Source organism: Bufo gargarizans, chromosome 1 (assembly GCF_014858855.1).
Source record: "Bufo gargarizans isolate SCDJY-AF-19 chromosome 1, ASM1485885v1, whole genome shotgun sequence".
Lineage (NCBI taxonomy): Eukaryota > Metazoa > Chordata > Amphibia > Anura > Bufonidae > Bufo > Bufo gargarizans.
The window spans coordinates 714,719,171-714,862,923 of NC_058080.1; the positions used below are offsets into that span (position 1 = coordinate 714,719,171).

Here is a 143,753-nt window from a genome sequence, read left to right on the forward strand (position 1 = left end):
CATTAAGAAACTCGAGATGCCCCCCCCCATAATACTCCACCAAGGCTTGAAGAACGTGTGGGGATACCCTTCCCTGCTTCAAAAGCTTTATCTAAAATGTACAAGCTCCTTCTCTCAGCCACTCCGCCAACCATGTCGCATCTCGCTGCATGGGAAATTGAGCTTTCGACAAAATTTTCGGCTCCTGAAAAAGCAGCCATTCTAACTAACTCACATGGCTTCTCACGCTGTGTAATAGTGCAAGAAAACTCCTTCAAACTCACGACCAGATGGTATAAAACACCTGTATTTCTTCACAAATTAAACCCTTCCATACCTGATGTGTGTTGGAGGTGCGGCACTGAACCGGGATCACTGTCCCACATTTGGTGGAGCTGTCATAACATACGCCCCTTCTGACTCCAAGTTGAAAATACTATTAACCAGGTATGCTCTCCACAACGTCCATTGGTATTGGATCCTAAATTAGTACTACTCTGGTGCCCAAATCAAACCTTTACCCCGTCAAAATCTAATTTACCCACGATGCTACTCACGGCAGCGAGACTACTTGTTCCGCTCAAATGGAAATCAGATAGACCCCCGTCACAAGTGCAATGGTTGGATAAAGTGGACCAGGTATACCGCCTAGAAGAGTTAGCGGCCTGGGAAATGGGAAACCGCCAGAAATTCTTAAAGGTCTGGCAACCCTGGAAGCTTTTTCGTGGCTTTGCTTGATCATCTGAGCTTTCCAACTCTTTCACAGCGACCCCCCCCCCTTCCCCCCTTGCATGTGCCTATATGTTAGTCTACATGTTGTCTGCTGTCTGCCCTTGTCTACATGTCATTGTGATTCCTAGGATCACCTTTTTGGCCATATCAGAAGCCTGTCAAATGTTTGGTTCCTAACATCCTTTTTGTCACATGATTTTATATAAGTCTTTATTTCACACAAATGTTGATATTCATGTGCTTACTGTTTGATGATGTGATTATCCAAATATTACCTGTACTTGTGATGAAGCAATTTGTTTCTTCTTGTACTATTTTGCTGATGTTTAATAAAAAGAAAATTGGCAAAGAATATAACTACTATAATACTGCTCCTATGTACAAGAATATAACTACTATAATACTGCTCCTATGTACAAGAATATAACTACTATAATACTGCTCCTATGTACAAGAATATAACTACTATAATACTGCTCCTATGTACAAGAATATAACTACTATAATACTGCTTCTATGTACAAAAATATAACTACTATAATACTGCTCCTATGTACAAGAATATAACTACTATAATACTGCCTCCTATGTACAGGAATATAACTACTATAATACTGTCTCCTATGTACAAGAATATAACTACTATAATACTGCTCCTATATACAAGAATATAACTACTATAATACTGCTCCTATGTACAAGAATATAACTGCTATAATGCTGCTCCTATGTACAAGAATATAACTACTATAATACTGCCTCCTATGTACAGGAATATAACTACTATAATACTGTCTCCTATGTACAAGAATATAACTACTATAATACTGCCCCTATGTACAAGAATATAACTACTATAATACTGCCTCCTATGTACAGGAATATAACTACTATAATACTGCTCCTATGTACAAGAATATAGCTACTATAATACTGCTCCTATGTACAAGAATATAACTACTATAATACTGCCTCCTATGTACAAGGATATAACTACTATAATACTGCCTCCTATGTACAAGAATATAACTACTATAATTATCTTTTTATTTAAAGTCAGGAAAAAAAATATTACAATACATTTACAATAAAATCATAGAAAAGAATAAATAATATAAAGTTACATCAAAAGTCAGGTACAGTACAGACCAAAAGTTTGGACACACCTTCTCATTCAAGGAGTTTTCTTTATTTTCATGACCATGAAAATTGTAGATTCACACTGAAGGCATCAAAACTATGAATTAACACATGTGGAATTATATACATAACAAAAAAGTGTGAAACAACTGAAAATATGTCATATTCTAGGTTCTTCAAAGTAGCCACCGTTTGCTTTGATTACTGCTTTGCACACTCTTGGCATTTTCTTGATGAGCTTCAAGAGGTAGTCACCTGAAATGGTTTTCACTTCACAGGTGTGCCCTGTCAGGTTTAATAAGTGGGATTTCTTGCCTTATAAATGGGGTTGGGACCATCAGATGCGTTGTGGAGAAGACAGGTGGATACACAGCTGATAGTCCTACTGAATAGACTGTTAGAATTTGTATTATGGCAAGAAAAAAGCAGCTAAGTAAAGAAAAACGAGTGGCCATCATTACTTTAAGAAATGAAGGTCAGTCAGTCTGAAAAATTGGGAAAACTTTGAAAGTGTCCCCAAGTGCAGTCACAAAAACCATCAAGCGCTACAAAGAAACTGGCTCACATGCGGACCGCCCCAGGAAAGGAAGACCAAGAGTCACTTCTGCTGCGGAGGGGAGGATAAGTTCATCCGAGTCACCAGCCTCAGAAATCGCAGGTTAACAGCAGCTCAGATTAGAGACCAGGTCAATGCCACACAGAGTTCTAGCAGCAGACACATCTCTAGAACAACTGTTAAGAGGAGACTGTGTGAATCAGGCCTTCATGGTAGAATATCTGCTAGGAAACCACTGCTAAGGACAGGCAACAAGCAGAAAAGACTTGTTTGGGCTAAAGAAGACAAGGAATGGACATTAGACCAGTGGAAATCTGTGCTTTGGTCTGATGAGTCCAAATTTGAGATTTTTGGTTCCAACTACCGTGTCTTTGTGCGACGTAGAAAAGGTGAACGGATGGACTCTACATGCCTGGTTCCCACCGTGAAGCATGGAGGAGGAGGTGTGATGGTGCTTTGCTGGTGACACTGTTGGGGATTTATCCAAAATTGAAGCGCCCTCTTATGCTAACCTGTTCCTCGGACTGTGGGAAAGAGAGATAGTCCAGAACCTCCCTGATTACGGCTCTGTGGTCTCGTGGTCGCGGTATATCGATGATGTTCTTTTCATCTGGCAGGGCACGGAGAGCCGGCTCTTGTCCATCCTCCAGCAACTTAATAACAACATGCTTAATATTAGGCTCACATGGCATTATAGCCAAGATGGGATGGAATTTTTGGACATTCTCATTTGCAGGGAGAGGGACGGCCGGGTCTCCACGGACCTATACCTGCAGACAGTGAGGGCCGTTCCGGTCGGGCAATTTTTGCGCCTCTGACGAGTTTGTTCCAGTGATCAAAAATTTGAGGCACAATCTGGGGAGCTGTCTAGGAGGTTTCGTAATAGGGCCTATAATCAGGCAGACATCAAGAAAGGCTATACACGGGCCGGTTTGCGTTTAGTTGGACCATCATTTATTTTTCAACAGGACAATGACCCCAAACACACCTCCAGGCTGTGTAAGGGCTATTTGACCATGAAGGAGAGTGATGGGGTGCTGCGCCAGATGACCTGGCCTCCACAGTCACCGGACCTGAACCCAATCGAGATGGTTTGGGGTGAGCTGGACCGCAGAGTGAAGGCAAAAGGGCCAACAAGTGCTAAGCATCTCTGGGAACTCCTTCAAGACTGTTGGAAGACCATTTCAGGTGACTACCTCTTGAAGCTCATCAAGAGAATGCCAAGAGTGTGCAAAGCAGTAATCAAAGCAAAAGGTGGCTACTTTGAAGAACCTAGAATATGACTTATTTTCAGTTGTTTCACACTTTTTTGTTATGTATATAATTCCACATGTGTTAATTCATAGTTTTGATGCCTTCAGTGTGAATCTACAATTTTCATAGTCATGAAAATAAAGAAAACTCTTTGAATGAGAAGGTGTGTCCAAACTTTTGGTCTGTACTGTATGTGCAAGCCAACAATCTATCCATAAGACAGATCCAGTCAGCATACCTTACAATGGCACTATGGCAGCCTTTGCGCACAATGAGACATTCAAAACCAGCTCTCATCTGACAGAGCCAAAAAGCCTCAGCTGAAAAACCATTTGAATGGAAAATTTGCCATAAAAATTCACAATTACAATATTTGCGATCTACACTACTCATAAACAGCGCCATCTATTTGATTCACAGTCTTGTCATAAGACTATGAAACCAATGCCATATAAAGCATCATCAGTCCTTACATAAAGATGCACTACCATGAGACTACACGAAAATAAATCCACATAAACTCTGAAATGAGACACTGTACACTTCCAGGAATACCTATAATAAAAATAAAACTTTAAACCAGTCCACATCACCTGTATAGAAGGGGGGAGGGTTAGGGGGAAAGGGAAATATTTAGGGAAAGGATTATTGCACTGTTTATATGTGGGTTTTATCTTTATTTTCACTGCACATATCTGTAAAAAAGGAATATGACCTGTAATTTGATCCAATATGTAAATGTGCAAATTATATCAAAACCTAATAAAATGTATTTTAAAAAAAAGACTATGAAACCAATAGATGGAGCTGTTCATGAGTAGTGTAGATCGCGAATATTCTAATCGCAAATTTTTATTGTGAATTTTCATTGAAAATGGTGTTTCAGCTGAAAAACAAGCAGATTCAGCTAATTTGCATATGCCCACAATTATGCAAATGAGTTTACATGACAAAACTGCATAGAAAGGTTACTTAATATTATGTTAGGACAATCAGAAAACTTTTTGTCACCTTAATGATAATGATCTAGGTGTGCAGGTCCACCCAAGCCATCCAACAGTTATGAAGCAACTTTGAGGCTTAGGGTACTTTCACACTAGCGGGTTTCTTTTCCGGCACTGAGTTCCATCACAGGGGCTCAATACCAGAAAAGAACTGATCAGTTTTATCCCCATACATTCTGAATAGAGAGAAATCCGTTCAGGATGTCTTCAGTTCAGTCACTGAACAGCGTTTTGGACAGAAGAAATACCGCGGCATGCTGCAGTATTATCTCCCTCCAAAATTCTGGATCAGTTGCCGGAATGCCGGATCCGGTCATTAATTTACATTGAAATGTATTAGTGCCGGATCCGGCATTAAAAATGCTGCAATGCCGGATACGTCCTTCCGGTCTGCGCATGCACAGACCTTTAAAAATGTTTTAAAAAAATTTAGACGGACAAACGGATCTGTTTCTAAATGGAGAGACGCATCCGCATCCAGATCCATCTACAAATGCTGTCCGTTGGCACGCAAACTGATTGTTGGATCACTCTGCCGCAAGTGTTAAAGTAGCCTTACTGTCTCTCAGTCAGATGGAAGTTGGTTTTGAATGTCTCATAGTGCACAAGGCTGCCATTGTAAGGTATGCTGACTGTCTCTGTCTCATGGATAGGTTGTTTGATTGCACATACCCAGGTTTTGGCATATAGCCTTTGTGTGATTGTCTATTGTATGTCATAGGTAATGGGAGTCCAATATGCATCCATATATCCTTCCCATGCGATTTTAAACTGTTTTGGTGGTGTTTCCATCAATTTCTAACCTTTTTCTGTGAACCACCCTCTCTTCTTTAGGCTGGGTTCACACTTGAGCGTTTTACAGCGCGCTCAAACGCGCTGTAAAACGCTCAACACATGAAAACCAATGCTTCCCTATGGCCCTGGTTCTCACTTGAGCGTTTTACAGCGCGTTTGAACTGCGCTGAAAAACGCCCTATGCTCAAAAAAGTTCTTGAGCTTCTTTGGGGCGTTTTGTCGCGCGTTTGCGGCCATAGAATTGCATAGGAACACGCAAATATGTTCTTTTGCGCGTTTGTGACCAGAAAAACGTGCGTCCGAACGCGCGTTTGGCACATAGCAACAGGCAATAAAAGGCCACACCCTAGTGATCGGCAAATGTCTAGCCTGACCAAGATGGAGGAAGCAGGCTGTGATAGTGAGACACTGATCAGGCTTGTGCAGGCAAAACGCTGCCTGTATGACATCCAAGATGCCAAGTACAAGAACAGGAGAAGCAGGCAGCAGGCATGGGAGGACATTGGAGCAAAGCATCTGGCCACAGTGGAAGAGATTATCCAAAACAGGGAAAGAAGGCAAAGGTATTGTCATGTGTGTTCTGAGTGTAAAAAGGAACTCCTTGTGTGCACTGGTGTAAAATCTCTATGTAATAGTCCAGCCCACCTCTACCTGCGGCCCTCCAGCTGTTGTCCAACTACAACTCCCAATATGCTGTGCTGTATTTTACTTGCTGTAGCCTGTCCAGGCATGCATGGAGTTGGAGTTTTGCTACAGCTGGAGGGCCGCAGCTTCACCATCCTGTTCTAGTATATGGCCAGTCAATGGTTCCCCGTCACCCACATTCTGGCACAATGTAGTGGGCCAGTATGCTCAATTTGCACTTTTTCCACTGTGTTTCGCCTGACGGCGCTGTTCTAATCTGGAAATGTATTTTATATTCAAATGTTGGCCTACATTTGTGGTGCGGATTTGTGTTATAAAGTTGATATGGATATTGTTTACGTTGAAACATTATTGTGCTTGTGGGCTATTGCAGCACTGGCACATTATAGGTGATTGTATGTCTATATAGTACCAGTATTGGGCACATAAATGGGACCCCTAATTCCGCCCACATTGTTTTCCCTTGTTAATGGACGAGTATTGGGCACATAAATGGGACCCCTAATTCCGCCCACATTGTTTTCCCTTGTTAATGGACGAGTATTGGTGGGCACTATTGGGGCTTCTACAAGGGGCACGATATAGGTGAAAAAACGGCATTGCACAAATTCACTCTTCAAATCTTTTAATTCAGCCATTACAATAAACAAAGAAAATGGAATATTAAAAGATAAAGAAACAATCTTTGCAGCTGAAAAAGACTAAATAATATAAATTTATATGGCTTGCATTTGCCAAGGTAACTCCCCCTGTGGTGACATAAAATAAGCAGTGAAGTGGTCCCGAATGGCGGCACCATGTGTGGTCCCACGCACACCGCTGCGAATCTGACTCTCCATGGAATGGCTCAAAGAATCCTCAAAATTGAAGCCATCCCTTTCTCGGACAAAATTGTGAAGAGCACATGCTGCCTTCACAGCCGAGATGGCGGTCTCCAATTTGAGATTTATGGGCGAGTGCAGAACTCGCCATTTGTTAGATAATATGCCGAATGCGCACTCCACCACCCTGCGTGCTCTTGTCAGGCGATAATTAAAAACACGTCGCGCAATGGAGAGACTACGGCTGGAGTATGGCCTCATAAGGTGCTCACCTAGAGCAAATGCCTCGTCACCAACAAAAACAAATGGCATAGACGGATAAGTGGTGCCAGGCAGTGTGGTGTTCCCGGGAAGGTCAAGGGCATTAGTACTGAGCATTTGACCAAAGTCAGAATGCCCAAAAACAGCAGAGTCAGAGCTGCTGCCATAGGACCCCACATCGATATAACGAAAAGAATAGTTAGCTTCACATACCGCAAAAAGAACAACAGAAAAGTATTTTTTATAATTATAGAACTGACTGCCACTCCTCATTGGCTTCAGAACGCGGATGTATTTTCCGTCAATTGCTCCGACACAGTTCGGGAAATTGCAGGTTTGCTGAAAAGTATCCGCAATTTTCAGCCACTCCTCCTTGTTTGGTTGGCCCATCACAACAGCATGAAGGACCTGCCAAATGGAGCTGCAGGTTTCCTTCACGATCACACTGGCTGTGGATTTCCCGATCTGGAAGGTGTAGCTAAATAGCTGAAAAAAATTTGAGAAAATAAAGATAAAAATTTATGGATGTTTTGTTATTTTTATTATAGTAAACTTACTAAAAAGCAAGTGAAAGAGCCTCAAAGATGCCATTATTCGTCATCGGCGCAAAGAGAAGGAACAGAGGAGTGGAGCTTCGCCAAGTGCACGGTCCAGCTATGTCCATGCGGAGGAAATGGCCTTTCTAATACCATGCACTGAAATGCGTAGGTGAGTCCAGGGCATACACATGCAGGAGAGGGTGTGGTATGACATGCATTCACTTTCATATCTTGCACATACTTATGTATATTTTCATGTTCACAGCACCGATAGTAGCTGGTCGCAAAGTCAACAGCAGGAGGAGGAAGAGGAGGAGGTCACCAGGGACAGTGAGGCCTGTGCGTCTACGGGGCCACTAAGTCCTCCTCCACCCGATCCCACCCCTCCATTCCAAACCCCCACGCAGCCTGCCCCACCTGTCGTGGAAACCGAAAACATTCGGACTCACCGTCCAAAAAGGAGAAGAACAGATCGCCAAGAGGACCTGCTAATTGCATGCCTGAATGCACTTGCCCATCCAGCACCCAAACTCTCTAGTGATGCCCTTTTCTTACTTAGTTTGGAGGAAAAAATGCAGCAAGTGCCCAGAAGTCGCATAACTGAAGCGAGGGATACCTTAACAAGGGCCCTAGACAGCTTCATTCCACATTATGACATCACACAGCCCAACAATGCACCACCACATCCACCACCACATCCACCACCACATCCACCTACCACTCACACATACACATCACAAACATACCCACAAACTAACATACCACACCCTCACTACACATGGCACACACAACCACAATCATCATACAGCTATCCCTCCACCAGCATGGGCAACAACACCTCCACCACCACTCAAATGCAACCTGCCCATCAATCAGGCGGAATGAGAGAGGCCATGCGGGATCCAGAGCCACATTTTGCCTTTCCACAATACCAAAACCTTTGAGAAATACCATACATAATTTGGTGCATCAGGGGTGTTCGACCTTCATTGTTAATATAGGAAAATTACCTAATAATTTTAAGTTAAAAAGTACGATAGTTATGTTGATTTTTTTAAACACAGTTTGCGCATTTTTTGAGGAACTGTAAGATGTTATTACTTTTCCCAAAAATAAAAACATTTGCAAACTTTTTGGGACTCTTATTTCGAAGTGAGTGGTTCCGTATGGAAAAATGGTAAGGGTAAACTATGTATGTATGGTATCTATATGCCAAATTTAAAAAGCACATCCAATACCCCCTCCTCAAAAACACTCAAACGTCACAACCACCACTAGAAAAAAACAAAGGCCACACTAATATCCAGTCACCACACAATGCAAATGCTTTATAAGGCCACAATTAGAGTCTACTTACCGCAAAGTAATAATCAGTCTTTCCGCTGGTGGTATACTGTCCCGCATGAAGGTGTCCTGACGTTCTAAACGGGTGCCCAACAACCCCAGGAGCTCATCAAAGCTGTTGAAAACGAAAATGGTGAGGGTTAACAATACCAAAAAATTAAAACTGGTACCTTCACAATTGGAACCCCACTACTATAACTATTGTATATGTACAAACCTGGTGATGGACATCCGCGTGTAGGAAAAAAAATTGTCTTCATGGACCCGGAGGGTCTCGTACAGTGCCCAGAACTGTCCCCTTTCCTGTCGATTGGCAATGACAGGATGGACCCAGAAGCGTCGCCTGCTCTCTCTCCTTCGCCGCAAACGTCTGAGATGGATTGCTGCCACAATTGCCGCAATTGGTCGCCTTCTGGAGAATTCCATGACTGCAAACAATCCACTCCCCTCACACACATGAAATTTCCCACCTGCATTTCTCTCTCATTAGACACCTTTCATATAGACAGGGCTGTATTTTCATTGGACAACACTGCTGTCAATCACACAAACGCGCGTAATCCGCGCGTTGACTATGGACAAAAACGTGCATACAACGCGCGACAAAAACACGCGTTAAACACGCATATCAAATGCGCTCAGGTCTGAACCCAGCCTTAGAGCAAGGGGTGCATGCTTGGGCCTCCCATTGATTTTCATTGTGTTTGTGCTTGAGCATACACAGTATTCGGCCGAACACTGCGATGTGCCAAGCATAACGATGCTCGAGGTGAACTGCTGTTTGGCCGAGCATGCTTGCTCAACACTAGTATAAGAGGCATTACTGGGGAAGGGGGGGGGGTTAACTATTTGTAAGAAGGCATTACTAGCAGGGTACTGTATGCAAAGAGGCTCTACTGGGGGACAATATATGTAAAGAGGAACACGAGGGGGCACTATATGCAAAGAGGCATTACTGGGGGGGGCACTATATGTAAAGAGGCAGTACTGGGGGGCACTATATGTAAAGAGGCAGTACTGGGGAGGTAACTATTTGTAAAGAGAAATTACTGGGGGCACTATATGTAAAGAGGTATACTTCGGTTGCAATTTTATTTATTGCAGGTTATATGCGACATACACGTGTATGTCGCATATAACCTGCAATAAATAAAATTGCAGCCGAAGTATACCTCTCACTGCTGTGATTTTTATTATACTAAATTCTGGGGTGGGAACCCTAGGCAGAGCTGAGAAAACCCGGTGTGAACTAATTTGTTCTACACTATATGTAAAGAGGCATTACTGGGGGGCACTATATGTAAAGAGGCATTACTGAGGGGACACTATTTGTAAAGAGGAACTACTGGGGGGCAAAATATGTAAAGCGTCATTACTGGGGGGGCACTTTATGTAAAGAAGAACTACTGGGGGGCACTATATGTAAAGAGGAACTACTGGGGGGCACTATATGTAAAGAGGAACTACTGGGGGGCACTATATGTAAAGAGGAACTACTGGGGGCACTATATGTAAGGAGGAACTACTGGGGGGCACTATATGTAAAAATGAACTACTGGCGGGGCACTATATGTGAAGAGGAACTACTGATGGGGCACTATATGTAAAGAGGAACTACTGGGGGGGGGCACTATATGTAAAGAGGAACTACTGGGGGGCACTATATGTAAAGAGGCTCTACTGGGGGCACTATATGTAAAGAGGCACTGCTGAGAGGCACTATATGTAAAGAGGACCTACTGGGCAGACACTATGTAAAGAGGCATTACTGGGGGCACTATATGCAAAGTGGAACTACTGGGGGGCACTATATGTAAAGAGGCACTAATGGGGGGCACAATATGTAAAGCGTCATTACTGGGGGCACTATATGTAAAGAGGAACTACTGGGGGGCACTATATGTAAAGAGGAACTACTGGGGGCACTATATGTAAAGAGGCACTACTGGGGGCACTATATGTAAAGAGGCACTACTGGGGGGGGGGGGCACTATATGTAAAAAGGCATTACTGGGGGGCACTATATGTAAAAAGGAACTACTGGGGGGCACTATATGTAAAGAGGACCTCCTGGGCGGGCACTATGTAAAGAGTCATTACTGGGGGCACTATATACAAAGTGGAACTACTGGAGGGGGCACTATATGTAAAGAGGCACTACTGGGGGGGCCACTATACTTAGAGGCATTACTGGGGGGCACTATATGTAAAGAGGAACTACTGGGGGGCACTATATGTAAAAAAGAACTACTGGGGGGCACTATATATAAAAAGAGGACCTCCTGGGCGGATTTAGTTGAGCGTGTATTCCCCTTTAAGTGACACTTACCTTGTCTGGTGTTGGAAGGGTTAACTCCTTTCCTAGTATGTGGGTGTGGCCGCTTGGGCTATTTATCTCCTGCTGGATGCCTGTAGCTGAGGGGTACTCCAGCCATGCTCTATGCTGGAGTCATCCTCCTGGTCTTATATGCCATCTATCCAGTGAGGGCCACCCTTGTGGTCATAAAATATATGTATGATGTTAAGATGTTTTTATGCTCTCTGTGTTGTTTGCAGCTATGGGTGTCCTGGATACCTGTGTGAGTTGTGTGTGTGCTATGTCCTTAATGTTTGTGTGGACATCAGTACTTGTGCACGGGTTCCAGTCAGCGTGTCTGTGGCAGGTAGGTGTGGTATTGGTTTAACTCACCTTCCAAATCCATATGCTGTATATATTTCCCCTCTCCTTGCTCCTTGGCCAGTGAGACTCCTGTTCATCCGTGTCTAGGAGGAACAGGTCGTCTTACCCTGCTCCTAGTCCAGGGATTTCCTGAGGGCTAGTAGGGACCCTAGGTTCCGGAGTATGAGCCCTCCTACCATCTGTGTTGGCTTATACGGTTAGGAGACAGGGTCAGAATTAGGGACACGCTAGGAGGTGACCTGCTCCCTGATCCTGTCGTCCTGGCCTAGCAGCTACCCTTCGATCCTATTGACATCGCGCGGTTGAGTGTTTACCCCATTCTCATCCATGACAGCACTATATGTAAAGAGGAATTACTGGGGGGGGGGGGCACTATATGTAAAAAGGAACTTCCGAAGGGGGGGGGGGGGGGGGTTTAGCGCCCTGACTGCCATGGTAACCGATCGGAGCCCCAGCGATTAAAACTGGGACTCCGATCGGAAATGCCGCTCCGCTGCCACCAATGATGGGGAGGTCATTAGCCTGTGGCCACTGCCACCAATGCTTTTAATACTGGGTAGCACCGCTGCCTTCTCAAACAGCTGATCGGCGGGGGTCCCGGGTGTCGGACCACCGCCGATCAGATGCTGATGATCTATCCAGAGGATAGATCATAAGTTTAAACAAAGTGCAGAACCCCATTAAGGGTGAGCTGGGGCCTATTTTTGCTTTCAGCTACTCACCATTATACCTACCTGTAAACTTACCTCTGGAGGCACTCCTTCACAGCCATGGATGTCCACAGGACCGACCACACGCCCCAATAATCACAAGGAGCCATCTTTAAATAATTCACTCTATTTAATTCGGTCTTAAAATAGTTGTAACTTTTATTCTACAGACTTGTTTCAAAAACAGAAGTTCTCATCTTGCACCAAAAAATATATGTATTTATTATAACACTCTTATTATCTCCCCTCCCTGCCCCCGACGACCAAAACTAAGGAAAGATACAAGTGATGAAATGGCAAAAAAAAAAGGAAAAATAAAACCCCAAACCAGACTGTGGATATTTACCGGGTGACAGTGGGACTGCTCCCCGGCATTTCTTGAAATGGTTAAAGACGCCAGTACACAACCGTTTTGCAAGAAAGGAGGGGGAGGGGCAAGACTGTAAACCAAGGGAAGCGGAACTCCAATAAAATGGAGGGTGAGCGAAATGAGGGCGTTACCCACAACAACTAATCAGAAGTCTGCTTTTCTGCTAACTGTAATCTGATTGGTTGCTGTGGAGGAAGCTGCCGCTTCTGCTTGCGGCAATTATTTTTTTTTTAACCCATGTTGCCCCTTGTCAGATGTATCTGCAGGTTATCACTAGACCAGGGATCAGCAACCACTGGCACTCCAGCTGTTCTGAAACTACAACTCCCAGAATCCTCCTTTTACTTCTATGGGAGTTACTATAGCAGTGAAGTACGTGTGCATGCTGGGAGTAGTAGTTTCACAGCAGCTAGCGTGCCGAAGGTTGCCGATCCCTGCACTAGATAGTGGAGGCAGCCATGGTGTGAACTGGAAACCATCAAGGGGAAGGTGGCAGCACTATCAATGTCGCTTAAAGTTGGAAGAAAGGCAACACACAACACAGACACCATACTGTGCATACATTGCTATAAGGCTGGGTTCACACCTGAGCGTTTTACAGCGCGTTCAAACGCGCTGTAAAACGCTCAACACATGAAAACCAATGCTTCCCTATGGGAATGGTTCTCACCTGGGCGTTTTACAGCGCGTACGATCGCGCTGTAGAAACGCCCGACGCATAATCAAGTACTTGAGCTTCTTTGGGGCGTTTTGACGCGCGTTGGTGGCCATAGGACACTGCAGTCAATCACACAAACGCGCGTCAAACGCGCGTTTACTATTACAAAAAACGCGCATAAAAACGCGCGACAAAAACGCGCGTTTGAGAAACGCTCAGGTGTGAACCCAGCCTAAGTGGGCAAAGTTGGGGTACTTTCACCCCTGGGAGATATGCAGTGACAATAAGGTGTAGCTAGACAGGTCAACTTGAGTGTAGGATTTAAAGGGATTGTACAAGATAAGGAAAGTATCTGATTTTGCTGCCAACAGCGCCACTCTTGACTGTCGGCCATGTATGGTATTGCAGCACGGCAGCATTAATTTGAATAGCAATAAGTTGCAATACCAACTCAAGACAAGGCCGATGGACAACAGTGGCTCTTTTTCTGGAAAAAACAAAACACAGAATATTTCTAATTCCGTTTCGTACAATCCCTTTAAGTGAGCGATGGCCACTTGTGCATTGACCTTATAAATTAAAAAAACAAAGTTCATTTTAAAAAGGATACAATGAAAAAAATAATATATATATATATATTAAAATAGAAGGGTAAAACAAAAACTAAGTCAGACATGTCAATATTTGTGCCCTCCCCCCCCCCCCCCAACAAATATCCAGTGATTGCGTTAACTCGTCTGAAATTGTTAAAATGAATAAAAAGTAAAGTAGTGTCTTAAATAAAACGGAGGAAAAAAAATAAAGAGACGACGAAAACACGTAAAAATCTGAAAGGAAAAAACCCCAGACAGAAACAGGGGCCGGGCCCAGAGGAGCCTCCTTGTACACACTGTCCAACACATCTGTATATACACGCATTCAGTGCGCCCTAACAAGCAATCTGTCCATCCATGGGGGACCGGGCGAGCACTAACACGGTGCCAGGGCTGGGAAACAATATGACCCAATGAGCGGAGCTGGCGTATGAAGCAGACATTTTACCCTTGGACATCAGTGGTTTATTAAATCCACGGTACTTGGGGGCAAAAGAGGCGAGGAGCAGGCACAAAGATGGTGGAACTGGCGTTGTAGACCAGTGAAATGTCTGGACTTACCTGCACCGAGCATAAGAAATAATTAAGGTCGATGGAAGAAATCTACGATGTAAAAAGAAGTTGCCTCAAAAGTTAACACATGGGGGAGGTCCCCCACTCAGGACCCTCAGCCAGAAGAGAAAACTGCTACAAAGGTTCCCTCACTCTGGAGGACCCAACATGTCCATGCATTACAAGGACAGCCCATTGAATTCAACAGGTAGCGCTTCATTTCCCCTCTGGTGGCGCTGCATGACTTACTATACAGATTGCAGAGATTAAAGAGAAGTCATACCTGTCCTGTATAGTTCCTCTCTCTTTATGATCCACTCCTGATTATGACTTCCAAAACTACATGCAGAAACCTGACCGAGTGGCTGTACCCCTATACTGATAACCGATCCTCTGGATAAGTCATAAGTATCTGATTGGTGGGGGTCCAATACCTGGGACCCCTGCTGATCAGCTGTTTGAACAGGCTGCTGAGCTTACTGGAGCTCCACCAATAAGGAGCACTCATTTGAGAATAGAGCTCCACCAATAAGGAGCACTCATTTGGGACTGGAGCTCCACCATTAAGGACCACTCGTTTGAGACTGGAGCTCCACCAATAAGGAGCACTTATTTGGGACTGGAGCTCCACCAATAAGGGGCACTCATTTGGGAAAAATCTTGTAGACCACATTTGGTGTTGTGGACCACCATTTTCTGCTGCAAAAAGAACTGGTGAGGAACTTGAACCTCTTTAAGACCCCCTTGTTTTTCTTTTTTACGAATGCAATGTTTGGAGATATCCTGCTTCCACAGATGGTAACTCAAGGTAAGTTCACACTTGCGTTGAAAAGGTTCCAGCAGAGAACAGTCTGCCTGGGTTTGCCAGATTCCACCTAAGTGTTCACTGCTGAACCTCATTGTCAATAATGTGATTTGCTGGGGATCTGGTGGTCCAGCAGTGAATGGCAGCATCCGGCTAGGCGGGATCCGGCTAACTTAGGCAGGCTGTTCTCTGGAGGAACAGCCTGCCGGATCGGATTAAGCCATGTGTGAACCTACCCATACACATCTGGAGAAGTTATAACCGCCGGCAGTCGTGGCTTGCATGTATGATAACCAACGGTCACAGGATCTCAAGGTTGTACGTTTTTCAGGCTACCACTTCCTCCCATTGGCTATGGCTTGAGGTGATAGTCCGCCAGCTTCCCTCCTGGTGCACTAGGTTGCCATAGTCTGATGACTAGCACAGAGGGAAGATATAAAGGAAACGCAATTGCCCTCAACTACACCAAGATTCATTTAAGGACAAGATGACGACCAGTCAGATGGGCCTCAGGGGTTCATGTCTCGGGTGTATGTATGGTCTAGAGTGGGGTGTGAAGGGATGATCAAAAACCCCTGACATCCAAGGTATCAGAATAAACCCCTCTATCTAATCCTGCAGATGAAATCAGGCCCGATGCTTACAGCCCCAAGAAGCAGAGAACCATGTATTGGACAAAATCACTGATGGAGTGGCGCTGTTTTTGGAAGAAAGCTGCCGTATTTGTGTAATCCTGGACAACCCCTTTAAGAACCCAGTTACCTCCTAATACCTGGGCTCCATTACTGTATCTCTTCTGGTGTAAGATCTGGTGTCAGCTGCAGGGGGAGGGGTGGCTTTGTCACCACATCGCTTGCCAGCGTAACCAATTCTGCCGCGTCTAAATGGGATTCCCTGATTACACACCACAGTATATAGACTGCTGACCGATACTCCAAGAAGCCATGAGGAGTCTGTATTTAAAGGGTATGTCCACCAGAGTAACTTTCACAAATCTACAGTCTTCAGAGCTGAAATCTCCCAGCAGTCCCTGTTCATGTCTGCACAGAGCTTACAATGATGATCTGCATTTTGGGGAGCAGGCACTGTATGGTCATTTGATGTAGGGAAAGTTAAAGGGGCATTCCCCTGGTGAAGTTCAACAGCTTCCAGTGCCTAGTAACAGAACTGTGAATATAGCTCTGAAGTAAAATAGAGCTTATTGTAATGTATGTAGTTTGTACACAGTAGAATAGTGAGTGCAGCTCTGAAGTATAATACAGGATGCAACTTAAGATAAAAAAAAGTAGTGTATGTACAGGTGAAACTCGAAAAATTTGAATATGGTACAAAGTTCATTTATTTCAGTAATGCAACTTAAAAGGTAAAACTAACATATGAGACTCATTACATGCAAAGCGAGATATTTCAGGCCTTTATTTGTTATAATTTGGATGATTGGGGTTTCATAAGCTGTAAGCCATAAAGTCACAATTTTGAGGCACCCTTTGCTCAGGGGGTATGGATTAATTAGCTGACTAGAGTGTGACACTTTGAGCCTAAAATATTGAACCTTTTCACAATATTCTAATTTTATGCTGCATTAATGCAATTCCATTTAATTTGTATTACTGAAATAAATGGACTTTTGCACGATATTCAAACTTTGAGTTTCACCTGTACATAGCAACTTCACCAGCAGAATAGTGAGTGCAGCTCTGGAGTACAATACAGGATGTAACTCAGGATCAGTACAGGATAAGTAATGTATGTACACAGTGACTCCACCAGCCGAATAGCGAGTGCAGCTCTGGTGTATAATATAGGATGTAACTCAGGATCAGTCCAGAGTAAGTAATGTATGTACACAGTTACTACACCAGCAGAATAGTGAGTGCAGCTCTGGGGTATAATACAGAATGTAACTTAGGATCAGTACAGGATAAGTAATATAATGTATGTACACAGTGACTCAACCAGCAGAATAGTGAGTGCAGCTCTGGAATATAATACAGGATGTAACTCAGGATCAGTACAGGATAAGTAATGTAATGTATGTACACAGTGACTCCACCAGCAGAATAGTAAGTGCAGCTCTGGGGTATATTACAGGATGTAACTCTGGATCAGTACAGGATAATGTAATGTATGTACACAGTGACTCCACCAGCAGAGTAGTGAGTGCAGCTCTGGAGTATAATACAGGATGTAACTTAGGATCAGTACAGGATAAGTAATGTATGTACACAGCGACTCCACCAGCAGAATAGTGAGTGCAGCTCTGGAGTATAATACAGGATATAACTCAGGATCAGTACAGGATAAGTAATGTATGTACACAGTGACTACACCAGCAGAATAGTGAGTGCAGCTCTGGAGTATAATACAGCAAGTAGAGGATAAGTGATGTAAATTACCCCATTTTATATGTAAATTATATCTATATATAAACTGTATAATGGTGAGAAGGGGTGGACATACATGTCAGTCTATATACTGAGATACATACTCAGAAAGGCATCCAGGATGTCACACATCAGACTACTGTCTGCAGCCCCCAACATAAGCGCTGCCAGTAAAACAAATTAGGGAACAGCTATTCCAGTAAGACCACATTTACCCTTCATAGACTCCTCCAAAGGGGCTGTATGTAAGAGTATCAGCAGTGGGATCGGCGCCGAGTCCTGGCCATAGTGGTTGAGCCTGCAGGAGGCGACAATGTATGTGCTTGTGACTTACTTCAAGCTACAGGTTCCATACATCATGTGAAGTCACATGACTAGAGCATACAGTATCTGTCATGGCGGCGGCCATTTTAATCGGAGCAATATCCAGCCTATCAATTATCCAGTCTCTAGTGACAGCCAGGGGCATCTCTGAAACATCGCTGAACTGGCAGACAGCGGTGCTGATGGCTACTGACTCCGCCCATACAAGATGGCTGCCTCCGATTCCTGTACATACCCCGTAAATGCTCAGTGTACGTGCCGAGTCCTTATCTAAAGATACATTATAAATATTTCTGCATATATTACATTTTTTTCATTTTTTTTTTTTAACCAAAGCAATTAAATTATCTAAGCACAAAAAAAGGAAAGTGGGGGCAGGGAGGAAAAAAAAAACATGGAAAGTGCTTTATCTCTTTTTTTTTTTTTTTTTTTTTTGAGCATAGGCATCTCAATGGGAAGGATGGAGGGGAGGGGTGGCAGCAGGCAATTTGGCTGGCTGCGTGATGAATGATAAAATAAAATTACCCATAGGTTAATTCAGGATACCTTCCAAGAGACGTGTCCCGGGCCTCTGGGAAGAGAGTGACGGTTGTGCCACGGGGAAGAGGGGAGGACACAAAACAGGGAGGAGTCAATGTTACAGTAAGTATTTGCGCCTCGAATCCTCGTCCAGCGTTAGGTCAACTACTTCTGGGGGTGAAGTCCAGTTCTGCTGGGTGTTGACGCTTGTCCATGATGGAGTTTGGTGTGAGCTGTGATACTGAGAGCCGGCGGCATGCTTCCAGGAAGACACACTCTGTATGACTCCCCCCCGGGGGTGGACAAACCTGCAAGGATGGCAGAAAAATGGCAGCGTTACGAAGGGAGGAGCGGACATAAAGAGCTAATGGGGCTCTCTCTTGCCAGGCATATACATTGAACCCAACAATAAATCCGTATGCAGTTAGCCCCCCCTGGTGGTGGCTAAAGCAGGCAAACATCTTATAACACTATGGAGGACATTTATCAAAAATTTGTGTAAAGGAAAATTCAAGTAGTTGCCCAATCAGGTGGCTTTTGTTTAAAGGGCTGCCCTCCATTAACATCTATCAGCAGGATCTGAAGACTAAACTGTAATGCTTATGGCCATGCTTCACCCTCAGCATCTACAGTACATCATTCAAGGAAGGTGAAGGATCACCCACAGGTTTACTGTATGTAGTAACAAAGGTATCTGGCATGTTCCTGCACCCCCACAATCTCCACTTCTCCCCTGCAGGTTTACTGTATGTAGTAGAGGACGTACCTGGCATGTTCCTGCACCCCCATAATCTCCACTTCTCACCCTCAGGTTTACTGTATGTAGTAGAGGACGTACCTGGCATGTTCCTGCACCCCCATAATCTCCACTTCTCACCCTCAGGTTTACTGCAAGTAGTAGTGGACGTACCTGGCATGTTCCTGCACCCCCACAATCTCCACTTCTCAATCTCAGGTTTACTGCATGTAGTAATGGACGTACCTGGCATGTTCCTGCACACCCCCACAATCTCCACTTCTCACCCTCAGGTTTACTGTATGTAGTAGAGGACGTACCTGGCATGTTCCTGCACACCCCCACAATCTCCACTTCTCACCCTCAGGTTTACTGTATGTAGTAGTGGACGTACCTGGCATGTTCCTGCACACCCCCACTTCTCACCCTCAGGTTTACTGCATGTAGTAGAGGACGTACCTGGCATGTTCCTGCACCCCCACAATCTCCACTTCTCACCCTCAGGTTTACTGTATGTAGTAGAGGACGTACCTGGCATGTTCCTGCACACCCCCACAATCTCCACTTCTCACCCTCAGGTTTACTGTATGTAGTAGAGGACGTACCTGGCATGTTCCTGCACCCCCACAATCTCCACTTCTCACCCTCAGGTTTACTGCATGTAGTAGTGGACGTACCTGGCATGTTCCTGCACACCCCCACAATCTCCACTTCTCACCCTCAGGTTTACTGTATGTAGTAGAGGACGTACCTGGCATGTTCCTGCACCCCCACAATCTCCACTTCTCACCCTCAGGTTTACTGCATGTAGTAGTGGACGTACCTGGCATGTTCCTGCACCCCCATAATCTCCACTTCTCAATCTCAGGTTTACTGCATGTAGTAGTGGACGTACCTGGCATGTTCCTGCACCCCCCACTTCTCACCCTCAGGTTTACTACATGTAGTAGTGGACGTACCTGGCATGTTCCTGCACCCCCATAATCTCCACTTCTCACCCTCAGGTTTACTGTATGTAGTAGTGGACGTACCTGGCATGTTCCTGCACCCCCATAATCTCCACTTCTCACCCTCAGGTTTACTGCATGTAGTAGTGGACGTACCTGGCATGTTCCTGCACCCCCATAATCTCCACTTCTCACCCTCAGGTTTACTGCATGTAGTAGTGGACGTACCTGGCATGTTCCTGCACCCCCATAATCTCCACTTCTCACCCTCAGGTTTACTGTATGTAGTAGTGGACGTACCTGGCATGTTCCTGCACCCCCACAATCTCCACTTCTCACCCTCAGGTTTACTGTATGTAGTAGTGGACGTACCTGGCATGTTCCTGCACCCCCACAATCTCCACTTCTCACCCTCAGGTTTACTGCATGTAGTAGTGGACGTACCTGGCATGTTCCTGCACCCCCACAATCTCCACTTCCCACCCTCAGGTTTACTGCATGTAGTAATGGACGTACCTGGCATGTTCCTGCACCCCCCACTTCTCACCCTCAGGTTTACTACATGTAGTAGTGGACGTACCTGGCATGTTCCTGCACACCCACAATCTCCACTTCTCACCCTCAGGTTTACTGTATGTAGTAGTGGACGTACCTGGCATGTTCCTGCACCCCCACAATCTCCACCTCGCTGCCGGAAGATGCAATGTTAATTTCGTCTTTTTTCTGCGCATTGCTGGGGGGTAATTTATCACAAGATGGCAGCCCTGGATCTAAATGACCTGCAGAGAAAAAGAAAAAAAAAAAAAATGAAGAAAATATGTATCCTGACAGCCAAGGAGCATTCATAGAAGATTTTATCCTAAACATGAAAAACAAGTAAGAAAATGTCCTGCGCCAAGAGCTTCTTTCCACCCGTGAGTCCACCAATATCTGCAGACAATGTAATAGGAAACATCTAGGTCAAGGATCAGCAACCTCCGGCACTCCAGCTGTTTTGAAACTACAATTCCCAGAATGCTCCTTTCACTTCTATGGGAGTTGTGAGAACAGCAGAGCATGTTTGCCTGCTGGAAGTTGTAGATTCATAGCAGCTGGAGTGCTGAAAGTTGCTGCCAGGACTTCACTACTTAAAGGGGTTTTCCAGGCTCCTGATATTGACGACATCCTTGGGCCCCACGATCAGCTCTGGTGTTGGAGCTAGCACTTTGAATGGAGCAGGAAGCACAGCTCTGTTGACAGTGGCGGTGCCCAGTTACTGCAGCTTAGGTTCCATTATAGATTGTAAGCTCTTGCGAGCAGGGTCCTCTACCCCTCTGTACCAGTCTGTTAATATTTTTTTGTTTACTGTGATTTTTTATTTCTGTGACCCCGGCTGGATGTACAGCGCCAAGGAATTAATGGCGCTTTAAAATAAATAATAATAATGAGAAGAAGAAGAATGAATTGAAGTGGGGCTGCAGTAACCCGGGGCACGGCCACTGAATGGCGCTGCGCTTCTTGCTCCATTCAAAGTGCTAGTTCAAGCACCAGGGGCTGGGGGCACAGCTGATCATGGGGGTGCGGGGTGTCTGACCCACACCGATCAAATATTAATGACCTAGTCATTAATATCAGGAGCACACCTTGGTATAGCACACTGCGGGCTCTGTTTTATGAGCCCAGTACATACAAAGACCCACAATCTAACACCCATAATAGAGGTAATATTACTCCTTAGGGGCTGTATTATTACTGGGATAGATTATAGGGAGGGTATTATTGCTACTGGACGAGCACTGGTGGGTTTATTACTACCGAGGGCACTGTGCAGGGCTGTATTACTGGGAGGGACTATAGGGAGTGTATAATGACTTCTAGGAGTGCACTATGGTGGGCATTCTGGAGCCATTACTACAGCTGAGGGCACTTTGGTGGGTTACTACTGGGGGTACTGTGGGGGCTTTATCAGTGTTTCATACTACTAAGGGCACTATAGTAGGCTTTATCACTACTACTACAGGAACCACAAGGTGGCTTTATTACTACTGGGGGACTACAGGAAACATAATTATTACTGGCAGCATTATTATTGGGCACATAATGGAGAACATTACTACTACTGGGGGTACTATTACTAATGAGGGCACTCAGAGGATTACCACTGCTGGTGGGACTTTTGGAAGCACTATTACTAGGGGGGACACTGGCACAATTATTTTGCGGGGACACTGTTTGCAGCACTATTACTGTCAGGGACACTATTTGCCGTGCACATTTATTTTTGAGACCACTTTGAGAGCACTGTGTAGTATTACTGAAGGAGACACTCTGTGCAGTATTTTTAGGTGAACTGTGGTACGGCACCATTATTTCTGGATAGCAGATTAGTAATTGGGGTGCAGAGCAGGCACAGTATTGGGAATAGAAGCAGAAAGACACTGTGGGGACACCAGGATAGTAAGCTTGTGTTGAGAAGGTGGGGAAGATTATGGAAAAGTGAGGAACCTAAGATGTCTGTGTGGAAAACTTGGCAGCAAAAAGATTTGGCTGGAAGAAGTCATCATGGCGGTCCGGGCCAAATAGAGAAAATGAGGAAACATCTACAAATCAGAGAAGACGTCACCTGTGAGTCACTGTATATAATAGGTATTGTGATACAGTGAGAGGTTTGGTCTGGGAAAACAGGTATTTTCCTCCCAGCATGTGCTGCTGGGCTGATTTACAGCCAGGTGAGGTCAAATAGCGGACCGGAATTTAAGTGCCGGACCGGGTTATGGCAGCACTGGGCTTTCCTTAAATAGGCAGCTGGGCTCAGAAGCGAGGTCTCTGTGTTGGGATCTGGGAGCCTGGTGTCTAGATTAAGGCTTGCTACCTGTTTGCCGTGAAAACAGGTTGGTGATTATATGGTCAAGGACTCTGAGGCAGAATTGCCGCATGGTGTGAATTACTACCAACACCGCAAGGTGACTGTTTGAATATGAATACTTTGTAGACAGGATTAGCGGACGCAGTATAGAGGCAACAACAAGTTCTCTGGATAAAACAGTTCAGTGTTTTATTCACACTTTAGGCAAGTGACAAAACAAGCAGTCATATTCAAACGAAAAGTCACCTTGCGGTGTTGGTGGTAATTTACACCATGCAGCAATTCTGCCTCAGAGTCCTTGAGCATAGCAGCACCAACCTGTTTTCACACCAAACAAGTAGCAAGCCTTCATCCAGACACAAGGCTCCCAAATCCCAAAACAGACATGGCTTCGGAGCCCAACTTCCTATTTAAGGACAGCCAGGTGCTGCCAAAACCCGGACCGGCACTTAAAACCCGGTCCGATATTTGACCTCACCTGGCTGTAAATCAGGCCAGCAGCACATACTGGGACAAAAAAAATACCTTTTTTCCCAGACCAAACCTCTCACTGTGTGACATACACCCCCCCACACCTTTTGTTCAACCCTGAGGGGGTGAACACACGTCAGACAGTGTACCCGGGACAGGGCATCCACGTTTACCTGTAACTGGCCTGCCCTGTGTTCCACCGAAAACTTAAAGTTTGACTCAGGCATTTCTGTCCTTGGTCTGGTTCATCCACTTAAGAAGTGGTCAGTCACCAGGCGGAATTTTCTCCCCAATAAATAATAGCAGAGAGATTCTACTGGCAACTTGATGGCCAGGCACTCTCTCTCCACTATACTATACCGGGTCTCGGTCGGGGTGAGCTTACGGCTGAGGAAGACAACAGGATGCTCCTCCCCGTCAACCATCGTTGACTTGTGTCCCTTCAAGAGTCCTGTCAAGGGCGCCACTAGAGTAGCAAAGTAGGGAACAAACCTCATGTAATAGCCCACCATTCCCAGGAATTAGTTTATTTGCCTAGTGGTGACAGGTCGGGGCCAATTTCGTATCGCCTCTATTTTGTTCACTTGGGGTTTGATGACTCAGCACCCAATGACATACCCTAGGAACTTAGTCTCTTCTAACCCTATCGCACATTTTTTTGGGTTAGCGGTTAGGCCAGCTTTCCGAAGGGAGTCCACTACAGCCTGCACTTTGGGTAGGTGACTTTCCTAGTCGGTAATGTGGATGACCGTTTCTTCCAGGTAAGCCGAAGCGTACAGACGATGTGGACGAAGCACAATGTCTATTAGTTGCTGAAAAGTGGTGGGGGCGCCATGCAGACTAAAGGATAAGACCTTATATTGATACAGCCCTTCAGGCATGATGAAGGCAGTTTTCTCTTTGGCAGCCTCCGTAAAGGGCACCTGCCAGTACCCAAAAACAGGTCCAAAACAGAAACATACCGGGCTTGTCCTAACCTCTTGATGAGCTCATCCACCCGGGGCATGGGATACGCATCGAACTTGGAAACCTCGTTAAGTTTTCGAAAGTCGTTACAAAACCGCAACGTCCCGTCCGGCTTGGGTATCAATACTATAGGACTGGCCCACTTTTTGACTCCTAAATGACGTCTAGCTGCAACATTAGCTGTACCTCCTCCGATATGGCTTGTCGCCTCGGGTACCCAGTATGGTTTTAATCAGACTTTTGCCTGAGGCTCAGTGACAATGTCATGCTGGATTATAGAAGTGCGTCCAGGGAGGTCCGAGAACACATCCGTGTTCCAACTAACAAACTCAATGGTCTCCTGAGTCTGTTTAAATGAGAGGCTGTCAGCAATTTTTACTGTGGCAGCCGCCTCTGTTGCATCAGACAGAGGGGCTGGTACCTCTTCTCCTAGAAAACCCGGCTGTCTTCTGTACAGGTTTCCCTAACTTTCCACGGTTTAGGTAAATTCACATGGTAAACCTGCTCCGGCTTTCGCCGCCCTGGCTGGTGTACCTTGTAATTTACATCTCCAATTTTCTCGAATACCTTGTAGGGCCCCTGCCACCTAGCCAGGAACTTACTGTCCATGGTTGGCACTAGAACCAAAACCCGATCACCCGGGTTAAAGATCTGGACCTGAGCCTGCCGATTATAGACCCGACTCTGGGCTCGCTGTGCTGCCTCGATATGCTCCCTAACAAGAGGCAACACTGTCTCTATCCGATCTTGCATCTGGGTAACGTACTCAATGACACTTATGTGGAGTGGGTTGTTGTCCCCATGCCTCTTTGGCCACGTCCAAGAGACTGCGAGGGTGTCTGCCATATAGCAGATCGAAGGGTGAGAACCCTGTAGAGGCCTGGGGTACCTCTCGCACTGCGAACATGAGAAAGGGCAGAAGGAGGTCCCAGTCCTTATCTTTAGACGCTACCTTTTTCAACATATTTTTTAATGTTTGGTTAAACCGTTCTACCAGACCGTCCTTTTGCGGATGGTAAACAGACGTCCGTAGTTTTATATGCAGCAACTTACAGAGTTCCCTCATCACCTTGGACATAAAAGGGGTCCCTCGGTCGGTCAGAACCTCTTTAGGAAGTCCTACTCAGGAAAACATCTCCATTAACTCCTTTGCTACGAGTTTTGCCTTAGTATGTCGCAGTGGCACTGCCTCCGGGTACCGAGTAGCGTAGTATAGAATGACCAAGATGTGTTGATGCCCTCGGGTGGATTTTGGTACTGGGCCTATGAGGTCCATAGCTATTCGGTCAAACGGTACTTCGATAATCGGGAGAGGTACTAGGGGACTACGGAAATGTGGCTGGGGGCTAGTTATCTGGCAGGTCGGACAAGACTTACAAAACTTTTCCACTTCTTTGAATATGCTGGGCCAGTAAAACCGCCGTAGAATACGATCCTAAATTTTCTGAAGCTCCAGGTCACCCCCGAGAACGTGTTGGTGGGCTAGATCTAACACAAGCTTGCGATAAGCCTAGGGGACCACCAACTGTTCAATAGGCTCACCCCCTAGCTGGTTTACCCAATACAACATATCCTGATGAACCACAAAACGGGGAAAACACTGACTCTGCCCCAGGTTGTTGTGGTTCACTATCTACTATTAACACATTTTCTCAGGCGCGGGATTGGGCTGGGTCCCGATGTTGGGCGGTACCAAAATTATCCCTGGAGATATTGAGGTCTGCCAATTCAGGACCCGTCGGCAAGTCCTCCAAGTCTCTCAACATCACACTTAGCGGGTTGTCTCCCCCTCTTCCACCGGCCCTTCAGTCTCAGGCTCCCAGGGTTCTGGTTTCCCCCCTGAGCCGGGCCACTCTGCTAGGGTTACCCCTGTCTCATGGGTATCAGTCACTCTCATAGCAGGCCACAGTGCCGGGAAGTCTCTCCCTATTATGAGTTCATAATGTAGATTTGTGGCAACAGCCACCTCGTGGGTCCATCTACTGGCCACCGTGGTTGGAGACACGGTGGGGTAGTCTTTTAAGTTTTCGTGGATGCACATCACCCCGACTTTCCGGCCAGTATACTCAGTGGACCGCACCATGGTAGCCCTTAGTAGGGTCATCAGACTCCCTGAGTCCAGCAGAGCCTCCACCGGAGTGTCTCCCACTTCCACCTCGCACAAGTGATCTAGAGACTCAGGGGTACGTGTTGCACACAGCCTCCTGGCATATAGCGACTGACGGTAGCCATAGTTAGTATCCATGGGCTCAACCCGATGGGGACAGTCAGCCCTCACATGGCCAGGCTCCTGACATCACCAGAAGACTATCTGAGCCAGGTCCGCCATGGGTACATCCCTAGCGGGTTTTATCGGCTCAAATCTCCGGGCCTGGGGTGGAGATTTCCGGGGTTTGCCAACGCCCCTCCCTCCCGAATCCTCCTTTAGATTCCTGGTAGCTTCATAGCGTTCCACCAGGTCCACCATCTCAAGGGCATTGCCAGGAGACACCTGACCGATCCAGTGCTGGAGAGGGTATGTCAAAGCCCTCCAGAACATATTGGCTAACAGACGATCCAGCATAGCAGTGAGACCCAGCACGTCAGGCTGTAGCCATTTTTGCAAGAGGTTAAGTAAGTATAATACTGGGGTCTTGCAGGCTTAGCCAGGTTGTACCCCACTGATGCACCCGCTGGGCCTGGACCAACACATTCACCCTTAGTCTTGCCAGAATCTCACCCTTGACTTTCTGGCAGTTGGCCGCTTGATCGTCCTGCAAGTCGAAATACACCCTCTGGGAATCGGATGCCAGGAATGGAGCAACGACATTAGCCCACTGGTCATGGGTTAGCTTTTCCCTGATGGCCACTTTCTCATACATCGCCAGGTAGGTTTTGATGTTGTCTGCAGGGGTCATCTTAGGAATCGCGGCACGTACTGTTTTCCGGGCATTGTGGACGCTCGGGGTTGCTCCTGCTGTCTGCAGAGCCATCACGTGTTGTAGCAGCAACTGTTTAGTCTCCTGCTGCGAATTAGCCTCGCGTTATTGCAGGTTTGTCTCTCGCTGCTGCAGATTAGCCTCCATGAGGGCCTTCACAACAGCCTCCATTTTGTCGTGGGGCACTGGTTGTAATACAGCTGGTTTAATGTACGACATACAACCGTGCCGGAAAAATGCAGAAACCAAAAATATTGGCGTTCACGCCAGCCTCACTGATCTTGTCCGCATCCTCCACCAATTGTGGGGACTCACTCTGGTAGACAGGATTAGCGGACGCAGTATAGAGGCAACAACAAGTTTTTGGGATCAAACAGTTCAGTGTTTTATTCACACTTTAGGCAAGTGACAAAACAACCAGTCATAAAAAATTCACCTTGCGGTGTTGGTGGCATTTCACACCATGCGGCAATTCTGCCTCAAAGTGTCCTTGAGCATAGCAGCACCAACCTGTTTTTACACCAAACAGGTAGCAAGCCTTCATCCAGACACAAGGCTCCCAGATCCCAACACAGAGACATGGCTTCTGAGCCCAGCTGCCTATTTAAGGACAGCCAGGTGCTGCCAAAACCCGGACCGGCACTTAAAATCCGGTCCGGTATTTGACCTCACCTGGCTGTAAATCAGCCCAGCAGCACATGCTGGGAGGAAAATACCTGTTTTCCCAGACTGAACATAAGTATTTGAACACCTGAGAAACAGCAAGAATTCTGGCTCTCAAAAACCTGTTACTGTGCCTTTAAAAAGTCAACCTCTACTCCATTCATTAATCTAACTTAGTAGCACCTGTCTGAGGTCTTTAAAGATACCTGTCCATCCCACAGTCAGTCAGACGCCAACTACTACCATGGGCAAGACCAAAGAGCTGTCAAAAGACATTAGAGAGAAAATTGTGGACCTCCACAAGGCTGGAAAGGGCTACGGGGCAATTGCCAAGCAGCTTGGTGAAAATAGATCAACTGTTGGAGCAATTGTTAGAAAATGGAAGAGGCTAAAGACGACTGTCAGTCTCCCTCGGACTGGGGCTCCATGCAAGATCTCACCTCGTGGGGTATCTCTGATGATAAAGAAAGGAGAGGAATCAGACCAGGACTACAAGGGAGGAGCTGGTCAATGACATGAAGAGAGCTGGGACCACAGTTTCAAAGGTCACTGTCGGTAGAACACTACGCTGTCATGGTTTCAAATGATGCATTGCACAGAAGGTTGCCCTGCTCAAGTCATCACATGTCCATGCCCATCTGAAGTTTGCCAATGACCATCTGGATGATCCAGAGGAGGTATGGGAGAAAGCCATGTGGTCAGATGAGACCAAAGTAGAACTTTTTGGTCTAGACTTCACTTGTTGTGTTTGGAGGAAAAAGAAGGATGAGTTGCATCCCAAGAAGACCATCCCTACTGTGAAGCATGGGGGTGGTAACATCATGCTTTGGGGGTGCTTTTCTGCGAAGGGGACAGGACGACTGCACCGTATTAAGGAGAGGATGAATGGGGTCATTTATTGTGAGATTTTGAGCAACAACCTCCTTCCCTCAGTCAGAGCATTGAAGATGGGTCGTGGCTGGGTCTTCTAACATGACAACGCCCCGAAGCACACAGCCAGGATAACCAAGGTGTGGCTCCGTAAGAAGCATATCAAGGCTCTGGAGTGGCCTAGCCAGTCTCCAGACCTAAACCCAATAGAACATCTTTGGAGGGAGCAGAAACTGTGTTGCTCAGCGACAGCCCCGAAACCTGACAGATCTAGGGGAGGATCTGTGTGGAGGAGTGGGCCGAAATCCCTGTTGCAGTGTGTGCAAACCTGGTCAAGAACTACAGGAAACGTTTGACCTCTGTAATTGCAAACAAAGGCTTCTGGACCAAATATTAACACTGATTTTCTCAGGTGTTCAAATGCTTATGTTCAGCAGTGCAAGACAAATACATTCTTTAAAAATCATACAATGTGATTTCCTGAATTTTTTTTTTTTTTATTCTGTCACTCAGGTGGGAATGCACCTACAATGTGAATTTCAGACCCTCCATGATTTCTAGTGGGAGAGTGTGTGTGTGTGTGTGTGTGTGTGTGTGTGTGTGTGTGTGTTTTCTTTATTTTCATGACCATGAAAATTGTAGATTCACACTGAAGGCATCAAAACTATGAATTAACACATGTGGAATTATATACATAACAAAAAAGTGTGAAACAACTGAAAATGTCATATTCTAGGTTCTTCAAAGTAGCCACCTTTTGCTTTGATTACTGCTTTGCACACTCTTTGCATTCTCTTGATGAGCTTCAAGAGCCTGAAATGGTTTTCACTTCACAGGTGTGCCCTGTCAGGTTTAATAAGTGGGATTTCTTGCCTTATAAATGGGGTTGGGACCATCAGTTGGGTTGTGGAGAAGTCAGGTGGATACACAGCTGATAGTCCTACTGAATAGACTGTTAGAATTTGTATTATGGCAAGAAAAAAGCAGCTAAGTAAAAGAAAAACGAGTGGCCATCATTACTTCAAGAAATGAAGGTCAGTTAGTCCGAAAAATTGGGAAAACTTTGAAAGTGTCCCAAAGTGCAGTCACAAAAACCATCAAGCGCTACAAAGAAACTGGCTCACATGCGGACCGCCCCAGAAAAGGAAGACCAAGAGTCACCTCTGCTGCGGAGGATAAGTTCATCCGAGTCACCAGCCTCAGAAATCGCAGGTTAACAGCAGCTCAGATTAGAGACCAGGTCAATGCCACACAGAGTTCTAGCAGCAGACACATCTCTAGAACAACTGTTAAGAGGAGACTGTGTGAATCAGGCCTTCATGGTAGAATATCTGCTAGGAAACCACTGCTAAGGACAGGCAACAAGCAGAAGAGACTTGTTTGGGCTAAAGAACACAAGGAATGGACATTAGACCAGTGGAAATCTGTGCTTTGGTCTGATGAGTCCAAATTTGAGATCTTTGGTTCCAACCACCGTGTCTCTGTGCGACGCAGAAATGGTGAACGGATGGACTCTACATGCCTGGTTCCCATCGTGAAGCATGGAGGAGGAGGTGTGATGGTGTGGGGGTGCTTTGCTGGTGACACTGTTGGGGATTTATTCAAAATTGAAGGCATACTGAACCAGCATGGCTACCACAGCATCTTGCAGCGGCATGCTATTCCATCCGGTTTGCGTTTAGTTGGACCATCATTTATTTTTCAACAGGACAATGACCCCAAACACACCTCCAGGCTGTGTAAGGGCTATTTGACCATGAAGGAGAGTGATGGGGTGCTGCGCCAGATGACCTGGCCTCCACAGTCACCGGACCTGAACCCAATCGAGATGGTTTGGGGTGAGCTGGACCGCAGAGTGAAGGCAAAAGGGCCAACAAGTGCTAAGCATCTCTGGGAACTCCTTCAAGGCTGTTGGAAGACCATTTCAGGTGACTACCTCTTGAAGCTCATCAAGAGAATGCCAAGAGTGTGCAAAGCAGTAATCAAAGCAAAAGGTGGCTACTTTGAAGAACCTAGAATATGACATATTTTCAGTTGTTTCACGCTTGTTTGTTATGTATATAATTCCACATGTGTTAATTCATAGTTTTGATGCCTTCAGTGGAAATCTACAATTTTCATAGTCATGAAAATAAAGAAAACTCTTTGAATGAGAAAGTGTGTCCAAACTTTTGGTCTGTATTGTATATTTTTATTTTTTATTTTTATTTTTTAGTTAATTGATACCCCAACTTTAATTGGACCTTAAATGGGTCCCACCTTCTGGACAGCTCCTGTTTAGAATAAGGTAGCCATGATCACTACTAAACAATGTGGGCCCACCTTCCCTCACCAATTGGTGGCCCTGTCTCTGACAGCCATATGTCCCATTAGGAAAAATGCCTTTCAACAGTTTAAAGGGAACCTGTCATCAACTTTATGCTGACCTCACTGAGGGAAGCATACAATAGTGACAGAAATGCTGATGTCAGCCGTGTGTCACTCATGAGCTAAAAGTAAGTGGTTGCTGAGAACCAGCATCATAATCATTGCAGCCCGGGCCTGGAAAAGAATCTACCTGAGAAGAGTCCTGGTTATTATAATCTCCTGCTCTCCTCGTCCATCTGCTGATGATTGGCAGTTCTCTCTTAGAGAGAGAGGGAGAAAACTAGGTAGAAGACGGTCAGTCATCAGCAGGTGGGCAGGGAGAGCAGGACTTCATGAATAACCAGGACTCTTCTCAGGTGGCCGGGACTCTTCTCCAGGCCCGGTCTGCAATGATTGTGTTGGTTCTCGACAACCACTTACTTTTAACTTATAAATGACAGACCGCTGAAATCAACTCGCCTGTGTCTCTACTTTATTCTGCCGTTAGTATGGGCGGCATGAAGTTGATGACGGGTTCCCTTTAAGCAAAACCAGAAAAAAAAAAAAAAGGCAGGCGGATGTACCAGAATCAGCATTGAGCTCTTCAAGTAGTCCCCTTGTGCGCCATGATGCCAGGGGCTCCTGCTTGGACACAGAACTATTATGTTCCTTGACAACTGTGGCGGCCAGCATGTTGTCAACGTTCAACACTTCTGGGTCCGAGTTTGTGTCGGAGATGTCGTAATGGGTGACGATGGGTGGGCCATCTGCAAAGAGAGAGGAGGGTACGGTAAATCCAACGCATGCAGGGGGCGCGCCACACTATAAACCTCTGCCCTATGAAATGCATATGATTGAAGAAGCCTGACCCTACACATCAGCTATCTGCTTAGAGCAGCCGAGGTCCCCCTCAGGACCAGCATTTTACAGGTTAACTCTATATAAAAAGGTCATCTTTGCTTTAGGCTACATTCACACAACACATATTTTGGGTCGGCGTCCGATCTGCATTTTTTTTTTTCATCTGTGCGGCCGTTCCGCAAACTATAGAACACGTCCTATTCTTGTCAGTCTTTCTATAAGGGTGGGATGGCACATGGACAGCAACCATAATTTGCGGAACTGCGGATTGCTGACCGCAAAACGGACACGGTCGTGTGAATGGAGCCCTACTTTAACGTTGCACCTATCTAAAGTTACATCTCAAATTCAAGAGCAGCATTCAAAACTCACAATGGAATCCCTCGACACTGAGCCGAGAGTCAACACCCCGTCCCCCCCCCCACTCCCAGCAAGATCGTCTAACGCTATATACCCTGGTGCAGTGCATTGTGGGAGACGTAGTCCATACTGGTGCGAATGTCTCATCTCTGACAGTATACTATGGGCATAGCTGCCCTGTACAGACCCAAGGAACCGGCAGGGAGATGTGACATTAGGAGTGACAAGTGTTGTCCAGTCTTCCAGCTTTCTGTAAACTTTAAGACCTCTGCTTGCTGTCAGCGACCGAAAGATCCCATTCTTTCCTGACCTATGAGAATGCTATAGCCATATCTACCAGAGAGGGGTCTTACCAACTTAATGACAGGACATGGTACTGTACTGGGCGTACCCGCTCAAAGCGGGCATCTCACCATTCATTCTCCACCTAGAGGGATAAGGGTAAGAGGCCACTGCCTCGATCCTGAATATATTTAAGAGAAAAGTCCGCAGAACCCTTATATTTCGGCAGGACTGTCCAACTGTCTTATGTGTATGGGTGTGTCCTCATACCCCTGATGATGTATGGGGGGGGGAAATCGGGCATGTTGAATTAATGCCCCGTCCTTTTGTTCTGGCAGGATATAAGCCAGGTGTCTGGCAGCAACTTGCATTCCTCTTCCCACTGACAACACATGAATGCTTGGCTGAACAGAGCATGCATGTGTACGGGGAACCCAGGAGGAGTAGTTGTCCCGATATTGACGGCGGTGGACACCTTAACATTGGAAAACACCTTTCCTCTAGACACAATTGCAGCAAGGTCCTGGCTGTGAGATGTATTAGGCCTCCAGTCTCCCATGATTTTGCAGGCAGCAATGCATTCCCTCTCCAGCGGCCACTGCAGGAGAAATGTAGTATTACATGGTGGCCAGTCAGTCTGCCACACAGGACATAGACAGTAGACGGGTACTGCCTTCATGAGAAGCCGCCCCCCCCTGGATCTTTGTTTAGTTGCTAACAGCAAGCAGAGATCTTGCAAACAGTGAGAAATTGAAACAAAATACATTAGAAAGCTGGAAAACTTTTCATGATTTAACTTCTCGTATATGCCGCAGGTGACAATTCCCTTATCCTACTGACAACACCTCATTAATAAGCAATGCCCGTTACATCATACAGAAAATCGAGGCCTCATTTACCTGGTTACATAGCCAAATACAACCACCCACAATGCTTTGGTACAGAACATAAGAAACACATGGACATGTAAAAGGAAACATGACATGGCCATTAGTGCAATACATAACATGATGTTAATACAATGGTCAATAAATGCCAACTCTGAGGCTGGCGCCACAGCCGCACAATACCGCCGCTGCTCTGGACTTTGGGGCCGAGTCTAAGATTCGGATATTGGAGTTTGCACTGAAGATGGTTAAAGTGGAACAGACTGAAGTTTTGAAACATCATTAGTTCTTTTTCCTAGCCTGCAGCGCCCCCGCAGGAAGAACAAGGTATGACCATAATGAACTGAGCTCTGCCTAAGGGGGACCTCTCCACTCCCCTGACAGGTTTTAGTAAATACTTGTACTCCCCATAAATAGTGATAAGTGAATCGATTTGTACATATCAAATTCGTTCACAAATCAGCCTCCTTAAGCAGCGAGGGGCTGGCCCCGCCACCAAGAGACTTCCCCTTCCCTCTTGAGCGGCACATGAACAGTCAACATCTGGAAGCCGCAGCAAAGCCTCTGTGCTTGCTTCTTGGAGCAATAGTGCAGGTGTGAGACTGACAGGTCCAGGGGTGACTGCTACCCCTGCACCCCCTATAGCTATACCCCTGGTACTGCGGCTTCAGGTGGTGACTGCTACCCCTGCATCCACTATAGCGATACCCCTAGGACTGCGGCTTCAGGTGGTGACTGCTACCCCTGCACCCCCTATAGCTATACCCCTGCACCCCCTTTAACGATACCCCTGGTACTGCAGCTTCAGGTGGTCACTGCTACCCCTGCACCCCTATAGCTAAACCCATGGTACTGCAGCTTCAGGTGGTGACTGCTACCCCTGCACCCCCTATAGCTATACCCCTGGTAGTGCGGCTTCAGGTGGTGACTGCTACCCCTGCACCCCCTTTAGCAATACCCCTGGTACTGCGGCTTTAGGTGGTCACTGCTACCCCTGCACCCTTATAGCTAAACCCATGGTACTGCGGCTTCAGGTGGTGACGGCTACCCCTGCACCCCCTATAGCTATACCCCTGGTACTGCGGCTTCAGGTTGTGACCGCTACCCTGAACCCCCTATAGCTATACACCTGCAACTGCAGCTTCAGTTGGTGACTGCTACCCCTGCACCCATTATAGCTATACCCCTAGTACTGTGGCTTCAGGTGGTGACTACTACCCCTGCACCCCATACAGCTATACCCCAGGTACTGCGGCTTCAGGTGGCGCCTGCTACCCCCTACAGCTATACCCCTGGTAGTGCGGCTTCATGAAGTGACCGCTACCCCTGCACCCCCCATAGCTATACCCTTTGTGCCTAATAAGCTAATACTGAACCCATTTCCATAAAAGAAACCAAATATATTCTGGTCTTCGTTCCATTTTAATCATCAGAACCAGCAACTCGACTTTGGAAACTTTGTTTCACTGCTATCAAGTGATATCACATGGTATACTCCAGTTACCCCCAAAGCTGCATTCCAAAATATGCTAAACGCTTAGCCAACTTCCTGCAGTGCACCCTGGGAGATGTACAGTAATTGGCACTGGAACATTAGGAATGTCCTAATATTGTCTTCTCCATTCAGATCTAATCCTGTAGATTTCGTGCTTGCAGAGCAGTGCATCGTCAGTGATCAACAGGTTAGGTCACAGGTCTGACCTCAGGGGCGGGTCTAAACTGCTGTCGGTTTCCAAGGGCGACAAGCAAAAATGTGAAAGCAGCTCTGGATAGAAACAGAGAAAAGGGCCAGAAATCAGGCAAAATGCATATAAAAGTAGATATTCAAGCAGGGGGCGCTGTGTGCGGCAGGATGGTGGCGGCCGACCTCAGAACTGCGGGTGTAAATTAGGTCCAACATCCATTACAGTGACATTAGCTCAGTGCAGAAGATACAAGGGTCAAGTACAATATTGACAAGCCGATCGTGAACACGGCGCTTGCCGCAGGCTCAGCAGTGTAACCCTATCTGATTACAGTCCGCGGGGTTACACTTTACATGCAGGATTTTGATTCTTCTTAATTTAATGACTAGGATTTGATAGATTCAATGAATTGAGAATACGGAATTACTCTGCATGTAGGATAGAAAAGCAAAAAGATCAAGTCAAAATTGTACCACTCCTACATGTACATTCATGCAAAAAATGTATCCGAAATGTATATACATGCAGAGTGATTGAGATTTTACCACCTACCCAGAGGATAGACTTGGAAGGGGAGGGGGCTACGTCAAATCTTCATCAGTATTAACTGCACTCTGGTATCTTCCACACTCCCAAACAGAAAAGCTCATGACTTATCATAAATCATGTGTACAGAGAAGCAGACACTTCTATACAATACAGGCGCCAAGTGCAAGTTGTTGTGCATTTTCATACGTATACAATATTATCTAATGACATTATAATCAAAATGTATGCTCATCTCATTGCCTTTAAGAATAAAACCAGCCTGAACCAAAGTTCTATTATGTGGCTGAGGGAGCCAAAATGAGTTCATGGCAAGTTCAATTTATAAAAAAATAATTGTGAACATAAACGGACATTGTGTTTAAAAGTTATTGCTAAAGATATGGGACCATCTGTAAGGAGTAAGTCAACTCCCTAAGACATATCTGTCTGGAGGGAACAAGGTTACATAAGTCAGAAAGAAATCAGGTGAAGTCAAGATCCCGCTCACATTGTGTACGTCCAGATGACCACCACCTCATATACAGAACCAACCGACAAAGTACCGGGTCACTGTGTACAGACATTACTTATCCTGTATTATACTCCAGAGCGGCACTCACTATTCTGCTGGTGCAGTCACTGTGTATATACATTACTTATCCTGTACTGATCCTGAGTTATATCCTGTATTATACTCCAGAGCTGCACTCACTATTCTGCTGCTGGAGTCACTGTGTACATACATTGCATATCCTGTACTGATCCTGAGTTACATCCTGTATGATACTCCAGAGCTGTACTCACTATTCTGCTGGTGGAGTCACTGTGTACATACATTACTTATCCTGTACTGATCCTGAGTTACATCCTGTATTGTACTCCAGAGCTGCACTCACTAGTCTTTTGTTTAATTTCTCTTATTGCTCTTGAAAAATAAAAGCTGCACTGTGATGCGTTTTTCTACTGGATAGGATAAATAATGTATGTACAGAGTGACTCCAGCAGCAGAATAGTGAGTGCAGCTCTGGAGTATAATACAGGATATAACTCGGGTTCAGTACAGGATAAGTAATGTATGTACACAGTGACTGCACCAGCAGAATAGTGAGTGCAGCTCTGGAGTATAATACAGGTGTGAGAGACGTGTATCTGGTTTGAAACATTATTCTGTAGTACACATTTATGTCCACAAGATGGCCGAAAGCCAGATGTTTGAGCCATGTGTGCATTCTTTTGTTTAAGGTAAATAAGGTAGGGGATTACATTACAGTTTTCAAATCTACCTATGAACACAGTTGTAGTTGCTGAAACCACTCCCATCAGGTTAAGGAGCCAATAGTCTCTTCTTAAGGAACACCCCTTTTGTGATGTCATGTCTGCTATTTAAGTCAATGTAATGTGAATAAAGGGGCGCGTCTCTTGTACCATGGCTGAGGGAAGAGAGAAGATGCTTTCATGAAACCACCTAGTGTGTCTGGTCTCATTATAAAGCTGTATGGCATACACATACTAATACTTCTCATTGATTTGGCACCACACAAAGAAGAAGGAAAGTGCATGAATTGCGCTGACACAGGATATAACTCAGGATCAGTACAGGATAAGTAAAGTCAGTGACGCAACGCTTTATGTAGATTGCCTTTTTATGGTATAATCTTTATATTCGGCGGTGATCATGGGGAATTAAAAACCATTATACAGCAGCAGGAGACAAATCATAAAGACATTGTTATCAGCATACATAGGATACAAGAGGTCTCTGCCACCATCTGATGAGGCAGTAGACTGCAACTGCTGACATCATGCGATTGCAAAACCACAACCCCCAGCATGCAGTTAGACATGACAGGAGTTGCAGTGTTAACAGCTGCAGTGCCGCGGGTGGCAGAGCACAGCTCTCAGGACATATTACATGTACAGTATGCAGTCTCATTTAATATTACACAGTCAGAAGCATCACAGTGTCACTGAAGATCCATGTGTTATGTAATAGGCGAGGGGACCTTCAGGAATCACCAGGAACCATGGGGATCTAATAAGGAACATGCCACAACCCATGGGGTGACCATGGCATCCATCTTTGCCAACAAGACACCCACTAACCAGGTGCATAGACAAACACATACTTTCCCGACCCTTGGGGGATCAATTCCTAGGTAGACCACAGCATCATAGAACATTTTTCCAGAAACAGAGCCACCCCATGCATCGACTGTGTCTGGTACTGCATCTTCTCCCCATTCAAGAAGCTGGGACTGAGCCGTAATACCAGACACAGCCCACGGACAAGAGTGGTACAGTTCCTGCAAAACCAACCTCATATAAATTTCCCTGCGACGCTGTGTTCTGGCTCCACTTCTGTCTACACTGCATTTTGGTCCCCTGTGTAAACTTCCAGCATGGACGTGGTCATGTGCGCCGTTGCAGCCAATGACTGACTGCAGTGGTGAAGCGTCCCCAGGCGGCACATCACTGCTGAGGCCCGTCGCAGTGAAGAGAGAGGGGAGCCAGAACAGAGCGTTGAGGGGCAGGCAAGCATTCTTCCATTAACAGATTTAATTTGTTGGGGGCATTTAAAAGAAATATATATATGTGTGTAAGAAGGTACAAGGAATCATTGTGGATGATAGGTACGTGTCACAGAGGTTTCTGGCCTTGGTGGAGTAAGAGCCGGTTTTTGTGTGTCAGCAGCAGTTCCTGTTTGACACCTTAATACTTAGTATGGCTGTAAAGCTGATCTGGGACAGCTCTTACTGGGAGTAGTCAAAGTGCTGGGTGGGTGACTATTCCCCATGTTCCAGGCCGGGTTTTTGCTAGGCCTAAAAACCAGCCAGCACTGCCAGGTGAGGAGGATTACCTCAGTCTAGCTCAGGAGGTGTGTGTGCTGGGGGGCTGTAAGGGAAATGGGCCCCCCTAAACGCCTGCTATAGACTGCTGGAGGTAGAACTGCCAACAAGGTGATTTTTGCTATGTGGACTTTCCATTGTGTGTGAACTAACACCAAGACTGCAAAGTGATCTTTGGTTTTTGCTTTGTGTGTGAATAAACACGGAAGTTTGATTTAAGAACTGGTAATTTGCCTTTGTACTGCGACCGCACACCCTGTCTACCAGAGCGAATCCACAGAATTGGTGGAGGATGCGTGCTAGAGCAGTGAGGCTGGCGTGAACGCCGATATTTTTGGTTTCTGCATTTTTCAGGCACGGTTGTATGTCGTACATTGAACCAACTGTATTACAAACAGTGCCCCACAACAAAATGGAGGCTGTTGTGAAGGCCCTCACGGAGGCTAATCGGCAGCAGCGAGAGACAAACCTGCACCAACGCGAGGCTAATAAGCAGCAGCAGGAGACTAACCAGTTGCTGCTACATGTGATGGCTTTGCAGACAGCAGGAGCAACCCCGAACATCAACGATTCCTAAGATTACCACCGCAGACGACGTCGAAACCTACCCAGCGATGTATGAGAAAGTGGCCATCAGGGAGAAGCTACTTCGAGACCAGTGGGCTGAGGTCGGCACTCCATTCCTGGCATCAGATTCCCAGCGAGTGTATTTCGACTTGCCGGACGATCAAGCGGCCGACTACCAAAAAGTAAAGGGTGAGATTTTGGCAAGACTGTGAATGTGTTGGTCTGGGTCCAGCAGGTACCCCAGAAACTCTAAGCACTTGTGCCGGGTGGAAGTGGGAGACACTCCAGCGGAGGCTCTGCTGGACTCAGGGAGTCTGGTGTCCCTAGTATGTGCTCCCCTGGTACGGTCCACGGAGTATACTGGCCGGAAAGTCGGGGTCATGTGCATCCATGGAGACTTAAAAGACTATCCCACCGCCCTGGTGTCTCTAACCACAGGGGCGGCAGGTGGACTCACGAAGCGGCAGTTGCCACAAATTTACACTATGAACTTATAATAGGGAGAGACTTCCCGGCATTGTGGCCTGCTACGAGAGTGACTGATACCTATGAGACAGGGGTAACCGCAGCAGAGTGGCCTGGCTCCAGGGGGAGGCCAGAACCCTGGGACCCCGGAGGGCCAGCGGTAGGTTGCGCCACTTCAGTGGAAGAGGTGGGGGACAACCCCACTGAATGTGATGGTGGGAGATGTAGAGGCCTTGCCGCCAGGGCCTGAGCTGGCCGGCCTTAATGTCTCTGGGGATAATTTTGGTACTTCACAACACCGAGAACCAAACCTATTCCGAGCTTGGGGAAATGTATTAATAGTAGATGGTGAACCACAACAACCAGGGGCAGAGTCAATGTTTCCCCGTTTTGTGGTTCATCAGGATATGTTGTATCAGGTAAAGCAACTGCGGAGTGAACATATTGAACAGTTAGTGGTGCCTCGGGCTTATCACAAACTCGTGTTAGAGTTAGCCCACCTACATGTTCTCGGGGGGCATCTGGGAATGTAGAAAACACAGGACCGGATACAACAACGGTTTTACTGGCCCAGTGTGTTTTGAGAAGTGGAAGAATTCTGTAAGTCTTGCTCGAACTGCCAGGCAACTAGCACCTTTTCATCAGTCCCTTGGTACCTCTCCCAAACATCGAGGTAACTTTTGAGCGAATCGCGATGGACCTCGTGGCCCAGTACCAAAGTCCGCTGGAGGACACCAACACATCCTGGTTGTCCTAGATTACGCCACTCAGTACCCAGAGATGGTGCCACTGCGACATACGTCGGCTAAACTCATAGCTAAGGAGCCAATGGTGATGTTCTCCCGAGTGGTGCTACCTAAAGAGGTACCCCTTTTATGTCTAAGGTCATGAGTAAGCTCTGTAAGTTGCTGCAAATCAAACAGTTACGGACGTCCGTTTACCATCCGCAAACGGATGGTCTGGTTGAAGGATAATAAAACATTAAAAACCATGTTAAAAATTGTGGTGTCTAAAGATGGGAAGGACTGGGACCTTCTTCTGCCCTCTCTCATGTTCACTGTGCGAGAGGTGCCCCAGGCTTCTACTGGGTTCTCGCCCTTCGAACTGCTATATGGCAGACACCCTCACAGTCTCTTGGACGTGGCCAAAGAGGCGTGGGAACAACCCACTCCACATAAAAGTGTCATTGAGTACGACACCCAGATAAAAGATTGGATAGAGACAGTGTTGCCTTTTGTTAGGGAGCATATGGAGGCTGCTCGGCGAGCCCAGAGTCGGATCTATAATAGTCAGGCTCAGGTCCGGAACTTTAACCCAGGTGATCGTGTTTTGGTTCTGGTGCCGACCGTGGCCAGCAAGTTCCTGGCCAGGTGGCAAGGGACCTACGAGGTACTTGAAAAAATTGGAGGGGTAAATTACACAGTATACCAGCCAGGGAGGTGAGCTGGAGCATGTTTACCATGCGAATCTACTCAAACCCTGGAAAGATAGGGAAACCTGTACTGAAGACAGCCCGCGGGCGGGTTTTCTATGGGAAGCATTTTCGGCCCCTCTGTCTGAAGCAAGGGAAGCGGCTGCCACAGTAAGAGTTGCTGACAGCCTCTACTCTAAGCAGGCTCAGGAGGCCAGGAGTTTATTAGCCGGAACACAATTCCACAATTCGGCATGACATTATCACTGAGCCTCAGGCAAAAGTCCGGCTAAAACCATACTGGGTACCCGAGGCTCAGCGACAAGCCATCTTGAGTCGTCTAAAAGTGAGTGGGCTAGTCCTATAGTGCTAATAACCAAGCTGGACGGAACACTCCGGTTCTGTAACGATTTTCGTAAACTAAACAAGATTTCCAAATTCGATGAGTGCCCCAGGTGGATGAGCTTACCAAGAGTTTAGGACAAGCCCGGTATTTTTCGGTTTTGGACCTCACAAAAGGGTACTGGCAGGTGCCCTTAACGGAGGCTACGAAAAAGAAAACTGACTTCATCACACCTTAAGGGCTGCATCAGTACAAGATACTACCCTTTGGTCCGAATGGCACGCCCGCCACTTTTCAACGGCTTATGGACATTGTGCTGTGTCCACATCGTCGGTACGCTTCGACTTACTTGGACGATATTGTCATTCACAGTACCGATTGGGAAAGTCACCTACCCAAAGTGCAGGCTGTAGTGGACTCCCTTCGGAAGGCGGGACTGACAGCTAACCCAAAATAATGTGCGATAGGGTAAGAGGAGACTAAATACCTGGGGTATGTCATAGGGGCGCGGCGTCAGCAAAACCTTAAAGGGATTCTGTCACCTCCCCTAAGCCAAAAAACGATTTTAAAGCAGCCATGAAGCACAGCTTACCTGGATTAGGCTGTGCTCTTTTATCTTGAAATCCGTCCAGCAGTTACTGCAAAAAAACGACTTTGATTGATAAGGAAATGTGTCCTGAAGGTGCCCAGAGGGGCGTTTTTTTCTTCTTAGAGAGCCCAGTACCGCCCCTCTTACAGTGCCCAGCCCGCCTTCCTTGCACTGTCTAACCGTCCCCAGCCTCTCCTCCCTCTCCTCCCCCTCCCTCACGCCGAACGAACTCTCGCACAGGCGCAGTACCCACTGAGGGCTGCGCCTGTGCGATCAGCAGGAGACTGAGGGCAGGAGCTTCATCCTCGTCACTGGGCATGCGCTGGGCCCAGTGACGTCCGATGCTCGCTCTTCCCTCAGTCAGCAGGGAAGAGCGAGCAACGGACGTCACTGGGCTCGGCGCATGCCCAGTGACGAGGATGAAGCTCCTGCCCTCAGTCTCCTGCTGATCGCACAGGCGCAGCCCTCAGTGGGTACTGCGCCTGTGCGAGAGTTCGTTCGGCGTGAGGGAGGGGGAGGAGAGGCTGTGGCAGGCTGGAGGCGGCGGTTAGACAGTGCAAGGAAGGCGGGCTGGGCACTGAAAGAGGGGCGGTACTGGGCTCTCTAAGAAGAAAAAAACGCCCCTCTGGGCACATTCAGGACTCATTTCCTTATCAATCAAAGTCGTTTTTTGCAGTAACTGCTGGACGGATTTCAAGATAAAAGAGCACAGCCTAATCCAGGTAAGCTGTGCTGCATGGCTGCTTTAAAATCGTTTTTTGGCTGAGGGGAGGTGACAGAATCCCTTTAAGTAAACAAAATAGAGGCGATAAGAAATTGGCCCCGACCTGTCACCTCTAGGTAAATAGTCATTCCTAAGCATGATAGACTATTACATGAGGTTTGTCCCCCAACTTTGCTACTGTAGCTGCACCATTGACAGGGTTATTGAAGGGACACAAGTCCATGATGGTTCACTGGAATGACCGGGCGGAAGAGGCTTTCTACGCTTTGAAGTCGGCCCTGTGTGGATCCCCGGTTTTGGTGATGCCCGACTTCAAGCGGAAATTCATAGTGCAGACAGACGGCTCCGAAGTAGACCTCTGTGCTGTACCGTCGGGGAGGAGCATCCCGTTGTCTTCCTAAGCCGCAAGCTTACCCCAGCCGAGACCAAGTACAGTATAGTGGAGAGAGAGTGCCTGGCTATCAAGTGGGCACTCGAGTCTCCACTATTATTAGTTGGGAAGAACATTCCGCCTGGTGACTGACCACTCCCCTCTCAAGTGGATGAGCAAGGCCAAATAGAGAAATGCCCGAGTCACCAGGTGGTTCCTGTCCTTACAAAACTTTAGGTTCTCCGTAGAACACAGGGCAGGCCAGTTGCACGGAAACGTGGATGACCTGTCCCAAGTATACTGTAGGACATGTGGTCACACCCTCAGGGTTGAACAAAGGGGGAAGGTATGTAAGAAGGTACAAAGAATCATCGTGGATGATAGGTACGTGTCACCGAGGTTCCTGGCCTCGGTGGAATAAGAGCCGGTTTTTGTGTCAGCAGCAGTTGCTGTTTGACACCTTAATACTTAATATGCCTGTAATAGCTGATCCGGGACGGCTCTTACTGGGAGTAATCAAAGTGCTGGGTGGGTGGGTGACTACTCCCCATGTTCCAAGGTGGATTTTTGCCAGGCCTAAAAACCCAACCAGCACTGCCAGGTGAGGAGGATTATCTCAGTCTGACATTGAAGCTCAAGAGGTGTGCACACGCTGGGATCTGAGGCTTGTGCCGTGCTGGAGGGCTGAGACCCGTCTGTAAGGGAAACAGCCCCCTAAAAGTCTGCTATGGCCTGCTGGAGGCAGAACTGCCAACAAGGTGATTTTTGCTATGTGGACTTTCCGTAGTGTGTGAACTAACACCAAGACTGCAAAGTGACATTTTGTTTTTGCTTTGTGTGTAAATAAACACGGAAGTTTGATTTAAGAACTGGTAATTTGCCTCTGTACTGCGTCCGCACACCCTGTCTACCAGAGCGAATCCCCACAATATATAAAACTTTGTTTTTAAGATGGACAACCCTTTTAAGGCCTCTTAATAAGTGACCATTAACCACAGTGATTTATGTGAAGTAATACTGAGCAGCGTGACGTCACAAACTTTGGAGATGGGCCCGGGGGGAGGGTGCCTAAAAGGATATGGCCGGGGAGCTGCTCAGTGACAGTGTTGTGTGTCCTCCGTGACCTATACATGTATGGATGTTCTGGATCTTCCAGAATAGGCGGATCGGATGTCAGAAGCGAGAAATCCCTATAAAATCAGATACTGAAGACTGTGGATGCTTGGTGGCCTCTAGCCGCAGCACAGCGCCACCTGGTGCCCCACCTACTCCTCCCAGTCGGCGGCCAGTAAAGCAGTCAGACACAAGGTGGACACAAGGTAGGTTTCTTTATTTCTAGTTACATGGGAGGATTACAGGCTTCTCTGGAGGTTCCACAATAGAAATGCATTTACACACGAGTCCTGATTAACTATTTATCCCCCATCGCCTTCCCTCACACGCTTGGCCTCCAGGGCGGTACGACTTCACGCCTTGCATTGTTTAGTGAACCCCTCGGCAATGATAGGATTAACTGCTCCGACACAGACCTCAGGGCATTCCTCATCGGTCCACATTATCAATGTTGTATTTTTAGTTTAGTTTTTTTTTTTTTTTTTTTTCTAAAAACAAAAAAATAAAAAATACGAAACAAACCCCATCAAAGCAGGCGAAGGTCTGCCTTGATGGGATCCACTGTAATTTTTGCCATGAAATGTAGGTACATAATAGATGGTAATACAGTGCTGGTAATGCGCCCATAAAAACAGTAGCAGGTAGAATCCCAGAGCCATAGAACACAAGGTATATATAGTATGCTCACGTTTTCAAATTTTTTTACTTAGGTATTTGCTTCTGAAATATTCCAACCTCCAGTCACATCCAAAGCTGCATCTAGAACACAAATGTCTGGTGTAACCACCACTCAGCAGAATATGGCAGAGCGGGTCCAGTTAAGAAAATGTCTTGCATCCTAATAACGAGAATTTTGAATGCAGCTCTGGATGTGACTGGAGTACAAAATGTGACAACTGAAGAATTTGCAGATCTACATTATATTTTATGAAGGGGATAAAGAGCTGGGAAAATATACCGAATTCGAGAGACAGGTGTCAACCGCAGTGCCCATCACAATTAACAATGACCTCAAGAGGGGTACAGTGAGAATAATAGGGGGCCGCCAGTTACCAGGCTTCCAGAGAGTGTAAACTGGCATCACAATTTCACCGTACGTGGCCAAATTTACATTGATCCATCAAGATCATGTATGAGGAATGAGTGGGTGTGAGGGGAAGGGGTAAGCCCCTCTACTAATCACTTCTTACATGCAGTATAGCACCGAAAGACCAATGATTCACCTGGTAATCCCCACCGTGCCAGCACCGCCACTGAGGTCAGTGAATGGCTGCAGCAGTCACATGTACTCCCTGGAGCAGTGAGGAGTTTACCGGGTAAGTAATAGGTCTTTTTTACAACAGCTCCTTGTTCTCTCCCTGACAACCCCTTTAAAGGGCTTATTTCCATCTTGGAAAAGAGTAAATATTACTAGGCCATATCCAACCTCTGGGACCCCCACTGATTCAGAGGCCAGCGCTGCACCCCGTTTAAAGGCCGTCTGTCAGCAGTTCTGTACCTATGACACTGGCTGACCTGTTACATGTGCACTTGGCAGCTGAAGGCGCCTGTGTTGGTCCCATGTTCATATCTGCCCGCATTGCTGAGAAAAATTATGTTTTATTACATGCAAATGAGCCTCTAGGAGCAACGGGGGCGTTCCCATTACACCTAGAGGCTTTGCTCTCACTGCAACTGCTGCGCTTTCTGCACTTTGACAGGGCCAGGTGTGATGAGGTTTTTTTACTGCCTCTCCCTGTCAATCAAAATGCAGAGGACGCAGCAGCTGCAGAGAGCAGAGCCTCTAGGTGTAACGGTAACGCCCCTGTTGCTCCTAGAGGCTCATTTGCATATAGTAAAACATTTTTCTCAGCAATGCGGGCACATATGAACATGGGACCAACACAGATGCCTTCAGCTGCCAAGTGCACATGTAACAGGTCAGCCAGTGTCATAGGTACAGAACTGCTGACAGATGCCCTTTAAGACTTCCCTGCTCAGTGCTGCCCCGGCCACTCACTGGTCAGGAAACTGAAGTGCAGCCATATAGATTCCTGCACAACCAAGTGACCGGGACCACCACATGGAGAATAATCAGCCTGAAAATGTGGGTCACGTGTACTGATCCCTAGTTATAGCTGCACAGCTGAAATCTCTCAATATACCTCGAAGAAAATTTATGGATATAGAAAAAGTAACTGCACCCCTGCATTACAGCTGCTGAGTGTGTCTGACAAGCAGCTTGCTGACTGTTTCTTATGTAAACCAGCAGAAGGGTTTTCGCCTTTAAACAGTAGCTCTGAGATATTAGATTATAATCATCCAAAGGGGGAGTCACTTTATAAAATACATTACTTACACTAATAAGTAAAAAAGCCTGGATTGTACCCAAGAACGGCAAAAACAATTCTGCTGCCTGTCAATGGAAGTAGGGGTGTCGTGTCTACAAACTTGCTGACTGTTTCTAAAGCAAACAAGCGTTTCTATCTGAGTGGTATTTTATACTTTTTAAGGTAGATTACACCAATATAGAAAAGGGGGTTTTATAAATTACATTTTAAACTTTATAAAATACTAATCCTTAGGTATACCCTCAGAGGTGCATTCACAATTCTGCTGAATGTTATCAGCAAGTTTGTGGTCAGACATACCCCTAGCAGCTCAGCCAAGTTCCTATGATGCAGGGGCAGTTTTTGCAACATAAGAGGACTGTAAATAGTCTGGGGCAAATATGACAATTTCCCACAGTGCTAATGACCAGAGAATGTACTGTGCAGATACTGGACCTAAAGGAAAAGTGGGAGATTTCAACTTTGAAGCCTGTAGAATTGTGAGCGCAGCTCTGGAGTAGGTAAAAAGCAATGGTGTTTATTCACCCATGTGGATGGCAATGTTTCAGCTCATACAAGAGCCTTTTTCAGCTCTTGTATGAGCTGAAACGTTGCCATCCACATGGGTGAATAAACACCATTGCTTTTTCCCTGGAGTGCTGTCAGTCTTTCATCACTATTTATATGGGGTAAGCAGCTACATCCCTGGACCTAGCACCCAAACTTCTTTTTTCCGGTGCCGCCATCATTTTCATATATATATATATATATATATATATATATATATATTTTATATAAAAAGAATAAAAAAGTTGGAGGTCACTATCAATACAGGTTAAGTATCAATTGATTTTGCTAGCAGAATAGTGAGTGCAGCTCTGGAGTATAATACAGGATATAACTCAGGATCAGTGCAGGATAAGTAATGTATGTACACAGTGACTGCACCAGCAGAATAGTGACTGCAGCTCTGGAGTATAATATATATATATATATATATATATATATATATATATATAATCCTTGAACCTATCTCTGCATTTAAAATGTTCAACATTTAGAGCCCGTTCACAAGTTTTAAACACGGTCAAAAGCCACCATGCTTTTCTGTCAGGGTTGTTCATTTTGGATACCGCAGACCCACTTGTGACTTAGGGCCACTAAATGGAGCTAAACCGTGAGCTGACAACTCACCCAAGCGGTGGATGTCCGCACACCACGCCAAGAAAGGAAATGTCCCTTCCTGGAACGATCGCGGCTTTAAACTGCCAGTCCGCTAACTGCAGCACAATGGGATGTAGACACCAGGCGGCGGTGGAATTTTGGCCTGGTATGCCACGTGTTCCTATAAAACCGCTATAGACTTTAGATGCTCAATGACAGTAATTACTATAAATTAGGGGAGTTATTCACAGGGAAAAGGAGCCTAGGCGTTATATTCCTGTACATAGGAGGCAGTATTATACATTCTTCCCAGGGGCAATGTCCTAAGTGACATTTTTGTACATGGGCTGAATTATAGCAGCTATATTCTTGAACATAGGGCAGTATTATAGTAGCTATATTCCTGTACATATGAGTAGTAGTATAGTATATTATTGTACATAGGGGCATTATTAGTTATATTCTTGTACATAGGAGCAATATCAGTAGTTATATTCTTGTACATAGAAGCAGTATTATAGTAATTATATTCTTGAACATAGGGCAGTATTATAGTAGCTATATTCCTGTACATATGAGTAGTAGTATAGTATATTATTGTACATAGGGGCATTATTAGTTATATTCTTGTACATAGAAGCAGTATTATAGTAATTATATTCTTGTACATAGGGGCAGTATTACAGCAGTTCTATTTTATACAGTGGCAGTATTATAGAATATTCCTGTACATAGGAGTAGTATTGTTGTAGTTTATTATTATTTTTACTATAGGAGAAGCATTATGTTAAATTTCAAAAGTTCTACAGCTGAAGAATGATAGGAGCCATCTTCAGAAAAAAATATAATAAAATCCCTTTAAAATCAGGGCTGAGACTGCAATATAGGCAAGTCCGTGCTCCTGTCCTGCCTGAGCATCTACATGTATTGAAGGATCTGTCAATGGCTGGTCTCACCATTTTAAGGTGTTACAGAAAACCTATATCAAATGAAAAGACAATTAGGAAAAAAAATATCTAACAAAGATAATAAAAAGGGACCAAGTGACAATGTATTTTTTTTTTTTTTAACATGCATTTAACTTAAATATCTGCATCTTGAGCATCAAAGTCAACATTCAACAAAATATACTAATACATAAAAAAAATATATAAATGCCAATACTAAGCCAACCTAGATCCTGGCATTTACTTCTGTTTGCCATTTGAGTTTGATAAGTATTTCTAGGGTTGGCTGCGACTAAGAGGGCGGTGACAATTTTTACTTCTAGGGGTAAGTGCACGGTTCCAAGTACCTAGGGGATTCAAAACTTTATAGGATGCAAGCCCGGACTTGCACATTAGTTACTGTACATTCGCTGGGGGATAAGCTGCAATACCAGACATAGCCAGTAAGCAAAAGTGGTGCTGTTTGAGGTAAAAAAAACAAAAAATAAAAAATATATAATATATATATATATTTTTTTAATACTAATACTGGACAAACCCAATACATTTTTATGTGAACCTGGCTGCCTTTGTCTAGGTTTAATGGAGGTGTTAAATGTCATCTGTCAGCAGTTTTGTACCTATGACACTGGCTGACCTGTTACATGTGCGCTTGGCAGCTGAAGGCATCTGTGTTGGTCCCATGTTCATATGTGCCCGCATTGCTGAGAAAAATTATGTTTTACTATATGCAAATGAGCCTCTAGGAGCAACGGGGGTGTTACTATTACACTTAGAGACTCTGCTCTCTCTGCAACTGCTGCGCCAGCTATACTTTGACAGGACCACGTGCGATGACGTTTTCACTGCCTAGACCTGTCAAAGTGGAGAGAGCGGAGCCTCTAGGTGTAATGGTAACGCCCCCGTTGCTCCTAGAGGCTCATTTGCATATAATAAAAAAACATTCTCAGCAATGCGGGCACATGTGAACATGGGACCAACACAGATGCCTTCAGCTGCCAAGTGCACATGTAACAGGACAGCCAGTGTCATAGGTACAGAACTGCTGACAGATGCCCTTGAAGGCAAGTCAGCCGCTGCAGACACTGAACCAGCAGGGGTGCATATTCTAGAAATATGAAATTACAGAAACAAGGCAGAACTCTGACGTATAGAAATGGAAAAATTGCCTAAAGATACTAATTGTGCTGCTGGTAATGGGAGTCTGCCCACTATGTCGCCTTGGAGGTAACCATTCTGGAGCTGGTAATCCTAACCAGTAGCTGCAAATGCCAGAAGGGAAATGACTGCAATTATATTTTAACAGCTAGGTCTAATCTGAGATTCAGATGCCCTGCAGCGGGCATACTTGGAAGTTGGTTAATTATGGTCTCCAATGGTGAAGAGCCCCCCAGAATCAAACACACTGCCACCCTCTTATTCTCGAGGGGATCTACGACTATGTTCAGTACACGTGAGGTCACACAGGAGCTGCGGCAATACATTCTTACAGGGCTTTCTGGGACTCTTAGGCCTTATTCACACATCTGAGATGACACCCATGACAAGACGGTCAGTGGTTCATCCATGAACAATCTGTGTCCGTTTCTTGCCCTCCTTGTGTCATCCATATTCTGCTGATGCGACTAGGCTGAAAACTAAATTTTCAGAGCATCTCTTAGGGTACTTTCACACTAGCGGTTTTCTTTTCCGACACCCAGTTCCCTCGTAGGGGCTCTATACCGGAAAAGAACTGATCAGGTATATCCCCATGCATTCTGAAGTCTCCAGTTCAGTCATTTTGACTGATCAGGCAAAAGATAAAACCGCAGCATGCTACGGTTTTATCTCGGTCGAAAAAAAACTGAAGACTTGCCTGAATGCCGGATCCAGCACTTTTTTCCATAGGAATGTATTAGTGCTGGATCCGTTTTGTCGGATGACACCGGAAAGACTGATCCGGCATTTCAATGCATTTTTCTGACTGATCAGGCATTTTTAATAAGTTTTGCCAGAACCGGCGGGCAGTTCCGGCAACGGAACTGCTTGCTGGATCACTCTGACGCAAGTGTGAAAGTAGCCTTACCAGTCGTCCATGAAACAGACCAAACATGGACGCCATCCGTGTCAGGTCTGCAACATGAGCAAAAATAGAGAATGCCTCAAACCGTATGGTTTTTCCATTACCCACAGTTAGTGGAAAAAATAAATAAAATCACGGATGTGTGAACGCACACATAAAAATTATTGGATATGCGTGGCGTCTGTGGAGAACACGGGCTGCACACATACATGAACCACTGACTTTTGGATGGAGCCAATACTGATGACCTATCCTAAGGTAAGGTCATCAATATCAGATGGGTGGGTGGGGGATGTGTCTGACCCCCGGCAATCAGAAGGGAGCTGAAGCATTCTGTTCATTGGTTGGTGGCCAAGAGTGGCAGTGTGGCACTGCTTCCATTCACTTAAAGGGGTTGCCTCAGACACTGATGGCATATCGCTAGGATGTGCAACCAATGTCAGATAGGTGCAGGTCCCAGAGCGGGAACCTCTAGCCAAGCACTCCCATAGCAATTCATAGGAAAATGTTAGGTGCCATCTCTTTAAATTTCAGGGGGAGGGGGGGCCCCCCGTTATGGAGATTGGTGGCATCTCTCTAGAATATGGGACCTGCACCCATGTCTCAGATGAGACAACCCCAGTAAACAGGAGCAGTGCTGCAGTACCATCTAAACAGCTGACCGGAGGGGGTGCCGCTATATGTAGACTATGATGATCTGATACTCCTCAATATTACCGTCTCGGAAATACTCTAATTCTGTAGATGAAAATCTTCCAAAAATTAGGGCTCAAGGCTAAGGTGAAATACTTGTGGGAAAGGGTTATATCTGCTGACCAGTCCAAAGATCAGAGAGAAGGGGCTACAGTCCTCTGAGTTCCGCCGCCTCCTTGGCTTCACTTGGGAAAGAAGCCACAGACAAGGCTCTACAGTATCTCCTGGGTTTAGGAGAATTGGGCCAGGAGTAGGGATTGTGTTAGAAGTTTTTGCACTAAGTCTACCTTTAGGGAGTCTGTCACCAGGAATTCACTGATACAGCAGGTACAATGCCTCGTTGGTCTACCTCAGCTGAAGGCAATGATATCTTACACTTACTGTTGCTACATTCTGAAGAAAAGGTACTTTTAATCCATATGCAAATGAGTAGAAAAGTGCACGGAGGGTGGAGCCATGCTACTGTGTGCACCCTTTCTCCTCCTGCATCCTCTGCCTGAGCCTCCCTCGTCTTATTGATTGAGGAGACCAGGCGAGATGACTATGTGGGAATCTGAAGGAGGAGAGTGAGGGGAGCAAGGGTGCTCAGGGTGCTAAGGTTCCACACTCAGTGCACTTACCTGCTCATTTTCATATGGAATAAAAGTACTTTTTTCCCCAGAATGAAGTAATCGATCTCTAAGTGACCGTCATCATTCCATTCAGCTGCAAGACACTGACTTCCTTTAACGATCAGCCTTAAAGGGAACCTGTCACCGGGATTTTGTGTATAGAGCTGAGGACATGGGCTGCTAGCACATCCGCAATACCCAGTCCCCATAGCTCTGTGTGCTTTTATTGTGAAAAAAAAACCGAATTGATACATATGCAAATTAACCTGAGATGAGTCCTGTCCCTGAGATGAGTCAAGGACAGGACTCATCTCAGGTTAATTTGCATATGTATCAAATCGTTTTTTTTTACACAATAAAAGCACACAGAGCTATGGGGACTGGGTATTGCGGATGTGCTAGCGGCCATGTAGCAACCCATGTCCTCAGCTCTATACACAAAATCCCGGTGACAGGTTCCCTTTAAAGGGGTTCTCCGGGTTTAGAAAAACATGGCTGCTTGCTTCCAAAAACAGCACAACCCCTGTCCACAGGTTGTGTAGAGTATTGCAGCTCTGTCCTTTTGACTCCAATGGAGCCAATTTGCAATACCACGGATGCAACCCATGGACCGGGGTGGTGCTGGTTTTGGAAGGAAGCAGCCATGTTTTCCTAATCCTGGATAACCTCTTTAAAGGCTTCATAAGGTGTAATTCTAAGCCACCGTCATACCATCCCAGAGGATAACAAACTTTTCCATTTAGACAAGATCAATGGAAGGCGATGGGGGTAAAAAAAAAAAAACCAGAAACCTGCAGGAGAACTAAACTCCTGATGCCTTAGAGGTGTCGTCCAGTCAAACTCTTCCAACCCATCTGACAGTGGGCATGGAGGGACACATTTACCCCCTGGGCAGGACAGCTGCTGAGGTAACCCTTCGACACCCAGCAAGTATCATGTCCTGGGACCCTCTACAACACTGTCCCACCCAGCGTCAGATCAGCTGGAGAGAGGTGCCTGGGCAACCCCTATAATATCAGGTAGGTCTATAGCAAGGTTGGCAGAACCTCAGGAGAACCCAACGGCCGCTTGTATGTACATAGACCTTAGAAAACTGAAATTTTTAGGTAGCAGACAGTAAACTTGAGAAGAAAGCAGGTTACAGTAAAGGCAGAACATTCTTTACAGGTAATTCTAATACATTTCATACAGTTTTATACAAGAGGCAGCTTATTGAGGCACACACCGGGAGAAGACATTACCGGGGAACTAGAGTGTGGACACGCGGAGCAATGCAGGAACCATCCCCTACGCCTACCGCAGCATTATCTTGCATAACTTAGTAGGGTTTGGTGCTCGGTCAAATTATTACATCCGCACAATATTAGAATAATAGTATATATATGTAACAGCCGGGTTCCAAAAAGAACAAAACTAAAATAAATTGTCCGTTTGCCCCCAAATAGAAGCTTGCTTTTCTAGACGTCATCCCTTCATCAGGTGGTTTGGCATGCACGTGGCACGGACAGTTTTACTCGATTATGCATTCGGCCAAGCTTTGGTAAAAGGACTTGGTCATCATCAGCCTCTACGTCTGAAGAAAGTGGGGGCCGTCGTCTAGTGCAATTCAAGAACGTGGAAATTCAGTGGGGGGGGGTATTAGGACTGGTTTATTTCCTGATCGGCGATGCTGTTACCATTCTCTGGGAAGGGGTCGGGGGGTATATTGTTGTTATTTAATGCTGATGGTGGGAACTCTAGCGTGTCGACGTTCTGGTAGCTGATGTACGAGCCGAGGGCCTGCTGGGGGAAGGTGGGACTCTCTTGCCCCGCCACAAACGTACTGGATGAGCTGCTTGGCGTGAAGCTCTGGCCGCCCAGATGGAGCTTGGCGTCACCGGGCTCCAGCTGCTGCTTACTCTCCTCGTCAGTGTCTAGCCGGGTCAGTTTCTCTATCCACATACGGAACTTCTCCTCCGTCTGTCTCTGCATCTCTGCAAAACAGTTCATGGCTTCTTCCAGGACATTGCCTATGCAGTTCCTATCCCACACGGTGCCCCTTTCAAGCAATCTCGGAATATCCCTGGGCGTTCCTGCAGATCCCCCAGCACGGATGAAGCCAGCTTTAAAGACATTGAGGCCATTGGGTAAGAAAACATAAAAGCAAGCAAGCAGACAACATAACAAGCTGTGTTTATCCAGAGTAAGCATGCCTTAGTACCAGCACGGATAGGACGCACGGGACTAGCCCGAATCGCTCATTATGGACGGGACACCAGTATCTCACCTTCAGTCATATAATGCAATACCTACAAAGGCAGTACTATAATGTAAACTATAGCGTAAAAGTGCAATAAAAGTTCACAAAGACACAATGGCATTATAGACAGTGCTCGGGAGGAGTCTGCTGAAGCTGAACTGAAAGCCGAGTCAACCAACTGCATCCACTAGACAGACTAAGATCGGGACTGAAAACCGTCTGTTGGGCCCACTCCACCTGCTGTGGTCACCGGGACAAGGCCTACAGATAGGCCGGCACACTGCACACAGTGTCCTGATGGGGAAAAACTCACCAAGAGCCTTGGATGGTGTACAAGGTTACCTGATATGTCAATGTACTAAACTAGACAATCCCTTTAAAGTTACATTTCTCACCATAGACCATTCACTAGGTAAGACAACAATGATGTGACCACAGGGACAGTGTCTAAGTGACGGCACACCGTAATGGCTTCTGTACTTGGGAGGCAGTATTATAGTAGTTCTATTCTTGTACATAGGAGCAGTATTATAGTAGTTCTATTAATTCTTGTACATAGGAGCAGTATTATAGTAGTTCTATTCTTGTACATAGGAGCAGTATTATAGTAGTTCTATTCTTGTACATAGGAGGCAGTATTATAGTAGTGATATTCTTGTACATAGGAGCAGTATTATAGTAGTTCTATTCTTGTACATAGGAGCAGTATTATAGTAGTTATATTCTTGTACATAGGAGCAGTATTATAGTAGTTATATTCTTGTACATAGGAGGCAGTATTATAGTAGTTATATTCTTGTACATAGGAGGCAGTATTATAGTAGTTCTATTCTTGTACATAGGAGCAGTATTATAGTAGTTATATTCTATTACATAGGAGCAGTATTATAGTAGTTCTATTCTTGTACATGGGGGGGGGCAGTATTATAGTAGTTATATTCTTGAATATAGGAGGAAGCAATATGTTGAGAGCAGGAGTTGTCCAAATTGACAAAACTCTTAAAAACGGACTAATCGGTCCCGTTTATCCACTTGAACAGTGACATGCATTCAGTCACTTTGGTTGGCCAGTCACAACACGACTCGGGGAGACATGTCCTAGGTGTTTTACGTGCAGCCTGTGCACTGGTCGCCGCCTCCTCCAATTATCAAGAAGAATGTAGATCCAATTGAAAAGATAAAGTCTACATGTTATCGGACCACCTCTTTGCCTTGTAAATCTCCTGCGCTGTCTGCACAGGCTGAACCTCTGAACATGCCACAACACGAAGATGTCTCACCTGGAATCTGGTCGCTCCGGTTAAGTGGTAGGATAGGGACACGTGCGGCCGAGGTTCAGACGGTATGTCATCTGGACCAATTTGCCAGATGTAAGTATATTTTGAATCTGTAATTACATAATTACGCGGTCACATGGCTCATAATCCCTCTCCTTTAGGCATCATTTTACCCTGTAAAGGGAACCTGTCACATTGTACACAGTGTCCAAACAGGCAACGTGTCCTAGGGCAGGAGGAGCGGAGCAGACTGGTATACCGTTTTGTGGGAAAAGATTTAGTATGACCTGTAAAGAACTTTTTCCTTTTGGTATGCTTAGGAGTCCGGTGGGCGGTCCTATCAGTGACTGACAGTTATGTGTGAACACCGATATGAGAAAGGATGTCCATCATTGATGTGACCACCCACTGGACTTAAGCACAGCAGGAGAAGGAACTTCAAACTATTTTTTTTTACTTATTTTTAAAGGAATTCTTTTCTTTCTCTCTCTCCCCCCCCCCCCACACACACACACACACACATACATTAAAGTGTAAAGCAAAGAGTTAAAGGGAACCTGTCAGCACCAAAATGTCTCATAAACCGCCAGCCGTGCCTTAAAGCTGTAAACATCCGGCTTCTAATGATGTTCTTGTGTAAGATGTCTGAGGCGCGTGATCGCTGTAAAACCACTTATTCCCCCGCAGGTCGTATGCAAATGAGGCTTCCTTGCTTCGAGTCTAGGTCAGCGCGCCCCCCTACCCGTCCCCTCTTATATTACATTGACAGCATGCAGCGCGGCCGGGATGGCACAAGTCTCGCCATGCGCAGTGCGCCGCTGAAACCCGGCTAATAGCGGCAGCTGGAGACAGGATCGTGCCTTACCAAGGAGTGCACCGCGCATGCGCGAGACTTATGCGATCCCGTCCACAGCGCAGGCTGTCAATATAACAAAAGAGGGGACGGTTAGGGGGCGTGCTAACCTTGACTTGAAGCAAGGAAGCTCATGCGAGATTTTAACTGTAGGGACGTTTCTTAAGCGAAGCTGAGGAGCGCGGCTGAGAAAATATGACTCTTCTCTGGTCACACATGTAAGATATGACTCTTCTGTTAATTAGCATAAAAGGCCAGAAAGCGTTATAGGGCGATAAAATAGGACAGGTTAGTCCTGAGAGGATTAGGGCTCGATCGCTGGGAACTATCAGGGTAAACAAGTATTAAGGTACATTTGGTTTTATATGTCAGAACATGGTGACAGGTTCCCTTAAATAGTTGTTCCTCAGTATTTCTTCTCATTAAAGGGGTTCTCGCAGATGGCATTTATCATGTAGAGCAGGCATGTCCAAACTGCGGCCCTCCAGCTGTTGCAAAACTACAACTCCCAGCATGCCCTAATAGCTGTAAGCTACCCAGGCATGCTGGGAGTTGTAGTTTTGCAACAGCTGGAGGGCCGCAGTTTGGACATGCCTGATGTAGAGGAAGTTAATACAAGGCACTTACTAATGTATTGAGATTGTCCATATTGCCTCCTTTGCTGGCTGGATTCATTTTTGCATCACACCATACACTGCTAGTTTCCATGGTAATGACCACCCTGCGGTGGTCGTGCTTGCACTCTATAGGAAAAAGTGCCTGCCTCTCTGGTGGCCTAGAGCGCACAATGGCACGCATGCGCAGCAGCTCCTGTCCACCTTGTACCTGCACTGCACCTATAAGCTAGTAATGGCCTATCCTGAAGACTGGACAGCCCAGCAGCCCTCTATTTTGGCTCCCAGGGAACTAGGACTGGCACATTTAGCAAAGAAAGGATAGTCGTTCCTATTTCTTTCTAATCTGCGTGTGATACTTTTGTAATTTGCGCGCATCGTCCCATATGTAAAGCAGGGTTCCCGCATTATCGGGGCATCTACCTTTTAGCCTTCACCTCTTCACCCTTTGACACCCATGTTCTATCCCACTTCTCGAACGCTGCTCCTGAAACGTCACAGGAGCGCGCGCAGAGTGATTTACACCGCATGTGCAATATTTCAGTGAGTAGACCCCATCCTATTAAGGACTGGATAGTACAGTAAGACTCAGTTTGGTAATTCTGGGCATGTAAAAACCCCACCCCACCTGTCATGTGACCCCAGCAGCCAATTAACGTCACAGGACAAGACATTACTAATTACATAACGTCATGACATAGGACGAGACTAATTCCCCGGATGCCTGCAGAGTCACGTAATGCATTCCTGATCTTGCCCAGCAGCCGCTGATGAGGAATGGAAGGTATTTCCTTCAGCAAGTGCTCGGGTCCAGTCCTGGCTGATCTCCTCACAGGAACCTAGTGGTGGTAGTGGAACTACTGAATGTGCTATGTGGACTGACCGCTCAGACTGGAGGGACGGGGTTACAATATCATTCCCTATTAAAGCTAATCTCGGCAAACACTTTCCTAAAACATACTTTTTAGGTACCTAAAATTTCCTTCCTTATTCCTATGAATGACAAATGAAACCGCATATCTGCTTAATCCTCCTGTCTCCTGCTGCAGCCAGAACAGCGGGGGGAGGGGGAAGAGCTCCTGCTGCAGCCAGAACAGCGGGGGGAGGGGGGGGGGGGGAGAAGAGCTCCTGCTGCAGCCAGAACAGCGGGGGTGGGGGGGGGGGGGGGAAGAGCTCCTGCTGCAGCCAGAACAGCGGGGGGAGGGGGGGGGAAGAGCTCCTGCTGCAGCCAGAACAGCGGGGGGAGGGGGGGGGGGGGGGGGGGGGAGAGCTCCTGCTGCAGCCAGAACAGCGGGGGGAGGGGGGGGGGGGGAGAGCTCCTGCTGCAGCCAGAACAGCGGGGGGAGGGGGGGGGGGGGGGGAGAGCTCCTGCTGCAGCCAGAACAGCGGGGGGAGGGGGAAGAGCTCCTGCTGCAGCAAGAACAGCGGGGGGAGGGGGAAGAGCTCCTGCTGCAGCCAGAACAGCGGGGGGGGAGGGGGAAGAGCTCCTGCTGCAGCAAGAACAGCGGGGGGAGGGGGAAGAGCTCCTGCTGCAGCCAGAACAGCGGGGGGAGGGGGAAGAGCTCCTGCTGCAGCCAGAACAGCGGGGGGAGGGGGAAGAGCTCCTGCTGCAGCCAGAACAGCGGGGGGAGGGGGAAGAGCTCCTGCTGCAGCCAGATGCCTTACAGTCAAAAAGGTAAAATAGTGCATTGTCTATGGTGGGAAAAGCTCTCTCAGGATTGTTAAGGATAGCTTATAAGTAGGGACGAGTGAACGTCATTTTTAAGTTTGTGTTCGAGTAAATGCTGAATTGCGTTATGGATTCCGTTACCACGGTCCATAAAGCAATTCCATGACGGAATGCATAACAGAATGCCTTTAGAGTCCTCTCCTGCATAATGGAAACTGGACGGAACCGTTATGCAGGCCATAGACTTCTATTATGGAATGAATAACGGAATGCCTCTAAAGGCATTGAATTGCGTTATGGACAGTGGTAACGGAATCCATAATGCAATTCAGCATATACCCAAACCTGAACTTGAAAATAGTTCGCTCATCCCTACTTATAAGAATTGAATGAAGGGAGGAACCGGTCCATTGCTTTGATAAAGGCACTTGCATGTGTCGAAACGCACGTCACCTCTTCTATGAGTGGCGAATAAACCTGATATAATTGCAGTACAAAGGAGTGTCGGTTCCTTCCTTCATTCAAGCATTCGGAGTGACGTCCGCTAACCGCGCACCCATACCTTCACGCAGTGCCACCCGACTATTCGTAACCTACTTATAAGGGTGGTCAAAGACTTAAAAAAAAAATATATAAATAAAAATCATGTCTTTTCTACCAAAACCAGCACCACGCCTGTAGACTCAGCCCAAGGACAAGCGTCGCTCTGTCTAGGAGAAAGCATCTGCATTTGTCCCCATTCTGGACAACTTTACATTTCCGTACATGGCCCTCCAGCTTGCAATTGCTAACATTACCGCAGTTGTCTCACGGGCCAGATCATATTAGCATATTACTCATTACCGATAGGCCATCATGGGGTCAGCAACCTACACTCAGAACTACAAATCCCAGCATGCTTGGCTGCTCTGGGAACTCTGTCAGAAGTAAATAGAGCATGCTAGGACTTGTAGTATGACACCAGCTGGAGTGGCAGAGGTTACTGACCACTCCATATTAGAGAGTTTTACCAATTATACAGGAAGACACACAGACCACATTGACAACAATGGGGAAGAGGTCCACATGGACCCCACCCAAACGCAGACAGCGTATAGCGACTGGCCTTTTAATGATCAATGATCAGGGGACGGGATTTTCTGTAATGTGGATGCAATATGGTTGAGTCAGCAACTAATCAGTTCAAGAGCAAAACCCATTTCCGATATCTACTTGTGCTCTGGCCGGCCTGCCTAGGACTCACAACAAGCAACAGCATCTAGACTGAAGGAGACTGTCAGCTCTGCAGCCTAGCTGAGAACCATATTAGGCCAGGGAAGCCATCTTACCTGGAATCTCCGCTGTGATTGTCTTACTGCTCCCTGAAACTTCTTCGTCCTCGTCCGATGAGCTGGTGCTCGAGTCACAGGTGAGGTCGCTGTCGCTTGTACTACTGTCCTGCAGCAAGTTATACTTTTTCCGAGCGGCCGCCTCCCTCTTCTGCCTCAGCAGCCGGATCCGCTCTTTGTGCTTTTGGCTTCGGTGGCCTTTGATCTTGGTGACTCGACCGTTTTGCTTGTCGCTGGACTGGCGGTTTTTCTTGGCGGCCATAGTGGAGGTTTCGCTCTCTGACCGAGACCTCCGGGACTTGCGAGCCACGGCGGCTCCTTGGCTGGCAGTGTCGCAGCCTTCGGTTATTGCTTCGGGACGTCGCGTCTCGTTCTCTTCTGCGGAAGACAATGTGTCGGAGTCGGCCAGGTGTCCGCTGGAAGAAGGAGAAAGCATGCAGTGGTTAGAGGAGTCGCTCTCGTACACCCGGCCGGCCGTGGGTTTGTCGCTTTCAGTAGACGCTAGCTGAGATTCCGAGGAGTCCCTTCTCAGTTCCATCAGCAGGCAAGGCATGGAAGCGAGTCCAGAAGAGTCTGCGACATCTTCGGCGCCATCTTTAAGAGAAGGAGGCTGCAGGTCCAGAGCTCCTTCTTCAGCCTGAGAGTCAGCTTTCTCCTGGGTGATGTGAGGAGGCACTTCAGAGTCCAGAAGTTGTTCATCCTTGCCGACTGCCTCCATCTTCATGACAAATATGCAAGTGTGTCCAGTTTTCAAAGCATGGAGTATGAGCTGGAAGACTTCTGGTCAGGGAGCTTAGTAGCAGCTATCTCTGGCATATGCTAGAAACAAAGAGAAAAAAAAAATAGTCTTAAATTCTACAAAAAGGAGAAAAACATTAAAGCCGACGTCCCCTTTACAAACCCAAGTCACATACACCCCGAATCGGATCCTCATCTCTTGGCCAGAGCGGCTATAAAGGGAGTCTCTTGCTCCGGAGGACACTGCGCTGCGTTAGGTCACATGCACATGACAGATTCAGCTTTGCGGTCCGCGTGTAGTCCCTGCACTTTATTCGCGGGTCAGCGCTCCGCATGTTGTGGGCATGTTCTATATTTTTGCAGAATGGACATACTAATGTGGAACGCACGCGGACGATCTGTGCGCTTTCCTAATCCGTATGTCCATTTCGCAAAAAGATAGAACATGTCCGCAATGCGAAGACCCACTGAAGTCAATGGGGTCCTCAAAAACGGCGATACCACACGGAACGCATCTGTATTTTGTGGATGCACAAAACTGACACGGACGGGTGCATGAGGCCTTACAAAGACAACACTCTGATATAAATATGCATTGTGTAATGCTTCATTTCTCTTGTAGGGGCGCTGTAGGGAAACCACTGACTGCCAGGTTTTTCTAACAGATTATGGGGCCCATTCATGTGTTTGAGTACGCAAAACACGGATATCGGCACATGTGCGTTCCGCATGTTGCAGAACGCATACGGCCAGTCCTATGATAGAAATGCCAATTCTTGTGGCATTTGCGGAGGAGCTCTATCTTTTGCGGGGCCGCAGAACGGAAGTATGGAAGGGTATGCATTCGTTCCGCAAAATTGCAGAATGGATGCGGACCCATAAATACAGTCATGTGAAAGAAAAAGAAAAGTATAATATGCATTAGATGTTAATTGCTCACCATGTCCATTATCTCTGCCTCCTGTCAGTGAATGGACACGTTAACTGTTTAAACTGTGTTGCTATGAACCCTTTCATGACCTTCTTATACAGCTGCAGTTCTTCCAATGTTTCATTGTATTCGATCCGCTGACCTGAGCGGCCGCACAGATAATCCCGGTGTCCGATCGCTACGTCCATTAAATATTTACATCACATGAAACCGACGGCTTGCTCTAAAAGGGGAATCTCTCACAATGTGCAGGTGAGTGGCCCTTCTAGGGCATCACTTTGTGATGGGTGGAGGTCTGGGACCCCCACGGAGCCTGAGAACAATTGGGCGCTACACCCACTCCAGTCTATGAACAGAGGCCGGGTGCATCTCTGCAGGGTAAAAAGTGAGGGGGCCGCGGCACTAAGTCCTCATGCACACGACCGTTGTTTTATTCAGTGTCTGTTGTTCCATTTTTCCGTGATTTTCTAGGGACCCAAGGACTTTCAATGGGTCAGTTGAAAACTCGGCTAATGCACCATTTGTCATCCGCGTCCGTGATTCCAGTCAGTCAAAAAAAATATAACCTGTCCTATTTTCGTGGAAAACGGTTCGCGGACCCATAGTCATAGGGACCGCTAAAAAAAAAAAAAACACGGAGGCACACAAGATTGTCATCCGCGTCCGTTCTTTTCCTATCATTTGCATGGCAACTTTTTTTTTACTTTCCTTTATGTCTGGTGATCCTCCAAAAATAAAGGAAGACACACGGAAACGGAACCCCATTTTGCGGAAGGGAACTCAACAACGGTCATGTGCATGAGGCCTAAATCTGAGCTGTCCCCACTTTAATTTTCAGGATGGGAGGGGGTCTCAGAGCTAAGACCACCACTCTTCATAAGGTGATGGTATATCCTAGTGATGTGTCAGGGAAATGCCACTATAACACAACCACAAGACCAGCACACTACTCTCCTCAAACACTCTGTGCTGTTAGGACACTGCATTTTCTACTAACCTTTCAGTCTGTTACCTTCTCTCCAAGCGTGTCCTCACACACCGTACCAAACCATCCCCACGAGTAGCTAGTCAAAGCCTCCCACAAGACCCTTCTCTCCTGAGATACTCTGTGCTGCTCTGATCTCAGCTCCTGTCACGCCACACTGCTTCCCACAGAACCCTTCTCTCCTGAGATACTCTGATCTCAGCTCCTATCACAGTACACTGCCTCTCCTAAGACCCTTCTCTCCTGAGATACTCTGTGCTGCTGTGGGCTCTGTTACTGTCACACCAAACTACTGGTAGACACCTGTGGCAGTGAATATTTCATAATCTGACTTGCTTCCTTCCTCTGCAGCACTGAGGAAATCCCAGACAAGGGGCAGATGATGGCTAAACACTGCGCAGCACCGTGGCCCGTCCAATGCTGCCGCCAGCTGATATTCTCTCCCCAGCAGTATATGGCAACTAAGCCAAGACCTGAGCTACCGGGTAACATTCTGTGCAATAGCCACAGAGCCACTCAGGGGGCAGGCTGCCTGCATAACGTACGTGCAGTTTGATTATTCGGCGCGTGCTACGACTAATAGAGGCCAAGATGGATAACTCCCTGGGGAGATGAATCATCCGGTGACAGATGTGGTGCTGCTCTCGCGTAAGAAGCAGAAACATTGCGACAGGCTGAGACACGGAGGACGAAGATGTACTAACAAGTCACCTTATATAACACACCTGGGGCATACAGAGGTGAAAAAAAGTGAGCGATGCTCTGGAGGACTCTGGGTGCCCCTGCATTATACTCCCACTCCCTAAATAGCAGAAGCTGCACTGATGCCCCATGATGCGAAAGTCACCAATACAAACCGATCACCGAGGACAGGGAGTCCAAAGAAACTTTGGAGAGGATATCCCTTTAAAAGGGATTATCTGAGAGTACAATACTGATGACCTATCCTCAGGACAGGTAATCAACATCAGATCAGTGGGGGTCTGACTCCAGGGTCCAGTCGATCAGCTGTTTGAAGAGATGTGGCCTCTCCCTAGGGCAGTGATGTCACGTTCATTGGTCACATAGCCTATGTGCAGCTAAGAATGGGCCTGGGCTGCAAACCCAAGCGCAGCCGCTATATAATGTATGGCGCTGTGCCAAATGGAGCACCGGGAGCTCTTCAAACAGCTGATTGGTGCTGGTGCCCGGAGGCAGACCTTCATCTATCCTGAGGACAGGTCAATATTGTACTCCCAGAAAACTCCATTAAGCAGCGTCCCTAGCTATGCATTGGTCACCGAGGGTCTGGCTGCAAGAGCCACCATGTACTAAATAGCAGGGCTTCTCACACTTTCTACTTAGCCTCGCAAGCACCGCCACGTGCCCCCTAGCCCTAGAAGCACAAAAATATAACTGCATCCCCCCCCCCCCACTCCTCTCCTCTATACTGGTTTACACTCGGTCAGTTTTGGCGAGAGGGGGTCTCTGAACACTTGCGGGTCCTGCTCACAGGCTGCCTGTATCCATCAGCCACCGGTAAGAGCCACAATGAACAGAGATTTCACATGGACGATCAGTTTGTTAACCAGTCAATGCTGATAGGAGGTGGACATAATTTTATACAATGATGGGACTCATTCACACGACACTGAAAAACTGCTGTGTGACCGCCAGATTTAGAACCAATTGAAGTCTATGGGGTTATTCAAACGGCCAGTGAATAGCAGCCAACTAAAAATAGCATGTCCTATTTTGGGCCATTTTCATGGCCAGACGGACCTCAATGAAATCAGTGGGAGCTTTTTAACAGCCAGAGTAGTGCGCCTCTTACACTCCGCTAAGGGTACTTTCACACTAGCGTTATTCTTTTCCGGCATTGAGTTCCGTCCTAGGGGCTCAATACCGGAAAAGAACTGATCAGAATGCATTAGGATAAAACTGAATAGAGAGCAATCGGCACAGGATGCATCAGGATTAGGGATCGACCGATATAGATTTTTTAGGGCCGATACCGCTAATTTGTGAACTTTCAGGCCGATAGCCGATAATTTATACCGATATTCTGGGAATTTTCATTTTTGAAAAAAAATAAAAAATTCCCACAAATCTGCTGAAAATTAATGTTTATTGTTAATGTGTATTTTTTTTTGTAAATCTTTATTTTTCATTTATATTTAATATTTTGGTGTTATTTTTTTTGTAACTTTTTTTTTTAACTAACTTTTAGCCCCCTTAGGGACTAGAACCCTTGTCCTATTCACCCTGATAGAGATCTATCAGGGTGAATAGGAGCTCACACTGTCCCTGCTGCTGTGTGCTCTGTGCACACAGCAGCATGGAGCTTATCATGGCAGCCAGGGCTTCAATAGCGTCCTGGCTGCCATGGTAACCGATCGGAGCCCCAGCATTACACTGCTGGGGCTCCGATCGGAGGAGCAAGGGAGAGGGGATCCTGTGGAGGGGCGCACTGCGACTGGGGTGGGGGGGCCCTATGCGCCACCACTGCTTAATACTGGGGGGAGGGGGGGCGCACTGCGCCACCAATGCTTAATACTGGGGGGGCTTGGGGGGGAGGCGCACTGCGCCACCAATGCCTAATACTGGGGGGCTTGGGGGGCGCACTGCGCCACCAATGTCTGATACTGGGGGGCTTGGGGGGCGCACTGCGCCACCAATGTCTGATACTGGGGGGCTTGGGGGGGCGCACTGCGCCACCAATGAAGCTTAATCTCACATTTATTCATATACAGGAGGCGGGAGCTGCAGGATCACATAGCCGGCTCCCGACCTCTATGAGCTGTAGCTGCGATCCGCGGCACCTGAGGAGTTAACTACCGCAGATCGCAGCTACAGCTCATAGAGGCCGGTAGCCGGCTATGTGATCCTGCAGCTCCCGCCTCCTGTATATGAATGAATGATAGATTAATCTTCATTGGTGGAGCAGTGGCCATAGCTCCTCCCCTGCACCTGTCCCCTGTCCTTACATTGGCGGCAGCAGCACAGGGGGAGGAGACACTGCTTCCTTCTCCCCTGTGCTGCTAAGGGGAACACGGAGAGCGCTGTCAGCAGCGCGATCTGTGTTCCCCATACACTATCGGAATATCGGCAAAATAGATGCCGATACCGATAGTGTTCAAAATCCTGAATATCGGCCGATAATATCGGTAAATCCGATAAACGGTCCATCCCTAATCAGGATGTCTTCAGTTCAGTCTTTTTGCCTTTTCAGGACGGAGATAATACTGCAGCATGCTGCGGTTTTATCTCCATCCAAAATTCCGGAACCCTTTCCGGAAAGACGGATCCGGCATTTTTTCCCCATTGACATGCATCAATGTCAGATCTGGCCCCGAGTGTCCCGGAAAAATGATTCCGGCATTGCGGTCTGCGTATGCTCAGATCACAAAAAATGTGGAAAAAAAAAAGTCCGGATATGTTTTCCGGATGACACCAGAGAGACCGTTTCGGCATTTCAATATATTTGTCAGATGGATCACGATCCTGATCAAATGCCAGTAGTTTGCATACGTTTTGACGGATCCGGCAGGCAGTCCTAGCGACGGAACTGCCTGCCAGAATCCTCTGCCGCAAGTGTGAAAGTAGCCCAAAACATAAAAAACTAAACTCAACCACTTGAGGCAGCAGGACTTGACCCAGTGTAATAAGGTCACATGATCCCACTGGTAGCACAGGTCCTGCTGCCTCCAGGGAGGTGCGAATGCTCCAGAGCGGGCAGCTGGTTCAAATGAGGTTTTTTTGACTGGCGCTATAGTGGGGTCCACTAAGAAGATAGCCATTTAGAAGGGCTATATAATTGTGTATATGTGTGTGTATATATATATATATATATATATATATATATATATATATATATATATATACACATACACATATACACAATTATATAGCCCTTCTAAATGGCTATATATATATATATATATATATATATATATATATATATATATATATATATATATATACACACACACATACACATATACACACACACACACACACACACACATATACATATATATACCAGGGGGCCACTAAGAAGAGGGTCATTAAAAATACTGGGGGCACCTAAGTTTAGGGGGTAGTATGGGAGACATTAGGTATAGTGAGGGCACTGCAGGGGCTGGGTTTGTTAAAAAAAAAACAAAAAAAACAACTTCATCCATTTTTAACAGCTATTAAAAACGGATGCAAAACGGCCATTAAACCAGATACACAGCTGGAAAACAGATAATCAGACTGATGCAAAACGGCCAAGAAAAACTGGCTTTCGTTCTTAAAGGGAACCTGTCACCAGGATTTAGTGTATAGAGCTGAGGACATGGGTTGCTAGATGGCCGCTAGCACATCCACAATATTCAGTCCCCATAGCTCTGAGTGCTTTTATTGTGTAAAAAAAAAAAAAAAAAAAAAAAAGAAGAAGATGAGCATATGTATAAAATCGTTTTTTTTACACAATAAAAGCACACAGAGCTATGGGGACTGGGTATTGCGGATGTGCTAGCTGCCATCTAACAACCCATGTCCTCAGCTCTATGCACAAAATCCCGGTGACAGGTTCCCTTTATTGGCTTTTTTTTGCTGTTGTGTGAAAGTAGCCGTAAGTCTATATAACTTCATTCTTCCACCGATTTGGAGCTCGTCGTTTTGGTCTCCATTCACAGCCAAAGTGAAATTCTGCTGACTTCTCCGACCGCTTGTCATCAATCTCTGCTATAGCGGTGCTTCTATTGACGACATGCAGAACAGCGGGGGCTCAGCCTGGAAACCAGGACACTGGCAGGTGCCCGCAGGAGGACAGCCCAATGTTCAGAACAGGAGAAGCAAACAGGCAGCTGGAATAGGAAGTAAAGCTAGAAGGGCAGAGCAATCGTCATTCAGCTTCCTACAGACCCTGAACAGGGTCTAAATCTCCCTCGACCCCAATGCTTTGGCTGGGTGCCACCGCTTTGCCCACAGTAGTAATGAACCAGGAGGCACTGGATATACAAGTCCAGCATATTGCACTGCAGATAACAAGAGCCGACTATGCAGTGGTTCACTGACCTCCATATACACTTTGGGGTTAATTCCAGATCGCCCATTACACCCGATTTATATGACCCATATGTGGCCCCCCCTATTATATATAGGATTAACTATTGCTATTCCTGAATTCTTCTGGTTTGCCGTGGGTGACGATCGCAGCCTGGTCTATGGGGAAGCTCCAGGAATAGACCAGCAATGTCCACACGGTACTCCCAGGTCAGTGCCCAGGGATGCTCCATTGTGGGTATCATGAGCAAAGTGCCCTCCTCCCCTGGCAGCTGCGACTACCAGATACTGTGCTAATGCCCTGTGGGAATGCGAGACGAGACATAGGGTTACAGCGCCGGGTTTCATGAAATAAATACACCCGAGATGCAGAAACTTCACAGCCAGAGGGACACGACAGCGGCCGAGGCGGCTCCCAGTGCCTCCTTTATAAAACATTTAAGGGGCGGATTGTGATGGCAGGAGATGCTCGCAGCGCGCCCGCCGAGGCTCAATTAGCTAATCTGCTTGGTTTCCTATTTTGAGATGTGATAGCTCCTGATGCATGTGATGTTAAGCGGAGGCCAAAACCTCTACAAACGTGGCAACTGCTATTTAAAGCTGCGTTATGGCGACAAGTGTCACCGGAGCTCCTTACGGAGACCGTCGCCTCCCAGGGCGAAATCATACACACACACACAGTTGCAAGAAAAAGAACCCTTTGGAAGGATATGGATTTCTGCACAAATTGGTCATAAAATGTGATCTGATCTTCATCTAAGTCCCAACAATAGACAATCACAGTCTGCTTAAACTAATAACACACAAATAATTAAATGTTACCATGTTTTTATTGAACACACCACGTAAACGACATCTCCAAGAGCTAATTGGAGTGAGGTGTCAGCCAACTGGAGTCCAATCAATGAGATGAGATTGGAGGTGTTGGTTACAGCTGCCCTGCCCTATATAAAAAAAAAAAAAAACACACACACACCAGTTCTGGGTTTGCTTTTCACAAGAAGCATTGCCTGATGTGAATGATGCCTCGCACAAAAGAGCTCTCAGAAGACCTATGATTAAGAATTGTTGACTTGCATAAAGCTGAAAAGGGTTATAAAAGTATCTCCAAAAGCCTTGCTGTTTATCAGTCCACGGTAAGACAAATTGTCTATAAATGGAGAAAGTTCAGCACTGCTGCTAGTCTCCCTAGGAGTGGCCGTCCTGTAAAGATGACTACAAGAGCACAGCGCAGACTGCTCAATGAGGAGAAGAAGAATCCTAGAGTGTCAGCTAAAGACTTACAAAAGTCTCTGGCATATGCTAACATCCCTGTTAGCGAATCTACGATACGGAAAACACTAAACAAGAATGGATTTCATGGGAGGATACCACAGAGGAAGCCACTGCTGTCCAAAAAAACATTGCTGCACGTTTACAGTTTGCACAGGAGCACCTGGATGTTCCACAGCAGTACTGGTAAAATATTCTGCGGACAGATGAAACCAAAGTTGAGTTGTTTGGAAGAAACACACAACACTATGTGTGGAGAAAAAGAGGCACAGCACACCAACATCAACACCTCATCCCAACTGTGAAGTATGGTGCTGGGGGCATCATGGTTTGGGGCTGCTTTGCTGCGTCAGGGCCTGGACGGATTGCCATCATCGAAGGAAAAATGAATTCCCAAGTTTATCAAGACATTTTGCAGGAGAACTTAAGGCCATCTGTCCACCAGCTGAAGCTCAACAGAAGATGGGTGTTGCAACAGGACAACGACCCAAAGCATAGAAGTAAATCAACAACAGAATGGCTTAAACAGAAGAAAATACGCCTTCTGGAGCGGCCCAGTCAGAGTCCTGACCTCAACCTGATGGAGATACTGTGGCAGGACCTCAAGACAGCGATTCACACCAGACATCTCAAGATTATTGCTGAACTGAAACAGTTCTGTAAAGAGGAATGGTCAAGAATTACTCCTGACCGTTGTGCACGTCTGATCTGCAACTACAGGAAACGTGTGGTTCAAGTTATTGCTGCCAAAGGAGGTTCAACCAGTTATTAACTCCAAGGGTTCACATACTTTTTCCAACTGCACTGTGAATGTTTACATGGTGTGTTCAATAAAAACATGGTAACATTGAATTCTTTGTGTGTTATTAGTTTAAGCAGACTGTGATTGTCTATTGTTGTGACTTCGATGAAGATCAGATCACATTTTATGACCAATTTGTGCAGAAATCCGTATCATTCCAAAAGGGTTCACATACTTTTTCTTGCAACTGAATATTATATTATATTTCACCCATCTCCCTGCAGAGAGACTTTTAGAAATTACAGGCGTTTGTCACCAACACTAGAAATCTCCAAATCAGGGCAAATACAGAAGTATGCAAAACGCCTCCTAGTGGCGACAGGAGGAGCAGAGCCCTTCTTGTCGGTGGCTTATGTAGAGGTAACATGCCATGTGACCATTTACAGGGGTTATGCCATGACTGATGTCAAGAATGAACATCAACCATCATATCGTACAGGACAACCAGCCCCGTACCTCACATAGATCCAGAGATCTCCACATTTATTTCAGGCTGGCAGCTCAGGGGATGTAACCACTCTCAGAGGGGCGTGTCCTTTCTGCTACAGCTCTTTCCCTGTAACTGCCACGGCTTGTAACATAACAAATGGTCAAGTTTTAAACTGAGCGTGTGTGACCACCTCCGCGGACAAGAAATAAGGAAAAGCGTAAAACAGCAGATGGCGCTATACAGATACATTTTATTGAATAACTCAGTGGCTATGCTAAATTGTTAATTACACGCAATTACAAAAATATTCGGATCTAGTCGCTGTATGAAAAAAAAAATTGAATATTTTTCGTGGCACAACCCCTTTAAATTAGAGTTGCACCGGGTATTGAAGTATACCCAATCGATACTTTTAGACCTGGATCAATACAATAGCGGGTTTTACTATTTAACAATACGAGGCTGCACAGCTTGGTATCTGTTAGAGCAGGGATGCCCAGCCTGTGGCCCTCCAGCTGTTGCAAAACTACAACTCCCAGCATGCTCACACAGCTTACAGCTATCAGCCTACAGCAGGGCATGGTGGGAGTTGTAGTTTTACAACAGCTGGAGGGCCGCAGGTTGAGCATCCCTGTGTTAGAGAACATGACACGTGCCACTCTCACCCCACTGTGCTGTGGCTGCCGCTGCCACCAATGAGAAGAGTAGGGATCATATTCATTGGTGGCAGTGGCCACAGGGTCCAATCCTCACTGGTGGCAGTGGCAGCTTCTGATCGGAGAACCCGTAGTCTAAACACAGTGCTCCGGTCGGTTACCATGGCAGCCAGTATGCTACTGAAGCCCTGGCTGCCATGGTAACCTCCCTGCTGCTGTGTGCACAGAGCACAGCACACCAGGGAGAGTGTAAAGTCCTATTCACCCTAATAGAGCTCCATCAGGGTGAATAGGACAAGGGATTAAAATATCCAAGGTTCTAGCCCCTAAGGGGGCTAATAGTAAATAGGTAAAAAAAAAAAAGTTTAAGTCACCCCTTTTCCCAATATTACATATAAAATGTATAAACAATAAAAAAATAAACATATTACATATCGCCACGTCCAAAAAGTGCGAACAAATAAAATATTAAAAAAAATCTCCTAAGCGGTAAACGCCTTAACCGAAAAAAATTAAATAAAAGCCGTGCGATTCGACTTTTTTTAGTCACATTGTCCCCCCAAAAATAGGATAGGACTGTTGCATTATGGGCTGGACGTTCCATAAAATGCACGCAGCTTTTTTTGTGTTTTTTTTGCGTGGTATCGAGTATCGCAATACTTTTTTATGGTATCGAAATTAAATCAAAATTTTGGTATTGTGAATTTGTGATAACCCTACTTCACATATTCTCAGGATATGTCGTCAACAGCGGATCCGTGGGGGTCCGAGTCCCAGCAAAGACATCCAATCAGCTGTTTAAAGCACAGATTGTCGTATACAAAGCGCAGTGTGGAACACTGCACACAATGTTTTTACATGGGAGTGCCCCTTTAACATTTTCCTTACCCTAACCCTAAGTTCACACCTGAGCGTTTTACAGCGCGTTCCTACGCGCTGTAAAACGCTCAACAAGGAGAAACCAATGCTTCCCTATGGGAATGGTTCTCACCTGGGCGTTTTACAGCGCGTACGATCGCGCTGTAAAACACCCGACGCTCAAACAAGTTCTTGAGCTTTTTTTTGGGCGTTTGTCGCGCGTTTCCACACACAGATATTTGGGAACGCGCTACAATGTGTGCACGTCTGTCTCTGTATGCGCAATTGTAAACGCCCGTACAATCGCGCATACAGAGCGCTCGTTTCAGAACGCTCAGGTCTGAACCCAGGGTTAAGCCCCTTTCACACGGGCAAGTATTCTGCGCGGGTGCATTGTGCGAGGTGAACGCATTGCACCTGCACTGAATCCGGACCCATTCATTTCTATAGGGCTGTGCACATGAGCAGTGATTTGCACACATCACTTGTGCGTTGCATGAAAATCGCAGCATGCTCTATATTCTGTGTTTTTCACGCAACGCAGGCCCCATAGAAGTGAATGAAGATAGAAGATCCTTCTAATTCATTCAGCAGGACCTGCGCTGACATCACCGCGCTCACCACATGGTGAGTGCGATTACGTCAAAGGTCCTTCAAGAAGAACAAAGAAGACGATGCCGGCTGCGCAATGAAGTGGATGGGGCGAGCTATGTTTTTTTTTAATTATTTTTGAACCCTCAATTGACATTGGACTTTGCATTCTGTATTCAGAATGCTATTTTTTTCACTTATAACCATGTTATAATGGAAAATAATAAAATCTACAAAACACCAATCCCAAGCCCGAACTTCAGTGAAGTCCACGTTCGGGTCTGGGTACTACATTCAGTTTTCTCACGCGCGTGGAAAAAAGGCTGAACGGAACGCAATTGCAGTCAATACTGACTGAAACTGCATGCCTACTCGCACGATTTCCCCTAAACGCACCTGCATCGCATCCGGCCCTCACAAGCGACGCCCGTGTGAAGGGGGCATTATGCCTCATGCATACAGCCGTTGCCTGGCTGTATTGCGGCCCACAAACAGCAGGTCTGCAATATGTGGGCACCGGCCGTGTGGTCCCCATTCACTTGACTGGGTCCACAATCCGGAGCGGTGGTGCAGAACAGAGGCACGGAACCCCACAGAAGCACTACGGAGTGCTTCCGTGATGTTTGTGCCTCTGCACCGCAAAAAAAAATAAAAAATGGGACAACGGAACCATTCGAATTGCAGTCCCCAATGCAGAGAACGGACGTGGGCATGCTGGGAGTTGTAGTTTTGCAACAGCTGGAGGGCCATAAATTTGACATCCGTGATCTAGGTGCAATAAATCAGCACCTACTAACTGTCGACAATGAGCCTGCAGTGGGAAAATACTTAAAGGGAACCTGTCATCAACTTTATGCCATCCTGCACTTTCACCCATCCGCTGATGATTGGCAGCTCTCTCCTAGAGAGAAAGGGAGAAAACTAGGTAGAAGACTGTCAGCCATCAGCAGGTGGCAGGAGAGCAGGACTTCATGAATAACCAGGACTCTTCTCCAGGTCCGGTCTGCAATGATTGTGATGTTGGTTCTCGGAAACCACTTACTTTTAACTTATAAATGACAGACAACTGAAATCAACTCACCTGTCTCTACGTTATGATGCCGTTAGTATGGGCAGCATAAAGTTGATGACAGGTTCCCATGGTCCGACCTCTGGGACCACCCTCTGCAGTGTTCAGCAGTGCGTTCCCTAACCAGTTCCCCTGCACAGCAGCACCTTGCTCACCTGTATATGTAGGCATCTGCAGCGAGACCCGTTCACATAGGTGGGGATAGACTGCAGCTCCCTAAGGCCCCTTTCAAACGGGCGAGTATTCCGCGCGGATGTGATGCGAGAGTTGAACGCATTGCACCTGCACTGAATAATGACCCATTCACTTCTATGGGGCTGTTCACATGAGCGGTGATTTTCACGCATCACTTGTGCGTTGCGTGAAAATTGCAGCATGCTCTATATTGTGCGTTTTTCACGTAACGCAGGCCCCATAGAAATGAATGGGGTTGCGTGAAAATCACAAGCATCCGCAAGCAAGTGTGGATGCGGTGCGATTTTCAAGCACGGTTGCTAGGAGAATAATAGCATTATGAATACAGAATGCATAGTAAAATAGCGCTGGAGGGGTTAAAAAAAAAAAAAAAAATTATTTAACTCGCCTTAATCCACTTGTTCGCGCAGCCCGGCTTCTCCTTCTGTCTTCATCTTAGCTGTGTAGGAACAGGACCTGTGGTGACATCACATGATCCATCACATGATCTTTTACCATGGTGATGGATCATGTGATGACTGGAGTGATGTCACCACAGGTCCTGTTCCTACACAGCTAAGATGAAGACAGAAGGAGATGTCGGGCTGCGCGAACAAGTGGATTAATGCGAGTTAAATTTTTTATTTATATTTTTTTAACCCCTACAGTGCTATTTTACTTAGCATTCTGTATTCAGAATGCTATTATTTTCCCTTATAACCATGTTATAAGGGAAAATAATACAATTTACAGAACACCGATCCCAAGCCCGAACTTCTGTGAAGAAGTTCGGGTTTGGGTACCAAACATGCGCGATTTTTCTCACGCGAGTGCAAAACGCATTACTATGTTTTGCACTCGCGTGTGTTCCCGCAACGCACATTTTCCTGCAACGCCCGTGTGAAAGGGGCCTAACATCAGGGGTGCTACTGTACAGGGAAAAACTGTGCTGCTGCATTTCTTTAAAGCTCATTCACTTGCTGGTACCGCAATACACTGCAGATTTTCCACATACAAACTCCGATTTAGGGCTCGTTCACACAAACGTGTGCTGCCCGTTGCCGTATTGCCGACAGCATCTGCGGATCCACAATATACGGGCACCAGTCCGTGTGCATTCTGCCTCACGGATGCGGACCCATTCACTTCAATGGGTCCGCAAATCCAGAGATGCGGAAAGCTTTCTGGGGTTCCATTCAGTGCCTCCGCACCGCAAAAAGATAGAACTTGCTCTATCTTTCTGCGAAACGGATGGGTCTGCAATCCCCATGCGGCTGCCCCGCGGTCGGTACCCGTGCATTGCGGACCGCAATCTGCGGTCCACAGCACATGCTTCACGCGGTCATGTGAACAAGCCCTTATTAAGGTGCCAGCACCTAAAGTTGGGCTAAAACGTGGCGCAAATTAGCACATCTAGGGTTTCAGTGTGTTTTTCTGTCATGCCAAGGGGGACGGGCTTCGCTAGCTAAGATGCGCCATTTTGCACCACAATTATAGTTCAGATCTGTCTCAGCCAACTAATAGCTGGTAGTCGGAGAAGTGTCTGTCCCTGCACCAGATTTCTCATCCAGCCTGAGCCCCTGGGATCAAACTGCTGCAGGTCTAGACGGCCGGTCTCAGCTTAGGCTACTTTCACGCTGGCGTTTTGGTTTCCGTTTGCGAGATCCGCTCAGGGCTCTCACAAGCGGTCCAAAACGGATCAGTTTTGCCCTAATGCATTGTGAATGGAAAAGGATCCACTCAGAATGCATCAGTTTGCCTCCGATCAGTCTCTATTCCGCTTTGGAGGCTTACAGCGTTTTGACGTCCGTCTGACGAAACTGAGCCAAAAAGGATCCGTTCTGACACAATCTGGCACACTAGAAAACGGATCCGTCCTCCATTGACTTTAAATGGTGTTCAAGACGGATCCGTTTAGGCTATGTTAAAGATAATACAAACGGATCCGTTCTGAACGGATGCAGACGGTTGTATTATCTGAACGGATCTGTCTGTGCAGATCCCTGATGGATCCGCACCAAACGCGAGTGTTAAAGTAGATTAGTCTGGGCCAGTGACATGTTCCTCGGTCACCTAGTCTAGGTGCAGCTCAGACCCATTGAAGTGTATGGGGCAGAGAGATACCAAGCACGGCCGCTACACAATGTACTGCGCTTGGTGAGCCGAGAGACAGGCAGGGGTCCCGGGTGTCAGACCACAACCAGATACTGATGACATATCTAATTAATAGGTCATCAATCCTAAAGTCCCAGAAAACCCTTTTAACTCTCAGGACTGTGAGTGTCCCAGAGAACAGACCCCACCGAGCATGCGTGATGAGATTGTGAGCCCCATCGGGGACAGCTTGATGCTAATGCGGAATATAGTAGCGCTATATAAATGAGAATAAAAATAAATAAAAATGGCACAGTGATGGAATACCCCTTTAAGTGACCAATAAATGAGCGATTCAAGCGGATGCCTAATGACACCATACCGCTGACCAGACCCCCGCAGATCCAAACCGATGTCTTTGCCATTTCAAAAGTTTTCTAAAAGCTCAGGTCCACTAATAGTTTCAGGCTGTCAGGTCACATTCACACTTGGGTTGTTAATTCCGGTATCGAGATTCGGGAGAGAATCTCAATAGCGGAATTAAACAAATCCGTTTTGATTTTGCACATCAGGGCGCATCCGTTCCGTTAGGATGCGGTTGTGTGATATTAAAAAACGGAAACTTATCCATCACTAAATACATTCTCCGGTCCTATAGGCGGCCTCTCTCCAGAATGAGGGGCAGATAACAGGGGGCAATACACTGTATTCTCCGGTCCTATAGGCCAGTGTTTCCCAACCAGTGTGCCTCCAGCTGTTGCAAAACTACAACTCCCAGCATGCCCGCACAGCCAAAGGCTGTCAAGGCATACTGGGAGTTGTAGTTTTGCAACAGCTGGAGGCACACTGGTTGGGAAACACTGCTATAGGCGGCCTCTCTCCAGGATGAAGGGGCAGATGACAGGGGGCAATAGACTGTATTCTCCGGTCCTATAGGCGGCCTCTCTCCGGGATGAAGGGGCAGATGACAGGGGGCAATAGACTGTATTCTCCGGTCCTATAGGCGGCCTCTCTCCGGGATGAGGGGCAGATAACAGGGGGCAATAGACTGTACTCTCTGGTCCTATAGGCGGCCTCTCTCCAGGATGAGGGACAGATAACAGGGGCAATAGACTGTATTCAGCCCCGGTCCTTACACGCAGCTCCCGACCCTCTGACTGCAGTAACCGGGGGCAGACCCCGAGGCCTGCGCTGCAGCCCCTGCCGACCCGGTCCTGTGTCATCCTCTCCCTCAGTCAGCGCCCTATCCCCCGCTAAGGCCTCAGCCCGGCCCGCACTTGCCTGAAAACCTACCGGCTCAGGAGTCAGTCAGTGTCCAGGCTCCTCCGTACGCCGCCGGCCAGACACATCTCCCCGCCCGCCTCAGCCGCCGCCGGACACCTAGCTCCGCCAAGATGTCATCGCACTGCCGCTCGATCTGCTGTAGGAGTCACTTCCGGTGCAGAGGGGAAAGGCGGGGACAGATAGCCGTCGACCAATGAAAATGAAGTAAGGGGGCGGAGCGGAGGACCTTCCGCCACAAAGGGCATTCAGGGACGAGCGTCTGCAACTCGATGGTATTAACTGCCGAGGAGGATGCTACATTATGATGACGTATTACGTCCAGGAGGTAGGGTGAAGGCGCCATATTGGAGGAGGCAAGATGACCGACCGGAAGCCGCTTCCAGGTGAGTGTTATGCCATAATGTCGCTGACAACTTTTTTTGTAATCGTACGTTACACTCTGCTGTAGTAATGGGCGGCTGTACCCGGGTCTGGGAGCGGGTGTTAACGTGTCCTTTAAGGTTTACTATATCTATATAGGGAGCCTGAGGGATGGCACATGCTGCTGCCTGGCAAGAGTGATGGTTACAAAAGAGAGTCATGTGACTGGAGTTGTGGTCCACCTGCTGTGCATTCCGAGTCACATGAGGATGTCGATTTCGTTATTTTTAGGAATTTTGTGTCTTTTAAGTCACATGACTTGTCTTTTCACACATCTTGAGTTATGCTTTCCATTTTCTTTTTTTTTTCTTCACTTTCTTATAAATGTTGCAGCTTGTAGATGTCCGGAGGGCTTGTTGTCTGGTCAGTAAAAAAGGGGTCAGCATGGCTTAACCGGCGTCTGTTAGCAGCATCAACCCTATCAAAGCAAGCATGGTGCTTGGTAGGGCTGCCCCAGACGATTAACCTTTCCTCGCCCTATCCCTGGAGGCATTAAGGAAAAATCTGTTTGCAAATTAGGGCTTGAGTGCACCAAAGGCGTGGCCTAGCCACTTGGTGCACCCTCCTTGGACAAACTACTTGAATGATGGGGGGGGGGGGCAAGTTATTGGCTTTTCCATTGGTTCCCCCCCCTTCCCATATGCCGGGCCCCTCACATTACCTCGCTCCCCACTGCCTGCGCTGCTCCTGGTCCCTGCACCGCTGCTGCTTCTCCACGTGCGATGATGAAGACATCCGGTGCCGGGGGGACAGCCAATGGCAGGTGGTGACTAGCCTCCCTAGCGTCACCCACTGATCTTTCCTTCACTCCCTACATTCATCTCTCGCCCGCTTATGTCGCCTGCACATCAAAAACATGTCAACCATCTGCTCTTTTCTTACTGAAGGCTACAAAACTCTCTGCTGCCCTCATCCATTCCCGTCTTGATTACTGTAACCCATTACTAATTGCCCCCCCCCCCCCCTTCATTAAACCCTCCCCTCTCCAATCTATCCTGAACGCAGCAGCCAGGGTCATCTATCTAACTGCTACTCCGATTCGTCCACCCTGTACGAGTCACTAAACCAGTGCCTCCACCCTGTGCTAGTCATTACACAGATGCCTCCACCCTGTACGAGTCACTAAACCAGTGCCTCCACCCTGTGCTAGTCACAACACTGATGCCTCCATCCTGCGCCAGTCTTAGCACTGGGTTCCCGTCCACTATAGAATACAGTTTACACATCTCCTCCACAGTGCCGCCCCCCACATCTCCTCCCTGTCTACCATTTTACCCGTGTATTGCATTCTGCCAAACTTCTCGTCTCCAAGACTTCTCTCGAGCTGCACCAGTTCTATGGAATTCGCTACCCCAAGTATTGGGGTTATATCCCAATTCCCACAGTTTTAGGTGCTCCCCAAAAATGCATCTTTTTAGAGTGACCTATCCCATCATGTAATCGAAAGGCAAATTTACACGCACTGAGGAGCAGCCAGTTGTCGGTAGGAAGTGAAGGAGACGGCTGCATTTACAAGCAGCGATCTCCTCCGCAGTATGAGCGGTTCGCTCGTTCATCAGGTGATCGGCGTCACCTTTACATGGGCAGATTGTCTGGAACAAGCGCTCGCAGGAATGTTCGTTCCCAATAATCTGGCCATGTAAATCCATCTTTAGGGCTCATGCACACGACCGTGCTGTGTGCGTTCCGCAATTTACGATAGAAATGCCTATTGTCCGCAAAACGGACAAGAATAGGACGTGTTCTATTATTTTTTTTTGTGGCCCCACAAAAAGGATCAACCGATGCGGCAGCACATGGAGTGATGTCCACATCTTTTGCGTCTCCATTGAGGTGAATGGGTCCGCATCCGAGCCGCAAAAGAAATGTCATTGGGGTCATTTGGGTCCGCACTCTTATCCATTTACCCACCTCATTCTTCAGAACCTGATCAATCAATGTCCATCACACCCCATGCTCTCAGGAGCACTGCAGACAGCGACTGGTGACTGCTCATGCGGTTTTAGATCTACTCCCTGGACCATTGTACAAATCAAGCCCTTTTTACCTTTTCTGTCACCTTTATCTCCTTATAGATTGTAAGTTCCGACGAGCAGGGCCCTTACTCCTATTGTGTAAATAGTCGATTAGTTTGTTACTGTGTATTGTATGATTTTGTTTGTGTATGAACCCTCTGATTGTAAAGCGTTAAATGTAAATGACCCCCAGTGACTCCACCAGCAGAATAGTGAGTGCAGCTCTGGTGTATAATATAGGATGTAACTCAGGATCAGTACAGGATAAGTAATGTATGTACAGTGACTCCACCAGCATAATAGTGAGTGCAGCTCTGGGGTATAATACAGGATGTAACTCAGGATAAGTAATGTATGTGCACAGTGACTCCACCAGCAGAATAGTGAGTGCAGCTCTGGAGTATAATACAGGATGTAACTCAGGATAAGTAATGTATGTGCACAGTGACTCCACCAGCAGAATAGTGAGTGCAGCTCTGGAGTATATACAGGATGTAGCTCAGGATAAGTAATGTATGTGCACAGTGACTCCACCAGCAGAATAGTGAGTGCAGCTCTGGAGTATAATACAGGATGTAACTCAGGATAAGTAATGTATGTGCACAGTGACTCCACCAGCAGAATAGTGAGTGCAGCTCTGGAGTATATACAGGATGTAGCTCAGTATAAATAATGTATCCACAATTTTATATGTGTATAATCTATATAAAAAAAGTAAAATACTACACAAAGGTGGACATACTCATGCATCGAAATTGCACCACCAAGAAGGACAAGCTGTAAGGTTACGCAAACCGAGGAAGTAGCTGGTGTCGCTAAAATGTGCAGATGATGACATTTTCAAGCACCTAGCTCCAATCTGTGGCATGTGGGAGGGGCATAAAAGCCAGATTGAAAGTAAAAAAAATGGAACCTAAAAAATCGGATCAAGTTGGTAGATTGTGCCATGCCTCCTGTTCATCCGCACACCAGTTATCGCCATTTGTTGTAAACTGAGAGGCCTTGGTTTATCACTGGCAGATCAGCAGGGACGTCATTGGTTGGCAATTGCAATTTGCGTTGCCAGGTGCATCCGGTGTGGCAGAACATTCCTTACAACCATTTATAACCTTATTGAGATCTTGCCAAGGCGTGTATTTCTGCGCGTGGTCCTCCTACTCCATACTGAATAAATTAAGATTTTTTTGATAATTTTGTTTCTATTTTTTTTATAATGTGCATATCATTAATATGTCTATCTGGGCTGTGATGTCCATAATTCCACCACTTTTCATCTTGACGTTGCTATTTCAGTGTTGAGGAGTTTTCTTTGTATTCGGTGATGTGTAATATTTTATTTCTCGCAGTTCTTTATTTCTTGGGTTACGCATCCGTCTGAAGGAGAAGGTTTTACAAGATCTATCTGAAAGATGTCCGTGTCCCTGATAAGAAGAGGCATAAGAGCCGGAGGTCTCGCCTCCTGGTGTTACAGGAGTAATGTGGCGTTTGGGACCTCCCAGGTCTCCACCGGCTTCAGACAACACAGTCCAAGCAATCTGCAGAGTGATGAGGACAGAGGCAGAGCGTATCAGACCACAGGTAAAGATCGGATTTTGTAATGGTTGGGTCCTAGGTCCTGTCCATGTGTGATTGATCGCTGGGGGATCAAGCGTCCAGGACCACCCCATATCACCCAAAAAGGGCACTCCAGCAGGACCCATCAGCCTGCCGTAGAAAAGGGGTTTTCTGAGACTTTTCTACTGATGACCTATCCTCTGGATCGGTTATCAGTATCTGATCGTGGGGGTCTAACACCAGCTGTTTGAAAGGGCATTGGCGCACACAGAAGTGCCACAGACCTTTTGCAGATCTGCCTAGGCCACGTGACATTATGTTCACTGGTCAAATGGCCCACGCGTTTCTCCGCTGAGAGAAGGCTGCGGCGATACTGCAAGCACCAGTGCCTTCTCAAACAGCTGATTTGTAGGGGTTCCAGTTGTCAGCCCCCCCCCGATCACACACTGATGATCTATACAGAGGATAGGTCGTCTGTATAAGTATATATGGAAAACCAATTTAATGTTAAATGCTGGTAACCCCTTAAAGTGACTTTTTTTTGTGCCCTAAGAATTTACATGCCTATAAATGTCCAGCGCCACGTGGCCGTGGCAGACCCTCGCTCAATTTCAGGACCTCACCCCGTCAACGGGGGGACACAATCTGGTGCGTCTGTTCAGAAAAAAATCTAGACCCACAAAATGCAGAGTCCCTTAGACACCAAGCTTGCTTAAAAGGGTTATCCCATAATTAATGTAAAAAATGAAAATCAGACCTCATAGAGCACATGGCAATCTCTTTCTAACACAGCTAGACCCAGCCCTGTACCTCACATGGATGCAGAGATCTTCATATTCATTGCTCTGCTAGATTTATATCAAGCTGACATCTCAAGGGGAGTGTCCTCTCTGCTGCAGCTCAGGAGGCGTGTCTAAGTTCTCCCTATCACGGCTCAGGGGGCATGTCCTTTCTGCTACAGCTCAGGAGACAGTTATAGGATGAAACTGAGCATGTGCGGCCTTCTCGGTGAGCGGGGCAAAGAAATGGGAAAAGGAACAAACAGCAGGTGGCGCTATACAGATATATTTTGAATAACTCAGTGGCTATACAATTTATTTATTTTTTTAAATCAGATAATTTTAATTTTTTTCGGAAAATCACAAAAATACAAAGAAAAAGAGTCTGCACAATATTCATGCAACAGTTGATGAGAAAAATACCATAGTATTACAAGATCGGACAAATAGTTACTTTCATGAGTATCCCAAGTAACATCAACCATGGTGCACGAAGTAGATAAAATCACGTAATCTAGTTACAAAGTATACCTGGTACAGAACCGCATCTCCCATCCAATAATTTATAAACATAGGACCCTCCCTCCCTACCCAACTAAAGCCCCCTACCTGAGCGATGGAGCGGATCCGAACTCCAAAATTGGTCGTCCTATTAACATATCAAAGGCATAGCCATTGGTGTACTCCTCCTATCTGTTTAGCAGACCTCTTCACACCCGACCTACGTAGCACTACACACAGTCATACAGCAGTATACGTCCAGAGCTAAATAGGATAGGGGAGATAGAAAGCACACATCACAAGAACGGTGTCTCTACCTACCCCATAGTCCAACTACGAGGAGAGGCTAAACCGGGCACTGTATCCTACATTTCTCCCAGTTATCCCATATTTTGTTAAACTTCACAACACATTGTCTTTTAACATACACACCTTTCTCTAAGCGTATTATATCTGACGTTCTATTGAGGAATTCTCCCCTAGTCGGAGACTGAGGTCTAAGCCAAAATCTAGCTATTAGTTTCCTAGCTTGAAATGGCAGACGCTGTACTCCCAGACGGTGATGCCGATCTTTGATGTCTACTATCCCGACCACACATGCTCTCGGTCCAGGTGGAACCGCAATATTATACGCGTCTTTTATTAGGGCCGGAACCGCGGACCAAAAGTTCCTGAGCTCTGCACAATCCCAGAACATGTGTAGCAAAGATGCAGGGCCCCTGCCACATCTAGGACAATCCGCATCTTCCCGAACACCTATCCGGCATAGAAACTCTGGAGTCCTATACACCCGGTGTATTAAAAACAGCTGGGACATACGCTGCCCCTCACAAACTGACAGCTAAGAGCGACTTCCACTGCTCTTCTGAGATCGGCCCGACCTCCTTCTCCCATTTAGATTTGACCGCTAAACCCTCTTGTTTCAGTGATTTCACATACAAGTTCCTGTAGGTAGAGGATATCAGACCGCTCGAGGAGCTGGTTGTGAGAAGTTGCTGAGACAACGGGACCATAGTGCATTTCAACGACACGGATTTAGCCTGTGTCTGAAAGGCATGACGAAGTTGTAGAACTTGATAGAAGGCCGTGTGCGGGAGACCAAATTCAGTTCTCAACTGCTCAAAGGACTTAAAAACATCGGCCCTCTGTAGTTGACATAAATATCTCACTCCTTTGCGCTCCCAGAGTGAGAAGCCATCTAACTGGAACAGTTCAGGAAGGTGCGGATTTCTCCAAATAGGGGAAAACTGCGTAAACCCCTTTACTGATAACAGCGCCCGGCATTTTTGCCAAACCTTGTGCATCATAAAGAGTGTGGGGTGCCCCGACAGCTTACCAACAATTCCGCTATTTTCCAATAAAGCCACCGGAGAACTGTGCCCAATAATGTGTGCTACTAATCTGGCTGAGGCAACGTCTCCAGGAGTCCTCCCCATCCCCTCAACTGTTGCAGCTGGGCCGAGATGTAATACAGCCATGCATTCGGTACTGATAGCCCACCCTCCTCTTTCCCCTCTGCAGAGTGTCCAGTCTAATCCGCGCCTTTTTATGGCGCCAAATCAAATCCCTAAACAACCTATCAATTTTAATGAATATCCTGCAAGAAATCCATACCGGGGAATTATGCAGTATATACATTTTGGACATGAGAATCATTTTAAGAAGGTTACTCCTCCCAATTTCAGATAGCAGCAACTTGCACCAAGCCTTTATTTTATCCAACATTGCGATTTAAGAGCGGCTCCACATTCAGTTTAATGTAACTGTTAGGATTTGCTGTAACCATAATCCCCAGATATTTGACCTGATGCGCAACTTGCAATGGACAAGAGTTTGGGATAAGAGTTATAGCAGATTCATCCAGCGGTAGGAGAGTGGACTTATCCCAGTTAATACGGAGGCCAGACCCATCACCAAACTCCCGTATAAGTGTCATGACAGGACCTAAAGACTGTTCCACATTACCCAAATAAATTAACATGTCATCAGCGTAAAGGGACACCATCTCCTCCCAAGTCCCACAGGGAAACCCTACAATCTTATCAGATGAGCGCAACAAGCAGGCAAGCGGCTCAATTGCAATAGCAAACAGAAGGGGGTATAATGGGCATCCCTGACGGGTTCCTCTTCCCAATCTGAATGACTCCGATGTTCCCCCATTCGCCCGTATCCTAGCCGTGGGGCCATTGTATAACAACTGAACCCAGGAGATAAAGGTCGTCCCAAACCCCATGACTCGCAACACCTCCCACAGATAACACCATTCAACACTATCAAAGGCTTTAGCCGCGTCCAGTGAGAGGATGGCTCGCCCTCCGACAGACTCAACTCTTCTGAGTATTAAGAAAAAGGCGTCTAAGATTCACCGAAGTAGATTTGTCCGGCATGAAACCCGCCTGATCACTATGAATAATAGTGGAAATGACAGACTGTAGACGATTCGCTAACACTTTCGCCAGAATCTTAATATCAGAGGTTAACAATGAAATTGGTCTGTACGAGTCAGGGGATCCGGGATCCTTACCAGGTTTGGGCAGGACCACTACAATAGCCTCTTTCATAGAAGCCGGAAGGTTTCCTGATTTGAAGGGATTCATTAAAAACTGACATCAAGTGGGGCATTAGAACACTACTATACTTTATCGGTAGTCTATCTATCCCTGGAGCTTTCTCATTGGGAAATGATTGTACGGCCAATTCAATCTCCTTGAGTGTTAAAGGTCCTTCTAACCATGCTGCACCTGGTCGCTGATAGTCTCGGGATCTCAATCTCTGTAAGATATTCAGCTATATTAGTAGAATCCACCTTCAGTTTAGACCTATACAAGGATTCATAATAGGTGTGAAAAACTGACAGAATCTCCTCATCCACCGTAGCAAGAGAACCATCTGCCCTCTGGATAGACAAGATTTTGGATGGTCCCTCCTGGGCTCTAATAACCCTTGCCAGTAGTTTACCAGAACTTTCCCCCGCCTCAAAATATTTTTGTTTCACAAAAAACCTGCCATTGTCCGCTGTTTGCAATAAATGCTGCTTCCACCCCGCCTGAGCTGCTATAAGGGAGTCCTCACTTGCCCTAACAGGTGTATTTACAAACCTCTCCTCCGCCTCCACCACTAAAGCTTGCAGCTGGTTCTGGGCTTCACGAGATTTAGTTTTATGTCTGCTAATGTTCTGAATGTAAAGGCCTCTGACGTACGCTTTGCAAGTATCCCACACCACACCCACACTCGCCGACCCAACATTTTGCTCAAAGAACTCTTTCAATTCCTCCCCCACGCCATTCTCCCCATCTACCAATTGTAGCCAAAACGGGTTAAGTTTTCACGTCCCGGTCCCAGGGAGACGCCTAGTGCCCGGATGCAATTCTATAAAAATCTGGGACTGGTCGGAGAGACTTCTAGGTAAGTATTTAATTTCCGCTAGATCAATCCGTGACAGCGAATGGTGAGAGCTAGAAAAACACGAAAACTGACGCACACTCGGATTTCTCACCCGCCAAATGTCATGTAAGTCCAGTTCCCCCAACACACTGGCAAAGTTAGAGTCCCTATTAGCTCCCGATATCCCTCCCCTATCCAGTGTTACTGAAGGGCAAGTATTAAAATCACCTACGATCAGAATAGAGCATTGAGGTAGATCCTCAACATATCTCATAATTTATTTTATTACCTCACTACTGTAGGGAGGGGGAATGTATACCGCCACTAATATAAAGGACCAATGATAACAGGTACAGTGGAGACAAACATATCATCCACTATCGTCTAAGCGAGACGAGTGACACAGAAATGGCAGAGATTTATGCACTAGAACACTTACAACCCCTGGAATGAGAAGAAGAGAATATGGCGTGAAATGCCTGACCAATCCACGGCCTTTGCAAGACCGAAATAGTTAGTAGATAAATGAGTCTCTGACAGACAAAATATGGCAGGATGAAAGTGTTGTAGTGCCATAAACATTGCAGTACGTTTATTTGGATCACCTAAACCCCTAACATGCCACCCTATTATCTTAAGACTATTCGCCATAATACCATATAGTATATTTACCATCCACGCACACAACAACCATCACACACGTCTGCTCTTTACTTCCCATACACCATAGAAGTATTCGGACCCCACACCAATCGCTTAGCCCACCCCTTCCCAACCCCTAAAACTAACCCCAAAACAAAAACTAGCGGCAAGGACATAATCCCTACCCAGAAAAAACCCACCAGCAGGGCGAAAAAACTTTCCCTACGGTCGGCCATACACATGGCGGAATAATTGCCACAGGAAAACCCGTGTAAGAATGTACACATAGAACGGGTTCACCCATGCTGACCTGCCCACATGTAGGTGAATCTGCAGCGTGCTGAACATAATCAAAGTGCATAAACATAGTTAAACATTTTCAGGTGACACCCGCAACTCGTCACCATAGTAACTTAAGGATCCGCGGATCCCTACACATAAAACTCAGATAGTATAAACAGATGGTCATAAAAACAGTAGATAGTAATAAGGATCGACCAATTACACAAAGCATTAATATACAGAACATATCAAACATGTCCCTAACACATCTGACATATCTCACGTGCTCCAACACTAGAATAGGCAGGACGCTCATCCCACCGAGCCGAAGTCTTCAGCAAAGGCTCATTAATGTCAATCCACTGCGCCGCCTCCAGGGGGGTGTCAAAGAAACAAACTGCACCATGCGCCACTACGCGGAGCTTGGCCGGATACAACATGGAGTACGGGATTTGTAGATTCCGAAGGCGCCTTTTCACATCCAGGAACTTGACTTTCTTCCGTTGGACCTCTGCCGAGAAGTCTGGATAAATCGCAATTGTAATCCAATCTTCAAAAAAGGATACTGGATCAGGACCTTCAGCTTTCTCGGGGACCCCCACCAACCGGAGATTGTTCCTCCTTGAACGATTCTCTAGATCGTCTGTTTTTTACATCAACAGGGTTACATTATGAATAACCCTGCCCAGATCTCTTTTAACAAGGGGCAGTTGATCCTCCACTGTGCTCACTCTGGCTTCAACCTCAGTCGTCCTATCAGTGACTTTTTTTAAGGTCTTGGCGGAGAAAGGAGACCCTTTCTTGCGGGCTTCCCATGTTAGCGGTGAGAAGAGCAAGCGAACTGTTGCTTTGCTGGACTGCCTTAAAGATATCTGTAAAAAAAGTAGGCTCGCCAGTAATTTCCTCAGGCTGTCCCATCTGTGTGTGCTGAGGACATAACGATGCAGGGCCACTAGGTGGAGCTGTTGGAACAGACGCTGAAGCTCCAGCCACCTCCTCTGCCTGTGACTGCTCATATTCAAGTCCCAGTACTGGCCATGCTGAGGCTTTCTGCCTCACAGCTGTCTCCCCTGATGTGATGGTGGACGGTGCAGGCGTCTCAGAGGAAGGTAAGCTTGCGGCTGAGCGGGCATATTTACCCAGGCGAGCCGCCAGGTCCGCGGCCCGCACCTCCGATGCGGCGCCATCTTGTTTTACCGGCGTGGACATGCCGGCCTCCCTCAGCTCCCTCTCCTTTCTGCCGGTACGTGTCATGGCACTCTGTATGGGGTCCGTACACTCTCCGGTGCCCCACAGTGAAAGATTGAGCAGCGGCGCTTGCTGCAGAGACAGGATTGCTCAGGATGGCCGACGGCAGGTCAGGAGCTCCCCTCAAGCACAGCCGCTCACATGCCCGACCAGGCCACGTCCCGGCTATAATTTTTTTTTAATTACATGCAATTACAAAAGTATTCAGATCCAAGTGCTGGTTTGAAAACTGTAGAATATTTTTCATGGGACAATCCCTTAAGTCCTAAGCTAAATCTAATGGTGATGCAATGGCTGCCTCCTCTGTCCTAAGGCCTGACCATGATAATTGGAGTCTCTGGGGATCATGCAGCCCCATTAAGGGCCCACTCACGGACTGTATGTCTCGGAGGGCATACGGTCATGTGCATGGGCCCTAAGGCAGAGCCCCAGAATCTTCTTTGAATTCAGTGGAAACTTAATAAACGGAGTCTTGAAGGATGGAGGAGAAAGCAGGGACTATGCACTATCACATAAGCTTGGTGACTCTGTGGCTGCTGCAAGAAGAGAAGGAATAGAACTGCAGTTTATTGCGGTTATCTGAACATTCAGATTATTCTTCCTTTATTACCATCCTAGATTATATGCATTTTATAACCTATTTGTCACAAGGAACTGAACTGCTTATTTTGTTTAGTCGCCCCCCAGTCAGATGAGGACGGTCCAGCAAAAGAGCCGCATGAGGAGACGTAAGTGAAAAGTGAAGACCTAATCTATAAGGTGAACGGTGTAACAAAAGATCTAGAGAACTGCATTCCGCCATTAGAAAAAGAACCTAACTATGCCTGAAGGGGTAGGGAAAGGAGGCAAAAAAAAATATAAATCCTCCTCCGCTCAGCGCCCATCATGTCTGCTTGTGCTTGTATTCCCAATGAAATGACAGTTCTGAAGCATCTTCTGTTATTTCTCCTGGAAATTTATGAATAAGGGCTCAGGCACACGACCGTATGTATTTTGCGGTCCGCAAAAAATATGGGTGACCTCCGTGTGCACTCCGTATTTTCTGGAACGGAACAGCTGTCCCCTAATAGAACAGTGCTATCCTTGTCCGTAATGCAGACAATAATAGGACCTGTACTAATTTTTGCGGAACAGACACAGAAACGGAATGCCCACAGGGTAACTTAAATTTTTTTAAGCGGACCCATTGAAATGAGTGGTTCTGCATACGGTCCGCAAAAAACCCGGAAGGGACACGGAAAGAAAATACGTTCGTGTGCATGAGGCCTAAGCTGAAACGTGATCGTCCCCTTTCCCCTTGTCAGTGGGTTGTGTCACTACACAGTCTGACATGGTGAGCACTGATTGGACAGTGTAAGGGTCCATTCACACGTCCGTATGTGTTTTGCTGATACGCAAATTGCAGATCCGCAAAACACAGACACCGGCAATGTGCGTTCCGCATTTTGCGGACTGCACATCGCCGGCTCTCTTATAAAAAATGCCTTTTCTTGTCCGCAATTGCAGACAAAAATAGGACTTGTTCTATTTTTTTTTTTGCGGATCAGACAGCACATTCCGGACCCTTTTGAAAATGAATGGGTCCGCACTTGTTCCCCAAAATTGCAGAACGGATGCGGACGTGTGAATGGACCCTTAGAATGTGAGGGGACACACCCATTGACAAGAGGAGCAGTAACAGTCAGTTGTCTATTTACACATTTCCAGGAGGAGTAACAGAAACGGCACAAGAAAAAGTGCTCTACAATTATGTTATGCTTATCTTAAAGATGACTTCTCCCCCCCCCCCCTCCCCCCCTCCGCCGGCATCTATTAGATCAGTGACATGATATGTGGGGCTAGATTAAAGGATAGGTGATACATAATTGCTGGGCACCCCATGATCACTAAATACAGGGGTCCTGCCCCCCCCCCCCCCCCCCCTTTCCTCCACTGTGCTGGGTTTGAATGGAGCAGCTGTTGAGCAAACACGCTTCCCCATCATCTAAAGTCTATGGGATTGAGGGAGAGTCCAGTATGGCTTCCTCAAGGAGGTGGAGGCCCCACGACACGTCCAACACGTGCCAACTCTTTGAACCCTGTAGGTCAGGGATCAGCAACCTTCGGCACTCCAGCTGTGGTAAAACTACGACTCCCAGCATGCACACTTGCTTAGCTATTTTCAGAACTCCCATAAAAGTTAATGGAGCATGCTGGGAGTCGTAGTTTCAACACATCTGGAGTGCCGAAGGTTGCTGACTGCTGCTGTAGGTCATATAACTGATCTTAGCCTATTAATCCAGACATTCCTAAGTTAAGAGCCCTTCACACTGCCACATAATCGCTAATGAGCGTTCTTAGGAATGCCCGTTAGCGATTATCTGGCGGTGTAAAGGTGCTGCCGATGAACGAGCAAAACACATGTAATAGCAGCGGTCTCCTCCACTGACGAGCAAGCGCTTGCCGGGAAGGAACGCTTCCTTCCCAACAAAATTGTCCAGTGTAGAGGGGCCTTTAGCCACATTTAGTGCTAACAGGAAACGATCAGAATTGTGATTGCAGCTCTGGCTAGACAAACCTCCTCACTGCTCTACACAGAATACATAGGCCTTTACTTTGCTCCTTAGATTACGTATCTTCTGTATCCTGTCTGCAGGGTGGATGTCATATTTGTGGACCGGGAAGGCAAGAGAATCCCTGTGAAAGGGAAGGTCGGGGAAAGTGTATTATATCTTGCTCATAGGTATAACATTGACTTGGAAGGTATGTACACCCATCATCCGCTTAATGAACTGTAGCCCAGCGCCAGTACTGGATCATTATAATCTGTTTTCTACTGGAATGTTACATATTAGACTTGAAGGACTGGTAATGGTTTATACAGGAATCCAGCAGATCTACAATGAAGGCGCATGCGCAACACCCTTTACTAGTGACTATTGGAAGCGAGAACCACTTCCAGAAGTGAGACGATAATTCAGAGCAGTCTCCATCATGTTTACTGTATCATTGTCATTGACCGTAACTGATCTTTTTCTTTAAAGGCTATGGACACCTTTGCACTGAGATTTTTTTTTATTTATTATTCATTTGCTTCTTAGCTGCAAAACTGAGAAACTTTCTAAATGGTCTTCATTAAAAATGTGCCTCCATTTTTCTGCAGTACAGTGTGTGCAACACCTTCACATAGCTAGCTACCTGCTGCTTCTGCCATAGATCCCACTGAACATTGCTGCTGTCCCCCTCTTTTCCCTCAGTGATGGGCCTCATGCACACGACTATATATTTGGTCCGCAACCGACCCGCACTTTTTGCGGCTCGCACGCGGACCAATTCATTTTTATTGGGCTGCAAAAAAAGTGTGATGTCTGCATCCGTGCCGCAAATTATAGAACATGTCTTCTTCTTGGACAGGCATTTTTAAAATGGGGCCCACAAAAAGTGCAGGATGCACACGGACCACGTCCATATTGTTTTTTGTGGATCCACGACCACAAGATATAGCAGCAGGGATGGGGAGGAAGTTGTACATGGCAGATCAGAGTGTGGAGAGGGGAAGAGCATCTGTGTCTTTAGACAGAGCCAGTCACTAAGGGCTCATGCACACAAATGTATTTTCTTTGTGACCGTTCAGTTTTTAGTTTTTTTTTTTTCACTTCAATAGGTCCGCCCAAAAAAACGGAAGTTACTCCGTATGTCCGTTCCGCAAAAAAAATAGAACTTGTATGATTATTGTCCGCATTACAGACAAGGATAGTACTGTTCTATTAGGGGCCATCTGTTCCGTTCCGCAAAATACAAAATGCACACAGACGTCATGTGTATTTTTTACGGATCATTTTTTTTGCGGACTGAAAATACATACGGTCATGTGCAGGCGGCCTAAAACTGTAGACATGAAGGAAAGTAGACACAACTCTGTATAATTGTCCACAGAAAGGCAGGCTGTGTAGACCTGGCAGCAGGGTTAGGGCCCTTGCACACGACCGTATGCCCTCCAAGATATACGGTTCGTGAGTGGGCCATATGTCCCAGCACGGCATTGATCGTGCGCATGGGAGCACACAGCATCATAGATTACAATGATGCTGTGCATGTCGAGACGCCCGCAGGACTATTGTCCCACACTCATAAGATCGTATAAGTGCGGGACAATAGCCCTTGTAATCTATGATGCTGTGTAATTCCGTGCACACGATTAATGCCGCCCCGGGACATATGGCGCGCTCACGAAGGTCGTGTGCAGGGGGCCTTACCTTGTTCCTAAGTGACTTTTGCAGAGTTTCTTACAGTCGTTACTTTTTTGCTTCCTGTTCGGATCACTACATTGCTCAGTAGCTTTCTTCCTTGTATTACAGGAGCCTGTGAATCATCCCTCGCCTGCTCCACGTGTCAGGTCTATGTGAGCACAGAGTATTTTGAGAAACTTCCTGATCCAGACGAAAGGTAATTCTGTCGTTTTGGCAAATATTCTTATGGATCAGTTTAGTATGAAGAGATCAAGACCTATTGCCTTGGAAAAGCGGAACAGGTGCCCATAATAACCAATCATTTTGGACCTTTTACAAAAAATAAAAAAAATGATGATGAGAGCTGGAATCTGATTGGTTGCGCCAACTTTCTCTTAAAGGGCATCTGTCAGCAGATTTCTCCCTGACACTGGCTGACCTGTTACATGTGCACTTGGCAGCTGAAGGCGTCTGTGTTAGTCCCATGTTCACATGTGTGGGCGTTGCTGAGAAAAATGACGTTTTATTATATGCAAATGAGCTTCTAGGAGCAATGGGGGTGTTGCTATTACACCTAGAGGCTCCGCTCTCTCTGCAACTGCCGCGCCCTCTGCACGTCAATTGACAGAGCGAGACAGAGAAAATGTCTTCATTGCCACTCAAAGTGCAGAGGGCGCAGTTGCGCTGAGAGATCCTCTAAGTGTAACGGCAATGCACCCGTTGCTCCTAGAGGCTCATTTGTGAGTGAAAGACGCCACTGCTTATAAGGGCTCTTTCACACGAGCGGATCCCGTGCGGGTAATCTGCTGCGTGAAAGAGAGCCAAGCCCCGTTCCGGACAGCAGAGACACGGAGCATTAACATCTCTGGGACCTTTTTACTACAAAATCAGTGACAACTTTCTCTCACTGTGATTTTGTAGTAAAAATATCAGAGAGGCACGGAGCATTATCAATCATGTTACTGCTCCGTGTCTCTGCTGTCCGGAACGGGGCTTGGCTCTCTGTCACGCAGCAGATTAACCCGCTCGTGTGAAGGAGCCCTAAGGGCGGCTGGAGGACAGGTAAGGCTCGATGTTTGGGTTCACTCATCATGTGATAAGTTGTTGTGTGTTTTTTTTATTTTTTTTTATTTTTTTATCACAGATTCAGGAGAAAGAAATTGTCAGTACTTGAAATGTAGTGTCCACGCGCCACCTAGTGGTGATATGTGGATCGGCGTTTCTTCTGCCTTTATCATTTAGTGTCTCACCATCTTTCTCAGGGAAGATGACATGCTGGACATGGCGCCGATGCTTCAAGAAAACTCCAGACTCGGATGCCAGATCATCCTCACTAAAGAACTGAACGGAGCAGAGTTCACGCTCCCTAAAATAACTAGAAACTTTTACGTGGACGGTCACGTGCCAAAACCGCACTGAGCGGGAAATTCAAATGTTTGATCCGCAACATAACGCACAAGAGAAGATGGGAGCCTCTGAAGCGCGTGCAGAGCTGGGGAAGGGCGATTTTCTACTAGCGCTTATTCTATAAGCCCACCAGGGGGAGCCTTCACCAACATAATCTTCAAAGCTGCCATCTTGGCTATAACCAAAATTATTTCTTATTCTCTTATTGTGAATTATAAAGCAAAGACGCACGGACTGGTATGAAGAAGATGCTGGACTCGTCAGTATTTATTGTCAAGGACAATGTGAGGGCGGGAGAGCAAGCCGATATGTACGGCAAAGAGGATATGTGACATTTTAAGAGCTATATAGAATTTTCTAACAAATTTATTTATTTTTCAAATGCAGTAAATTAAGGTTTGCAAATAGTCTTTAGTTTAAAATGTAAAAATCTACCCTTTTTGTGTATACAGCTTCTATACAGACCTATGTATCTACGGGATTACAAACGCGCGGTCTGATCCTGCAATGTCTTAACTCTTCCCTCATCTTGATGACCTATGGAAGGGAAGTAACACATGAGTACAGGATGAGGGTTTGTTTGTAACCTGTAACCATGGAGACGCATACGTCTGCATAAAACCTGTATATAAAACTTCTTTTTTTTTTTTTTATGAAGACTATTTACAAAGTTGTTTGTTTTGTTTTAGTTGCATCGGAGCAATAAAAATAAAAAAAATGGTGGCAGAAGTCGACATCAATGGATACCTACATCACACCGCTAACGGACATGCAGCACTAACTAAATCGGTGTTTTAGGATAGTCAATTCATAGGCGAGCGCTGATCTATTAGGCTACTTTCACACTCGCGTTTGTTGCGGATCCGTCATGGATCCGCACCGTTAAAATAACCGCATGCAGCCGTTCAGAACGGATCCGTCTGTATTATCTTTAACATAGCCAAAACGGATCCGTCTTGAACACCATTGAAAGTCAATGGGGGAACGGATCAGTTTTCTATTGTGCCATAGAAAACGGATCCGTCCCCCTTGACTTACATTGTGTGTCAGAACGGATCCGTTTGGCTCAGTTTCGGAATGGAGACTGATCGGAGTCAAACTGATGCTTTCTGAGCGGATCCTTTTCCATTCAGAATGCATTAGGGCAAAACTGATCTGTTTTGGAGCGCTTGTGAGAGCCCTGAACGGATCTCGCAAACGGAAACCAAAACGCCAGCGCGAAAGTAGCCTTAGACGACACATGATGATGTGAGTACAGTACAATAGACCCACGATGAGATAGGGACGGACTGTATCATAAAACAGGAGAGCAGTGGTCGGCCCTGGAGACACGGATCATCCCTTACCTACAGCATTAGAAGACCTGCTCTGATTCCTGCAGCAAAAGCCAGCACGTTTGGGGCATTTCTTTGTAGCGACAAATTACTGAGAAACCTGCAGTTGAATTTTCATGATGGAAATTCAACAGTGGAGTCGTCCCGTGTGGCCATAACCTAAGAGTCCATTCACACGTCTGTTTCCGTTCCGCAATTTTGCGGACCCATTCATTTTCAATGGGGCCGGAATGTGCTGTCCGGATCCGCACTTCCGTTCCGCCAAAAAATAGAACATGTCCTATTCTTGTCCAGCACTTTTTCCTATAGTGTGCAAGGGCGACCACTGCTGCTGGATTGCAGGGTGCTCGTATTCACAATACATTAGTAAGTGCCTTGTATTAACTCTCTTCACATGTCCGCATCCATTCCACAATTTTGCGGAAGGGGTGCGGACCGATTCATTTTCAATGGGGCCACAAAAGCACACAGTGTGCTGTCCGCATCCACACTTCCGTTCCGCAGCCCCGCAAAAAAAAAAAAATAGAACATGTCCTATTCTTGTCCGCAGACACTGACAAGAAAAGGCATTTCTACTATAGGGCCGGCCAAGTGCAGTCCGCAAAATGCAGAACGCACCTGGCTGGTGTCAGTGTTTTGCGGATCCACAATTTGCGTACCGCAAAACAGTTGCGGACGTGTGAATGGACCCTAAATGCCACTTGCAGAAGTGAGACTGAACCCGCCAGGTTGCTGCTGTGAGGGCTTTTAGCACTTATCTATAAATTTCTGACAGTTCATAAACACTCACTAACTTCTGATAACAATATGACTTTAATGAGTGTTTATGAGCTGTCAGTAGTTCAGAGATAAGGGCTATACATCCAGCCTTCATACAGCTCAGTCTGAAACTGCAACTTAACACTGTAGAACAAAAACTGCTGGAAATTTTCAATTGAAAAAATGTTTAGCCCAAAAGAGTAAGATGCAACCATAAGGGCTCTTTCACATGAGTGGATCCCGTGTGAGTAATGCGTGAAAGAGTGCCAAACCCTGTTCCGGACAGCAGAGACACTAAGCATTAACATGAGTGGGCGTGTTCCCTGTCAAAGATGGTACAGGACGTTTCCCATACAAACAAAGCCATCGTGGAAATTCTGAGGCGTTTGGTAGGCACCAGTCTGACTCTGGGAAACCTGTGGCCACTTCCCATCGTAGTCGCCCTGCAAAACGGGCCAGACCACCCTCCACCAGAAAGGTATCTGCATCCCCCGTTTCTTCGGTCTCGGCACCGCCTCCCAGAGAGTCTACCTCGGACGTGTCCTCCCTGGAGGAGGCTTGCTCTGAAGAAGAATTTTCAGATGTGAACTTTGTGTCTTCTGAGGACCAGTCTTCGAAACTGTCCTCTATGGTAGACAACCTCATTTCAGTGGTTATAGAAACCTTACAGGCTGAGGACACTGCACCCTCATCGGCTGGCTCGAGGTTCTTCTTTCAAACGTTCCCGTCGCTCGCCAAAATGTTTCCCCAACCACCAGGATTTTGATTCCTCACTTTCCAAGGAGTGGAATTTCCCTGACAGACGTTTCACTTTGCCTAAACGCTTAGACGACTTATATCCCTTTCCGGAAGATTTGACAAAGAAGTGGTCATCCCGCCCTATTGTGGACTAGGGCTGCACGATATGGGAATTTTGTGCGATTGCGATTAGGGCCCTAAAAATTGCGATAACTATATGCGATGCAATATTTTAAAGGAATTGTGCTAGAGGTCTATTTGCTTGGATTTTCCCATATGAGCCGCTGACGCGGCTGGGTATGACATAGTTATGGGGGATCTGTGGATGACGCTGTTAGGGGGGGATCTGTGGAGGGTGCTGTCATATGGGGGGGATCTGTGGAGGACGCTGTCATATGGGGGGGATCTGTGGAGGACGCTGTCATATGGGGGGGATCTGTGGAGGACGCTGTCATATGGGGGGGATCTGTGGAGGACGCTGTCATATGGGGGGGATCTGTGGAGGACGCTGTCATATGGGGGGGATCTGTGGAGGACGCTGTCATATGGGGGGATCTGTGGAGGACGCTGTCATATGGGGGGATCTGTGGAGGACGCTGTCATATGGGGGGATCTGTGGAGGACGCTGTCATATGGGGGGATCTGTGGAGGACGCTGTCATATATGGGGGATCTGTGGAGGACGCGGTCATATGGGGGGGGATCTGTGGAGGACGCGGTCATATGGGGGGGGATCTGTGGAGGACGCGGTCATATGGGGGGATCTGTGGAGGACGCTGTCATATGGGGGGGATCTGTGGAGGACGCTGTCATATGGGGGGGATCTGTGGAGGACGCTGTCATATGGGGGGGGATCTGTGGAGGACGCTGTCATATGGGGGGGATCTGTGGAGGACGCTGTCATATGGGGGGGATCTGTGGAGGACGCTGTTATAGGGGATGTGTGGAGGACACATAGGGCCATGAGGGGGGCCAGCTTAAGACATATAGCATCTTATGCTGGTCCCCCTCATGTGTCCTAAACTGCGCACATAACTGCTTTTTGCGTGTAAAGTGTTTTACTAGTGTGTGTGGGTGAAACAATCTCTCTCCTAACAGGTCCGGCCTCTGTACTCACTATGAATGCAATGCACTGCAGCGAGCGGCAGCGAGGTGGCCAGCGCGTGACTGACGTCACTTAGTAACGCTCCTGCTTCCTGAAGTGGGAGGAGCGTTACTAAGTGACGTCAGTCACGCGCCGGCCGGCCAGCTCGCTGCAGTGCATTGCATTCATAGTGAGTACAGAGGCCGGACCTGTTAGGAGAGAGATTGTTTCACCCACACACACACACTAGTAAAACACTTGACACGCAAAAGGCAGTTATGTGCGCAGGGCCCCTTTATATATAATCGTGGCATTTTCGGGTCGGCCAAATCGCCATATCGCATTTGCCGATTATCGCAATTCGATTATTTTTTCGATTTATCGTGCAGCCCTATTGTGGACCCTCTCGTATCTCGCTTGGCAAAACATACTACCTTGCCTATGGTGGACGGGGCTTCCTTTTCCAACCACAGGGATAAAATCTTTCGCAAAGTCATCCTTTGAAGCAGTGGGCACAGCACTGTGCCCGTTTTTTGCCTCTACATGGGTCAGCAAAGCTATGGGTGAGTGGTCAAACAGGCTACGCCAGGGCCTTTTCTCTGGGGACCACTCGTAAGAACTCTGATATTGTCATGCAGCTTTTCCAGGCCAGTTCTTATGTTTGCGAAGCCTCTCTGGACAGGGCCAGACCTATGGCCCGCTCGTCAGCTCTCTTGGTGGCTATTCGCCGTACCCTTTGGCTCTCCTGCTGGGCGGCAGATAATGCCTCAAAATGAGCCTTGACGGCCCTTCCCTTTGCCGCATCAGCCTTTTTGGCAAACGCTTGAACAAAATTATCTCTGATGCCACAGGTGGTAAGAGCACTCATTTACCACAGAACAGGATGCGCTTCAACAGATCAAAAAAGCGTAGGCCTCTTTTTCGCCCCTTTCAGAGCTTTTCCAGCCCTAAGTGGCCAGCCGACAAGGCTACCCCAGATCAGAAGCGCAAGCCTTCCTTTAAACCTCACCCTTCCTAGCGTCCCTGGCCAACAGGGCTCCAAGTCCTATGCCCCAAGACTTCCGGGGCATCCGTTGTCAACACAGTTCAGCAGAGGGGAAGGAAAGAGTGGCCCGACTTCAGCATTGGGGAAACCAACCACCACCTGAGGGCCTGGCGGGTTTGAGCCGGGAGGCGTACAAGCTGATCCAGGGAGGTTGGGGATCGGTCCCAATGGATTAGAATGTCCCGCTTCCCATCAACATTCTGGAACTGAGGGCGATTCGTCTCTCTCTGCTTCATTGGACCGACCACCCCCGGGAACGTCCGGTTCAGGTTCAGTCTGACAATTCCATGGCGGTGGCCTACCTCAACCACCAGGGCAGCATTTGTAGCCCGGCAGCCATGGCAGAAATAGCACTGATTCTCAGCCGGGCGGAGAACCATGTCCCGGCACTGTCTGCAGTTCACATCCCTGCCGTCGACAATTGTATCGCCAACTTCTTCAGGCAGGAGAATCTCGAGCCCAGTGAATGGGCTCTTCACCCGCAGGGTTTTCTAGCGAGCGGTGGGGTTGGCTGGACGTGGATCTCATGGACTCTGGCTTCAACCACAAGGTCGAGAACTTTATTGCGCGGTCCAAGAATCCCCTGGCGTACGATGCTCTCATAAGTCTTTGGAGTCAGTTCACGTTTCCTTACGTGTTCCCTCCTCCTCCCCTCCTTCCACGTCTTGTCCGGAAAATCAGGTCCGAAGGTCTGTCCGTCATTCTCGTGGCCCCGGATTGGCCACGCCGAGTGTGGCATGCATCCCTAGTCTCCCTCCTCACCAACAAACCCTGGCGTCTTCCCCTTCGGGAGGACCTCTTGTCGCAGGGACCGATCTTCCACCCGAATTTAAGGTCTACATTTAACTGCATGGCTTTTGAAGCCACCGTACTAAGGGCTCAGGGTTTCTCGGATGCTGTTGTCCAGACCATGATTCGTGCCAGAAAGCAGTCGTCTTCCTGGATCTATCACCGCAACTGGAAGTCCTACTTTAGTTTGTGTGAGCGCCACCAGCTGTCCCCCATTCGTTTTCGCTGATGCAACTCTTGTCCTTCCTGCAGTTGGGCATCGACTTGCTCTCAGTTCCCATTAAAGGGCAGGTTTTGGCACTTTCCATTTATTTTAGCAGAACTTGGCTTCGCTTTCTGCAGTTCGGACCTTTCTGCAGGGGGTGGTGTACGCTGCCCCCCCTTACTGTCCTCCGTTGAATCCTTGGGATCTTAATCTGGTGCTCAGTGCTCTTCAGTCATCTCCATTTGAGCCTTTGCAGCAGGTGTCCCTTCGCTTCCTGTCCTAAACAATGGCCTTTTTAGTCGCAATCACTTCCATCCGTAGGGTGTCGGAACTTGCGGCTCTTTCCTGTTGATCGCCCTTCCTGATCCTCCATCAGGATAATGTAGTCCTTCGCCCTGTTCAGTCCTTCCTTCCTAAGGTTGTGTCGGAGTTCCATCTCAATGCAGAGATCATTCTACCTTCCTTTTGTCCTGCCCAGTCTTATCCTCGCGAGCAGTCACTCCACACTCTGGATTTGGTACGATCCGTTTGCATCTGTCTCAGACGCCATCTTTCCTACAGACGGATTCGCTATTCGTCATTGCAGAGGGACCGAGACGAGGGCTGGCTGTGTCTAAAGCTTCCATTTCCCGATGGATTCGTTTGGCCATTATGGCAGCGTACCACATCAGTGACCGGGCCCCACCCTTCTGGGTTACTGCTCATTCTGCTCGGGCAGTAGGGGCCTCTTGGGCAGTGCATCATGGGGCTTCAACCCTTCAGGTATGCAAGGCGGCTACCTGGTCATCTTTGCACACTTTTTCAAAGTTTTACAGAGTACACACCTTTGCATCCTCTGACGATTCTCTGGGGCTTAGAGTTTTACAGACGGCAGTTCTCCAATTGACTGGAAGGTTTCTTTGTTTATGGCCCACCCTCGGGACTGCTCTGTAACCTCCCATGGTCAAGCCTGTGTCTGCCAATGATACGGATGAGAAAACTAGATTTTTTTGTACTTACAGTAAAATCTGTTTCTCTTCCGTTCATTGGGGGACACAGCTGTCACCCATTCTCTCTTTTACAAGCCTCTTATGGCCTACGTGGTTCTGGGTTTGTACATTGTTTGGTTTCCTGTGTGCTTTTGCACTAACTGTTTTAGCTTAGTCCCTGTAGGAAGGGTCTAGCTGAAGGAAGGAGCTCACACCTTTGTGCTTAGTGTCCGCCTCCTAGTGGCAGCAGCTATACCCATGGTCAAAGCCTGTGTCCCCCAATGAAAGGAAGAGAAACAGATTTTACGGTAAGTACAAAAATCTAGTTTCTTATAGGGCAAGAGGGTCTGAACTCTCCAGGTAATTTGGAACGTATTGTACATTATGAGATGGGCTACACTTATTGAAAAGTTTGCATTCGACTGCGAAAAGTACCAATTTTTTTCTGTCTATTCTTTACAAGGAGTAAATTGATGCTTGAAATAATGACAATTACTTTTTATTTATTTTTTGCAGTGGCATTGAGCCTGGTTACCGCAGCACTGCTCCTATTCAGGTGAATGAGAGAGCTGCCGCAGTAACCAGGCGCAGCCACCATACAGTGGATGGAGCTGATCAGTGTGAGGGCTGGAAGTCAGACCCTCTCCACTGATCTGATAGAGAACCTATACCACAGATAGGTCATCGATTAAGTAAGTCCCACACAGCCAAGCCCCATAAAACTCTGGCACAGATTCAAGGCATGTTGCTCATATCATATCTGGTGCCGAAAAGCTGTGGAGTTTCACCGAGGACTTCATTCATTGCAATGCATGAAATCTGTGGCTCACTCCACACGTTAACGCAAGTGGAATTACCAGATTTGTTGAACAAATTTTGAAGACTTAAAATTGGTTCTGTTCATCTGAAGGGGCTGTTTGTGGCAGCGCAGGCTTGGATATCTGCATTCACATGTAGGAGATGTTTGCGACAAATCTGCCGCATGTGAATTTATCTCTTATGAGCAGTGAGTGAAACCATTGACACCAGGGAGGTCTCACATGGGGTGGGGTTGCAATGAAATATTGTGGATGCCTTAAAGGGGTTGTCCAGGCTATACTGTCATAGCCTATCCTCAGGATAGGCCATCCCTAGCTGAGCGGTGGGGTCCGACGCCACCAGCCAATCATCTGTTCGGGTGTACTACAATTGAATCCTTCCTTGGCGAGGTAAATACATCAGTATCATAAATCTCTTTTCTTTATTGAGATTTTGCTACAATGTATCAGTGCAGGAAATGATCTCCGTATATTACACGTGGTACAAATTTAATAAACACAGACAATGATACAGAAAATACAATCTTCTACAAATCTATTTTCCAACCGCTTTCCATCGGAAGAAATCCTAGAAACAGGAGCCTCTATATTAGAAATAGAACTAGGGCTGACCGCATGATCATTTTTTATTTTTATTTTCGGAGCATTTACCGGCAGATGGATCAGGCCCATAGAATGGGGCAAATACTGCGCATGCAGACTGCAAAACCATGGCAGAAATGCAAGGGTCAGCCTTAGATTTCTGCTGCAGATTCCACAACAAATACATTTTATATTTTGCCCATGTGAGCGTGCTGCTGACCTGATAGTTGCAAAAATTTATTTGACATACCCCTTGCTGCCTATTCCCCTCCGTGATACCCCCCGCCGACCACTTGTATTTGGCAAATGGGCTTCTGGAAGAATGGCGATGCCTGTGATAGGCAGTAGACTTATCTACTAGGCAAGACAATCTGTAGCAGGGGCTGGGATCCGTATGTACAGTTCTTTATTAAGAGCTTCATGTTATCCGTCTGTTCTGCTCCGGTAACACAAACTCCATCATGTCCACCTTCGTGTTCAGCTCGGCCTCAGTCGCTTGCTACAAAAAAGATTTAAAAAAAAATGTCAATAACACCAATGTAAGAAGATTATGATGTTCGAGAAAGGCTGAAAACACCATTCTCCAATACAGTTTACATCAAATATGAAGTATTAAGTCCTCATACATGAGTGGAATGTCAGCTGAAGCTGTGGGGTCAGATCGCTGCAGTAAAGCATGCTGCCAGTCATACTCTACTGGATGGCCAGACACAGGCCACTGCTGTTTTCTTCTTTATCAACTTTGAATGGAGACAGACTCAGGAGTTGGGCCTGCCACTGCTTGCAGGTGCCAGCTGCCAAATATACAGCTGGCACCATGCTTTCACTGCCAGGATGGGAGTTCCCTCTGCAGTTTAACCCCTCCGAAGCTCTGGTCCATAGCGACTGCAGCATGTGAGGGGTTAGAAAGAAGGAGGGAGATCCCTCTGCCCTCCATTCGGCACCCCATGAATGCAACTGCAGGGTGCCGAGTAGTTGTTATGGCAGCCGTGTCTTCTGAAGGCCCCCAGGCCTGCCATGGTATTAAACCCTGCCTATCCACAGTAATACAGAAGGTTCACAGGTTCAAGTCTCCCAAAGAAAATTGTGCAAAACAATTGAATAAAGTTTTTAAAATGTAAAATATATAACGCAAATATTTTCATATATATTTGGTCACCTTGCTTGACAAAAGAGAAAATTAATTTTAAAAAAAATTATCAAAAAGGTCATGTATCCCACAGATCACCCCGCAAAAAAATTAAATAAAAATTCACACAGCTCTATTGCAGTAAAGCTAAGGAAAAAAAAAAAAAAGTTCTGGGTGTCAGAATCTAATAATGCAAACATGTTTTTAAAATTTTTGTTATGTTTTACTGCTTTTAAAAAATTACATGACAAAAACAGTATAAATTTGATATTTCTGTAATCCTACTAACACACAGAATTAAGCTAACATGTCACTTATACCACACAGTAGACACCATAAACACAAAACCTTAAAACAATAGCATTGTTTTCTCATACTGCTGCCCCCTAAATTTTTGGGCCAAAATAAAAAAAATACCATTTTGAGGTAGCTCTAATGTATCAGTAAAGGGGTTTTCCGGGTGCTTAATACTGATAACATGTCCTCAGGTCCCCGGCCGATCAGCTGTTTGAGGACACTGCAGCACTCACCGGAGCCCCTCTCCAGACAGCGCTTCACAATGAAGCTCCGCCTCCTGGACACTTTTGGAAGTAGACCCAGATAGAATAAAACTTCATATTCACACTGCTTCTGATGATAAAAGCTCTATAAAAAGGTGTTGGTCCTGCTCTCCTCGTCCCCTATATAGCACTTTCAGCAGTTTAGCATTAAATAAATTTGGTGCATCAAACTGGCTAGTCTAAAACTTAGACAATATTAAAGGTGTTATCAGAGACTAAAAAATGTCCCCCATATGCCCGGGCCCCTCACACTGAATCTACTGACCTGGCTCCCCACGCCACTCCTGGTCCCCGCACTCCTTCTCCCCATGCACGGATGAAAACATCCGGTGTTTGGGGGGGAGAGCAGTGAATGGCAGGCGATGCTAGGGAGGCTCGTCCCCGTCACCGCCTGCAATTGGCTGCCCCCCCACCCCCGAATCTGGATGTTTTCATCCACACATTGGGAGAAGCAGCGGGGAGCCAGGCAAGTAGTCTCGGGTAACCCCTTTAATCTACCCCAAAGCTGTGAGCAATGTCGTCCATTATAATGCGATTTCTGATCATCACTTTATTGCACGGAACAGAGAACTTTTCACATCTAGATCTCACTCTAGTACTTACAAGCTCTCTCTTTGCTTCTTCAATCTTGACTTTCACCAGGGATGGATTCTGTATTACAGAGAGAAGTCAAATCTGATAACTGGTTACGGTAGAATCAATGCAATAGCAATTTAAGGAGCACTTCTGTGTTGCCCCCATTCTTTACAGTACTGCGTAGCTGACTGTGGGTCTCTCAGACCAGCAGCACAAGATAAACTGTGACGTCACTTCCATACGCTTATAATGCTGCCCTATTTCTTTTTTGTTGCCCAAAATAGCGCCTAGAAGTATGTGAAACGGGCACAAATATTCCCCTCTTTCAATGCATCACTAGTCTAAGAAAACTTTTCACCAGATTTTGGTACATGGTTATGTAGATTTGCTTTCATTCATCCCCTAGATCAGGGGTACTAAAGCACTTTTTATACAGTAGGATGTCCCCTAAGTGCCCCCCTCGTAGCAGGATGATCTCGTTACCCCCACACAGTGTGATTTTCCCTTAACCACTTAAGGACCACAGGTTTATACCCCCCTAGTGACCAGGCCCTTTTTTACAAATCGGCACTCCACAAATTTAGCGGTTTATCGCTCGGTCATGCAACTTACCACCCAAATTAATTTTACCTCCTTTTCTTCTCACTAATAGAGCTTTCATTTGGTGGTATTTCATTGCTGCTGACATTTTAACTTTTTTGTTATTAATCGAAATTTTACGATTTTTTTGCCAAAAAATGACATTTTTCACTTTCAGTTGTAAAATTTTGCAAAAAAAACGACATCCATATATAAATTTTTCGCTAAATTTATTGTTCTACATGTCTATGTTAAAAAAAAATGTTTGGGTAAAAAAAAAAAAAATGGTTTGGGTAAAAGTTATAGCGTTTACAAACTATGGTACAAAAATGTGAATTTCCGCTTTTTGAAGCAGCTCTGACTTTCTGAGCACCTGTCATGTTTCCTGAGGTTCTACAATGCCCAGACAGTAGAAAAACCCCACAAATGACCCCATTTCGGAAAGTAGACACCCTAAGGTATTCACTGATGGGCATAGTGAGTTCATAGAACTTTTTATTTTTTGTCACAAGTCAGCGGAAAATGATGATTTTTCTTTTTTTTTCTTTTTTTCCTTACAAAGTCTCATATTCCACTAACTTGTGACAAAAAATAAAAACTTCCATGAACTCGCCATGCCCATCACGAAATACCTTGGGGTGTCTTCTTTCCAAAATGGGGTCACTTGTGGCGTAGTTATACTGCCCTGGCATTCTAGGGGCCCTAATGTGTGGTTAGTAGTTTGAAATCAAAATGTGTAAAAAATGGTCTGTGAAATCCGAAAGGTGCTCTTTGGAATGTGGGCCCCTTTGCCCACCTAGGCGGCAAAAAAGTGTGACACATCTGGCATCGCCGTACTCAGGAGAAGTTGGGGAATGTGTTTTGGGGTGTCATTTTACATATACCCATGATGGGTGAGAGAAATATCTTGGCAAAAGACAACTTTTCCCATTTTTTTTTATACAAAGTTGGCATTTGACCAAGATATTTATCTCACCCAGCATGGGTATATGTAAAATGACACCCCAAAACACATTGCCCAACTTCTCCTGAGTACGGCGATACCACATGTGTGACACTTTTTTGCAGCCTAGGTGGGCAAAGGGGCACATATTCCAAAGTGCACCTTTCGGATTTTGCAGGCCATTTTTTTACACATTTTGATTGCAAAGTACTTCTCACACATTTGGGCCCCTAAATTGCCAGGGGAGTATAACTACCCCACAAGTGACCCCATTTTGGAAAGAAGACACCCCAAGGTATTCCGTGAGGGGCATGGCGAGTTCCTGGAATTTTTTATTTTTTGTCACAAGTTAGTGGAATATGAGACTTTGTAAGAAAAAAAAAAATCATCATTTTCCGCTAACTTGTGACAAAAAATAAAAAAATTCTAAAAACTCGCCATGCCCCTCACGGAATACCTTGGGGTGTCTTCTTTCCAAAATGGGGTCACTTGTGGGGTAGTTATACTGCCCTGGCATTCTAGGGGCCCTAATGTGTGGTAAGTAGTTTGAAATCAAAATCTGTAAAAAATGACCTGTGAAATCCGAAAGGTGCTCTTTGGAATGTGTGCCCCTTTGCCCACCTTGGCTGCAAAAAAGTGACACACATCTGGTATCGCCGTACTCAGGAGAAGTTGGGGAATGTGTTTTGGGGTGTCATTTTACATATACCCATGCTGGGTGAGAGAAATATCTCTGCAAAAGACAACTTTTCCCATTTTTTTTATACAAAGTTGGCATTTGACCAAGATATTTCTCTCACCCAGCATGGGTATATGTAAAATGACACCCCAAAACACATTGCCTAACTTCTCCTGAGTACGGCGATACCAGATGTGTGACACTTTTTTGCAGCCTAGATGCGCAAAGGGGCCCAAATTCCTTTTAGGGGGGCATTTTTAGACATTTGGATCCCAGACTTATTCTCACGCTTTCGGGCCCCTAAAATGCCAGGGCAGTATAAATACCCCACATGTGACCCCATTTTGGAAAGAAGACACCCCAAGGTATTCAATGAGGGGCATGGCGAGTTCATAGAAATTTTTATTTTTGGCACAAGTTAGCGGAAATTTTATTTATTTTTTCTCACAAAGTCTCCCTTTCCGCTAACTTGGGACAAAAAATTAAATCTTTCATGGACTCAATATGCCCCTCACGGAATACCTTGGGGTGTCTTCTTTCCGAAATGGGGTCACATGTGGGGTATTTATACTGCCCTGGCATTTTAGGGGCCCTAAAGAGTGAGAAGAAGTCTGGAATATAAATGTCTAAAAAATGTTACGCATTTGGATTCCGTGAGGGCTATGGTGAGTTCATGTGAGATTTTATTTTTTGACACAAGTTAGTGGAATATGAGACTTTGTAAGAAAAAAAATAATAATAATATTTCCGCTAACTTGGGCCCAAAAAAATTCTGAATGGAGCCTTACAGGGGGTGATCAATGACAGGGGGGTGATCAGGGAGTGTATATGGGGTGATCACCCCCCTGTCACTGATCACCCCTCTGAAAGGCTCCATTCAGACGTCCATATGTTTTTTACGGATCCAAGGATCGGAACCGCAAAACACATACGGACGTCTGAATGGAGCCTTACAGGGGGGTGATCAGGGAGTCTATATGGGATGATCACCCCCCTGTAAGGCTCCATCCATGGATGCGTGGATCCGTAAAACACATGCAGACGTCTGAATGGAGCCTTACAGGGGGGTGATCATCCCATATAGACTCCCTGATCACCCCCCTGTAAGGCTCCATTCAGACGTCCGTATACGTTTTACGGATCCGATCCATGGATGCGTGGATCCGTAAAACACATACAGGCGTCTGAATGGAGCCTTACAGGGGGGTGATCAATGACAGGGGGTGATCAGGGAGTGTATATGGGGTGATCACCCCCCTGTCACTGATCACCCCCCTGTAAGGCTCCATTCAGACGTCCGTATGTGTTTTGCGGATCCGATCCATAGATGCGTGGATCCGTAAAACACATACAGACGTCTGAATGGAGCCTTACAGGGGGGTGATCAATGACGGAGGTGATCAGGGAGTCTATATGGGTGATCACCCCTCTGTCATTGATCACCCCCCTGTAAGGCTCCATTCAGACGTCCGCATGTGTTTTGCGGATCCGATCCATGTATCAGTGGATCCGTAAAAATCATACGGACGTCTGAATGGAGCCTTACAGGGGGGTGATCAATGACAGGGGGGTGATCAATGACAGGGGGTGATCAGGGAGTCTATATGGGGTGATCAAGGGTTAATAAGTGACGGGGGGGGGGTATAGTGTAGTGTAGTGGTGTTTGGTGCTACTTTACTGAGCTGCCTGTGACCTCTGGTGGTCGATCCAAACAAAAGGGACCACCAGAGGACCAGGTAGCAGGTATATTAGACGCTGTTATCAAAACAGCATCTAATATACCTGTTAGGGGTTAAAAAAATCACATCTCCAGCCTGCCAGCGAGCGATCGCCGCTGGCAGGCTGGAGATCCACTCGCTTACCTTCCGTTCCTGTGAACGCGCGCGCCTGTGTGCGCGCGTTCACAGGAAATCTCGGCTCACGCGAGATGACGCCTATTGGCGTTAGTGTGACCTGGGAGAGCCGTCGCGATGACGCCTTTCGGCGTTAGCGTGGCGGCAAGCGGTTAAAGTGTACCTGTTTTCAAAAACAGTTTGCATAATGGCTTTGCTTCTTTTTACAATCAGAACTGTGAAGGAACAGGTTTTTTGGGGGCTTCCCTAAAGTCTTCAGCCATATTATTCCCTGTTTCAGCTGCACAGCTAGATGCATTTCACTCAGAAGATGGAGGCATATCCCTTCTGTAAAATCTGCAGCACTGTACTGCTGTGATGTCCTTTCCCTTACTTCCCACTATGTTTGTTTTCATCTTCAGCGCTCACAGAACAGATAAGGAGGGGGCAATCACACTTGCAGGCACACATGACGCTCCTGTGAATATGGAAGCAGTTTAGCAGCAGTTTTTCAGGCTCGCGATCTCAGCTAGAGCTGTCGTGTCCCCAATTCCTCTCATCCGTCTTCTGCGTCTCTGGTACCAGGGACGGATCTTGCCTGACAACAGGCAGTGGACAGCAACTTAAGTGAAAGGGAGACCCCTAGTGGCCGAGACTTTACAGCTTTTTTTTATCAGGTGAATGCAGGCAGATTTTTTAAATGCAATGATTTAAAAATTTGATATTTACACTATTCTCTACTTAATGAAATTAAATTGTGTGAAAATACAGTGACTCTTAAGTTCTTACAGGTGCCAGGTCCAGGTAAGATTTAAGCTTTTCCTTTGTAGCTGTGGATTGCTCTTTCAGTTCCATCAGTGTCTGTGGGGGATCAGAACAGAGGTTTAGTCAGTAAATGACATGATAAGGACTGTAGTGAACTATGATAATATCAGCAATAAAAAAATACCAGCCTCAGACAAAGACACAAGAGATCGATGGGTTAATGAGTCCTCCATCCCTGCTGACGACAGCTGATCCTACAAAAGAAAGGACAGAATTGTTATATATAGGTGCATACATTTAAAAATTAAACATTTGTACAATAGACCAACGGACGGACAAGGTGGATCAGGTGCTTGAAGAACTTGCTAGGTGGGAGAGGAGACAACACAGTAGGATTTTGAAATTACAGAGTCCCTGTAGGGCCTTTTGGGATAGGGAGGCTCAGTGGGGATACTTCCTTTCATGCTGCCATGGAGGAGGCACTCTCTTGTGCCAATATGGTCTTTTTCTAACTAATATCTAAGGCAGGGATGCCCAACCTGCGGCCCTCCAGCTGTTGCAAAACTACAACTCCCAGCATGCCCAGACAGCCTACACCTATCAGCTTACAGCAGGGCATGATGGGAGTTGTAGTTTTACAACAGCTGGAGGGCCGCAGGTTGAGCATCCCTGATCTAAGGGCTAAAGCATACTACTTGCTCAATATCTTGGCCCCCTTTTACCTGAGTATGTTATGCTTGTGCCAAACCCAGGGAGGTGACACCCATCCCCCCCCCCCCTTACTCTTTTTCTATTACTTTGTTTCTGGTTTATCATTGAGCCATTGTCTATTGTATGGCTGAGCCCATTGACGCTCTAGTTTTCCGTTTCCATTTAGCTGGACCACATCGGTTTGATTTTTACTTCTCAATAAAAAGAGATTTGAAAGAAAAATTTAATATTTTTAGTTGACCAAAATTTAAAGGCGTTGTCCAGACAAGGTCGATTTGTTAAAGAAAAACACCAATTCCTCAGCAAAGAACCTGCATGTCAGGAGGGGCCAGGAAGTAAAGGCCGGCAGGGAACCCATGAATCATCAAAATGGGAATGGCGGGGGATCATTGAGGTATCACTTGCAACCATAGTTACATTATTATGGATGAAGCATCACAGCGGCCTGCAGAAATTAGAAGAGGTGACCATAGAGGACATTACCATTAGGCTATTAGGGAGGCAACGTCACAACAGCCAGGCCCACACAGACCCAAGGCAACTGATGGTGCAGGACTGAAGCAGAATTTTGATGGCCGGCATGTTGCAACCTCTGCCCCTACACCAGGTATAGCACGGTGCATACGTCTAATAGGGACTCGCGTACCTCTTACATCTTAGAGGGGCTGTCCTATAAAGAATATTCAAGGGGAGGATTTAGTAAAGAAAACATGGATAAAAAACACTGGAGTACATGCTTCACACCAGATCTATTACGTGTTTTAGACACAGAAAACTACCCGGAAAAAGTGCACGGCTAAATGAAGTCTTGGCTGGGGTTACACATAGCTGTTGTGTTGCTTTTTAAAAACGCATGCGTTTTCCGTGACTAAGGCTACTTTCACACTAGTGTTATTGCTGGATCCGACAGGGTTCAGCAAAAACGCTTCTGTTACTGATAATACAACCGTCTGCAAGCGTTATGAACGGATCCGGTTGTATTATCTTTAACATAGCCAAGACGGGTCCGTCATGAACTCCACTGAAATTATCCCTTTTCTATTGTGTCAGAGAAAACAGATCCATCCCCATTGACTTGCATTGGGGGTCATGACGGATCAGTCTTGATCAGTTTCCCAGGATAGAAAGCAAAATACAACAACATGTTGCGGTTTGCTCTCCGGTCTGGAAACGCAACTAAACGGAGCGGAATGCATTTTGGAGCATTTCATTCTGTTCAGATCAGTTTTGTCCCTATTGACAATGAATAGGGACAAAACTGAAGCGTTTTTTTCCGGTATTGAGCCCCTAAGAGGGAACTCAATACCGCAAAACTTAAAAGCTAGTGTGAAAGTAGCCTTAGGTTATCAATATCAGATTGGCGGGGGCTCAAATCCCGCTACCTCTGCCTATCAGGTGTTTGAAGAGAACGCAGCACTCCTGTGAGCGCTGCCTTCTCTCCAATGTTTACCTGCTCGGTCGACATTGCAGAGGTGTAATTACAGCTCTTCCGTCCTATTCACTTAAATTGGACAGAGTGTAACTACAACTGCTCCTTTCCATTCAATGCAATGCCGACAGCAAGCAGGTAAACAGTGAAGAGAACGCACCGCTAGGGTTGGGCGATATCAAAAATATTCAGACGATAACGATATTAAAGGGTTTCTACCACTTCAGTTTGACCAAATTAGCTTTCAGACACTAGCGATCTGCTAGTGTCTGATCTCCATAACCATGCAATTCTTAGAGCTTTGTGTGGAGCCGTTTCATTAAAAAACTAACTTTTATTCCTATGCAAATGAGCCTCTAGGTGCTATGGGGGCGTCTTTTCAGCACCTAGAGGCTCGGTCTACTCACACTGTATGCCCGCCCATCTCGTCTTCAACGCCTGCCTCCATCACAGCCATCGGACGAATTCACGCGCCTGCGCCGTTCACTTCTGTCATCGGCGCAGGCGCAGTGAGTAAATTATACGCTCCTGGTGCCGGATTCCTCACTGCGCCTGCGCCGACTACGTCACAGTGAGGAAGCCGGCATCAGGAGAGCGGCCTTCACTCACTGCGCCTGTGCCGAAGACAGAAGTGAACGGCGCAGGCGCGTGAATTTGTCCGATGGCTGTGATGGAGGCAGGCATTCAAGTCGAGATGGGCGGGCATACAGTGTGAGTAGACCGAGCCTCTAGGTGCTGAAAAGACGCCCCCCGTAGGCTCATTTGCATAGGAATAAAAGTTAGTTTTTTAATGAAACGGCTCCACACAAAGCTCTAAGAATTGCATGGTTATGGAGATCAGACACTAGCAGATCGCTAGTGTCTGAAAGCTAATTTGGTCAAACTGAAGTGGTAGAAACCCTTTAAGAAATATATCGTGATAACGATATATATCGCGATAGATACCCGTTTAAAAGAAAAAAACAAAAGGAGACGTTACACTGTATGGGGGGCAGCCACATGGAGACGTTACACTGTATGGGTGGCAGCCACAAGGAGACGTTACACTGTATGGGTGGCAGCCACAAGGAGACGTTACACTGTATGGGTGGCAGCCACAAGGAGACGTTACACTGTATGGGTGGCAGCCACAAGGAGACGTTACACTGTATGGGGGCAGCCACAAGGAGACGTTACACTGTATGGGGGCAGCCACAAGGAGACGTTACACTGTATGGGGGCAGCCACAAGGAGACGTTACACTGTATGGGGGCAGCCACAAGGAGACGTTACACTGTATGGGGGCAGCCACAAGGAGACGTTACACTGTATGGGGGCAGCCACAACGGTGATGTCAGATGGTGGGTGGAGTCTGGAGACTTGACTAAGAGAGGCGGAGCAAGAAGGAGCCAGTGGAAGTAATGTGTTTGTACTCACTACTCAGCGCTATGCAAGGTGCAGGGGTGGGCGGAAACAGATTTAGAAGCGGTCAGCGTCACAAAATACAGCAGTAATTAGAAAACAGCGATATCGCCATATTGCAGTTTTTTAATACCGCGGTATATCGTGAACACCGGTATATCGCCCAACCCTACGCACCACTCGCATGAGTGCTGCATTCTCTTCAAAAAGCTGATTGGCAGGGTGTCAGAACTGCTCCCCCCCCCCCCTCCCCCTCCCGATTATAATTATGAGGTCATCAATATGGGGAAAGGAGAAAACGCCTTTAAAGTGGTTTTGTATGAGTTAAATACTGATAATCTATCCTCAGGATAGCTCATCAATATCTGATAACTGGAGTACCAAACTCCACCAGCACCCCCGCAAATCTCAGTAGACCAAGCACAGCGCCATATATTGTATTGTGGCTGCACTTGGTATGGCAGCTCAATCCCATTCACTTGAAGAGGACTGTGTTACACAAAGGTCATGTCATTGATGGGCGTGATGTCACAGGCCTAGGAGGAGGCTGCAGCACTCCTAACAGCTGCTCGATCGGGGTGCTAAGAGTTGGAGCCCCACTCCATATTTTGGAGCAAAATATTGGTGAAAAGTAAGTCAGTCAGTTAGGTGACGCAAGAAAGAGAACGGTGACGTTTCTATCAAGACTACTAAATTTATCACAGTGACGCACGTAGTATGATGCATGTGGTGCAGTTTCTGTCCGTGTGGTCTAGCTTTCAGACAGTAATAAATCACTGCCATTGTGCAGCGTCTACTGACCCTGCTCAGCTTGACTTACAGATCTCTCCGTATTTGCAGATAGGGAAAGCCTTAGAAAACAAGTCGTGCAGGACATAAAGAAGCCGCCCAGAGGACTCTTCACCTTGTTCCCAGCTCATTTTTTAAACTATATCTTCTCAGAGTAAATGGGAAAGCCTATTTGGGAATTCCTGCCGCCCGTGGTCCCCAGGGATGACCGTTTCCCTTTAAAACTTTGAATTATGCGTATGCCTTAGGCCTCGTTTACATTTCTGTTTTTCACTGACGTGTGCTGTCCGCATTTTCCACGGACAGCACACGTACCCATTGATTTAAGTGTGCCTGCTCACATTTCAGTATTTTTATTACTGACCGAGGGTCAGTAGAAAAAATCATGGAGACATGCACTACTTTGATTTGTGATGCGGACCAAGCACGCCCATTGAAGTCTATGGGTCAGTGAAAATCACGGACACAACGTGGATGGCATCGGTGTTGTGTACGTTTTTCACTGAAGACTAACAGGAGATTCTTAAAAATTAATTTTTCAGCGAAGCAACTTCTGTGTATTACGGATGACACACGGACCAACCACACATCCTTCACGGATGAAACATGTACGCTTTTTTCACGGACATGACACTGACACGGAAATGTGAACAAGGCCTTAGATGTACCACACTTTGTGGGATGACTCCTTTTAAAGGGCATCTGTCAGCTCCAAAATACCCCCCAAACTAGACTAGGCAGTGTATAGTGTAAACGAGTATGAAGATGAGAATTACATAAATGGACTCTGCGTCACTTATACGCAGTTTACTCTAGTTTGGGGGGCTGTTTCGGAGCGGACATTCATTACTGTGAAGCACACTAACCTTAGCGGTCTGCATCATGTATTTATATTCCTCGGATTTAGCCTTCAGTTTTTTCAGATTCTGAGCTTTTACTTCTGCTTTGGCCTTCTCCATACTGCACTGCTCCTCCGCTTTTTTAAGATCCCTTAATATTAAATTTAAAAAAAACAAAAGGGTAACTCCACGTACAATTCCCACATATGACTGACAGACTGTACTCTGTGTACAGTGTTGCACTGGGACTTACAGTATGGACACCACCCGTCGGTACTTACTGTTCCAGGGTTTTTTCCAGCACCAGAGCATCGGTTAATTTCTTCCTCAGATTTCTCAGTTCTGATTCCAGCTCTTGATTACTGGCTTCAGTCATCACCAGCTCAGCACTCAGCTCATTGACAGCAGGAATATAACTAGGAAGACACAACATGAAGGACGTCAGTTGTCCAGTACAAGAAACCCCAGCGCTAATTTTACATCATCAAGCTATAATCTATTGCTATGTTGTACGTTACTGGATGAAGACAGTGTGCATATAGGTGGAAGTTGTGGAGAATTTAAAAGTTTCGCACAGCACTGCAGTAAAGCAAGGAACTGCTCCCAGCACGAGGGCGTGCCTGGGCTCCTTCCTGCAAGAGTGACGCCCCTCTGGGCACCTTACTGGCTCATTTGCATACCAAATACACTGGATTTTCAGAAGCTAGAAAACATCTATTGCTGGAACAAAGGCACATCTGGAAATAAGGTACTAAGTGCTATTAGGCCATGGCTTTACTTCAGTAGCGATTATCCTGGTGACAGATTTCCTTTAAAACCCAATAATATGAGCACAACCATAGCACAGGCCTCCTCCAGAAATAATCCTTGTACCTGCCCAGTGACGAATCCTTTATCTCTAGTGCCAAGCAGCTGTCAACCAGCTGATTCAGGTAAGTGTTGCCCATACGAGACAGGTTAGTATAGGAGGGACCCAGACTATCTGTGAGCAGCTCCTGGAGGTATGCGGCTGTAGGAAGAAAACACAGATCTTACAGAAACTATGCACCAGATCCACAGTTAGGTCCATATATATATATATATATATATACACACACATATATATATATATATATATAATTTGGACACTGACACAAATTTAGTTTTTATTACCTGTTTACTAAAACATATTCAAGTTATAGTTCGATAATGGACATGGACATGGACATAAAGTCTAGACTTTTAGCTTTCATTTGAGGGTATCCACATTAAAATTGGATGAAGGGTTTAGGAGTGTGAGCTCCTTTACATGTGGCACCCTGTTTTTAAAGGAACCAAAAGTAATTGGACAATTGACTCAAAGGCTGTTTCATGGACAGGTGTGGGGCAATTCCTTCTTTATTTTATTCTCAATTAAGCACATAAAAGGCCTGGAGTTGATTTGAGGTGTGGTGCTTGCATTTTGAAGATTTTGCTGAGAAGTAAACATGCAGTCAAAGGAGCTCTCGATGCAGGGGAAACAAGCCATCCTTCATCTGCGAAAACAGAAAAAACCCATCCGAGAAATTGCTACACTATTAGGAGTGGCAAAATCTACAGTTTGGTACATCCTGAGAAAGAAAGCACTGGTGACCTCAACAATGCAAAAAGACTTGGACGCCCACGGAACACAACAGTGGTGGATGATCACTGAATAATTACCACGGTGAAGAGAAACCCCTTCACAACAGCCAACCAAGTGAGCAACACTCTCCAGGATATAGGTGAATCAATATCCAAATCTACCATAAAGAGAAGACTGTATAAAGGAAATACAGAGGGTTCACTGGACAGTGCAAGCCACTCATCAGCCTCAAGAATAAGAAGACTAGATTGGACTTTGCTAAAAAAAAAAAAACATCTTAAAAAACCAGCACACTTCTGGAAGAACATTCTTTGGACAGATGAAACCAAGATCAACCTCTACCAGAATGATGTAAAGAATTAGGTATGGCGAAGGCCTGGTACAGCTCATGATCCAAAGCATACCACGTCATCTGTAAAACACGGCGGAGGCAGTGTGATGGCTTGGGCATGCATGGCTGCCAGTGGCCCCGGGGCCCTAGTGTTTATTGATGATGTGACACAGGACAGAAGCAGTTGGATGAATTCTGGGGTTTTCAGAGACATTCTGCGCTCAAATCCAGCCAAACTGTTTCATAATACAGATGACAATGACCCAAAACATAAAGCCAAAGCAACCCAGGAGTTTACTAAAGCAAAGAAGTGGAATATTCTTGAATGGCCAAGTCAGTCATCTGATCTGAACCCAATAGAGCATTTCACTTGTTAAAGACTAAACTTTAGACAGAAAGGTCCACAAACAAACAGCAACTGAAAACCGCTGCAGTAAAGGCCTGGCCGAGCATTAAGGGTCCATTCACACGAGCTTAGAGCATTGCGGATCCGCAATACACCCGGCCGGCACCCCCATAGAAATGCCTATTTTTGTCAGCGGACAAGAATAGGACATGCTCTATTTTCTTGCAGAGCCGCGGACCGGAAGATCGGGGGCGCGCTCTGGAAATGCAGATGCCGAGAGCACATAGTGTGCTCTACGCATCTCTTCTGGCCCCATAGAGAATGAATGGGTCCGCACCCGTTCCGGATAATTGCGGAACGCATGTGGACCCATTCTAGGGATGTCTGAATGGAGCCTAAAAAGAAGGAAACACAGCGTCCGGTGATGTCCATGAGTTCAAGACTTCAGGCAGTCATTGCCAACAAAGGGTTTTTAACCAAGTATAAGAAATTAACATTTTATTTACAATGATTTAAGTTGTCCGATTACTTTTGAGCCTCTAAAATGAAGGGATTGAGTTTAAAAAATGCTTTAGTTCCTTACATTTTTATGTAATCATTTTGTTCAACCTACTGAATTAAAGCTGAAAGTCTGAACTTCAACTGCATCTGAATAGTTTTGTTCAAAATCCATTGTGGTAATGTACAGAACAAAAATGAGAAAAATGTCGTCTCTGTCCAAATATATATGGACCTGACTGTATACGTGACGCGATGTCCATCTGCCCTAATTGACAATCCCTTTAAAAATTATATGGATACTATTGCAACCTTGTTTTACTGATCGACTGAATTTAAAGGGGTTGGCTCATTTCAGACATTGATGGTATTATCGATGTCAGATAAGTGTGGGTCCCCAACTCCTACCTTCAGAATGGGGCCCCTGAAGTGCGGATGCCGGCTACACTCCATTCACAGCTATGAGAGCACGCTCGCTCATCTATTTTCAGAGCTCACGTAGCGATGAATGGAGAGTGCGCTGTGCATGCATGGTGGGCTTTCCTTTACTTCAGGGGTCCCGTTATGGAGATAGGAGTGGATCCCAGAGGTGGGACCTGCACCCGACATTGATGTCATATCCTAGCGATATGCCATCAAGGTGTGCGATGAGCCCACCCCTTTAAGATTAGAAAATCAACCGTTTTGTGTACACAGTTCCCTTGCAGACCTATCTGTTTCCATAGTCAAGCTACAAACAGTCCCTGTGTAGTCTGATATTTTACTCCACTCTTGCTGTCCCTCGGATCCCTTCTAAGAGCTCCATATGTCCTCAAGGCCATATATACAGGGGGCGTCTTAATGGGACTCTCCACTAAATGCTCGGTACAACCAGTGTGGTAGCCACCTTCAGCTTTGATCTCGGCAGTCTTCAGTTTCTGGTCCTCCAAGACGAGGGTTAAGTCTTTATCTCGAGCTTCGTTCCACTCCGCCAGCTGGTAGAGCAGATCCACCGTGCGGGTGTTCACTTCGTAGGGTGGCAGCACCTTATCACCAAATATTTTTTTCAGCCACAGGATAATCTGCTCAGATACAAAAAAAAACAAACAAAAAAAACCACAATTTTAAAGCATTTGTCCGGGATTGACATTATTTGTAAATTCCACCCTCCGGACCTGTGAAGAGAAGAATACTTACCTGCTCCCCACAGCTCGGCTCCATGGGTCCTGGTCTGTCTTCACTGCACTTCAGTCCCTGTATTTCCACTTCCGGCACAAACTGGGACACGTGCACCACTGCCGCCAATCACTAGTTTTATACGCCCAAGTGGCATCAGGGATGTGTCAGCAATAAGCCTAGTCGTTGACTGCAGCAGCGCACGTGACCCCGTCCGTGCCGGAGGTTTACATGTGGAGAGCAGGTAAGTATAGTCCTCTATACAGGTCAGGCAGGGTGGGGGTAGAATAAAAAAAATAAAACATGTCAATCCTGGACAACCCCATTAAATCTCTATTTTCGATATCTGTCAGTGAATGGAAACATTCTTCTTCAAATCCAGAGCCTGAAAATAAAAACATCCAATCTATTTCTTACAGCTCAGGTATTTTTTTTCACCTCTGTTCAGTTTAGACATATGATCATATGAACGATCCGGCAACCCAGACCTCTCTCCTGTCACAGTGTGAGGCTCGTGGCACTGCCAGGACTCGGGATCTGCCCCAAACCTCTGCCCATCACACCTTTAAGCAGGAGAAAGTTTCCGTCTCGCAATACGCTCGCTGCTGCATACCGCCCCAAGGTCGGTCTCTGCAGACTGCAGGGGGTATTACTACTTTAGGGGGCACTATAAATTGTCAGGGCAAAAAATAAGGGAATTATTAATTTTAAGGGCACAAAGTGGGACAACTATCTGCAAAGGGCACAAAGGTGGTGTTCTTACTGTGTGGGGGCACAATGGAGGGTTGTTGGAAGACTGGCGCTTGTGGGGACGTATGTTGTGCTGCATTGTGATATTTAGTGCTGCTCAGGGGTCTGATGGGTACTACGCAGTGGCATTTGTTCACTGGCCCTGGCATTACCATGAATTGTAGGAGCAGAGTGAACAGCCCTTGGATATAATTAGTGTTGAGCGAACTTGTGTTTTAAAGGGATTCTGTCATGAGAAATTGGTCCTATAAGCTAAACATATGGCGATGTCCCTTGTAAAACACTGAATCCTAAAGTGAGTTTATTAAATGCCCCTGTGGCTCTATATTCATAAAAAAGACGTTTATATCACCTGTCAATCACTTCGAAATGTGTCCAAGGGGACGTCTCATGGTGAAAGGTGCCCGGCTGCATCCATCGGTGCCCAGCGCCGCCTTCAATGCTGAAACCACCGTCCTCCCTTTCTTTCGATCCGCCTACCTCAGTTTAACACCGCCTCTCGTACATCCGCTCGATTCAGCCAGATCCCGCGCGTGCGCACTAGGTATAACCTACTGGCAGCGGCCTCGTTTAGCGAAGTGCGCATGCGCCGGCCGGCGCACTTCACTCGGACCTCCACTGACTGCCCTATTACAGACTGTGTTATAAGGATTCAGTGTTTTACAAGGGACATCGCCATAGGTTTAGTTTATAGGACCAATTTCTCATGACAGAATCCCTTTAAGTTCGGCGTCTAAAGTTCGAGTTCAGGTTATCGAAATATCCCGTTATGGATTCTAAATTCCGTTATGGTCCGTGGAAGCGGAATCCATAACGGGATACTTCGATAACCCGAATTTAGACGCCAAACTTAAAACACAAGTTCGCTCAACACTAGATATAATGTATCAGTCTGGAGACCGTAATTATAGCGGACGGTCTACACTGGATATCATGTATCAGTCTGGAGACCATAATGATAGCGGACGGTCTACACTGGATACAATGTATGAGTCTGGAGACCATAATGATAGCGGACGGTCTACACTGGATACAATGTATGAGTCTGGAGACCATAATGATAGCGGACGGTCTACACTGGATACAATGTATGAGTCTGGAGACCATAATGATAGCGGACGGTCTACACTGGATACAATATATCAGTCTGGAGACCATAATGATAGCGGACGGTCTACACTGGATACAATGTATGAGTCTGGAGACCATAATGATAGCGGACGGTCTACACTGGATACAATATATCAGTCTGGAGACCATAATGATAGCGGACGGTCTACACTGGATACCATTGTAGCACTGGGCTCTGGTCACACTAGGGTTGTAGCTTTTGTACACGGCTGTTGCGCTGACATCATGCTTTTATTTTTTTACATTGCATCAATGTGGCAGCTGAAGGACACCATGGACTTATAATTGAGCACTTCAGGGTCCTGTCAAGGATTCCTTCATTTCCAAGGCAAGATGAGCGCTGCATGCTGCACTACTGATGCCACCAAAGGGACGGGAACCTTGACAGACCACAGACCTATAAATCCATGGGGTCCATCTAATGCAAAAATTAGGTGTGTACAGGCTCTGGATATAAAGCAAGACTGGTCATATTCACTGACAGAAAGCAGTGGTATTGAAATCCTTCAAAAACTAAAGTACTTTAGAAAGTTGCAAAACTTGGGAACTTTGTACTGAATCGCCCCCTGGGGCCCGCAGAGAAACAGCCAGTTCCCCAGGGGGGCGATCCACTGTAATCCTACTACACTGGCACTGCAGCTGCTGTGAAACTACAACACCCAGCATGCACATTTACTCAGCTGTTCTTGTAACTCCCACAGAAGTGAAAGGAGGATGGTGGGAGTTGTAGTTTCAAAACAGCAGCTGATCCCTGTCCTACAATATAATCCCTGACTACATCCAGCCATTAGAGATAATATATTAACCCCTTTATCACCACTGACCAGCAGTGCCATTAATTTACCCCTTCAATACCGCAGTGTGCAGCAATATAGGAGACGTGTCATGGTAGAGACACCCATTGTATTCCTATGTTTACTTAACACAGTCATTCTGTTCAGGCTCCGACAGCAATAGACTGGCTGGGACCTGTAGTCCCACAGCAGGACACCTCCCCTCGCCTGGTGTTTACCTTCGTACTCTTCTCGTCCATCTCTCCTCTGCTGGCACCTCGAACTCCCGCCGCTGCTTGCGTCACGGCACGAGACAGTCCGCCGGCCAATCAGCGCTCAAAGATCGTCACGTGGTGTAGCGTAGCGTTCTATACGGCCGGCCATGTTGGTTGAGGAAGAATCGAATGCTGGGAGCGGCTCAATGCTCTCATTGCGCATGCGCGGCCCTCTGCACATTCTGCTTCTAGGGCGGCTGTAGTATGGCTGCAATGGCCCATTAGATGACCCCCACAGTCCAATACTGGCATCCCTGGCCTGTACAGTCATCCTCTGCCTGTGTTCACTGATTATTTATGTGGCTTGTCCAAGCCCAGGCTGCAGATCAGATGGATCGTAGATGGGGTTGTTGACCAGTTCCCTGTCCAGCCGCTCAGGTGTAAGTCGCCTGGTATTCAATACACATGCATGGTTTGTTAGGTTGAGCATGCATGTGTCCTCAATAGGAAGAGGGCAACAAGCCATCTAGTGGTAGACTGTCTCCCTTGAAAACAAAGGGATGGGGCATGTTGAAATACAAGAGCCTGGTCCTTCTATCCACCAAGCTGGGAGTTGTAGTTTCAGAAGGATGCTGATCCCTGTGATAGGCCGATCGCCGATGGGTCTCATGTAGATCCCCAGCCTAGCATTGCTTTCCACATGCAATTGAAAACTGAGGCGGATTGTAGGGAGCATGGGAGCGTCTAATTGAGACCCCATTAACCCTCTGTCTTTTATGTTGGTCAAAGTAGAAGACATTTATAACCCGAATTTACAAAATTACTGGAGGGTCGGCCCGTTTACCAGTCTACTTCCCAGTATACATGAGGGGGCACCCGGCTATAGGTGCAGTGCAAATTACCAGATTGGGCGGGGAATGGCCGTGGTTAGAGGAGTCGCTAACAAAACATTTGCCACAGCACTTGCCGTCTTGTATCATGTACTTTTATATTTCAGGTAACTATATTTGTGTTGCTATTATCTCTGTAGTGTTGAAATCGGGGACAGTGGACAGCAAACTTTAGAGATGAGTCGTAGCTGGAAGAAGCGTCATGGTGGTCTGAGCTGAACGGAAAAGATAAGGAAAGAGAATGATTCCAATTAGAGAGGAGATCTCTGAATGTAGCTGTGCATTCTGCCTAGGACTGCGTCCGATCAGTGCTGGATTCTTCTGTCATTCTAATCAAATTGCGTCTATGCTTTGTTCCCCTTGTATTAGTTTTTATGCAGTTTTTTTCAACCAAAGCCAGAAATAAATCCGGCAGGAAGGAAAAGTAGAAATCCTTCCTTTGTAGTTCTCATTTCCTTCCAACCCACTTCTGACTTTAGCTTAACTGCCACAAAAAGCTGTGTGTGACACCACTAACATCCGAAGTCGATTCGCATGAAACTTTGTTTGAATACTGTACGGAGCGAGCGCTCTGTACCGTATCAGAATGTATTGGCTCAGATGAGCCGAAGTTATTACTTTGCGAAGTCTTGTGAGACATGGAGTAATAACTTCAAAAATGAATTTCTACTGTTAAAAACCGTTTCCCGAACTCGGGTTCGGTTCCAAGTGGTACCTTGTGATTTAAAGTTTAAGGCCTCTTTTACACGGGCGTCACGTTTTGGCTCAGGATGCGTCCCGGGTGCATTGTGGCAAACCCGCGCGAGTAGGTACGCGATTTCAGTCGGATTTGACTGAGATTGCGTTCCGTTGTTCAGTTTTTATCGCGCGGGTGCAATGCGTTTTGCACGCGTGTGATAAAAAACTTAATGTAGTACCCAGACCCAAACTTCTTCATTGAAGTTCAGGTTTGGGTTCAAGGTTGTGTACTGTCGTGGCCCAAAGTTTTGAGAATTACATAAATATTGGAAATTGGAAAAGTTGCTGCTTAAGTTTTTATAATAGCAATTTGCATATACTCCAGAATGTTATGAAGAGTGATCAGATGAATTGCATAGTCCTTCTTTGCCATGAAAATTAACTTAATCCCCAAAAAACCTTTCCACTGCATTTCATTGCTGTCATTAAAGGACCTGCTGAGATCATTTCAGTAATCGTCTTGTTAAGGCCTCTTTCACACTTGCGTTGTCCGGATCCGGCGTGTACTCCACTTGCCGGAGGTACATGCCGGATCCGGAAAAACGCAAGTGTACTGAAAGCATTTGAAGACGGATCGGTCTTCAAAATGCTTTCAGTGTTACTATGGCACCCAGGACGCTATTAAAGTCCTGGTTGCCATAGTAGGAGCGGGGGAGCGGCATACTCACCATCCGTGCGTCTCCCGGGGCGCTCCAGAGTGATGTCAGAGCGCCCCATGCGCATGGATGACGTGCCATGCGATCACGTCATCCATGCGCCTGGGGCGCCCTGACGTCACTCTGGAGCGTCCCGGGAGCCGCACGGATGGTAAGTATACTGCTCCCCCGCTCCCCACTACACTTTACCATGGCTGCCAGGACTTTAGCGTCCGGGCAGCCATGGTAACCATTGAGAAAAAGCTAAACGTCGTATCCGGCAATGCGCCGAAACAACGTTTAGCTTAAGGCTGGATCCGGATCAATGCTTTCAATGGGTATTAATTCCGGATCCGGCCTTGCGGCAAGTGTTCAGGATTTTTGGCCGGAGCAAAAAGTGCAGCATGCTGCGGTATTTTCTCCGGCCAAAAAACGTTCCGTTCCGGAACTGAAGACATCCTGATGCATCCTGAACGGATTTCACTCCATTCAGAATGCATTAGGATAAAACTGATCAGGATTCTTCCGGCATAGAGCCCCGTCGACGGAACTCTATGCCGGAAGACAAGAACGCAAGTGTGAAAGAGCCCTAACTCAGGTGAGAATGTTGACGAGCACAAGGCTGGAGATCATTATGTCAGGCTGATTGGGTTAAAATGGCAGACTTGACCTGTTAAAAGGAGGGTGATGCTTGAAATCATTGTTCTTCCATTGTTAACCATGGTGACCTGCAAAGAAACGCGTGCAGCCATCAAAATGGCTTCACAGGCAAGGATATTGTGGCTACTAAGATTGCACCTCAATCAACAATTTATAGGATCATCAAGAACTTCAAGGAAAGAGGTTCAATTCTTGTTAAGAAGGCTTCAGGGCGTCTAAGAAAGTCCAGCAAGCGCCAGGATCGTCTCCTAAAGAGGATTCAGCTGCGGGATCGGAGTGCCACCAGTGCAGAGCTTGCTCAGGAATGGCAGCAGGCAGGTGTGAGCGCATCTGCACGCACAGTGAGACAAAGACTTTTGGAAGATGGCCTGGTGTCAAGAAGGGCAGCAAAGAAGCCACTTCTCTCCCAAAAAAACACCAGGGACAGATTGATCTTCTGCAGAAAATATGGTGAATGGACTGCTGAGGACTGGGGCAAAGTCATATTCTCTGATGAAGCCTCTTTCCGATTGGGGCATCAGGAAAAAGGCTTGTCCGGAGAAGAAAAGGTGAGCGCTACCATCAGTCCTGTGTCATGCCAACAGTAAATCCAGCCATCTTGAGACCATTCATGTGTGGGGTTGCTTCTCATCCAAGGGAGTGGGCTCACTCAAAATTTTGCCCAAAAACACAGCCATGAATAAAGAATGGTACCAAAACACCCTCCAACAGCAACTTCTTCCAAAAATAGTTTGGTGAAGAACAATGCATTTTCCAGCACAATGGAGCACCGTGCCATAAGGCAAAAGTGATAACTAAGTGGCTCGGGGACCAAAACGTTGACATTTTGGGTCCATGGCCTGGAGACTCCCCAGATCTTAATCCCATTGAGAACTTGTGGTCAATCCTCAAGAGGCGGGTGGACAAACAAAAACCTACTAATTCTGACAAACTCCAAGAAGTGATTATGAAAGAATGGGTTGCTATCAGTCAGGAATTGGCCCAGAAGTTGATTGAGAGCATGCCCAGTCGAATTGCAGAGGTCCTGAAAAAGAAGGGCCAACACTGCAAATACTGACTCTTTGCATAAATGTCATGTAATTGTCGATAAAAGCCTTTGGAACGTATGAAGTGCGTGTAATTATATTTCACTACATCACAGAAACAACTGAAACAAAGATCTAAAAGCAGTTTAGCAACAAACTTTGTGAAAACTAATATTTGTGTCATTCTCAAAACTTTTGGCCACGACTGTAGATGTAATTATTTTCCCTTATAACATGGTTATAAGGGAAAATAATATCATTCTGAATACAGAATGCATAGCAAAATAGGAATGGAGGGGTTAAAAAAATAATAATTTAACTCACCTTAATCCACTTGTTCGCGCAGCCCTTCTCTTCTTTCTTCAGGACCTGTGGTGATGTCACTGCGCTCATCACATGACCCATCACCATGGTGATGAATCATGTGACGGACCTTGTGATGAGCACAGTGACGTCACCACAGGTCATTTTCCTCCTGCACAGCAAAGAAGAAAGAAGAGATGCCGGCTGCGCGAACAAGTGGATTAAAGTGAGTTAAATTATAATTATGTTTTTTTTTAACCCCTCCAGCCCTATTTTTACTAAGCATTCTGTATTAACAATGCTATTATTTTCCCTTATACCATGTTATAAGGGAAAATAATATAATGATCGGGTCCCCATCCCGATCATCTCCTAGCAACCGTGCGTGGAAATCACACCGCATCCGCACTTGCTTGCGGATGCTTGCGATTTTCACGCAGCCCCATTCACTTCTATGGGGCCTGCGTCGCAGGAAAACGCCCAAAGTAGAGCATGCTACGATTTTCATGCAATGCACAAGTGATGCGTGAAAAACACCGCTCATGTGCACAGCCCCATAGAAATGAATGAGTCCGGATTCAGTGCTGGTGCAATGCGTTCACCTCACGCATTGCACCCGCACGGAAATCTCGCCCGTGTTGAAGGAGCCTAAAGGTGATTTAAAGTCAGACTAGATAATCTATAGGTGCACCAGATTTATAATCCAGCATCGGCCACTGTGATAAGTGTGCTACAGTTTACACTGTCTTACTTTTAGACACTATTTCCCTGATACCCCATTCCCCCCATTGTCCTTTCACAGTTTGGTATCTCATCACCTTCCCAAGTTACAGCAGTAGGTCTCCACCTCTATAGGTCGCCTCTCCATGCAATAGACAGTAGTCTAAACCATCCAACGTGCGAGTGATCGGCCGCATTGTGGCTGATCTCGATCTTCTGTGTGTTGCCAGTGTTAGTGACAACATTCGTAACAAGATGGTCATTGGTTCATCCATGAAGATGTCCTTGAAGGATCTATGTTTGGTCTGTGTGTCTGTTTTTTGCTCTCCATGTGTCATCCGTATTCCGTGGACACTGCTAGGCAGAAAATTCGTTTCCAGAGCATGTCCTACCAATGGTCTGTGAAAATAATGATGACGGCATGTGTGTGAGTGATCCATAATCACAGAAAAAATAGAGTGCGCTTCTGTGGTGTCACGAAAGATCCACAGTCCGAGGCCTTCTGCTCCATGCCTCCGTACCATATCTTCTGGATTGCGTACCCATTCAAGTGAACGGGTCCGCATCCGTGAAACAGTGCGCACACAGCCAGCGCCCGTATATTGCAGACCCGCTGTTTGCGGGCCGCAATAATGCACGGCCAGTACACCATAAAGTTTGATTTCATGGTCTTCTGCTGCACATGCACATTGCATTGTCCATAAAGTATGATCTCGGGGGTCTTCTGCTGCACAGGCACATTGCATTCTCCATGGTTTGATCTCAGGGGTCTTCTGATGCACATGCTCATTGCATTGTCCATAAAGTATGATCTTGGGGGTCTTCTGCTCCACATGCACATTGCATTGTCCGTAAAGTTTGATCTCAGGGGATCTTCTGCTGCACATTGCATTCTCCATAAAGTTTGATCTCGGGGGTCTTCTGCTGCACATGTACATTGCATTCTCCATGGCTTGATCTCATGGGTCTTCTGCTGCGCATTGTACTGTCTGTAAAGTTTGATCTGAAGGGATCTTCTGCTGCACATTGCATTACCCATAAAGTTTGATCTAGGGGGTCTTCTGCACACGCACGTTGCATTCTCCATGGTTTGATCTCGGGGGTCTTTTGCTACACATTGTATTTTCCATAAAGTTTGATCTCGGGGGTCTTCTGCTGCACAGGCACATTGCATTCTCCATGGTTTGATCTCAGGGGTCTTCTAATGCACATGCTTATTGCATTGTCCATAAAGTATGATCTCGGGGGTCTTCTGCTCCACATGCACATTGCATTGTCCGTAAAGTTTGATCTCAGGGGATCTTCTGCTGCACATTGCATTCTCCATAAATTTTGATCTCAGGAGCCTTCTGTTGCACTTGCACATTGCATTCTCCATGGCTTGATCTCGGGGGTCTTCTGCTGCACATGTACATTGCATTCTCCATGGCTTGATCTCAGGGGTCTTCTGCTGCACATGTACATTGAATTCTCCATGGCTTGATCTCAGGGGTCTTCTGCTGCACATGCACATTGTACTGTCTGTAAAGTTTGATCTGAAGGGATCTTCTGCTGCACATTGCATTCCCCATAAAGTTTGATCTCGGGGGTCTTCTGCACACGCACGTTGCATTCTCCATGGTTTGATCTCGGGGGTCTTTTGCTACACATTGTATTTTCCATAAAGTTTGATCTCGGGGGTCTTATGCTGCACATTGCATATGCAGCGAGCCAGACTGCAGAGGCAACACGTGAGGTGACGGTGAGCCGAATGGGGGTAGTAGTAGTTTGGACTCACGGTTAGCAGAGCCTCCCTGGGCCGGCGTGCAGTGAAGGGGAAGACAGCACTAAATCCTCCGGGGCACTCTCTGTTACAGGGAACACCAGCCAGATGGAAGTTGAGGTGCCCTTGATTGTAATGGGTGTAAGGTGCTTTTGCGGCTGGGCCCCTGTGTTCGTGACGCCAGCACTGTGAGGTGCAAATGTTGAGAGTAGTAGAAAGGATGAGGAGTCAGTTGTAATAAACAGTTGAACATTTACTGAATCAATTGTCTTCAGGTCGTCAGTACAGATACAGTTCATTTGTATGGCATGAGTGATGACTCAGAAATAGGTTCAGTAGTATTCCTTTTATCAGGTTCAGGCAATTGTCAGTTAGGGAGTTCTCTAGTACTTTAGCTTTACAGCCGAAGAATAATTAGATTTACTTTAAGTCCACTTTCTATAGCACTCATGTACTAAATATGCTGTTTTCTACTTATCTTGAGCTATCCAACAAGGGCGTTTCTCCCTCGTGGCAGGCAAACTCTCAGCAACATTATTTGCAGGATGCTCTGCTGAAGTATTCAGGTTCACTATATCCCGGAAGGCTTCTAGTGAAATAGGATAATTATGGCCTCTAATCATCCAGTCGTGTCCAGGAACTTGGAAAGTTACTCTTGGTCACTTGTGCTTGTGAAGTCCATAGGCCAGACTCAGCTCTAACCTTCACTAGGCTTGCTTCATATTTAGATGTAGGCTTACTTTCCAGTGCTAAGCTGCTGTGACTACTCTTAGTTTGTCCTCTCCAGGATTGATCAGGTCCCAGAGGAAAGAAATTGCAGCTACATCATCGTGGATAAAGCCTGTATCTCTCCTCCATTAACTTCCTTCCTCTCTCTGACTCTCACACACTGACTACTTCCTTTCTGTTCCTTCTAAGTAATGACAGCACCACCTAGGGGTGAATAGATGTAATGACAATGCCAGCCTGATAAATAGGAAATACCAAGTTGCAAGTACATTAACGAAATAGGCAGATGTTTAAAGTGCCCCTTTTACACACATATGTGGGACGCTGCGCATTGTCCCCATAAAGTTTGTTATCTGGGGTCTTCTTCTGCACATGCACATTGCATTGTCCATAAAGTTTGACCTCAGGGGTCTTCTGCTGCACATGCACATTGCATTGTCCATAAAGTTTGACCTCAGGGGTCTTCTGCTGCACACGCACATTGCATTCTCTATGGAAATCTATGGAGAGAAACAATACTCAATTTGCTGTTTCCATATGTTCTGAAGACTCACGCAGGATACATTTGTGGCCATAGTACTGGTGTCTTCTTTATTTTGTCTGACTTCAGGTCAGCAGCAACTGAGTCCTATAAATATTCGTAACAGATAATTACCTTTATGCCTTATTCTAACTTCAGTGTTTGGTCAGTGATTTCCATCATTGATTTTGAGCCAAAACCAGGATTGGAGCCTCCTCAGGCATAAGATATAAGGGAAAGATCTGCTCCTGTTCTATGTTTAGAGCCGCACTTGGTTTTGACTTAAAATCACTGCTGGAAATCACTGACCGAACACGGCTGTGTAAATAAGGGCTCATGCACACGACTGTTGGTGTTTTGTGGTCCGCATTTTGTGGAACGGCCGGCCCCCAATAGAACAGTCCTATCTTTGTCTGTAATGCAGACAATAATAGGACATCTTCTATTTTTTGCGGAACAGACATGCGGACATACGGACACAGAATGCACAAGGAGTAATTTCCGTTTTTTTGTGGCCCCATTGAAGTGAATGGTTCAGCATACAGGCTGCAAAAAAAACGGAACAGACACGGACAAAAAATATGTTTGTGTGCATGAGCCCTCAGGGTTCATACACACAGCCACTGGCTGTTTTGCAGTCCGCAAATTGCGGATCCGCAAAACACAGATACCGGCCATTCGCATTCCACATTTTGTGGAACAGAATGTCCGGCACCTAATAGAACAGTACTATCCTTATCTGTAAAACGGTCAAGAATAGGACATGTTCTTTTTTTATGCGTGGCCGCGGAACAGACATACGGTGTGCTGTCTGCATCTTTTGCGGCCCAATTGAAGTGAATGGGTCCACATCTGACCTGCAAAAAATGCAGATCGGATGCGGACCAGAAATACGTTTGTGTGTGCATGAGCCATAAGGCATTTCACTGGTAATACCAAGAACCACCTCTAGATGGCGATGCACCACAGATTATTTCTTACAATCACAATTATTATAATAATTTTAAAAAAATCAATAAATGAACCTCAGAGAACATGAAGAACAGAAGGAATGCCCTACTAACGCCCACATGGTCACATTTCTATTGGCATAAACCATCCTGTGTCATTTTTTGATTGAAGACATTGACTTAATGTCTTATGCTAATATAGTTGGCACATGAATAAAGTTGATTTTGGCTAGTAAACTTGCCCCCCCCCCCCAAAATTCTGATTTGGAGCCAGGAACAGGGGCGTACACACTTATCATAGGGTCCCATAGCTAAACTTCGTACTGTACTGTAAACCAATAATCCCCAAGGGAAATAAAAAAAAAAACACTGTATCAGTCAATCAACTATACACAGTCATGGTGACTGTGTATAGTTGATTGACTGATACAAAAAATAAATGAAGCAATAAAAATTCACAAAAGTAAAAACAGCGCAAACTTCACACCTCAAATACAAGACACTGCTCACATACATATGAAGGGTACAAATCCTCTATTAAAATACAACGCAGTCAACAGTATATACTGACACCGTCAATGCCAGTTCACTGTATAAGGGATCGTGGACCCCACTAGTGAGGACGCTGTTTGCATTCACAAACCCTCTGTTTGTAATATACTCAGGGGTGTAGCTATAGGGGAAGCGGCTGCTTTGGGGCCCTGACCCAAAAGGGGCCCATCCAGGAGGACTAAAAGATTTGGTCAGGGCCCCCTCAACAGTATTACAAAATGAAATGATATACAGTGAGAGTATAGACAGTGTAGGAAACGGATGGAACAGCTGCCGGGCCTGGCCTGAGAGAGCGATCTTTACTAGCCACAGGAATGGGGGCGGCATGAAAGGAAGGGGTTGCAAAAAAATTACTGGGGGGCCCAGTCATTTCTAGCTACGCCACTGAATATACTAAATTATAATTCATGAACTGACCTGACCTGGGTTCTCCGGGGTTTAAATATTGCAGACCTACCCTTAGCATAGGTCATTGATATCTGGTTGGACAGGGTTTGACACCCGCCATTCCCGCCGATCAGCTGTTCTGCAGCATCTCCAGCACTTCATGTCGACATCGGATATACATCTCCATCCATTGTATAGTGAATGGAGCTGATGATAGCAGTGCTGCTCCCACTTAAAGGCTATCTACACCTTTGGGGACAATTTTTTTATGATTGCTTTTTATTAGTTTTTAATTGGTCTTTATTAAAAATATTGAGCCATTCTGTCACAAAGGGTTAACTGTTTTTCTAGCTGTGTGACTGGTACTTTCACCTTGTGCCGGGTGATCTAATAACTTTTATCTCTAAATTACTAAATGGTCATAAACACTTATTTAAGCCACATTCTTATCAGTGAGATAAGAATTGAACTATAATGAGTGTTTATAAGGTCAGAAATCAGAGATAAGGAGCCCTCAGCTCTGTGTCTGATGGAGCAGAGAGAAAATACAGATCCTAGTAGATAAACTCAAAGCTGTGCAGGGAAAATAACTAATCATTTTTTAATAAAGACCAATTGAAAAAATATTTTTAGCTCAAATGCAATAATAATAAATAAATAAAATGCCACCAAAGGTCGTACATAGCTTTTAAAGGGGTTCTCTGGGAATTAAGAAAATGAAAATACATAAATATTACTTTATTACAAATATATTCTCAAATCTTTCATTATTTATAATGGCGTATTTTGTCTAGGGAGCAATCATCAGGAGAAACAAAATGGCCGCTGTCCCATTAGTTCACACAAAACCTGTCCTGATCACACATGAGGACAAGTTACTTCACAACACTGAGCTAAAGAGCTGCCTCATCCTCCTCTCTACTTGTCAGGGATTATGATCCTGAATACAGATGATAAGATCTTCAGCTGAATCTCTAGGGAATTTAGTTCATGAGGAGACATGAAGTACAGAGAGGACGGACAGGACAGACTGTGGTAATGGAGACTGTATACAAGTGCTGCTGCTTATTAACCACACCTCACCTCCTCTCATGTAAGGGCCCACCAGAGCGTATAGCTTGGGGGCCGCATGGGGGCAATGACCCCATATTTGATGGCAAGTTTATTAGGCAGTCGGTTCTCTACCCCCTTTTCCCCCCCCCCCCTTTTTCTTTCCCTTCCCGCTTTATTTTTCAGGTAAAATTTTACCTCAGGATGCTGAATCCGGTTGGAGCTGGTTCTGTTTAAGCTGGAGATTCTGGATGGCAACTGGAGCGGAGCTGCTGATTGGTTGCTGCCCTGTTGCTGGGGGAGATTTCCAGCTATTTGATTTGTTCCTGGCTGCAAGGCGGGAAACTTGTCCCCTTTATATTTTCAGGTTCGCCGCTACCTCAGGGCAGTCGTCGCGGATCTGGACAGCGCTGGACCAGGATGGAGGAGTTGCTGCGTCAGCTGATAGTGAGAGCGGAGTCTGCCGGCGGAGAGGAGTGGCTGAGGACCTGCCTGCAGATGCCGCCGTCTCTTCTGCCGCCGCCGCCGAGGACGATGTCGCCGCCGCTCCTGTTGTCTGCTGAGGAAGGGATGGAGCCAGGAGGAAGAGGACCCGTTCCGGAGCAGCGTGAAGAAGAGCCTTCAGTCGCCCGGTGCCAGGAGGAGGAGTTTTCGGCGCTGCCGCGCAAAAGAGCCCGCAAAGCTAAGAGCGCTTATACTCCTCCCCCTCCAGAAGCAAGTCGCCGGCGCAGCAGCAGAGCGGATAGTGTGGCCTCAGGCAGGAGCCGGGGGTCCTCCATGAGCGGCGTGTCAAGAGGACGGAGCGGCGTTCCGGTCTGTGCAGCGGGTTCCGGCGCCAGCAGGGGGCAGCGTCATCAGCAAGCGCCGGAGGTTCGTCATCACCTGGTGCCGAGTCCTGGCTTACGTCATCAGGAAGCGGCCAGTGGAAATCTGCCAGCACAGGCTTGTGCTGCTAAAGGTGTGCTGCAGGGAGAATTAGGGCTCCCTGTTGAGAGGCTCCCACCTCCTGTGGTCGAGCTGTCTCCAGGACCCTCTAGAAGACCTCCACAACAGTCAGCTGCAGCCTCTGGTCCAGTCCAGGAGGGTCCCCCTGTTGGTGAGAATCTCAATGTCTTGTCTACGTCTGATTCAGCATTGGTAGCTGGTTTGGTTAAGCTGCTAGTGGAGGTCACTGGCAGGTAAAAGGTTAATTCAGCTTCATATGTCTGGAGCTCTAAATCTGATGAGGCTAAAGTGCCTAGTGTTGATTCTGTCAGTGTGTTACCTAATATTGAAAAAGGTGTTGGAGTGAGAGAGACTTGTTTTAAGGAAGCGCTGGCTTGTGAGGTGTCACCGCTGGGTTTTCATCTGAGTAGTAATGTTAAAGAGCGTGTGTGGCGGTTGGAATATGTGGAGTTAATGTCATTATTGCCGTCTGCCAAAGATCAGGTTGTTAAAAAAGAGGATAGAGTGGATGAGGAAAGGAAACGTTTTCTCCCCAGGTCTTTTAATAATTGGCTACAGGCCTTTTGTATTTATTCTGCAGTTCTGGGGGAGAAGCATCCGGAGCTTTGTTCAGGTCTCTTTCAGCATCTGGACATAATTATAGAGGCATACCGGAATTTTGGCGGAATGGCGTGGTTCCAGTACGACGAGACATTCCGTCAAAAGCTAGCGGTGCATCCGTCTCTTAAATGGGGGACGAAAGATATTGGTCTGTGGGTGAATTTGATGTTGCCCCAGAAATCAGGTCCGGTTAAATCATTTAACCCTTCACAGACCAATATGAGAAAAGGGGTGTGTTTTGCCTTTAACGAGGCCACTTGCAAATGGTTTAGTAACTGTCGTTTTAAGCATGAGTGTTCCTTTTGTGGTGGGACCCACCCCATGTCTCGCTGTTTTAAAAGGAACTCGCAGTCCGGCCAGCAGCAACCAAGTACCAGGGAGCTTGTTTCAAAAAGCATTGAGTCCTGTGAGGTTAGCAGAAATGCAACCGTGGCTCGTCCATTACCCAGATCGTCAGAAAGCTGAGTTGCTTTTTAAAGGTTTTCAGTATGGTTTTGAGGTGCCTCAGTTCCTGGGGGTTGGTTGCTGCTGGGTGGAAAATTTAAAATCAGTATCGTTACATAAAGAGGTGGTTAGAAATAAGTTGCAGAAAGAGCTTGATTTGGATAGGATCGCTGGTCCGTTTTTAGAGCCTCCTTTTGAGAACTTTAGGCTTTCTCCTTTGGGCGTTGTGCCAAAGAAGGAGCCTGGGGAGTTTAGGATCATTCATCACCTGTCCTATCCTGTTAAAAACTCCTTGAATGATATGATAGATAAATCTAAGGTCTCAGTAGTCTATGCCTCCTTTGATAACGCATTGGCGTTGTTACGGGCTTTTGGTAAGGGAGCTCTATTAGCAAAGGCGGACATTAAGTCCGCTTTTCGTTTATTGCCAGTTTTGCCATCAGGTTTTAATTCATTAGGTTTTCATTTTGATGATTATTTTTATTTTGATAAATGTCTCCCAATGGGGTTTTCTTTGTCTTGCTATTATTTTGAGGCCTTTTCGTCTTTTATTCATTGGGTAGTTGAGTTTGATGTTAGAAAGGGGGGGTGTTACACTACCTAGATGATTTCTTGTTTATTGGTTTTCCTGATTCTAACCTTTGCTCGGATTTGTTGGGTAGATTTTTAGATATTTGTTCTTGTTTTGGCATTCCTGTAGCGGCAGAGAAAACGGTTCTTCCTTGTGTATGTTTGGAATTTTTAGGGATAGTTATTGATGCTGAGAATATGGTTTTTAGGCTGCCGGCTGAGAAAATAGGCAAGATTAGGTCCTTATTAGTTTTGTTGTTGGGTAGGAAAAAATGTAGTTTGAAAGAAATGCAATCGTTGTTAGGGTATTTGAATTTTGCGAGTAGAGTTATTCCTATAGGACGGGTTTTTTGTAGACGGCTTTATTTTTCTACCAGGGGTTTAGTGTCTCCAACTGCTCATATCAGATTGACGAAATGTTTAAAGGAGGATATGTCTATTTGGCTTGAATTTCTGCAGGACTTTAATGGTGCTAGTTGATGGCAGGAAGAATTTGTTGAATCTGACGCCTTGGGCCTGTTTACGGACGCAGCTGGAAGCTGTGGCTATGGGGCATTTTGGAATGGCAAATGGTCTGCAGAGAAGTGGCCGTCATCATGGGTGCTCAATGGTCTGACAAGAAATATTGTACTATTGGAACTTTTTCCAGTGATTGTAGCAGTTGTTTTATGGGGTTGTGATTTTAGGAATAAAAGGATATTATTACATTCAGACAATAAAGGGGTTTGCTTTGCGATAAATACGCTTTCTTCAAAATGTGATGTAGTAGTCAAATTGTTGAGACACTTAGTACTTTTTTGTATGCAGTATAATATTTGGATAAAAGCCAAGTATGTGGTGGGTTCATCTAATGTTTTAGCTGATGCTTTATCTCGTTTTCAGTTTTTGAAGTTTCGGGATCTAGCTCCAGAAGCGGAGATGGAAGGGAGTCCGTGCCCTCGTCACCTATGGGAGTTGATATGGGACTGATATGTGATTCAATTAAACATTCTTTGGCCCCAAGAACATGGGCGGCGTATGCTGCTGCATGGCAGGATTGGTTGAAATTTGTTAATTCAGCTATGGTCGGTGTTAATGGGGATGATTTAAGTTATGGGTTGCTTTTTGTGGCTAGTTTGTTTAAAAGAAATTTAGCCCCTTCGTCAGTCACTAGGATAGTATCAGGGGTTTCATTTTTTCAGAAATTATAAGGTAGCCAGCCTTTGTCATCTCACTTTCAGGTTAAACAAATGCTTAAAGGATATAAGAGGGGCCTGCCGAGCATAGATAGTAGGAGGCCAATTTCTATCCCATTGTTAGGGGCGCTATGTAATACACTGCCTAGGGTGTGCTTTGACAGTTTTGAGGCTGTTCTGTTCCGCACTGCTTTTGTTTTAGCTTTTTTTGCGGCCTTACGGATCAGCGAGTTAGTTGCGGTCAACCGTAGGGTTTGTTCTGGTTTGGATTTCTCTGATGTGTCTTTGAAGGGTGATGCAGTTGAAATTTTTCTCAGGAGGTCTAAAACTGATCAATATGGGAGAGGTAGATTTATTAGATTAAATGCTTGGGGAGGTTCTGATTTATGTCCGGTTCGGGCGGTAAGGTCTTGGCTGGAGGTTCGCTCGGCCCTGAGTGGTCCGTTTTTAGTGCATAAAGATGGCTCTCCGCTCACTCGTTTCCAATTTAGTTCTGTATTAAAGAAATGTTTGTTTAAATTGAATCTCGGTTCTTGCAAAATATCTTCCCATTCTTTCAGGATTGGCGCGGCTACAGAGGCGGCGCGGATTGGGTTGGATGAGTCAATTATTAGAAGAATTGGGCGGTGGGACTCTCATCGGGTTAAGTTATATGTGGGGGTGCACCGAAATGAAAATTCTGGTCCGAAACCGAAACCGAAAATTCAGGATACCCCTTGACCGAAACCGAAAATGGCTTTTTGCCCAAATACTTTTAAAAGACCCCCCAGCCCATAACAGTGCCATCCACAGACCCCCCCACCTCATAACAGTGCCATCCACAGACCCCCACCCACCCCATAACAGTGCCATCCACAGACCCCCCCACCTCATAACAGTGCCATCCACAGACCCCCCCCCCACCTCATAACAGTGCCATCCACAGACCCCCACCCACCCCATAACAGTGCCATCCACAGACCCCCACCCACCCCATAACAGTGCCATCCACAGACCCCCACCCCATAACAGTGCCATCCACAGCCCCCATTGTACAATTAATAGATTAATAGAAAATATTTCAAAATAGCGGGGAGGGACTGGGAGGAGGAGCTGGGGGCCGGTGCGTTCACTGTGCTCCGGCCCCCAGCTCCAGTAGTTATAAAATGTTGTACAATTAATAAGCATTCTATTCATGAGGCCCCCTCTGCAGTATTACATTCAATACAGCCACATCATACTCACAGGGCTGTCATCTTAATGCTGGCCGGCCGGGCAGAGGAGCTGCAGCGTCACAACTGACGTCATGTGCCCGGCCTACTTTCTGAATGAAGGAGGCGGCGCAGGCATGTGACGTCAGTCGTGACGCTTCCGCTCGTCTGCCCGGCCGGCCAGCACAGCCCTGTGAGTAGGATGTGGCTGTATTGAATGTAATACTGCAGAGGGGGGCCAAATGAACAGAAAGGTTATTAATTGTACAACATTTTATAACTACTGGAGCTTGGGGCCGGAGCACAGTGAACGCACCGGCCCCCAGCTCCTCCTCCCAGTCCCTCCCCGCTATTTCCGGCCGATATGTAAAAATATCGGCAGAAACAGATTAGGTGCATTCTCGGCCGATATTTTCGGCCGCCGAAATTTCGGTGCACCCCTAGTTATATGTTAGGCCAGATTTAATTTTATCAGTCTGAATATTTTTCTATCTTTGCAGGTAGTCATATTGTGGTCTGGATTGTGGGCCACTCCTTTATTTTTTGGGCTCGGAAGAGAGCAGAGAAGAGGATATATTCTGAGAACTTAACCTTTGATTCTGCTGACCTGCATGTGTTTTGGTGGGGTGTTAGAGGGTTGGGTTGGAAGAGTATATTGTCAGAAGTCCGTAAATTATTATTAAAATGGCCGGTTCCCAATCTTCTTGCGCTTCACCTTGGTGGGAATGACATTGGGAGATTGAAAACTTGTGAATTATTATGGGTTATGAAGAGGGATTTGGCTTTGTTGCAATGTATGCTTCCTTTGACTACTTTTGTTTTCTCTGAGATAGTCCCTCGTTTAATATGGTCAGGTAAGGAAGGTAATTTTCTTGAGAAAATCCGCAGACGGGTCAACAGGGCATTAGAGAAATTTCTTCCTCTAGTGGGCGGGTTTAGTTATAGACATATAGACCTGGAGGGCCTTGTTCCTGGGCTCTACAGATCAGACAATGTTCATCTTTCTGATGTGGGAATTGATGTATTCAATTTGGGTCTTCAGAATATTATTGAGAAATGGCTGAGGTGCTTTGGGGGGCCTCGCCTATGCTAGGCGTGGCTTGTGGGGCTGTATCGCTCAGCTGATGCTGAGTGGATCTTGGTTATATGGATGGTTTGAAAGTGGTATTTATTGTTATGGTTTATGGTTTTAATTATTAATTAATTAATTAAATTATTTATTGGTTTTAATTTTGGTTACCCTTAATAAAGCACTTCGGCCATTTCTATTCCACTAAGAAAATGTTGTCATGGTTTTTATTTATCTAAATCACATACGGTTGAAGGGGAGTGGTGTCATTTGCCTCCATGTAAGGGCCCACCAGAGCGTATAGCTTGGGGGCCACATGGGGGCAATGACCCCATATTTGATGGCAAGTTTATTAGGCAGTCGGTTCTCTACCCCCTTTCCCCCCCCCCCCCCCCCCCTTTTTCTTTCCCTTCCCGCTTTATTTTTCAGGTAAAATTTTACCTCAGGATGCTGAATCCGGTTGGAGCTGGTTCTGTTTAAGCTGGAGATTCTGGATGGCAACTGGAGCGGATCTGCTGATTGGTTGCTGCCCTGTTGCTGGGGGAGATTTCCAGCTATTTGATTTGTTCCTGGCTGCAAGGCGGGAAACTTGTCCCCTTTATATTTTCAGGTTCGCCGCTACCTCAGGGCAGTCGTCGCGGATCTGGACAGCGCCCGCCCTCCCCCCCCCCTACTTTAATCCTGTGCTATCTGTCGCTGTGCTTTATTAGAGGGGCTGTATCGCTCAGCTGATGCTGAGTGGATCTTGGTTATATGGATGGTTTGAAAGTGGTATTTATTGTTATGGTTTTAATTATTAATTAATTTATTAAATTATTTATTGGTTTTAATTTTGGTTACCCTTAATAAAGCACTTCGGCCATTTCTATTCCACTAAGAAAATGTTGTCATGGTTTTTATTTATCTAAATCACATACGGTTGAAGGGGAGTGGTGTCATTTGCCTCCATGTCTCCTCATCTTCTCCATTCCCACAGAGATTCACCTGTATTCAGGACCATGATTCCCGACAAGCAGAGCAGAGAGGAGGATGAGGCAGCACTATGGCTGATTGTAGTGAAGTAACTTGTCCTCCTGTGTGATTAGGACAGGTTTTGTGTGTACTGATAGGACGGCGGCCATTTTATTTCTCCTAATGATTGCTCACTAGACAAAACAAACCATTCTAAGTAATGAAAGGCAGTTGTGAATATATTTATTAGGTATTTTCATTTTTCGAATTCCTGGAGAACCCCTTTAAGTGAATACTGCAGGAACCATCTCCGTCCACTACACACAATGGATGGACCTGTAGTTCCGGCGGCAGAACTGCTGAGCAACAGCTAATCGTCAGGAATGTGGCGTGTTGAACCCCTGCCAATCAGATACTGATGACCTCAGCATATGCCATCAATATAAAAGGACCGCCAAACCCCCTTATATAATTCTTAATGTATTTATATAAGACCACTGGTAAATCTCCACCAAACAGCATTAAATCACCTGCATCCGCTAACATATTTCAAATCTGGATGCTTGTAACCACCACTAGAGCATAGACATGTAGGCAGTTACCATTGAACTCAATGGAAGCTGTAAAATCACTTTCCACTGAGCTCCCCCTAGGTGGTGTCTGCATGAAAATGATGTGGTTTCGTGTTGGAAACCAGAAGGAGTTCAGAGTTGGCGTGGTCTGCCTCCGTGGTAAGTATGCCACTGGTTGAGAAGTCATTTTTATCTCACAGGGATTTTTGCCTTCCTCTGGAATAACACTGTAGGACCATAGATCGGATTTGATAGGCCTGACTGTATTATCCTAATATAGGAAACAATGCAGCATTGGAAGGAGCAGCGGACGGACAACCCCTTTAAATGACCCCTTTAAGAGCTCTATGGATGAATGTTGTGATCAGAAATCCGTCTATGCCGAATTCTCCAGGCACAGACCTGCCTCCAATCTGCCCTGGTAAGAGGTCCGCACGGTGGAGCCGAGCGAGCGCAGAGCCTCTCGGATCAGCAGAAAGGGCCTTAGTTTTGCTTAAAACATTTAAAGATTAATTGTGAGCTCTTCCCTCTAATGTTTATTCCTCAGAATAAAATATAATCTTTAATAACCTCGCGGCAGCGGCCATATGCCAGTATTTACCGAGCCTCCTCCAACTTTCCAGCCAAGTTATTTACTAGGGTTTTAGCTGAGAAGGGTTTTAACTTCCAAGTGTAAAGTACTTAAAGCTGTAGAAGTAGAAGCTAAATGTGAGGGCGGCTGTAATCTGATTTCTAGCTCCGTACATCTTTACGTAGCGGGGGAGGGGGGTCTCAGCCGCCCTATGACCCTGATCATCTCTCTATCATCAGCATGGAGGATGAGATCCCCTCAGATGGTAGAAGCGCTGAGAGCCGGTGGAGCTGGCCATTGAAGTCTATGGAGTTGTGGCTAAAAACGTACAGAACCCCTGGTAATCAGATGTGGATGCATATGGTAACAGACTAGGAAGAAAGCTGAACCTACTCATTAGGCCTCATGCAGTTGTGCGGCCGTTCCCTGCATTGGGGACCAATATTTGTGTGCACAGGCAACATCCGCGTGCCAGCCGGGACGGACCGAGACCCATTCAACTTTAATGGGTCCGTTAACCGTCCGCACCGTTAAAAAAAATAGAACATGTTCTGTAGTGCTTCCGTGGGGTTCAGTGCCTCCGTTCCGCACTGCAGTTCCGGATTGCGAACCCATTCAAGTAAATGGGTCTGCATCCGTGATTGCGGGGAGCACACGACCGGTGCCCGCATATTGCGGACCCGCTGTTTGTGGGGCGCAATACAGCCACAGCAACGGCCGTGTGCATGAGGCCTTATCCTTTATTCCTGACCATGTAGAGTGTGTCCTCCACTTCAAGTTCTCTGCATGCTGTCAGGGAATAAAAGCATTCTTGTTTCTATTCAGAGGCTGCAAACTTGGCCAGCAGAGGAACGGACTCTGTGTGCATTCCGTAATTTGCTTAACGGAACAGCTGACCCCTAATAGAACAGTCCTATCCTTCTCTGTAATGCGGACAGTAATAGGACATGTTCTATTTTTCTGCGGAAAAAACGGAATGGACACGGAAAGAAAATACGTTCGCATGAGCCCTAAATCTGTGAAAAGATGGTCAGTGATGCCTCCGTGAAGATGGCTGTGATGGATCCATGTTAGGTTCATGTGTCCGTTTTCTGCTGTCCATGTGTCATCCGTGTTTCACTGACACTGAACAGGTGAAAAATAATTTTCAAAGCATCTCTTCCTAATGATCTATGAAACACGGATTAAAAACACGTATGGCGTCCGTGTTGCATCCGTGGTATTCACATTCCCATAGATTATAATGGGTGTGATGGATCCATGAACACGAAACAAATTTCACCTTATGCAGGGTGAAATCCGCAGTGAGAATCCGCAGAGTAAATGTGATGTAAAATACGCCCTACGTGTTACTGTATGCCGCAGTTGTTTTTTTTCAACGTGGAGATGACAGTTCTTGAAATCTCATCCTCGTTGCTGGTACTGTTGCAGATTAGACGCACGCAGTAGCAGATCCGCTTCACATCCATCCCATGTGGACGTACCATTAGGCCAACTGCACATGTTGCGGAATATGCACGATTTTTCCACGCAGATACCCATGTAGAAAAACCGTAGCGTAGTACAGTACCAGTAAAGTCTTTGAGGTTACACAAATCTCATGTAGACTTTGCGGAAAATTTCTGTGCGGAAATTGACCCGCCGTGCCGTTTTTTTGAAATTTAAAAACATGCGAATTATGTTTGCGATTTTAGCTGCGGATTTCATCCTTTTCAATGGAAGGGTGAGATCTGCAGCAAAACCGCATTAAATCCGCCCCAGGAACCGCTGTTAGACATTGTGGATTTTGGTGTGAATATGCTGTACAAATGCACAAAAATCTGCATGGAAATTTGTGCAGCTTTTATGTGCGTTCACCTGCACCCGTGTATAGGTGGCCTGAGGGTAACTGCACACGATGCGGATTCTGGGGGAGATTTATCAAACTGGTGTAAAGTAGAACTGGCTTAGTTGCCCATAGCAGCCAATCAGATTCCACCTTTCATTGTGGACTGCTCCTTTAGAAAATGAAAGGAGGAACCTGATTGGTTGCTATGGGCAACTAAGCCAGTTCTACTTTACACCAGTTTGATAAATCTCTCCCTGTGTTTCACTTACAGATTTTTGTGCAGAAAAACAGCGAGCGCCGTAATCTCGTTATTGTTTACCTGATAGCTGTCAACATTTCAGCAGCAAGCAGTGTCATTACTGGTCCTCCGTCTCCATTGACTTCAATAGGACAGAGTGTAACTGCTCCTTCCCACCCAAGTGAATGGGACGGAAGACCTGTAATTACACTACTCGTTGCTACAGGTTGACAGGCCGCAGGTAAACAGTGAACGCTACGTTCTCTTCAAACAGCTGAATGGCGGGAGTGTCAGGGGTCAGACCCTCACTGATCAGATATTGATGGCCTATCCTGAGGAAAAGCCTCTAATATATGAAACCGGAGAACCCCTTTTACATAAACATAAAAGGGGTCATTTATCAAACTGGTGTAAAGTAGAACTGGCTTAGTTGCCCATAGCAACCAATCAGTTTCCCCCTTTCATTTTCCAAAGGAGCTGTCAAAAATGAAAGGTGGAATCTGATTGGTTGCTATGGGCAACTAAGCCAGTTCTACTTTACACCAGTTTGATAAATGTCCCGAAAAATCCTCACAAAAAACCTCACCAAAACTGCGATAAAATAGTGGTGATTTATGTGCGTTTTATTGTGTGGTGCAATGACTAAAGGGGTATTTTCATCTTAGACATTGGGGGCATATCTCACCCAATGTCTGACGGGTGCCACTTGTCGACTATTTCCGTCAGCCTAAGAAGTGAATGAAACGATGGCCTTGCTTGCGCAATACGCTTCCCATTTGTTTCTATAGGACTTCTGAAAATAGCCGAGTGCGCCGCTCGGCGATTTTCGGCGCTCCCATAGGAATGAATGGAGGACGGCTGCGCATGCATGGTGCTCCCTCTGGAACTTTGCAGGCTCCGTTCTGAGTGATATGCCCCCAATGGCCAATATGGGACATCCCCTTTAACAGATTTAGCCAGCGCTCAGCTATTTTCGGCGGGCCATAGAAATGAATGGAGGGCGGCTGCGCATGCGCAGTGCACCCTCCACCACTTTCAGGGCTCCGTTCTCGGTATAGGTGTGGGACCCAGAGGTGGGACCAGCACCTATCAGACAATGGGGGCATATCCTAGCGATATGCCCCCATTGTCTGAGATAGGAAAATCCCAATTTCCTCCACTGGATTATTTGCTGGTGATATCCTCATGTTTAGTTTAAAGGGGTTCTCCGGGAAAAATGAGAATTTTGTCAGGTGCCAGCAGCCTGCCTCTCTGACCAGAAGATTCATATTTTTCCCCGCCGCTTTGGTCCTCCGCGCCGTTTAAATTTTGCGGTCCCAGCAGCGTCGACATCCAGCACAGTGGCCATGTCATCACTGAAGCCAGTCATTGGCTGCAGCAGAGCATGTGACCATGCCCATGCTATACCAGATGTCAACACTGCGGGGACCAGATAATATAGCAGCGCGGTGGACGAGCGGCGGGGAGCAGGTAAGTATGAATCTTCAGGCTGCAGGCACTAGAAAAAAAATCATTTAACTACATAGGGAACGCCGTAAAAACGAAACCTATAAAACAATGGCGCGATCGCTTCTTATTTCCAATTCCACAACATTGATGTTTTTTCCAGCTTTCCAATGCGCTGTATGTATGGAATCTTTAGGCTAAATGCACACGATCAGGATTGCGTGCGGATTTTCAACGCAGATTTGCGTATGCGGAAAATCCGCACCGTAGGTCATGTACATTGTATTCTATGAGAATTA

General features: G+C 46.3%; 3 protein-coding genes across 8 annotated transcripts; 1 reads left to right on the top strand and 2 right to left on the bottom strand.

Moving 5' to 3' along the window:
- Positions 1-17,744: 17,744 nt before the first annotated feature.
- C1H18orf25 (chromosome 1 C18orf25 homolog) lies at positions 17,745-77,306 on the bottom strand. Of its 4 annotated transcripts, none has more exons than XM_044276303.1 (5): positions 77,149-77,306; positions 60,225-61,043; positions 32,012-32,194; positions 21,001-21,127; positions 17,745-18,973 (listed from the first exon to the last, which is right to left on the bottom strand). In XM_044276303.1, the coding sequence occupies exons 2-5, from the start codon at positions 60,946-60,948 to the stop codon at positions 18,784-18,786; spliced, it is 1,224 nt and encodes a 407-aa protein (XP_044132238.1). In that variant the 5' UTR covers positions 60,949-61,043; positions 77,149-77,306; the 3' UTR covers positions 17,745-18,783. The 4 variants fall into 4 exon arrangements, with proteins under 4 accessions (XP_044132238.1, XP_044132239.1, XP_044132241.1 ...); XM_044276304.1 differs by having other exon boundaries at positions 77,137-77,306; XM_044276306.1 differs by lacking the exon at positions 32,012-32,194.
- Positions 55,735-94,292, top strand: FDX2 (ferredoxin 2). Of its 3 annotated transcripts, none has more exons than XM_044276308.1 (6): positions 55,735-55,853; positions 80,921-81,152; positions 88,641-88,692; positions 90,600-90,706; positions 92,302-92,389; positions 93,435-94,292. In XM_044276308.1, the coding sequence occupies exons 2-6, from the start codon at positions 80,984-80,986 to the stop codon at positions 93,589-93,591; spliced, it is 573 nt and encodes a 190-aa protein (XP_044132243.1). In that variant the 5' UTR covers positions 55,735-55,853; positions 80,921-80,983; the 3' UTR covers positions 93,592-94,292. The 3 variants fall into 3 exon arrangements, with proteins under 3 accessions (XP_044132243.1, XP_044132242.1, XP_044132244.1); XM_044276307.1 differs by lacking the exon at positions 55,735-55,853 and adding an exon at positions 77,429-77,522; XM_044276309.1 differs by lacking the exons at positions 55,735-55,853; positions 93,435-94,292 and adding exons at positions 77,429-77,522; positions 93,317-93,416.
- Positions 94,293-101,721: 7,429 nt separating this feature from the next.
- Positions 101,722-121,035, bottom strand: HAUS1 (HAUS augmin like complex subunit 1). Its single transcript, XM_044292632.1, has 9 exons — positions 120,959-121,035; positions 117,797-117,971; positions 115,006-115,141; positions 114,414-114,548; positions 114,160-114,283; positions 109,152-109,217; positions 108,988-109,059; positions 104,193-104,240; positions 101,722-102,399 (listed from the first exon to the last, which is right to left on the bottom strand). Exons 1-9 carry the CDS (start codon positions 120,977-120,979, stop codon positions 102,319-102,321), a joined length of 858 nt encoding a protein of 285 aa, XP_044148567.1. The 5' UTR covers positions 120,980-121,035; the 3' UTR covers positions 101,722-102,318.
- Between the last annotated feature and the right edge of the window lie 22,718 nt (positions 121,036-143,753).

Excerpts from the sequence above, each read along its gene's own strand:
- C1H18orf25 (XM_044276303.1), bottom strand. The coding sequence starts at position 60,948 with ATGAAGATGGAGGCAGTCGGCAAGGATGAACAACTTCTGGACTCTGAA. Across the intron at positions 32,195-60,224 it reads AATCACAGCGGAGATTCCAG|ATGGCCCACCCATCGTCACC; the intron begins GTAAGATGGCTT and ends CTCTCTTTGCAG. Across the intron at positions 18,974-21,000 it reads GGGGTGCAGGAACATGCCAG|GTTTGTCCACCCCCGGGGGG; the intron begins GTACGTCCACTA and ends CCATCCTTGCAG.
- HAUS1 (XM_044292632.1), bottom strand. The coding sequence starts at position 120,979 with ATGGACGAGAAGAGTACGAAG. Across the intron at positions 115,142-117,796 it reads TGCCGAGATCAAAGCTGAAG|CCGCATACCTCCAGGAGCTG; the intron begins GTGGCTACCACA and ends TTCTTCCTACAG. Across the intron at positions 109,060-109,151 it reads CTCTTGTGTCTTTGTCTGAG|ACACTGATGGAACTGAAAGA; the intron begins GCTGGTATTTTT and ends GATCCCCCACAG.
- FDX2 (XM_044276308.1), top strand. The coding sequence starts at position 80,984 with ATGTCCGTGTCCCTGATAAGAAGAGGCATAAGAGCCGGAGGTCTCGCC. Across the intron at positions 81,153-88,640 it reads CAGAGCGTATCAGACCACAG|TCGCCCCCCAGTCAGATGAG; the intron begins GTAAAGATCGGA and ends TATTTTGTTTAG. Across the intron at positions 92,390-93,434 it reads CTTCCTGATCCAGACGAAAG|GGAAGATGACATGCTGGACA; the intron begins GTAATTCTGTCG and ends CATCTTTCTCAG.